The sequence below is a fragment of the Lygodium microphyllum genome, chromosome 2, assembly GCF_053477565.2.
Source record: "Lygodium microphyllum isolate KBCC chromosome 2, Lygodium_microphyllum_v1.1.10, whole genome shotgun sequence".
Taxonomy (NCBI): domain Eukaryota; kingdom Viridiplantae; phylum Streptophyta; class Polypodiopsida; order Schizaeales; family Lygodiaceae; genus Lygodium; species Lygodium microphyllum.
In genome coordinates this window covers 147532290-147676468 of record NC_141136.1, presented here as the reverse complement: position 1 = coordinate 147676468, position 144179 = coordinate 147532290, and positions in this window count along the sequence as shown.

The window sequence follows — 144179 nt, the reverse complement described above, 5'->3', positions numbered from 1 at the left end:
CAGCAATACACCAAGCAATCTTTTTCACTGATTGCTCAATAGTACAGGTAATATGTTTGCAGATAAACCTTATGTTTGCTTCCTGCAAATACCTTAAAATTTACAGATTCAAAATCTGCAACCTATGCACCCACTTCCAATCAATAAAACCAAAATCACAGTGAACCTTGAAATTGTTGTCTGCAACCTTGTGGCTCTAAAACGAGGCATGAAACGGCCTCATGTGCCCAAAATAACTGCGAGAAAGTCCTAAAGGGCCTATCTGCAGAATATACAATGCTCTCTCACACACTAAATCTCACAGCAATTTGAGATTTTCGTTCTATCTTGCTTCCAATGCCTCCACAGGCACTATCCAAGAGAGAGAGTGGAAGAATGATACAATATCAACCTAGAAAAGAGAATGTTGTTGCTAATGTTTTGAGTAGAAGACCGACAATTCAAAATATTTCTGTGATCAAGGTCATAGAGGAATTATATCTACTTTGTGTACATTGATTGAAGATTTTTATTGGCCACATATGGACACTGATGTATCTAACTTTGTATCTAAATGCTTAATTTGTCAACGAGTTAAAAGACACCATGGTAAACAATATGGTTTACTAATGCCATTATCTATTCCATCACGACCATGGGAACAGATTTCAATGGATTTTATCACTGGTCTACCTAACACTAAAGCTAACCATGATATGATTTGGACTGTTGTAGACAGGTTTAGCAAACAAGCATATTTTATTCCATGCAAGAAAACTTTAGCTGCATCTCAAGCTACTCAATTGTTTTTGAAAACTGTTTTCACTAATCATGGTTTACCAAAAGTCATTATTTCTGATCATGATTCTAGATTTTGCAATAATTTTTGGATTACTTTGTTTGCTAACTTAGGAACAAAGATTGATTTTCATCTGCATTTCATCTTGAAACAAATGGTCAAACAGAAGCTACTAACAGTACTATTTTAGATCTTTTGCATGCTTACACCATTTCAAAACCATACACATGGGATACATATCTACATTTACTTCAGTTTTCATAAAATAACACACCACATACAGCTACAAAGAAAGCACCATTTGAAGTTATTTATGGATATCGATTGCCTACACCTGCTGCATCATTATCAAACAAAATTCAAACTGCTGATGATATTGCTAACATGCATGCTACTATTTTTTATGAAGTTAAAGATATGATTGCCAAAGACCAGCAATCATATACAAAACAAGCAAACAAGAAAAGATAGGTTATGAATTTTAAAGTTTATGATTATGTTTGGTTATGAATAGAAAAACGAAGATTACAAAGTGTAGATAAACACCCAGTTGTCAAATTAGCACCTAGATATTATGGACCATTCAAGATCATACACAAAATCAATGACAATGCATTTAAACTAGAATCACCACAGCGTTGGAAAATCCATAACACCTTTCACATCAATTTATTATGACCTTTTACAAGCTAATTACCTATACACCCTGTCTATGAAAACCCTCCTTTGCTAGATGATGAAACTGAAATCCTTGAGCCTGAAACTATTATAGATACTGACTTTATGACCACCAGAACTGGCTGTAGATATTCTAGATATTTAGTTAAGTTTAAAAATCATCCTGTTGAAGAGGCCCAATTGATGCACGCTAGAGACTTAAGTGCTTTCCCCACACTGCTAGCTCCACATTGAGCTAATAGCAATTGAGGACAATTGCTATCCCACCCCGGGGGTATGATGCTAGGAGGGATATTCCACGATGGATTCCGTAAGGTTTTGCGATGGATTCCGTAAAATTTTATTATTACTGAGGCTCATACACAAAGTGGATTCTTTGTGCAAAAAGTTGATGGGGATGCCTATCCTTTTCAGGCGTTTTGTTAATTTAATGTGTAAGTGGGTGATTCCATAGCGGGTGATTCCGTAAAATACATATTTAAATTAATAAATGTTTATGAGTTTAGAGTGTGCACTTGTAATAAAGTAAGGTTAGGATTGATTTCTAACTAATTTATTTTTGTAGACTGCTAGGTATTCACTTTTGTCGGTTTAATTGTATTATTTTTCTAACAATTGTGAATGCTTCAGTTGATGTGTAGAGCAAGCAGCGGTGGCAGTGGGAAGCATTGGAGGATAGCGTGTATTCAAATTATCATCAATTTTTTATGGGCACATATCTTAGGCATGGCGCCTATATTTTGTCACGCTTATTTATTAAAGCGCTTGATATTTATTTATTATTTTTGTATGCGCATGGGTGCACGATTTAAATACTTGTTTTGGACATTGTATTTGGGTACCGCCTAACTTCTTGGGCGCCCATTAGCTTTAATTCTTTAGTGGCACAAAAGCAAACTCAAAAGCTAAAGCATGCTATTTTGTAAATTGGGCTATTATTTGAGCTTGAAGATGAATAATATATAAAATACATGCTTTGTGGAGCGCTCACATAAGGCATGGGGGGAGATTGCACCCAATGAGTCTCTTGTTCATGTCGTGCAAGCTTTCTTCATTGGTTTTTGTGTAAAAAGTAGAGTTTTTTTGTTCTTGGGGACCTTCTGACGCTCACTACGCGTGCATACGGCGACCAATCTATGCACCATTCGATAGGTAGGTTAAGAGGGTATCTCATGTAAATTTTCTTTATGTATAAAGCAATAAACACACACTAAAATATAAAAATAGGGGTAAAGTGATTTGAAACCTTATGCTTTACCTCCATCATACTTTGAAGGGAGGTGAGCCCTGAAGTGAAAACACAAGGGGGAGCAAGAGCTATGGTGGAAGGAGCAAAAGAGAGAGAGAGAGAGAGAGAGAGTCCAAATGTGGGAACTCCAACAATCACAATGTGTGATCAGCCTTCCCTTTATTCAAATGTCAGTGAAAGAATAAAGAATGAAGTGATTGTCAATGTAGTAATACATAGGCGGCTAGGCAGAGATGCCTTTACCCTCAACAACCTCCCACTTAAAGGAAAATCTACCTCAGTGAGGAGGGAAAAAAGAAAAAAGTACAAGTGTACATAGGTACAACACAATGGGAAAAGACATCATCTCATTCTATGCCCATCATCTTCCTAAGGAAGGAAAAATGCTCCACTAAGAGACTTTTCTTGAGCAAGTCTGTAGGATTTTGGTCAATCGAGATCTTGACGAGATCAATAGCCCTGTCCTCAATGACCTCACAAATGAAGTGATACCTCACCTCAATGTGTTTTGTCTTCACATGGAAGACCGGATTCTTGGATAACTAGATAGCACTCAGAGAATTCGAATGCAGTGTAGGGATAGCATCTATCATACCAAGGTCGGCCTAACCAGATGGCCTCCTTGCAAGCCTTAGTGGGCTACAACATATCGACCTTTGTAGTGGAGAGGGCCAAAGTGAACACATAGCCAGAAGTGGACTTCCTATTGTTTGCATGTCCTACATAGTCAAAGTTAATGTACCCCACAACTCTTGTACCTTGGTTGCCATAACAAATGCGCATATCAGTAGTACCCTTCAGGTTCTTCATGATACCTTTCATGGCATCCCAATGCCTCTTGTGCTAGGTTTAGCTATTTAACGTGCACCACAACACCAACTACAAAAGCAATATTTGGACAAGTGGCTATCATGGCATACATAATACTGTCCATTGCGGATGCATAGGGAATCTTGGCCATCTCGACCTTTTACTCATCCTTTTGCAAACAATCAGTATGTGATACCTTCACATGCGAAGTGTTGGGGGTAAAGGTGCCTTCGCCTAGCCGCCCGTGTATTACTATAGTGTTAATATCCACCACTACACAGTGCACACGGTGGGTGCCCATCATAGTCACTTATTCTTTATTCTTTTAGTGACAGTTTGAATAAAGGAAGGCCCGACCACACATTGTGGTTGTTGGAGTTCCCATTTCTTGTCTCTCTCTTTCTTGCTCTTACTCTCCTGCCATAGCTCTCACGTGCAAGCTTCAATTCTTCTCACCTTTCAACTGGTATCAAAGCTTGGCTTCCCGACTCTTGAGCTTGGCTCATAGTATTCTCACCTTCCCATTGACTCCCTACTCGCATTGGGTCTCCATCCCCCGGCAGCCATAGTCGACTCCCTTGAGATCCCATCACTCGGCTCCGCAAGCTTCCTCCCGGTCTATTGAGGCACCCTCATGGCATTCACACAAAGGTATTGCTTCATTATTTATTGGGTTTTATTCAGTCCACAAGGTGCAGGCAATAGGGCAGCCATATCCAAGGTTCATGGAGCTCATATCTTGCTCCCCCTTCATGGTGGCTTGTTGAGGCCTCTTCCTAGGCTTCATTGGTGCCTACCCTACCCCCCACACTTGCCATTTAGGCCACGCGGCATTGCAGTAACCCCAAATCAGGTTGCGCCAAATTTTCAACCTATTTCTGGCAGCTACAATTTGGTCTTCCTCATCTCCAGCTTCCTAGGCAGCATAGGGGACTTGCAAAGGCTCCATTTTGGGCATATGAACATGCTTTGATTCTTGGCATTGAAGGTTTGAGCACTAACATTGATTCGGGAATGATTTGGAACTATTTTGGGACTGTCATAACAGCCCACATGCAGTTTATAACAGTGCTACACTGACATTTGATGTTTATGCTTGCCCGGCATTGCTATTTGATGCCTAGTTGGTCTCGATTGATGCCTATTGATTTGGGGATGCATGCCTATTGATTTTCCACCATTTTGGAGCTGATTTTGATGCTGAAATATTCAATTTTTCACAGTGAATCACTGCTGTAATATAGTGGGCTGAAGCTATTTAACTCATGCTTGGCTATGCCTATGCTATTCGGGCTATGTTTTGGGCATACATAGTGATGTATTGACATTTGGGGACCAAATTTTAGCTTGGCTTACACTCCAGATCATTGATTGAGCTTGAGCTTGGCTTTGGAAAGTATGTGGATGCTCTATTTTTTATGTACTTATGGCATGCTTTGGTCTATGCTTGACCACCTTAACCGCCATTATGGGTTATGTCACCTATGCATGCTAGTTACATTGTTTGGAGCCGCTTGCTACTAGAGCTTTGCCTTGGCTTTACTTTGGACTTCCGGAGCTTACTTGGGCTATTTATTGGCTTTCCAAATTTTATTTTGGGATGTACTTAATGTCTATGGATGCTACATATGGATGTTCTACTGCCTACATGTTTGGAATGTATAATTGATGCTTGATCTTGGACACTTGTCATCACTGGTGCTTGTACATGCTTTGTTTGAGCTTTTCTGCTTGATATTTATGGATTTTGTGCAAGTGGAAATGTCTTTGGATGCTTGATAGACATTGAGCAGGCGGTCTATGCTATTTGAGCTTTTGAGACTGTTTGGGATTTCTTACATTTGGGATGATGCATGGTTCATATGTCTTGGTTCCTTCTGATGCTTGTGAGATAACTCTTTGACTTGGGTCTCTTTCCTTGTGAGCTGATACCTACTTGTGTCAAGTCTTGGTAGTGGCAAGCACACTTTGCTTCGTTGATTGGGGGGTGTGCCTACTCACTACAGATATTTCATGACATGCTTGGGTGTTGGATTCATGCTTATCGATTGTCATATGCCTATGTTATGCCCACATGATGCTGGTTAGATCTTGGCAGTATATGATAGACTTGGGATCCGCTTCTGGTACAATTAGCTCTCATTTACTGAAATCTATCATTTATTACAAGAAGCTGAAATCTGCAGATTTTGAGCACTTCTCTGAGGGTAATGCTTACTATTTGATATTATCTTGGTCATATTTGGTGGACAGGTGCTTCTCTTGGTAAAATCCACTCTTTTAGCCAGTTTTAGCAGTGGTTTTAGTGCATTTTTTGCTAATTATAGCAACCTGTAATTTTGCATTTTTGCATTGATTTGGGACAGTATGACTGGTCAATTGAAAGACACTGCTCTCTTTAACATTTCCAAGTTGGACGGTACCAACTATGGGTATTGGAAGTCCCAAATATGGTAGGTTTTGGTGCAGAATTTGCAGATTAAACCCTTGCATTTCAAAGGTGTCAAACTTGAGGATATGGATGATGATGTTTGGATGGAAGTTGATGAGCAAAGCAAGTCTACCGTTATTTTGTCACTCTCAGAAGAGATCCATCATAATGTTGTTGAAGATGAGAATCAGAGTACATGGGATTTATGGGAGAAGATTCAACATCTCTATGCGCATCAGAGTCGTGCGTCACAGATGTATTGGGTGAAGTAGTTAATGGACCTTTGCATGAAGGAGGGGACCTCCCTTTCATCTCATTTCAGTCAGTTTTATGCTATCATGAAGAGTCTGTTGTCACAGGGTATTGAGTTCAAAGAAAACTTGCACCCGTTATTTCTACTTGGCACCTTGCCTGAATCATGGGATGTCATTCGTACTGCCATATGCACGAACAAGCTTGATGGGATGAAAATCAAAGATGTTGAGAGTGCTTTATTGACTGAGGAAATCAACAGGAGAAACAATGATACTTCCAGCTCTTCACATGCATTGACCATTAGAGGTGGCAGACATGGTAGGCATGATAATGATCATAAGGGCAGGGACTCTCAGAAGTCTAAGTCCAAGTCATGTGGTCACAATAAGTCCCGTGGACGGAAGTCTCTAATCTTACCTGTCATTATTGTGGGAAAGCATGACATATTAGGCCATAGTGCCATAAAATGTGCGATGATAAGCACAAGGAAAAGGGAAAATAAAAAGTGTAGGAAAATTCTTTTGAGCGCAGTATTGTACCTGCAAAGTCTAGTGTGAAGATAGAAGAGGTTAATGTCATGCAGGCCACTGATTCAGATGATGATTACATACTTGCAGCTTCTGCATGTGATGCCTTATAGACTTCAGAGATACATTCCATGTATGCACAGTGCTGGCTCTTGGATTCGAGTGCGTCCTTTCATGTGACACCCTGTAGAGATTGGTTTCATACCTATCGTACCATGTTTGATTCTTTGCGTCTTGGTGATGACGGGTCTCTTGATATTGTGGGCATTGGAGATGTTAGGCTACTACAGTTTCCTTCTGATAGCTCTTTTGTTTTACATGATGTATGCCATGTACCTGTGTTGGCATGCAGCCTTATGTCAACTGGATAGCTTGATGATGCAGGGTTTTTTGTGTCTTTTGGAGACTCTACATGGAAGATTACTTGTGGTAGGCTTGTACTCGCAAGAGGTGCCAAGTATAGCAGCCTCTATCCCTTACTTGTATCTGGAGCTACATTGGATCATGTTTTGTCTATGGGTTCTATTCCCCATGTATCCCTTTGGCATGCTTGTTTGGGGCATATGTCTCTTAAAGGAATGAAAATGCTCTATGCTTTGTAGTATCTTCCACCTTTTGACTCTTCAAATTTTAATTATTGTGATCATTGTTTGTATGGCAGACTGACTAGAAATACACATAAAAATTCTGATAAGAAACGCATGGGTGAGCCCTTGGCTCTTGTGCACTCAGATGTATGTGGACCCATGCCCTATCAGTCACTTGGTAGGGCAAAGTACTTTGTTACTTTCATAGATGATTACTCATGTAAGGTTTGGGTTTATCCCATAAAGAGAAAATATGATGACTTAGACACATTTCAGCATTGGCTTGCATTGGCAGAAAACCAGTCTGGGAAAAGGCTAAAATGCCTAAGATCAGATAATGGGGGTGAGTATGTATCACGAGCTTTTGAGCAGTTTTGTGATGAGCGAGGTATTAAGTGTCAGTTGATCGCCCCTTTCACCCCACCCTAGAATGGTATGGTTGAACGCATGAATAGGACCATTCAGGAAAGGGTCCGTAGCATGCTTAGCCAGGCCAGCTTACTACAACACTTTTAGATTGAGGCAGACTGTAGTGCATCTCATTAATAGGTCGCCTAGTAGTGGCATTGACTTTTAGGTTGCAGAGGAGCTATGGGCAGGAAAACCCCCCTCTTATGATCATTTGCGTGTCTTTGGCTGTGAGGCATTCTGCCATGTGCCCAAGGACAAACGCAATAAGTTGGATCTTAAGAGTGTCAAATTCATTTTCATTGGCTATGGAGATGTAAGAGAGATGGGTTACCATCTATGGGATCCACGGGTGCAGAAAGTGATCCGCAGCCATGATGTCATCTTTCATGAGGACAAAATGCATATGCATCCTGAAAAAGTGGTTGAGCTATGCAGAGTTATCTTTCAGGAGGAGCCACTTGCTCCCGTGTAATATTTCCACTCGAAATATTAAGTCGACCTTAAACCCCACACACCCCGCGCAATAAGGCACCCCAAAGTGATCTCCCACATCAAAAAATGTTGGCAGTTAAATGCTTACCCCGCGCATGATAATAAATCCCAACCGCATTATGCAAATAAGGCCGGGGCTAAAACCCGTAAGACCTCATGAGAACACACTTCACCGGGGGAAAAAGGGTTAATGGATAACTTTAGTGCAAATTTTTTTAATAATTACCCCCTCCCCTCAACCAATGCATGGCAAGGGGAGAGGGAGTGTAAGAGAAAGGTGTAGTGGTGTGGGGAAGCATGAGGGGGGAGGCATGCACACAAGCCACGTGTGTGGCTACCTCTCCCCCCTATCCTATATGAACCCCCCTCCCCTTGAGCTTGGGAAGGAGGAGAGAAGGAAAGAAGGCGCCGTTCTGAGGGAGAGAAGAGAGAGAGTAGAGGCTGCCATCGTTGTTGCCAAGCCAGGGAGCTACCGCTGTTTCGATGCCTGCTGCTGCCACCTCATCACCAATCACCATCATCCTAATCGTCATCCTCGTCACCTTCCTCTTCAATATTCTCTCTCCACGTAAGCTCTGCTAGAAGCTTAGAAGCTTTTTAAGAAGCTTCTAATTTTTGGCTTCCATAAAGCATGTTTCCCCGTGCATTGTGGGTTCCCCTTAAACCACCTACTGTGTAAGGGCCGTGTCCCGCCGCATAGAGGAGAAGAGCTCAGTCAGAAAGGGATCCGCGATGCAAGTAACCCAAGGGAAGATGCTGCAACAAAAATTATGTTGCATAAATGGCCCCAAAACAAAAGACGCAAGGTGCATGCGCGGAAGTCTCGAACCCAAGTTTACGCGAGGACATCCCTAAAAGTCCTCAAGCCCAGGTTCTTAAAATATTAATTCCACATTAAAGGAATGCATAAGGCACGTTTAAATTTCATGAGGAAGTTATGAATACAAATTACTCATTCGTCTTACGAGTTTTAAATTGCATATTGCTCTTTGCTTGCATTTCCAAAGTGACAATCCCAATTGCATATTGCATAGGTTAAAAGGATGAAAATTTGTTTAAATGCATCCTTGTCTTCCTCTCATGAAAGAACAAGCGTATAATGCATCTAGGCAATGATTTCCTAGATATGATTTGTAAGAAAGAGTCATTAAACATCCATTAGAATGTTGTCCAAAGAATTGCATGGTATAAAAAGGAAACCATGAACTTGCTTATTACATGCAAAGATGCTTGCATTTTAAGACGAATTAAGTGCTGTAGAATGGATTAAGTCAACATTGATCTTATGACATTCATCATGCATGCACTTCATTTATCAAAGTTGTATCTAGAAAAGGTTGCATGTCATATTAAAGCCTGAAATTCAACTCCACTAAACGAAAGGATTGAAGGCAATGTTCTTAATGTAAATCTATGTAGGTTTTATGCAACTTATTCCCCAAATTGTCAATCATCATGATTTTAGTAAGGAAAAGAAATGGTCTTTGCAAACCTTATAGTTGCAAAGAAGTAATGAATCACATATTTGCACGTAATGTGATGTTTTGCAACTATTTACACCTTTAGAACAAATTTGGCATCTCTAAGAAGATCGTTTCTTGTCGCAAGACAAGTAGACCGATTTGGCTAGATCATTTGTAAGGGTATAACCCTCAAGGGATTCGTAAAAGCATAACTAGTTGGTACGATGAACACTTCAAAGTGCTAGGTAGGAGTTAGCACGTTAAAATTTCTGCCTAGTATCACACTTGGGATGCCAAGTCGAGACTTTCGAACCCAAAGGTCCTACTCACATTCACAAAATGCCTGGGTTAATTGGACGCCCATACAATAATGATCTAGGGTTTTACCCTAAGGATCGAATGACCTAATACTAGATCTTTGATTGAGTTTAGAAACCCTAGGTCCAAATGTTGTTGACCTAGTAAGATTAGGGTTGAGTTGGATCAAGAGGACTCCCAAACCCTACATCTTGACCAAACATATTTCTTGTCCAAGAAACGTCGTTTGATGGGAGAAATGATCCCATGAGTTAGGTGCGACACCTGTGCAACAAGTTGCAACGTCGCACGATTTTGTGTTAAATCACAAAGTAAAGTTGCCGCTCCTTAGAACAAGGTTGGCAAGTTCTAGTGCAAGTCTAAGAGGATGAGTAATCTTGCTACTGAGTTGCCAAGTTAGGGTAACAAGCAATTGACCAATTCAAGTTGCTGTTTTAGGGGAACAGAATGGGACTATGCCTTGTGGGCAGAGAGGTCGAGCTTTGCATCCCTCTCGTTTCCCATTCTCCTTGAACCAAGTGCAGTATGAATCCGCTTCAACCCTGACATTTTTGCGCACTAGCTACCGTTCTAGAAATTTGACCACTAGGAGAACCCTGATTCAGGTTGGTCCTAAGTGGGAATGGCCGGAATGCTTCTGCTTCGTGGCAGACTCGAGAAGACCTAGATGACAAACCCCGTGACATTCCATGGGAGTGCTGGGTTTCGCTTTCTCGACTCTCTTTCCGATGGGCTGCTAAGACATATCCTACAAGTAAATGGGTGGACATGTTATAGTTGGTATCAGAGCGAACGAACGAAGGATCTGTCTTTTACAAGGAAACTTAATAAGGAGAAGTAGAGAAAATGTTGCTATTAAGAACATTTTCTTACTTATCGATGCTGTCTTGCAGAGTCGCGAAGCATGGAACAGATTCTTGGTGTTCCAAGTTATGTTTATGACCACGATGCGTGCTTCAGGTTATCGATGGAGGATCGATATGATGAATATCCTAGACCGCATCTACAATCCTTCACCCATGTACATGGAACGGAGATGGACAGGTGATTCAGGAATCTATTACATAGCTGCCCACCGATTTGCATACCTTCGAACCAACGTAAAGAGAATCAAGTGGTTGGAGGACCTGAAGATCGTGAAGCTGTTCATCTTTGTTGAGGCTCACACAAACGCAACCCTACATGTTAGAGGTCGGAAGGTCAAGCAGAATGCATATGTGTACAAGGAAGTGACCTGAATAATCCCTGCCAACAGAATCAAGGTGTTGGGACGTTACGAGAAGAACGGGTACCAAAGAAAAGGGTACCCTAATCTTCCTATGACATATCGATTCCTGAAAATCCATGATCCTAATCCATACTATTACTCGATTAATGTATCAGCTTTCTCTACCATCCCAAGAATAATTGTACTCGAAAGGGAATATGCCCATATGAATGAAATAAGACTCTTTTTATCAATGATTGTCTTGACTATGAGTATTGATAAAAAATTTAAGTGATTAGGTCTCTTGGCTGAAAGCTGAATTGGGCATGAATTGTAATGTGAGAAATGTTTAGCAAGTTGTTAACGTTAAGAATCTTAATTCCCGGACACAACCTCAGGTGCAGATTCCTAGTCCGACCCCTACACCAAGTACGGCCATGATTCAGGAGAAGAAGTTTATTCTCAAGCAAATCAAGCCACCAGAATTTGATGACAAGGGAAGGTTCATCCAAATTGATGCCAAGATCTGGATCAAATCCATGGAGGATTACTTCGAAGCGGCAAATACTGCACCCTCTAACCAAGTGATGCTTGCCAAGCTGAAGCTTACCGGCGAAGCAAGACTTTGGCGGAAACAATGGTGTAGAGACCAAGGGATCTCGAAAGGGTTAGTTACTTGGGACAAGCTTAAAAGAGCTGTGCACGAAAGATATTTACCACTTGCATACCGCACACAAAAGATGAACGAGTTCTATGAGCTGAAACAGCTTGGTCTATCTCTTGTTGCATACTACTCCAACTTCGTCTCTCTTTTGAAGTACGCACCACAAATGAATATGACACAACAGGTGTCAAAGTTTTGTGCCAGATTAAACCTGTAAACACCCGCCTTGAGTCAATGCGCCCAACAAACCTTCAGGACGCACTCATTCGAGCTGCACCCATAATATAGGAAGTGAAAACCAGGCCAAGAAATAACAAGACTTGGTCTTACAAGGATCAAAACAAATGAGTGTATAGGTCTCAGGCAAAGAGAGTTCAAGGTCAAAACCAGGGACAAAGGAAGAAAGCTAGGACCAACAATGTCAGTAATTTTGTTCCTACCCAAGGTAATGGCTGCAATCTCTGTTGCTTCCATTGCAATGAGCCCGGTCATTTCAAAAGGCAATGTCCCAAGCTTAACGGAGGACAACGTTAAGGACCATTCCAAGGAACCGCCCGTGGCCAAGGAGCCGCTAACCGAGGCAGAGGAAGAACCACCTGTGTTGCCAATAGGGAGATGTGCGATGAAGAAGACCCAACCATGGAAGCGGACTTTGAGAGGGCAATAGTCCATGCCGCCCTTCACAAGAAAGGCCCGAATCACCAGTTTTCGGTGATTCAGATACCATTGGATTATCAAGGTAAAGGCTTCAAAACCTTGATTGATTGTGGCAGTACACATTCCGTTATTTCACCAGTATGTGCAAGAAGATTAGGAATAGCCACAAAAGATGCACCTACCTTGCTTGTGGAATTAGCAAATGGTCATGAGGTCACTTGTACCAAGCAAACTGCTAAGGTGGAATTCCTATTGGGAGGAAAGTTGACTTTGGTCAGATTCAAGGTTATGAACCTAGGTATCCATGAGTGTTTGCTCAGAATGGATTGGCTTAAACCTAATGATGCCCACATTCATTGTGGAAAGGGCCAAGTTTCCTTTCGAAACTCTGAAGGGGAATTGGTCACAACTCAAGGAGAGGCTGGAAAGCCGAAAATTCAATTGGCCAAAGCATCTCGGATAATAAAGGGAGTTAAAAAGGGGCTACCTATCTATTTGATTAAGCTTAATAAGCCATGGGGAGCTCTAGTTCGCCATGGGAAGCTCCCGTGCTGTTTCAGAAGAAGAAGGATGGAATGCTTCGGCTATGTATTGATTACAAAGGGTTGAATCAATCAACCATTAAGAACAAATATCCTATTCCAAGAATAAATGAACTTCTTGACCATCTTCAAGGTGCGAAGATCTTCACCAAGATTGATCTCAGGTCTGGATATTATCAGATAAGGATCAAGGAAGAAGATATCCCAAAGACGGTATTTAGCACAAGATATGGACATTTTGAGTTCTTGGTCATGTCATTCGGGTTGACAAATGCATCTGCCACCTCCAATAGGCTAATGCAGGATATCTTTAGGCCATATCTTGATGATTTTGTACTCGTCTTCTTCGACAATACCTTAGTTTACTCCAAATAGGAAGAAGATCATGAACCCCAGCTTCGCATTGTTCTTGAAACAATGAGGGCACACAAGCTTTATGCCAAAAAGAAGAAGTGTGCATTCTTCAAGCGACAGATTGAATATCTGGGATTCATTGTATCTGCAGAAGGAATCTCAATGGATCTGGCTAAGGTCAAAGATGTTCTAGAATGACCAATACCAATAACTGTCAAAGAAATACGTAGTTTTCTTGGATTGACAGGATGGTATAGGGTCTATCAAAGACTATGCTTTGATTGCGGTGCCACTGACCGATCTACTGAAGAAGAAAACATCAATTATATGGTCACCTGCTAAATAATCCAGCTTTGATAAACTAAAGCAAAGCTTAGTATTAGCACCTATCCTGAAACTTCTGGATCTTTGTAAGGAGTTTGAATTGATAACTAATGCTAGCACACTTGCCTTAGGATATGTGCTTATGCAAGAAGGTCATCCTGTAGCATACTCTTCAAGGAAACTGAAAGCCATGAGAAGAATTATGCTACCCTTGATTTGGAGTTGCTAGCTATCATCCATGATCTCAAGCTTTGGAGACACTACTTGCTGGGTAACAAGTTTACCCTAATGATGGATCATAAAAGTCTTAAGTAGATCTTTACCCAAAATGAGCTCAACATGAGGCAACATCAAAGGATTGAAGTGCTGGAGGAATATGACTTTGAAATCAAATACCGGCTTGGAAAGGAGAATGTAATTGCTGATGCACTCAGTCACACAAGGCATTTCTAAATTCTCTAATCTTGCAAGATCCATCAACGGCTACATCTTTAGCCACAAAGGTATCCATGCCAAACAACCCAATAGTTGAGCTAGCTAAAGAAGAAGCATGCCATGATCCAGCCTATCAGAAATTGCTAAGGGAGATTCCTATCAAGGATCAAGACCCAAAGCTACATGCAAAGTATCAATAATTCTCTATCAATAGTGGAATTGTCTACTATAGAACGAGATTATGTATACCAGCAAGCCAGTCACTCAAACAGAAGATACTTTGGGAAGCTCATGACTCCCTTTTTTTAGGACATCTTGGCTATGCCAAGACCCTCAATGCAGTTAGAAAGAGCTATTATTGGGAGAGGCCTAAAGGTGAAGTTCTCAAATATGTCACAGAGTGTTTGTCTTGTTAACGTATTAAGGCTGAACATGTCAAAATTCCAGGGAAGTTGCAACCACTTGACATTCCCCAAATGAAATGGGAATTCATTAGTATGGACTTTGTTGTTGGCCTGCCCCAAGTTCAGGGAGGATACAACTCCATCATGGTTGTGGTTGATATGCTAACCAAGGTTGCACATCTTATCCCCGTTAAGAGAAACTATAAAGCCTTAGACATTGCAAGGTTATTCATCAAGGAGATATTCAAAGTGCATGGGTTACCCAGAAGAATCATTAGTGATCGTGACTCACTCTTCACATCACACTTCTGGAGAGCTATCTTCAAAGCCATTGGAACACAACTCTGTTTTAGTATAGCTCACCATCCCCAAACTGATGGCCAAACGGAGCGAGTCAACCGAGTTATTGAGGATATGCTAAGGGCACACTGCTGTCGTGAACCAAAAAGTGGATCCAATATTTGCCACTGGTTGAGTTTGCCTATAATGCTTCCTATATCAACAAAGCATTCAGATGACCCCTTTTCAAGCATTGTATGGGCACGATTATCGAAGTCCTTTAAACTTCTCAGATCCAACCTTGAGGGTTGAAGCTTCAAAGCAGATGCTAGAAGATATGGATGACCAAATGAGGTCAATAAGAGAGGGCATCCAAGCCGCCAAGGACAAACAGAAGGCTTACGCGGATTTGAAATGTCAAGATAGATCCTTCGCTGAAGGAGATATGGTCTTCATTTGCGTACGCCCAAAGAAGAGTTCCCTATCCTTAGGTGAATGCAAGAAGCTAAGTCCAAGGTATTGTGGACCCTACAAGATTCTCAAGTGCTTAGGGCCTAATGCTTATAGAATGCAACTCCCTGAGAACCTAAAGGTTCATAATGTATTCCATATCAGTCTATTCAAGAAGTATGTGCCTAACCCTAGACACATACTTGATGATCAACAAGTTGTAATGCCTAGCCAAGGAGTCCTTGAGCTACGGCCTAGCAGGATCTTAGATGTTAGGTAGAAGCATTTGAGATCCAGAACCTTGAGAGAATACCTCAATCAGTGGAAAGATTATCCCTAAGAGGATGCCACTTGGATGGATGAAAGTGCTCTTAACCACAATACCCCCAGTTCTTTCTCAAGATGAGGACATCTCGATTCCTCTAAGGGGGAGAGAATGTAATATTTCCACTCGAAATATTAAGTTGACCTTAAACCCTGCACACCCCGCGCAATAAGGCACCCCAAAGTGATCTCACACATCGAAAAATGTTGACATTTAAATGCTTACCCCGCGCACGCGACAATAAATCCCAACCGCTTTGTGCGAATAAGGCCAAGGCTAAAACCCGCAAGGCCACATGAGAACACCCTTCACGGGGGAAAAAGGGTTAATGGATAACTTTAGTGCAATTTCTATTAATAATTACCCCGTCCCCTTAGCCGATGCATGGCAGGGGGAGAGGGAGTGTAAGAGAAAGGTGTAGTGGTGTGGGGAAGCATGAGGGGGAAGGCATGAACACAAGCCATGTGTGTGGCTACCTCTCCCCCCCTATCCTATGTGAACCCCCCTCCCCTTGGGCTTGGGAAGGAGGAGAGAAGGAAAGAATGCGCCATGATGAGGGAGAGAAGAGAGAGAGTAGAGGCCGCCATCACCGTCGCCAAGCCAGGGAGCCGCCGCCATTTTGACGCCTGCTACTGCCACGCTAATTCATTGCCACCTCATCACCAATCACCATCATCCTAATCGTCATCCTCATCACCTCCCTCTTCAATATTCTCTTTCCATGTAAGCTCTGCTAGAAGCTTAGAAGCTTCTAATTTTGGGCTTCCATAAAGCCTGTTTTCCTGTGCATTGCGGGTTCCCCTTAAAACCACCTGCTGTAAGGGCCGTGTCCTGCGCAGAGGAGAAGAGCTCAGTCAGAAAAGAGATTCGCGATGCAAGTAACCCAAGGGAAGCTGCTGCAACAAAAATTACGTTGCATAAATGGCCCCAAAACAAAAGATGCAAGGCGCACACGCATAAGTCTCAAACCCAAGTTTACGCATTTCCTAGATATGATTCGTAAGAAATAGTCACTAAACATCTGTTAGAAAGGAAACCATGAGCTTCCCTGTTACATGCAAAGATGCTTGCATTTTAAGACGGATTAAGTGCCGTAGAACGGATTAAGTCAACATTGGTCTTATGACATTCGTCATGCATGAACTTCATTTATCAAAGTTGTATCTAGAAAAGGTTGCATGTCATATTGAAGCCTGAAATTCAATTGCATTAAACAAAAGGATTGAAGAAAAAGTTATTAATGTAAATCTATGTAGGTTTTATGCAAGTTATTTCCCAAATTGTCAATCATCATGATTTTAGTAAGGAAAAGAAATGGTATTTGCAAACCTTATACTTGCAAAGAAGTAATGAATCGCATATTTGCAGGTAATGTGATGTCTTGCAGCTATTTACACCTTTAGAACAAATTTAGCATGTCTAAGAAGAGATCCTTTCTTGTCGCAAGACAAGTAGACCTTTTTGACTAGATCACTTGTAAGGCTATAACCCTCAAGGGATTCGTAAAAGCATAACTAGTTGGTACGATGAACACTTCAAAGTGCTAGGTAGGAGTTAGCACGTTAAAAATTCTACCTAATATTGCACTTGGGATGCCAAGTCGAGACTTTTGAACCCAAAGGTTCTACTCACATTCACAAAATGCTTGGGTTAATTGGATGCCCATACAATAACGATCTAGGGTTTTACCCTAAGGATCAAATGACCTAATACTAGATCTTTGATTGAGTTTAGAAACCCTAGGTCCAAATATTGTTGACCTAGTAAGATTAGGGTTGAGTTGGGTCAAGAGGACTCCCAAACCCTACATCTTGACCAAACATATTTCTTGTCCAAGAAACATCGTTTAATGGGAGAAATGATCCCATAAGCTACGTGCAACACCTGTGCAACAAGTTGCAACATTGCATGGTTTTGTGTTAAATCACAAAGTAGAGTTGCCACTCCTTAGAACACGGTTGGCAAGTTCTAGTGCAGGTCTAAGAGGATGAGTAATCCTGCTAATGAGTTGCCAAGTTACGGTAACGATCAATTGACCAATTCAAGTTAGGGCGACAACGTTGCCCAGGATATACTGTCCTAACTTAAGGAACCTAAGGTGTTTGCTAATTTGGGTTAATAGGGTATAAACCCTAACCCAAGGATAAAAGGGTAAACAAACAAACCCTTGGGGATCTTGTCAAGTCCCAATTGATCCCGGATTGAATGTTGGATGCATTCAGAGAAGAAGGATTCACTCCTTAGCAGTTGGCCAAATAAAAAACCACTGGTTGATTGTGTTTGTACAATTTAGGAGCACTGTTTATATTGCTTTGCTCAAAGAACTAAAGATGGAAAAATAATTAATGCTTCAGGTTGAAGGCCTGGAGAGGTAGCATCAGTTACCCCCGACTGTCTGCCTGACCCTAACCAAGGGGGTTGTTAGCCGCGCCAAGAGCGTGGACCGAACCTGCCACAAGAGGTCTCTCTGTTGGGCGCTACTTGGAGTAGGAGGACGCTTGGGTGCCAGGGGGGCCCTGGCCATAAATCCCTTGCCTTTCGGGTCCTGCACAAGAGGCCGATGTGACTCGAGATTGGATCTCAAGGCCCGCATACTAGTCTATGGGCGGAAACTTGGATTAGTACTCCATGTGGATTGCTGGATTGCCTTCGGACGAATTATGGATTGCCTTCGGGCGGATTATGGATTAGCCTTCCGGCTAGATTATTATGATGTATTCCAAAGACTGATTAATAAGATAACTTGTTGAAAAGAAACTTGTTTGACACTGTTCTTCTATGTCAAGTGCTAAGATTACGTGAAGGAACCGGTGACTAATTGGCTAATTCAGGAAGCTGTTTTATGCATGTCCAACTAAATGTGGTAGATAATTAGACATTTAAAGCAACCCTGAGGAAAGTGCGGTGGATGTGGCCATGGGTCCGCTCATCCTATGGAAGGGTGGTCTTGGTTGGCTGGGAACTTTTCTCGAATGAAATTGATAGCAAGGAACGATGACTTAGAATCTAGAATATTAGGATCCCGATTCATGCTATTTTAGGGAACGGAATGGGCTATGCCTTATGGGCAGAGAGGTCGAGCTTTGCATCCCTCTCGTTTTCCATTCTCCTTGAACCAAGTGCAATATGAATCCGCTTCGACCCTCACGTTTCTGCGTAAAGTAGTTCGCCTAGGGTTTGACGCTAGCTACTGTTCTAGGAATTTGACCACTAGGAGAACCCTGATTGAGGTCGGTCCTAAGTGGGAATGGCCGGAATGCTTCTGCTTCGTGGTAGACTCAAGAAGACCTAGATCACAAACCCCGTGACATTCCGTGGGAGTGCCGGGCGATGCTTTCTAAACTCTCTTTCCGATGGGCTGCTAAGATGTGTCCTACAAGTAAATGGGTGGACATGTAACATCCCGTTCAACCCGCTCCATGGCTAGCTAGCCCATATATTAGACATGGCGATGTTAAACAAGTGTTAAATAGGATGTCGATTAGGAAACAGAGCTTGGATTGAGGCATTCTACTAGAGATAGATGACCTCCTGACCGTTTTGCACCCTCTATGGATTATGTACTGGTTACATAGGCAGGAGATCCTCTCACTTATGATGAGGCTATGCACTGAGGTGATTTTCACTCTTGGGAGAGGGCTATGCATTCTGAGCTTAACTCATTGCATAAGAATTAGACTTGGGATTTGGTTTCCTTGCCTCAAGGTAAGAAGGATTTGACATGCAAGTGGGCGTACAAGCTAAAAATTACCCTTGGACACCCCAAGCCAGCATACAAGGCTCGATTGGTTGCTAAGGGTTTTAAGCAGGAGCATGGTGTTGACTTTGATGAAGTCTTTTCTCCTATGGTCAAGATGACTACCCTACACTTAGTCTTGGCCTTGGTTGCACAACTTGACCTGGACTTATACCAGATGAATGACTTGCATGATGAGATTTACATGGAGCAACCTAAGGGCTTTGCAGACCCTAGCAATGAACACCTAGTCTGCAAGCTAAAGAAGAGTCTATATGGCTTAAAGAAGGCACCTAGGAAATGGTACCATAATTTTGATGCATTCATGCAATCACAGGGCTATAGCTTTGCAGTGCTATGGATCCATCCTTGTACATGAAGAAAGTCCATGACGGTTCTTTACTGATTTTTGGTACTCTATGTGGATGACATGCTTTTAGCAGGGACAACTCATAAGGAGCTCGATGCTCTTAAGGCTCAGCTCAAGAAGAGCTTTGAGATGAAAGATCTGGGACATGCCTCTCATATACTTGGTATGTGCATCATGCACGATAGATCTCAGGGACTCCTCTATCTGTCACAGAGGGAGTACATACATAAAGTCCTTGAGCGCTTTCGCATGCAGGATGTTAAGACTATTGGCTGTCCATTACCTTCTCATGTGAAGGTTTCACAGTCTGATTGTCCACAGATAGATGAGAAAAGGGCTGAGATGGCCAATATTCCCTATGCATCAACCATGGGCAGTCTTATGTATGCCATGATAGTCACCCATCCATATATTGCTTTTGTAGTTGGGGTTGTGGCACATTATATAGCTACACCTAGCAATAAATATTGGGATGCCGTGAAGGGTATCATGAGGTATCTAAAAGGCACAATAGATATGTGTCTTTGTTATGGCAGCTAGGATACGGGAGTCGTGGGGTACACTGACTCTGATTATGTAGGACATGCAAATGGTAGGAAGTCCACTTCTGGCTATGTGTTCACTTATGCTGGAGGGGCTATCTCTTGGATGACCAACTTGGATGTCCAGGGCGCAAAAGTGTACAACCCTTTCTACTACAGAGGCCGAGTATATTGTAGCCATAGAGTCTTGCAAAGAGGCTATCTGGTTAGGCCGTTTGATTGCAGACCTTGGTATGACAAATGTATGCCTACACTGCATTCAGATTCTATGAGTGCCATTTAGTTGGCCAAGAATCGGCCAAGAATTTGGTCTTCCATGCAAATATGAAACATATTGAGGTGAGGTATCACTTCATTCACGAGGTCATTGAGGACAGGTCTATTGACCTTTTCAAGATTCCAACTGAGCTGAATCCTATAGACTTGCTCATGAAGAGCCTCACTATTGATGAGTGCTTTGCCTTCCTTAGGAGATTGATGGGCATTGGATGAGATGATGTCTTTTTCCTCATCTTGTTGTACATTTGTACATGTTGTACTTTCTTTTCTTTTTTTTCTCTCTCAGTGGGATAGATTCGCCTTTAACTGGGAGGTTGTTGGGGATAAAGGCGCCTTTGCTTAGCTGCCCGTGTATTACTACACTGAAAATACCCGCCACTACACACTATAGGTGGCAGACGCTTGTCACATTCACTTATTATTTATTCTTTTAGTGACAGTTTGAATAAAGAAAGGCCCGACCACACATTGTGGTTATTGAAGTTCCCATTTCTTGTCTCTCTCTTTCTTGCTCTTGCTCTCCCGTCATAGCTCTCGCGTGCAAGCTTCGATCCTTCTCACCTTTCATGAAGGCAATGGATAGCCAATAGGATTCACAACCTACATACGGAAGCGCTCAATGACTTTATGGATATACTCCTTCTGTGATGACAGACAAAGTAGTCCTCACTGAGACTTATCACACGTAATGCGCATACCAAGTATATGAGAGGCTTATCCCATATCTTTAATCTCAAAGCTCTTATTGAGCTGAGCCTTAAGAGCATCTAGCTCACCATGATTTTTTCTTGCCAAAATCATGTCATCCATATAGATTACCAAAGTCATTAATGAACTGTCAGAGGCTTTCTTTGTGTATAAGCACGGATCCATAGCACTATGACTACATAAAAGCATCAAACTTGTGGTACCATTCCCTAGGTGCGTGTTTTAGACTATAAAGACTCTTCCTCAGTCTACACACTAGGTATTCCTCACCAGGCTTTGCAAAACCCTTAGGTTGTTCCATGTAAATCTCATCATGCAAGTTCCCATGTAAGAATGTCATCTTGACATCCAATTGATAAAGATCCAAGTAAAGTTGGGCAACCAAAGCCAGGACTAAGCACAAGGTAGTCATCTTGACCATAGGAGAAAAGAATTCATCAAAGTTTTATGATATTCTTGCTTAAAACCCTTAGCAACCAAGTTGGCCTTGTATGTTGTCTTGGGGTGGTGGCCAGGGGTACTTTTCAACTTGTACACCCAGTCACAAGGCAAAGCCTTCTTGCCACCATGCAAGGAAATGAGGTCCCATGTATGATTTCTATGCAATGAGACAATCTCAGACTACATAGCCCTCTCCTAGGAGTGACAATCACCCTTGCACATAGCCTCATTATAGATGAGAGGCTCTCCTACATTTGTAAGCAATACATAATCCATGGAGGGTGTATAATGGTCAAGAGGTCGTCTACCTTTTAATAGAATGCCTCAAGGCAAGTTGTGTTGCCTATCCAACATCATGTCTAACATTATGGCCATGAGCATTGGCTCTGTTGGGGTGCTGCAGGCTGTCTAGCTGGCTGTGCGGGAATAGGGGGCTCTTAACCTTGCATATCTCAACCACTTTTTTAGGTTTCCTATGCATCTTGTCTTCATGGAAGACTACATCATGGATGCGGATGACTTTCTGCCGCCCTTGCAAATCCCAAAGATTGTAACCCATCTCCTACCCATCTTACATGCATCTACATATCCAAGGAAAATGCATTTCACACTTTTTGGATCTAGCTTATTGCATTGGTCCTTGGGCACATGGCAGAAGGCCTCACATCCAAAGACATGCAAATGAGCATATGAGGGGAGCTTTCTGGTCTATACCTCCTCTACAACTTCGAAGTCAATACCACTACAAGGTGACCTGTTAATGAGATGCATGGAAGTAGAGACTATCTCAACCCAAAAATGCTGTGGTAAGTCTGCCTAGCTAAGCATACTGTGAACCCTCTCCTGGATAGTCCTATTCACACGCTCAGCCATACCATTCTCAAGAGGGGTGTAAGGGGTGATCAATTAAAGCTTAATACTCTACTCGTCACAAAACTACCCAAAAGCGCATGAGACATACTCACCCCCATTATCTTCCCTTAGGCGTTTTAGGCTATGCCCAAATTGATTCTTTGCAGGAGGAGCAAGTGAACACTGAAAGATGGCCAAGACATCATATTTCTACTTTATGGGCTCGAGGAAGTTACTATATGTATATCCTCTACATCACACGCGTTCAAGGCCTATTTATAAATATCCTTATCTATGAATTTTATCTAAATAAAACATAACCCTTTTCTATTCAATTTATAAATAACTCCTTTATATTACACCCTTATGTATGTAAAAAATATATGCAAATGGTATTTTTAACATAGCTTATTTTGAACCCACGTGATGCACATGTATATTCATGAGTAACTTACTTGAGTTTATGGGATAAGCCCAAACCTTATGTGAATAATCGTCAATAAATGTGACAAAGTACTTTGCATCCCCTAATGACTGACAATGCATGGGTCCACCTACATCTAAATGCACAAGAGCCAAAGGCTCACCCTTGCATGGAATACCAGACTTTTTATGTGAATTTCTAGTCTACTTTCCAAATAAACAATGATTACATGACTCAAAATGCGAGTAGTAAAAAGGCAAAAGATACTGCAAAGCACTAAGAATTTTCATTCCCTTAAGCAACATATGCCCAAGATGGCAAGCATGCCAGAGAGATACATATGGGATAGAACCCACTAACAAAACATGGTCAATAGTACCAGATACAACCAAGGGGTAGAGGCTACTAGACTTGGCATCTCTTGTAAGAACAATCCTGCTACGAGTTATCTTCCATGCAGAATCACCAAAGCAGTTATGATAACTTGTATCATCAAGCTACCTAGCAGACATAAGACTTTTACTCAGTGTGGGCACATGATGTATATATGACGTATATTATGCATTGCAAAAGTGCTACCAAAGAAAAACTATAGAGTGACATCACCAATGCCAACAATAGCAAGACACCGATCAAGTGCATAGAACCATACCAATCATCACCTAAGCGCATAGAACCAGATACACCGTGATAGGTATGAAACCACTCATGGTAGGGGGTCACATGAAAAGATGCACCCAAATCCAAGAGCCAACACTATGCATGCATAGACTAAGCCTTTATCAGCATAGGCATTACATGAAGAGGCTGCTAATATATAGTCACCATCATACTCCTTAGGCTGCATGACATTTATCTCCTCAATCTTTATGCTAGACTTTGTAGGTATGATATTGCAATAATTGGATTTCTCCTGTACTTTCTCTTTCCCTTTTTCTTTGCACTTGTTATCATGCATCTTATGGCACTATGGCCGTATGTGTCCTTCTTTCCCACAATATTGGCATGTAAGATCTAACTTACATCCATGGGACTAGCTACATCCATATGACTTAGACCAAAACTTTTGAGAGCCCTTCCCATGACGATAATTATCTTTCTTGCAGGCTTCTTCCACCTCTAATGGATAAATCATGTGAACTGTGGGAAGCATCCTAACTTTTCTCATTAATTTCTTCAGTAAAAAGAGCACTTTCTACATCTTTCAATTTCAACCCATCAAATTTGGTGGTACAGATCATAGTGCAAAATACATCCCAAGACTCAGGTAAAGTGCCAAGCAGAAACAAAGGATATAGATTATCATGAAACTCAACACCTTGTTGAACTAGATTCATCATGATAGAATGAAAGTGGCTAAGGTGGGCAGACAATGGGATCCCCTCCTTATTTAAGCCAGAAGCAAGGCTTTAGTTTGCATAAGATTTCTTAATCTTTTCCGATAGATTCCATGCACTCTAATTTCATCTTCAACAACATTATTATTTTCACGTGCGTACCTAACAATTCCATGGCGACGTTTTAGTGGTCCATTGGGGAACTATTCTAGATGGCTTCTCTCGGCACTTGTTGCGAGAATGCACGGGGTCTATCATTTAGGTTTCCCACAGTCCACCCCATAACGAAAGATACCGGCCATCCCCATGAGGATCAACCTACAAGCTCGAGATCCTAATTTGACAACTAAGGTCTCGATACATCAGCTAGCTCCATCGAAGGTATCCCACAAGGGCTTCTCGTCTAACTAGAGCGATCATAGTTACCCTTGGTTCATGGAGTGCAACACTTTTTCTAGTAACTAGTTAGGATTCAAGGAACCTTAATGGAGTTGTAGCACAACTGCTGCACCTTTTCCCTAAGATAATTTTTTATCAAGGTTTTAAGACTTGACCCTAGATAAGTCAACGCTCGGCTCTACCTAATTTTTCCTAATTAAAATTTTCATTCAATCTCTTGAGAGAAGCTCCTAGCTTATCGGAACCACCCATTCATAGGATGAATCTGTCGTCAGGGATCTCTCCCACCTGATTTTCACAAATGGATTTCTTTAGTTTTCTAATTACCTATCACATTAAGTTATGGCATATAAAAGCAGCTTCGTTAATTAACCCGTTATTGCAAGTTCCTTCGCGTAATTTTATGGCACAACACAAAGATAGAGAAAATAATATTTTAGCAAAACATGTTTATTTATTACTTTATAAAGTTATTTACAATGGTTTTTCCCTTTTGCCTATGTAGAAGATAAATCTCAGTTCACCCGAAAATCCCTTCTATGTGCATAGAAGAAAAGAAAGCCTCCAAGATTTCTGTCCCTTCACTAGTATACCGGGGACTCCATGATCCCATCCTGATTTGTGTGAGGGTCAAGCACTTCCTAGGAGTGATCAAGAGATTTATGACTAGAGCCCCTTGGCAGTCCCATCTCCTCCTGCCTAAAGGATTTCTCACCGAGCGACCTCTCATTGACGGGGCTAGTCTAAAGCTCCTCACGATGGTACAAAACAATCCCCCTTAGAATAGGGTTGTGCGTCTAGCCATGGTGGGGGAGGCATAGTGCGATCTTTTATCTCATTATCTTGATTATATATTTACAATCAGATCTAACTGTTACAAGCACAATCAATCTTTTCCACAAATAGTTTAAAAGAATCTGTAGTAAGTGTTTTTAGCATAGAAAGCAGCCCCACCCAAATCTAGGGTTTCTCTTGTAAGGACCCACCTTATTCTTAGGGTTTCACTTCCTTCTTACAACTCTTTTTCAGGATCCGCAAGTTATTTCGCGAATCTAAAGTCTATTTTATCCTTATGAAAATTTGGGTATTTCCACCCAAAAAGATAATATGGCCATTTATGCCTATGGCAGGAAATTTGTACGCTGCCTTGCCCTAGCCTATGCTTAGCAGGATTTCAAATGCTTTTCTAAGTTTGTTTAGACTTTAGAATTTGTATCAACAAATTCTTATCAATGTCTAACAAGTCTTACAGACTTTCTATATTTATTTAATTTACTGATAGTTTCAGGGTTGTTGAGTATTTTATAGTTGTTTTGCTTCAACATTCTTGATATTTTAGATTAGGTTTTCTCACTGATATGATACATGGGTCAACTCATGATATTGACGATGTTGCTAATATAATCATTAATATTAACATTGCATGTGTTTTCAGTAAGAAAATAATTTTCATTTTATTTTACTCATATTATGTGGTTTAATTGACAATTTTCGACCATATGGTGAACTTTCAACGTTATCTAGAAATATCAATTTTTATTTAGCTATGTCCTAAGTGTAATGCTAATTATTTTTCTGAAAACTTTATTCTAGGCAAGGCAAAAATCATAAGTGCAGATTTTCTTTCATCTTTTAGACATCGAATTATATTTTCACGCTCCTAATTTATGTGTATCTAGTATATATTTTTCTATGCAATTTCTAGTTGATTTAATGCATTGATTATTTCATGATATTATCTAAATGATTTCTATAAATTATTATAAAACTCATATGCATGTCTTTATCATTAAAAAAATGAAATAGAGATAGTCACTTTCAGGGAAATTTTATAAAATATTCCCTTCCCTAACACCGTCTATCTTTTTTCTGTTAATCATGATCACATGCATCATTAATGAAATAACAATAAATATCATGAAATAAACCATAATTAAGATATTTTCTTAATGAAATATATATAATCCTTTTTCAAGTGAAATATTTTTTTCATTGAATAGCTAATTATTATATTACTTAGGTTATTTTCCTAAAGCGACAATTCATATGCATTTTCATTAGAATGCGTTTATAATCATTTAAAACCAAAGATAGTGATAAGATTATAAAACATTAATGCTTTCCAAACCAATGAGATGTTACCTCTATGAGGCTTGTAGTAACACGGGTTTTGCCAATTTCTACCATGTCATTTTTTCCATTGGCCGCATTCATTACTTCCCTTGCTTCAAATGGGCTTTTTGAATTTATGCGACCTCGTGGAGCCATGGATGTCAAGCAAAATTGACATGGTAGTCCAAGGAGAGTTGGTAGTCATCTAAAAAAAATTTGCATGTGTTTTGCTTAGCGGTATGGTTGTATGGGACGAAGGCATAACGGGGGGTAGAGAAAATAAAAATGACGTAGAAGGGGGGTATTTTCCTCTTTCAAGCTCAAAGCTTCAATGGATAAGAGAAGAAGAGAAATTTTTCCATCATCAGGAGATCTTCCTTCTTGTTTTCTTTGTGAAGGAGAGGAGGTGTATTTATAGGCATGAGGGGGAGCATGTAGTTGACTCATTCTTTTGACTACTTGTCAAGATCCAATTGAGCTCTATTAAAAATGCATTTTGATTGACTACCTATTGGATGGTGGTATGGGAATGATTATTTTATGCTTTCTCCCCCTCCAAGCATAAAAAATAACATGTATTTTGGCCTATTTTTGTAAAAACGTCTTTCTTTTTTCTCAAAACAACTTCTTCTGGTGATTTTGGCCTAGTTACTTCATGGCTTATCTAGTATATAAAGTCATGTCATACTCTTTGATACTTAACTTACTAAATATCATGCTCATTCTTGCACGTTCTTCATCTACCAATTAAGGCTTTTGTGATTTTTCTTCTGGTTACGAAATCAATGCGATCCGTGATACATTAAATGGAATTGGGAATGCTAAATCAAAAATAATGTGGAAAAATTTATGATTAAGCCGTCATAATATTATTTACAAGACATCTTTGCTTTTTGTTAGCTGGGAACATTGAGGTGTCTTCTCGTGTCGGATTGCAGAATTGATTTAATGCAAGACTCGATATTAAGAAAATTATGTGAGGTCACTTATGTGATAGCTCGATGAGTAATTTTTCAAAACACCTCAAGCCTGAATTCGTTTCTTGATATGAAGTGCTATGGCGAGAATTTTACATACTCTCCTCCTTAGAGGGATCAAGATGTCCTCATCTTAAAAAGAACTAGGGAAACTATTTTTCTGGAGCTGTCTCTTCTATTCAGGTGGCATCCTCCTCAAGATAGTCTTTCCACTAGATAAGATACTCTCTAATGGTTCTATTTCTTAGAGGTTTCTCTTTTACTTCTAGAATCTTATCAGGCTAGAGTTCAAGGACTCCTTGACTAGGCATTACAATTTGTTGGTCATCAAGAATATGATCTTGATTTGCCACATAAGCTTTCAGAAGACTAATGTGAAATACATTGTGGACTTTCACATGATCGGGAAGTTGTAGTTTACAGGCATTAGCTCCTAGGCATTTGAGAACCTTGTATGGTCCACAATACCTTGGACTCAACTTTTTGAACTTTTCTAATGAAAGAAAACTCTTCTTTAGGTGTACACGAATGAAAACCATGTCTCCCTCTTGGAAAATACGCTCTTGCCATCCTAGATCAACATAAGCTTTGTGACAGTCTTTGGAATCTTGGATGTCTTGTCTGATAGTTTTGACTTGATCATCCATGTCTTCTAGTATTTTCTTAGAAGCCTCAACCTTTAGGGTTGGATCACAGAAATTCAATGGTGTCAAAAAATATTGCCCATATAATGCTTGAAATGGATTCATTTGAATACTCTGGTGATATGACACATTGTAGGGAAATTCTACTAAGGGCAAATACTCTATCCACCTTATCAATTCTCTAGAATAGTAAGCTCTCAGTATATATTCAATGACATGATTAACCCACTCTATTTGACCATCAGTTTGGGAATCGTAAGCTATGATAAAGCAAAGCTGAGTTCCAATTGCTTCAAATAGGCTTCTCCAGAATTGTGACATAAATAGAGAGTTATGGTCACTAATGATCCGTTTAGGCAATCCATGAAGCCTAAAGACTTCTTTCACAAACAATCGTACAATATTTGAAGCTTTGTAGTTGGTCTTGACTATAATAAGATGAGTGACCTTTGTCATATCCATAATCATCATAATTGAATTATACCCTCCTTGGACAAAAGGTAAGCCAACTACGAAATCCATACCGATGAACTCCCATTTCATCTGTGGAATGTCAAGTGGCTAGATCTTTCGTGGCATTTTGACACACTCAACTTTCACCTGTTGGTAACTTAGGCATTTAGTAACATATCTGAGTACATCATGCTTCACTCTTTCCTAATAATAACTTTTTCTGTGCATTAAGAGTCTTTGCATAACCAGGGTGTCCTGAGAATGGGGAGTCATGGGCTTCCCATAATATCTTCTTTTTTAGCAGTTGACTGAGGGGAATGCAGAGCCTTGTCTTAAAATAGACAAGTCCATCATCTACAATGAAATTTTGGTATTTGAATCTGAGCTTAGGATCAATGTCCTTAACTAGGATTTCTCTAAGCATTAGCCAATACTTAGGATCCTTGTCCACCTCTTCTTTGGCTAGCTCAATGACTAGAATGCTAGGCATCGATATCATGGTAGCTAAAGTCTCTCCTTTAGATGGATCTTCCATGACAAGTGCATTCATAAAAGCTTTACAACTTAATGCATCAACAATCACATTTTCTTTTCCAAGTCTGAAATTGATTTAAAAATCAAATTATTGCAAGACTTCAATCCACTTACGCAGGCTCATGTTGAGGTTTGGTTGAGTAAAGATCCATTTGAGACTTTTGTGGTTAGTGACCAAAGTAGGCTTGCTTCCAAGTAGATAGTGTTGCCACAATTTGAGAGCATGAATCACAACTAACAACTCAAGATTGTGGGTGGCATAATTTCTCTCATGGATTTTCAATTTCCTTGAGGAATAGGCTATAGAACGGCCTTGTTGCATAAGCACACAACCTAGTGCAAGAGAATTATATGCCTGTTACGATGTCAAACTCTTGACTTAGGTTAGGTAGCTTTAAAATGGGTGTTGTTACCAAACATTTCTTGAGCTGCTCAAAAGTGGCTTGCTCAATGGGCATCCACACAATAGCAGTTTACCTTTTCAGCAAATTAGTGAGAGGTGCAGCTACCAGGGCGTAATTTTTTATGAAAATTCTATACCATCCAGTTAGCCCTAAAAAACTTCTCACTTCCTTAACTGTCAAGATACTATGAATCCGACAAATTCCATCTATCTTTTGAAAAATACACACTTCTTTTTCTTTGCATAGAGCTTGTGCGTCCTCATTGTGTCCAACGCAATGCACAATTGCAGCTCATAGTCTTCATCTCTCTAGGAGTATGTTAGGATTTCATCAAAGAAGACTAGGAAAAACTCATCAAGATAAGGTAAAAAAATGTCATGCATTAATCTCTTAAATGTAGCATAGGCATTAGTTAGACTGAAAGACATTACAAGTAATTCAAAACTACCATATCTGGTATTGAAGGCAGTTTTCGAGATATCGTCTTCCTTGATCCTTAATTGGTAATAACCAGATCAGAGATCAATCTTGGAAAATATTTTTTCCCCTTATAGCCTATTAAGTAGCTCCTCTATTCTTGGGATCGGATACTTATCCTTGATCATCAATGCAAAGGTGGAGAGTGTTGCGAACAATGGATGCATGGTTATATCGTCTAAAAATCTATTTTGCTAATAAATATTTACATAGAGGCTATGCACACGCTTTATAAGAAATAGTGGTGTATCTAATACAATAATCTAATAATTACCAAATAAAATCTTGAGAAAATAATATTTAAAATGCTTGTGCATGGCGCACCTTTCCAATTCTCCTTGCTCTACACATCAACTGCCAAAAAGTGAGAAAATCATGCCAACTGAATAATTGCAGCTAGCCACATAAATCAATTAATTTGGAATTCCATACAATAATTAATTCAAGAAGACGTTAATACTTGTGTGGATAAAATGGTATCACCCACGTTCACACTTGCATTGATGCCCGGAAAGGATATGCGTCCCCATCGACCTTCCGCCTAAGACAATTCTTAGGAACATGCCCTGCATTGACAGAGAACCATTTAAGGCGCTCATCCCTTTGTGTAGGTGCCACTTGGCAACAGAGAGTGCCATCCTTTTCTTTCGAAATAGTACTGGGGCTCCCCATGGTGAATTACTGGGTATGATGTATCCTTGATCAGGTAACTGCTTGAGTTGCTCTTTTAGCTCAATTGCTTCAGGGATATATATTTTATACAGACTCTTAGCGATTAGAGCGGCTCCTGGTTCAAGTCTAGTCTCGTGATCGACTTCTCTTTGAGGCGGTAATTCAATTAGCTCTTTTGGGAAGATGTCATTATATTCCTATAGTCAATATGGCACTCCCTCATCTTGATTATTCTACTCAACCTTATTTAATTTTATGAGATACATAGGCAATCCTTTTCTGATATATTCAACCCTTTTATTATGTGAGATGATTTGGCTAGTTCAACCTTGTTTTTTCCTACCTCACCTTGGGTCATCACTTTTTTTCCCTTTAGGTTTTGAAAAGTCACCCATCGACCTTTTTTGCATTGAATATGTGCATCATTGGGGATTAGCAAGTTCATACCCAATAGTCATTTGTAGGCCCCTAAATTCATGATCCTAAATCCCATTTTAGAGAGATTGCTTCCCAGGCTAAATGTCACTTTGCAAGTTTGCTGATGAGTAGACATGATTTCTTTTCCATTGAAAAGCTCCACAAGTATTAGAAAATGAGAGAGAGAGATGGACAAAGGCATATGCAAGAAGGGTAGCAATCATGCTCCCTGTTCATCCCATTTCTTCAATACTCTCTGAAGTCAACTATGTACTACACACATACAAAGATCAACAGACCTAGATCCAATCATGGTTAAGTAAGTGTGACTTAACCTTATTCAACTAAGGTAAGACTATGAGCCTGAATCTCAACACTCCCCCTAAATCTCAAGTGGGATACTTCACTCCAAGTAGCTCTCTGAAATGCACAAACTTATCTTTACCCAATGACTTGGTAAAGATATGTGCAAGTTGGTCTTCTGTCCTCACATGGACTAAATCAATGTCACCTGCAATCACTTTTTCTCTAATAAAGTGATAGTGTACCTCAATGTGCTTAGTCCTAGTATGATAGATAGGATTACTAGCTAGGAGCACACTACTCATGTTGTTACAATAGAGTGTGACAAGCCTGACTTCCTGCATGCCCAAATCATCAAGAAGCTTCATGAGCCATGCTGCCTCACATGCAGCTAGTACAACACCTTTATAATCTACCTCAGTACTAGAGAGTGCAATTGTAGGTTGCTTCTTACTGCTCCAGCTGACCATACTACTACCAAGGGAAAAAGCATACCCACTAGTAGATCTCCTATCATAGGCACTTCCTGCCTAGTCAACTTTTGTATATCCTGTAAGCTCCAAAGGCTTACCATACTCATAGAATAGACCATAATCTGATGTAGCCTTCACAAATACAAAAATGTGTACCTACTATAGTCATCTATGAATGACACATCGTAATGTGATCCCCCAAGAGATGCATTCTGTGAGAGTCCCCATACATCAGAATGTACAAGTTGTAATGGTCTAGTAGTAGTGCTTACAGACCTCATAAATGGAAGCCTTGATTGCTTCCCAAATTGACAAGATTGACATACATGTCCCAATTCCACATGCTTGAAATTAGGGAGTCCAAGTACAACTTGCTTATGTTGCATATTCTTCAGCTTTTGAACATTTACATGACCAATCCTTTTATGCTATATCTCAATGTCTCTTATTGCAGCATTGTCATGTGAGTACATAGTAGCATTCAATGCTAGAATTTTTGTATCTAATGTAAACATCATGCCATTTCTTTTGCCTTTAGCAATGAGTTTGCATCCTTGACCGTACTCTTCAATGTAGCATCCATCTCTATTAAATCTAACTTGTAGATTCTGTTCAGCCATTTGTCCCACAGAAAGCAAGTTTTTGGTTATGGAGGGTACATGTAATACATCATAGAGACTCTTTTTCCTGTCACCATGCATCATCAAGGGAACAATACCTGTATGCATAATGTCATGCTGCGTATCATCCCGTGTGCAAACATATCCATGAGCACATTCTACCAATGTATCAAACTACTCTTCATGAGGAGTCATGAGGTTAGATGCCCCTGAGTCTATATTCCATACATCATCTGCTTTGCCTTGTGTAGGCACCCCTTTCTTCACATGTTGCATAGCAAAAAACCTATCATCCTCCTGCGTACCACTAGAAGAAGCATAATTACCATGTTGCCTCCCTCTTTCTCTATGATCATTCTACTTCTTGTAGAAATCCTTAGCTACATGCCCGTATTCGCCACAATAATGACAATCCTTATTTGCATTTGATTGCTGTCTATAACTCATTTGAGGTTGTTGCCAAGTGCCCCTTCCTCTAGCTAAATAACCTCCTCTTCCATGAGCATTTGAAGCACCTCTATTTGCTTGAGACTGCCTATTTTTCCATCCAATAGCTTGCTGTTCACGGGTTGCATATGCATTTCCAACACCTCTTCCTCTAAAGTTTAATCTTTTTCTTTCACCTCTACCCCTTTGATTTGAGTAGAAGATGCTGTCCCTGCTATTTTTAGACCCACTGGAACTTGTATTGAGTCCAAGTTTCACTTCTTCATGCAATAAAAGTGCCACAAGTTCATCAAAGTCAAGTTGCTCTTGACACACTGAAATGGAAGTGTCAAACTGCTTATATTCCTGTCCAAGTCCATGGAGGGTAGTAGCCACCAAATCATCATCTTCAACTTTAGCTCCAATTGAGCCTAGTTCTTTTGCAATGGTTCTTATCTCACTGACATAGTCTTCAATAGACCTTCCATTCCTGGATATGTGGTTGAATTTTTGCTTCAGTTGTGTCTTTCTCGCATGAGTGACATGCCTATACTTCTTCATCAATAAGTCCCAAGCTGCTTTTGGGGAAGTACAATGTGAAATTTTCATAGCTTTTGTGTCTGACACACATAATGACAACCAATGCAAGACCTTGCTAGCCTTTTCCAACCATGTCCTATGTGCATTTAATTGATCTTGTTTTGGAGGTCTATCCTCCAGTAGCTTGGGCTCATCTTCAAGACCTGTAACTAGGTCCCAATAGCCTCTTCCAATTAACAAATTAGACATCCTGAATTTCCATAGAACAAAAGTGTTGTAGTCGAGCTTCTCACCACGAGCTTCTCACCAACTATCTGAGTGATAGTATCCTTCTCTCCTGTGTTTGCCATTTCAAGGTCTTCAGTTTTGCAAAACCAGTAGATTTTAGTTCACATCAATATCATACATTTCCAAACATGTGGCAAATCATCTAAATGTAATAGCATTCCAACCAAGTAACATTGTCTAATTAGTAGACATGTAGGCATATGTAGCATTCAATGACTGACAACAATATGTAATTAGCAATCTGTAAGTAGCCAGCTATATATTCTCTATCAAAATGAGGTTATTCTTAAATGAAACAACCCATAAAACACAACAACTAGGTGTCACAACCTCTACAAGTCAATACAGAACTCAATAGACATCAATGCTTGTCTAGCTCTTCAAGCAACAATGCCACATATGCTTGCCAGAAACTATTAACAGTCAACCCCATTGCAAAAAATATAGTAAATCAACTCAAAAGTGAGCATTTAATGCTCACAACATTCCACCTTTACAAAACCAATCAATTTCTCAAAATGCCAGCATGCAATATACTTCAGTGATATGTAGTGCAACCAATTTTTATTGTAAAACTGCCTACAATGACCACTATTGCATTCTTAGCTAGTACATGTGCTCCTATTCCCATTCAACTGCAGTTACAAGGCATCAATCTTCTCAAGCTGAGCAACCTTTACAATCTAGGCCATGCTACCACATGGAAACACATAAATCAACCTCGAGACTTTTGCAACTAAAGCAGCTTTGTCATGTATAGAGAAGCATCTCACATTCTTGAATGAATCTAAGAGTAGTCTAATTGATGTCCTGGAGGAAGTTAGAGTTTATCTAAGCTCAAAGTCCACACTTACTGTAGGTTTGTGGCGCTTCTTTTGAAGCTTCTCACTCCTGACTAGTCACTTCATTTTACCACAATACATCATAAATGGTCATCTGAGTAAGCATTGAAATCGGCTCTACAATTGAGCTCCTGTCTAGTTGCTTAGCTAAAATGCTGTAGTTTGCAAACACGTTGAATCACTGACAAGGAATACTACATTAGGCTATTATGGGATTTAGTTGACGCCTCCTTGTATCTGCTATCCATCAAAGCAAATCATGAGGAAGAGCAAGATTCATGCTAATTGATATATCGTATATACATCAAAGGCTTCTAAAACTGTGCCTCATTGCTAAACATATATAAGCTTCGTGGGAAGGAGTGTGTAGGGTCAAGGTGGAGTATTAGCTGTAGCATTAGGCAAGACAACTGTCTCCCTCCGTCTTCACCATGGTGGATCTCAAATCTTGCACTGTCGTACGTGCAAGTTCATGACTAACCGCTCACTTTCCCACAAGAAATTTATAGTGGATGTCCTTCACCTCGGGTGGCCAAATGTTTCAAAAAAGGAATTGAAATAGAAGCTTGCTAAGCTGTACGAAGTTAGAGATCCTCAGACAGTCTTTGTCTTTGGCTTCCAAAATCAGTTCAAGGGTGGAAAATCTATAGGATTTGGGCTGATTTATGACAATCTTGATTGGAGGCTATTCTTGATGCATAGGTAGCTGTTGCGAGCACACTTTGAAACCTTGCTAGCATTCCTCAGATTCGAGAAATTGTGGCTGATGAAGATTCAATCCCTGTGCTAATTGGACTTGTTGCATCAGGAACACCCATTGCTCAAGCACATGCCTATGATTGCTTGAAAAAACTTGTCATGCTCAAATGAATACATATGGTAGGAAATCATCAGAGAAGGTTCCATTCAAGCTCTGATACCATATTAGAAAATGAGAGAGAGAGATGGACAAAGGCACAGGTGCAAGAAGGGTAGCAATCATGCTCCCTGTTCATCCCATTTCTTCAAAACTCTCTAAAGTCAACTGTGTACTACACACATACAAAGATCAACAGACCTAGATCTAATCATGGTTAAGTTAGTGTGACTCAACCTTATTCAACTAAGGTAAAACTATGAGCTTGAATCTCAACAACAAGCAACCTAGATGTAGGTATTGTGTCTATACCTAATTTCTTGGCACACTTTGGTGACATGAACAAGTGTGTGCTTCCACAATAAATCAGAATTTTAAAGGACTTACTCAGATACTATGTTGGTGTTTGAATAACTGAAAACTGGTGATTTGGGCCTTTCTTATGGAGGGTGGCATGAACAGATTCCCTCTCCATATCAGCTTCCATAGTTGGGTTTCCCTCTTCTTCAAGCTCTTTGAGAATTACTTCATATGCTTTTCCTTTTGTAATTGAAGCTTGGGTTTGATCTCTGTATTATCCTTGGTGAGGAATTTGGCCAAGCTTTGGGCATTGTCTTTTAAAGTGGCCTGGCTCATTACAGTGGAAACACCTAGGTACTCCTCAATTACTTCCCGTAGGTATGAGGTTTGTGACTACATTTGTTTTGGCCCTATTTCCTTGACCAGGTGGATGCTGATCTTGGGCTCACTTAACATAGCCCCATGAAGTCCCTTTGTTTTGATTCCAAAGCCTGTTATTCCTTGGCTTTGATTGAATCTCCTAAACAAGATGTGTTGCATGAATCAAAGCATCTTTCAAATCACTTGGGCAAATAGATTCAAGGCATGTGTTCAGAGAAGCATTCAATCTGTGACAAAACTTAGACACTTGGTGAGCAATAGTCATGGGAGGCACATATTTAAGCAGTGAGATAAACTATGAGTAATATGCCTCAAGGCTCATTCCTAGCTGTCTTAAGTTAAAGAACTTGTTCATTTTTAGCATGCGATAAGCTGGTGGAAAATATCAACCATGCACAGCCTCTTTCATCTTTTCCTAGGTAATAGCTATCTCAACAAGTCCCTAGTCTTTACACCATTGTTTCCACCACAAGAGTGCCTCATTGATAAATTTCAACTTGGCAATCATATCCTAATTAGCAAGGGTAGTTCTGTTGGTAGTAAAGTAGTCCATGGTCTCAATCCAAATCTCTGCCTCGGCTTCAACGTCTTTTCCCTTGCCATCGAATTCCAGTGGCTTTACCTGCTTAAGAATATACGTCTTCTCCTAAATTTTAGTCGGACTAGCAATAGTTGTATTACCCTAGGTTATCGTAAGTTTTATGAATTAGTTTAGCACTTAAACATTTCAGCTTCGTTTCCACATTAACATACATTACTAGTTTTATAATATAATGATGGGCCAAAGAAAAAAATATTTTTACAAAATCTAGTCACTGGTATATTTTATTATAAGTAGCTATATGCTACAATTTTTATAAGTAAGGGATATTTACAAATGGTAGATGTTTACAAGTAGAGATACATCAACATCGATAGGATAGGTTGGATGCTATGTACAATTTTCAAAATAGGATATCATTATATCTTTCTTTTTTAGGGATGGATATCAGTTATATTCATTTAGAAGAAAGTAGGCCAATTGCTGACTACGTCTAGAAACCTATACTATGGAACTGGTAGATCTAGAAAACCATGGATACAGTAATCTCGATACTTGTGACATTCTTGGATTATAATCTTGTCGATTGGGATTACCTTCCATACCTTTTGATGCCAGGAGGCATATTTCACGGTGGATTCCGTGCCACGGTGGATTCCGTGAGGTTTTACGGTGGATTTCGTAAACTTAGATGATTGGGGCTCATACACAAAGTGGATTCTTTATGCGAGAAGTTGATGGGGACGCCTGTCCTTTTCGGGCGTTTCATTAATTTAGTGTGTACATGGGTGACTCCATAGCGGGTGATTCCGCAAAATGCATATTAAATTAATAAACGTTTATGAGTTTAGAGTGCGCACTCGTAATAAATTAAGGTTAGGATTTATTTCTAACCAGTTGATTTATTTATGTAGTTGAAGACTGCTAGGTATTCACTTTTGTCGGTTTAATTGTATTATTTTACTAACGATTGTGAATGCTTCAGTTGATGTGTAGAGATAGCAGCAGTGGCGGAGGAAAGCATTGGAGTTTAGCGAGTATTCGACCTATGGATTATATTTTGATAGGCGTCACGCCTATATTTTGTCATGTCTATTGAGGCATCGATTATTTATTATTATTTTGTATGCGCCTATGCACACGGATATGTTATTTCTATTTGGACATTGAGATTGGGCGTGCCAGACTCTATGGGCACCGTCCATTAGCTTTATTTCCTATTTTTGTAAAAGCAAACTCAAAAGCTAAAAGCTTGTCATATTTTTGTAAATTGGGCTATTATTGAGCATGAAGATGGAAATATATATAAAATACATGCTTTGTGAAGCGCTCACACAAGGCATGGGGGGAGATTGAACCCAATTGGTCTCTTGCTCTTGTCGTTCATGCTTTTTACATTGTTTTTTGTGCAAAAGGTAGAGTTCATTGTTCTTGGGGACCTTCCGGGATTCACTACGTGAGCATACTGCGATCGATCTGCGCACCAGTGGTATCAGAGCGGAGCTGAGATCAAGAGTTTCCAATCCCTATCCATCTCGTGCGAAGGCGAAGCTCCTGGAATGATCGGGCTCTACGGTCAATCTAGTCGCGAACCGTTGATACAGGCAGACTTCTGGCGATCAAGAACCCCTGTTTCTACTCTCAGATCGCGAAGGACCAGGCTGTACAGGCGGAGGACCACTCCATCATCTCCATAAACAAGTCGTGGAAATACAGTAAGAAGCTCCATATCTATCTTCTCAAAAAGCTTAGTATTAAAGCTTAAAGGCTTAAGTAACTCCACAAGCTTCACGAAAATTGTCATCGAGCTGCAAGAATATGTCCGAAAAATCCGTGACGTCAAAAAATGGCTACCCACATCCTCCACGATCTGCGCCGTTTTTCATAACTACTCCTCCATTCATAAGCTTAAGCTACTAAGCTTAAATCATTAAGCTTAATCAAGTCCCACAAGGCAAGCAAATCACCAAACTTCGAGTCCTGCACCCCAGAAATCAAGTCCTGCAAGTCGACTGTGATCAAGTCTGCAAGTTCACTAAGTCCGCTAAGTCTGCAACTCTGCAAGTCGGCTAAGTCTGCAACTCTGCAAGTCAGACTAGTCAACTGGACTCAGAACTGACTAGTGCTCAAAACTCCTAGAAGGGTTGTTCCTGCACAGAAACTCCGAACTGCAAACTTATTCGTGGCAAGGTATTCTACCCATACGCAGGTTCGCTGAAGTATTTTCAGCATACGAAGAAGGAAATATCGCAGATTTTCTAAAGATTGAGAAAGAAATACCCAAAAACACATAGCCTTGTAACCCCGAATTTGAGCTACGCTCATCCCGCTAACCTGATTTTGAGTGAAAAAGGTCTTTTGAGTTTTACAGGATGACGGAACCACATATGGATGATCCTATGACTGAAGACGACTTACCTGAGCCTACCATGGAACAAAATCTGGATCTAATCATGATGCAATCGGAAGAAGAACAAAGGGCTAGGCAAGCATTGCAAGCGCAATTGACAAAATTACAAAGAGCGTCTACCGACAAAGAAGAACCTCAAGCTGAAGATTTGATTCGTACCATCGACGCCACTCTTGAAGCTCAAACCATTCGCAAGGAATCAAAGATAAGTAAACGAAGTTTCAAATTTCGCACTTTCAATGGCATACGAGAAGGAAAGAATGTTTTATCATTCATTAGCCAGTTTGATGACTATTTCCATGAGGAAACCTATCCAGAAAAAGATAAAATCAAGTGTGTTACTAATCATTTGGCAGATAGAGCATCACTTTGGTGGACTGTAGTACGCAAGAGCATAGAATATCCTGCTACTCGGGAAGATTTCAAGAAGAAGTTCATGCAGAATTTTCTTCCACCGCAATTTCATGAGAAGGCTATCAAGCAATGGGATCTACTTCAACAACAGGATCGTGAGCCTATACCACAGTATACAGAGCGTTTTTGGAATGCACTCTTATAGTTATGCATGCTTGAAGACGTACCAGAGACGACGCATAAGCAGAAGTATATGTCTGGACTTCTTGGACATTACTACGCTGAAGTGAACATGTTCAAGCCTGCTACCCTTGAAGACGCCATCTCACTAGCTCACGACACTGAAGATAAGTTACGCGGTAGAGACAGATGACCACAGTAATTCCAAGCCAATGGTAATTATGGATCTAAACAATTCAATTCCAATTTTAGAAGATTTACTCCAGGTCGTTTCTCTTCATCATCTTTCCACAAGAATTGGGCTAAACCACCTGCATTACCATCCAATGTCAATCCAAATCCTAAGCCTATTCCACAAGCAAATCCAAATGTACCCAGACTCCCCGCCATTGCAAATAATGTAACCAAAGCCAAGCCAATAGTATGCTATAAATGTCACCAGCCTGGACATCTCGCAGCAAATTTTCATTCAAAGAAGCCACCAGCACATATCAACTATCTTGGAGCCATGGACGAAGACGAACATGAGGATATGCCTGATTTCACTGAAGATGAGGACGACACTACTACTACTTCCGACACTTTACCAGGTATGCCTACTCCACATTCATTATTGACTATGAAATGTTTAGTGCATGGAAAGGAAAAGACTATTTTGCATGATGACAGTAGTACTCATGACTTTATTTCAGCAAAATTGGTAAAGGAATTGAAATTACAAACTGTGCCTACGCACTATCACATAAAAGCTGCATTTTTAGGCACTAGGTATAATGGTACACAGGAAGTGCAAGATTTAGAGATTCAAATTGGTTCATACACTGAAAGAAGAAATTTCTTAGTTGTTCCATTACAGTCAAGTGACATTATTTTAGGAATGCCTTGGAGACACCAGCATAACCCCGATATAGATTATTCCACACACACAATGAATATTAATTTTCAAGGAAAATCTATTACATTATATGGTATGCATGCATCTAATGTTTTTCCACTACTTTCGCATACTCAAGCAAAATGTGCATTACACAAGAGTACTAAATCATATCTCATTTGGGTGAATGAATTGCAAGCAACGGAAAATCATATGCACCCTAGGCATAAGGAATTTCTTGCATATTTTAAGGACTGTTTTGCCAAAGACCTACCACCAGGTTTACCTCCTTCACATCCAGAAGACCATAAGATTGATTTGATCCCTGGCACACAACCACCTTGCAAAGCACCATATAGGCACAATCAGATAGAGCAAAAAGAAATCCAGAGTCAAGTTGAAGAATTACTAAATAGAGGTTTAATTCGACCTAGCAGTTCTCCATTCGGTGCACCTGTACTCTTAGTCAAGAAAAAGAATAATACTTATCGTATGTGTATTGACTACCAAGCTTTAAATAAGATCACTGTAAAGAATAGGTATCCTATACCTAGAGTTGATGACCTTATGGATAAATTGCAAGGATCTTCTATATTTAGTAAAATTGACCTTAAGTCTGGATATCATCAGGTGAGGCTAGATAAATCTGACATATTTAAGACTGCATTCAGAACACAGTTTGGCCATTACGAATTTTTAGTCATGCCATTCGGATTGACTAATGCACCTACCACTTTTAGTAGAATGATGAACCGTATCTTTCTTAAATATCAATATTGTGTGATTGTTTTCTTTGATGATATTTTAGTCTTTAGTCAAAATGAGAAAGAGCATTATGAGCATTTGTCATTAGTTTTTCAATTATTGAAAGAAAATCAAATGTTTGCAAATCCTGAAAAGAGTGAATTCTTTAAGACAGAAATTGAGTATTTAGGTCATATTGTATCATCTGAAGGAATTAAAGTTGATCATAAGAAAATTGATGCAATATTGAATTGGCCTGTTCCTAAAAACGTGCATGAGTTACGCTCATTCCTTGGTCTTGCTAGTTTTTATAGGAAGTTTGTACGTAATTTTTCATTACTTGCTTTACCATTAACCAAACTTCTCAAGAAAGGAATTGTTTATCAATGGACCGAAAATCAACAGAAATCCTTTGACTTACTGAAACATGCATTAACCAATGCCCATGTTTTACAGTTGCCTGATTTTAATAGACCATTCTTTCTAGTTGTGACTGATGCTAGCGGATCAGGAATAGGAGCCGTACTAATGCAAGACAATCATCCAATAGCATATTCTAGTTGTCAGCTCAAACCCTCTGAGTTGAAATATTCCACATATGAGAAAGAACTATTAGCAGTTGTACAAGCATTAAGACAGTGGAAACACTACTTAATGGATTCAGAATTTATGATAAAAACCGACCAGCAAAGTATTAGACATTTACTTAGCCAACCCCAAATCTCTGACTATCATATCAAATGGGCTTCCTTTATTCAAAGTTTTCATCCTATCATTCAATACCAACCTGGAAAAGAAAATGTAGTTGCTGATGCATTGAGTAGACGACCTACAATTCATAATATTTCTGTCATATCTTTTGATTCTTTGATTGCTATGAAAGATACATATCACCAGGATATTACTTTTCATTCTGATTGGAATAAATTAGTTCAAAATAATTTCATTCCTGTTGATTCATTGTCATATAATGATGGATTTATGTTTTATGAAAAGAGACTGTGTGTTACTATTCCATTCCGATCTTTTGTTTTGAATGAAATTCATTGTCCCCCATATCAAGGTCATAGAGGTATCATATCTACATTACGTATGTTAACTGAAGATTTTTATTGGCCGCATATGGATACAGATGTATCTAATTTTGTTTCTGAATGTTTGATTTGTCAAAGAGTTAAGAGACATCATGGTAAACAGTATGGATTACTAATGCCTTTGTCTATTCCATCTAAACCTTGGGAACATATTTCTATGGATTTCATTACTGGTTTACCAAATACTAAATCTAACCATGATATGATTTGGACAGTTGTAGATAGATTTAGCAAGCAAGCATGTTTCATTCCATGTAAGAAAACTTTAACAGCATCACAGGCAGCACAATTGTTTTTGAAAACTGTTTTTACTAACCATGGATTGCCCAAAGTTATCATTTCAGATCGTGATTCTAGATTTTGTAACAATTTTTGGATTACTCTCTTTGCTAATCTAGGCACAAAGATTGATTTCTCATCTACATTTCATCCAGAAACAAATGGACAAACAGAAACCACAAACAGCACCATTCTAGATCTTTTACGTGCATATACTATCTCTAAACCTCAGACATGGGACACTCATTTGCATTTATTACAGTTTGCATATAATAATACACCGCACACATCTACAAAGAAAGCACCGTTTGAAGTCATTTATGGATATAGATTATCTACACCTGTTGCATCTTTGTCTAATAGAATTCAGAGTGCTGATGATATTGCTAGTATGCATAACAGTATTTTTGATGAGGTTAAAGATATGATTGCTAAAGCCCAACAATCATATACCAAACAAGCCAACAAGAAAAGACAAGCCATGAATTTCAAAGTTGATGATTATGTTTGGCTGAGAATAGAAAAACGTAGATTACAAAGTGTAGATAGACATCCAGTTGTCAAACTAGCTCCTAGATTTTATGGACCATTTAGAATTATTCATAAAATTAATGATAATGCATTCAAGTTAGAATTACCATCTCATTGGAAAATTCACAACACATTTCACATTAGCTTATTGAGACCATTTAGAGGCCAATTACCTATCCACCCTGTTTATGAAAACCCACCTTTATTAGAGGAAGAGACTGAAATACTTGAACCAGAAGCTATCATAGACACTAACTTTATGACCACTAGAACTGGCTGAAGGTATTCTAGATATCTAGTAAAATTTGAAAACCATCCTGTAGAGGAAACACAATGGATGCACGCTGGAGACTTAAATGCTTTCCCCACTCTGTTACCTCCACATTGAGCTAATAGCAATTGAGGTCAATCGCTATCCCATCCCGAGGGTATGATGCCAGGAGGCATATTTCACGGTGGATTCCGTGCCACGGTGGATTCCGTGAGGTTTTACGGTGGATTTCGTAAACTTAGATGACCGGGGCTCATACACAAAGTGGATTCTTTGTGCGAGAAGTTGATGGGGACGCCTGTCCTTTTCGGGCGTTTCATTAATTTAGTGTGTACATGGGTGACTCCATAGCGGGTGATTCCGCAAAATGCATATTAAATTAATAAACGTTTATGAGTTTAGAGTGCGCACTCGTAATAAATTAAGGTTAGGATTTATTTCTAACCAGTTGATTTATTTATGTAGCTGAAGTCTGCTAGGTATTCACTTTTGTCGGTTTAATTGTATTATTTTACTAACGATTGTGAATGATTCAGTTGATGTGTAGAGATAGTAGCAGTGGTAGAGGAAAGCATTGGAGTTTAGCGAGTATTCGACCTATGGATTATATTTTGATAGGTGCCACGCCTATATTTTGTCATGTCTATTGAGGCATCGATTATTTATTATTATTTTGTATGTGCCTATGCGCAGGATATGTTATTTCTATTTGGACATTGAGATTGGGCGTGCCAGACTCTATGGGCACCGTCCATTAGCTTTATTTCCTATTTTTGTAAAAGCAAACTCAAAAGCTAAAATCTTGTCATATTTTTGTAAATTGGGCTATTATTGAGCATGAAGATGGAAATATACATAAAATACATGCTTTGTGAAGCGCTCACACAAGGCATGGGGGGAGATTGAACCCAATTGGTCTCTTGCTCTTCTCGTTCATGCTTTTTACATTGTTTTTTGTGCAAAAAGGTAGAGTTCATTGTTCTTGGGGACCTTGAGGGATTCACTACGTGAGCATACTGCGACCGATCTGCGCACCAGCTTTTCAAAGACATAACGGTCTAAACATATCTGTTGACCATTGGTAACACAATATTAGTGAGTTTGGGAATCTCCCAATTTCCATTTTTTGAATACTAAAAAGGTGGCATCCGGATAACATGCCCATAAGTTTCTCAAAACCATATGATGTGACCTATAATTGGAAAGCACTTGAAAAATGGAATCTATTGAGCTATAGAGCACTCAATTTGGAGTTATAGTGTTCAAATTATGACAAATCCAAAGATTTGACCACATGTCCCAAACTTATGGGAAATTCCCATATTCCCCAATATGGTGTTTGGTAATCATAAGTGGATTTCTTCTAGACTGAAAAGAGATAAAGGCCTCAACTACTTTTAAATTTTCCATCCATTCAAGGCATTTCAGATTAGTTTGCATATTGAAGAATCAATCAGTCATAATGTAACAGTAACGCTCATCCCAGAAGCATCTTCTTTCGCAATTCATAGGCGATGGATCGTATAGGCAATTAAGAATTCTCATAATTTCTCTTCTCCACTTGTCATCCATGGAGTTTAGCGCAAATGTGTACATTTCTTGAAAAACAAGGAACTGGTTCCAGGCTTCATTATTCTGCCAAAGTTTATCCCTTAACAATTAGCAGGCTCATTATTACTTAGAATAATTGGTATTAAAAACCATAGATACTTTTAATTTCAATTATGCTTTGATACCATGTGTCATGTGTCAGCCTAGCAATTCCATGGCAGCATGTTTTAGTGGTACATCGCGGAACTATCCTAGACAGCTTCACCCGACACTCACAAGAATGCATGGGGTCTATTGTCTAGGTTTCCTAGAGCCTTCCACCCTAAAACAGAAGGTACCGATCGTCCCCACGAGGATTAACCTTCAAGCTTAGGATTCTAATTTGACAATTAAGATCTCGATACATCAGCTAGCTCTATTGGAGGTGTCCCACAAGGCTTCTCATTCAACTAGAGTGATTGTAGTTACCCTTAGTTCATGGAGTGCAACACTTTTTTCCAATATAACTGGTTAGGATTCAAGAAACCTTAAAAGAGTTCTGGCACAATTGTTGCACCTTTCCCTTAAGATAATTTATGATCAAGGTTTTAGGACTTGACCTTTTATAGGTAAGTCAAGGCTTGGCTCTACCTAAATTTTCCTAATTAACGTTTTCATTCAATCTCTTGAGAGAAGCTCCCGGCTTACCGGGACCACCCATCCGTAGGATGAATTCATCAAGGACCTCGCCCACCCAATTTCCACAAATGGTTTTCTTTAGTTTTCTAATTACCTATCACATTAAGTTATGGCATATAAAAGCAGCTTTGTTAATTAACCCATTATTATAGGTTTCTTCATGTAATTTTACGACACAACACAAAGACAAAAAAAATGGTCTTTTAGCAAAACATATTTATTTATTATTTTGCAAAGTTATTTATAATGATTTTTCCCTTCTTCCTATGCAAAAGATAAACCTCCATTCATAAAAAAATCCCTTCTGTTTGCGTAGAAGAAAAGAAACCATCCAAGATTTCCGTCCCTTCACTAGTGCTGGGGACTCCAGGATCCCATCCTGATTCGTGTGAGGGTCAGGCAGTTCCTGGGAGCGATCAAGAGATTTACGGCCAGAGCCCCCTTGAAACTCCCACCTCCTCTTGCCTAATGGATTCCTCACCAACTCACCTGGGGCTGGTCTGAAACTCCTTCTGACGGTACAAAACAATTCCCCCCCTTGGAGCAGGGTTCTGCATCTAGCCGTGGTGGCGAGGGAGACATAGCATGATCTTTCCTCTTATTATCCTGATTATATATTTACAATTAGATCTAACTACAAGCACAATCGATGTTTCCTGTGCAACCATCAATGCATGTATAAATAAAAAATAAACAAAAGCAAGTGTTTTTAGCATAGGAAGCAGCCCCACCCAAATCTAGGGTTTCTCTTTTAAGGTCCCACCTTATTCTTAGCATTTCACTGCCTTCTTGCAACTCTTTTTCGTGATCCGCAAGTTATTTCGCAAATCTAAAGTCTATTTTATCCTTATAAAAAATTTGGTATTTCTATCCTAAAAGATAATATGGGCATTTATGCCTATGGTAGGTAATTCATACGCTGCCTTGCCCTAACCAGCGCTTGGCAAGATTTCAAATTTATGCTCCTAATTTATGATTTACGCAAATCAAAAATCACAGGTGCAATTTTTCTTTCATCTTTTAGACATCGAATTATATTTTTACGCTCCTAATTTATGCATATCTAGTATATATTTTTCTATGCAATTTTCAGTTGATTTAATGTATTGATTATTTTATGATATTCTCTAAATGATGATTTTCTATAAAATATTATAAAACTTATATGTATCTCTTTATCATTAGCAAAATAAAATATAGATGGTCACTTTCATGAAAATTTTATAAAATATTCCCTTCTCTAACATCGTCTACATTTTTTCTATTATTATGATCACATGTGCCATTAATGAAATAATAATAAATATCATGAAATAAACTATAATTAAGATATTTTCTTAATAAAAGATATATAATCACTTTCCAAGTGAAAGAGTCTCTTCACTGAATAGCTAATTATTATACTACTTAGGTTATTTTCCTAAGTGATAGTTCATATGTATTTTCATTAGAATGCATTTATAATCGTTTAAAGCCAAATATAGTGATACGCTTATAAAACATTAATTTTTTCCAAATCGATGAGATGTTACCTCTATGAGGTTTGCAGTAATGGGGGTTTCGCCAATATCTACCGTGTCATTTTCTCCATCGATCGCATTCCTTACTTCCCTTGCTTCAAATGGGCTTTTTGAATTTCTACAACCTTGCGATGCCATGGATGTTAGGCGAAATTGACATGGTAGTTCAAGGAGAGTTGGTGGTCATCCAGAAAAAATTCGCCAACATTTTGCTTAGTGGTATGATCATATATGGGATGAAGGTGTAACCGGGGGTAGAGAAAATGAAAATGAGGTAGAAGGGGGGTATTTTCCTCTTTAAAGCTCAAAGCTTCAATTGATAAGAGAAGTAGAGAAATTTTTCCATCATTAGGATGTCTTTCTTCTTGCTTTCTTTGTGAAGGAGAGGGGATGTATTTATAGGCATGGGGGGGAGCATGCAGTTGACTCATTCTTTTGGCTACTTGTCAAGAGCGAATTGAGCTTGATTAAAAATGCATTTTGATTGCCTACCTGTTGGATGGTGACATGGGGATGATTATTTTATGATTTCTCTCCCTCTAGGTATCAAAAACGTCATGTATTTTGGGCTATTTTTTGAAAAACGTCTTTCTTTTTTCAAAATGACTTCTTCTGGTGGTTTTTGGCCTAGTTACTTCATGATCACTTATCTAATATATAAAGTCATGTCATACTCTTTGATACTTAACTTACTCAATATCATGCTTGTTCTTGCACGTTCTTTATCTACCGATTAAGGCTTTTGTGATTTGTCTTGTGGTTACAAAATCAATGCGATCCTTGATGCATTAAATGGAATCGGGAATGCTGATTCAAATATAATGCCGAAAAAATTATGATCAAGCTATTGTAATTTTATTTACGAGGTGTCTTTAATTTGCTTTTTGTTGGTTGGGAATATTGAGACGTCTTCTCGTGACGTATTGTGGAATTTATTTAATGTAAAAATCGATATTAAGAAAATTATATGTGATCACTTATGTGATAGCTCGATGAGTAATTTTTTAAAATGCCTCAAGCCCGAATTCATTTCTTGATATGAAGTGCTATGGTGGGAATATTACAATTATGGACCTCTTTAGAGAGTGATAAAATGATAGTGGACTTGCATAGTGCATCCAAATCAGCCCAATCATCATCATCCATGTTCTTGGGTTTAATAATCTTGCTTCTTAGTGGCTAAATTTGCAAATTTTGAACCAAAACCTACCATGTTTGACACTTCGAGTAGCCATAGTTGGTGCCATCCAACTTGGCAATTTTAAACAAAGTCATATCTTTGAGATGATGTAATGTCTCCTCCCCCCTCCCCCCTCCCCCCTCCCCCCCCCATGATCCCCGTGCTCCCCCGAGCCTCCTCCATAGGAACATTCTCCCCCCCTTTAATTTTTTTTAAAAAATCTCTCCCTCTCTCTCCCCTTGCTGTGTGCATGGCGGGGAGAGAGACAGAGAGAGAGAGAGGGGGGTGATGTGTGGGAGATGGGGGGAATGCAGCCCGCAAGTGGCAATGGACAGCTGCACCCCTATAAAGCCTCCCCCTCCTCCCTCGTATAGAGGCAGCGGCCCCCCCTCCAGTGTCCACAAGGCTCCCCTCTAGAAACAGATGACAGCCCCCTCCGTGGCGATCTGCAGAGTAGCCCCTTGAGAGCTCCGCCACCGTCAGGGTGTTTTCCCCCTCCACGTTGAATGACAGCTGCACTCCCGTGGATAGTCTGAAGGAAGAGGAAAAGGGAAGGAGAGAGAGAAGAGGAAGAGAAGGAGAAGGAGAGAAGAAGGAGTGGGAGAGAGAAGAGAAGAGAGGAGGAAGAAGGAGGGAGAGAGTGAAGAGGAGGAAGAGGGAAAGAGAAGGAGAAGGAGAGAAGAAAGAGTGGGAGAGAGAAGAGAAGATAGGAGGAAGAAGGAGGGAGAGAGAGAAGAGGAGGAAGAGGGAAAGAGAAGGAGAAGGAGAGAATAAGAAGCGGGGAAGAGAAGGAGAAGGAGAGAAGAGAGAGAAGAGAGAAGGAGAAAAAGAAGAAGGGGAAGAAGAGAGATTTCGCATCCCTCTCGTTTCCCATTCTCCATGAACCAAGTGCAACTTGAAATCGTTTTGTCTCTATTGTACCTACGAAAGGTGGTACAAATGGACCTCGACACTGGCTCCTTCCTAGAGACTTTGCTGATAGGAAAGGAACCCTGACCTCAGGTCGATCCCAAGTGGGAACGGCTAGACACTTCTGCTCGGGGAAGACCTAGATCGCAAATCTTGTATCACTCCCTATGAGTGCCAGGCGGAGCCTTCTAGACCCTCCTCCCGATGGGCTACTAAGACGTATCCCTCAAGCGGACAAGCAGGCACGTTATAGTTGGTATCAGAGCAAAACTTCTTAATGATGCATGATTGATTAATGTTTGGATCATAGACATAACCTAAATAATCTAAGTGGTATGGCTTGATTGTCAGGCACCTTATGCACCTACAAATGCTGACATGCAAGAGAAGAAGTTCCTTCTCAAGAAAATTAAGCCACCCCAGTTTAATGACAAGGGAAGGACTGTTCAAACTGACGCCGATATCTAGATTGAGTCCATGGAGGACTATTTTGAGGGAGCAGAAATTGCACCTGCTAACCAAGCCATGCTTGCCAAACTTAAGCTTACAGGTGAAGCGAGACTTTGGTGGAAACAGTGGTGCAGAGACCAAGAAATCTCGGAGGGGACCGTCACTTGGAATAAGCTTAAGGAAGCTGTGCGAGGGAGGTATCTACCACCTGCCTACTGCACACAAAAGATGAATGAATTCTATGACTTGAAGCACCTAGGATTATCCCTTGAAGCAAATTATTCAAAGTTCATTTCACTCCTAAATTATACCCCCCAAATGGATATGACACAACAAGCATCAAAGTTCTATGTTGGGTTGAATCCACCCATAAACACTCGATTGGAATCAATGAGCCCAACGGACTTGCAAGACACATTACTCTGAGCGAATCCAATCGTCCAAGAACTTAAATCAGGCAACTATGATGAAGATGACTCACCCGGTCAAGACAAGAGGTGCCACAAGTGCGGAGAGATAGGACACATCTATAAAGAGATGCCTCAACCACTGATGTTTCGACTGCAATGAACTAGGACACATCCAAACAGATTGTCCTGAGTTGGACCCTGAGAATCAGGAACGTGCGGTCAAACAAAGCCATCTAAACTATACTTTTGGCTCATATTATGAGCCACATGATGATGAAGGCTTGGAGCCTGTTGTAACCTTTGAGGATGACTAGATGTCCTAGGAAGATCCTCTCGAGATAATAAGTCTTGTACTTGGAATAAATCCTATTGCATTCTATGAGTTGTGATAAGTTGTTATTTCAAGATTTTAAGTAATCAAAGTAGCGCAATGGAAGTGTGGTGGGCCCTAACCCACAGGTTATAAGCCCCAATTGCGCTTGTCTTCCCCAATTTCTCTCTAGATGAGGACATCTCGATTCCTCTAAGGGGGAGAGAATGTAATGTCTCCTTTTTTTCCCCTCGTGACCCCCGTGCTCCCCCGGGCCTCCTCCATAGGAACAGTCTCCCCCCTCCTTAATTTTTATTTTTTTTAAAAAAATATCTCCCTTTCTCTCCCCTTTCCGTGTGCATGGTGGGGAGAGAGAGAGTGTGTGGGGGGGGGGGTGATGTGTGGGAGATGGGGGGCATGCAGCCCGTAGGTGGCAGCGGACAGCTGCGCCCCCTATAAAACCTCCCCCTCCTCCCTCACACAGAGGCAGTGGCCCCCCCTCCAATGTCCACAGGCCTCCCCTCCAGAAACAAACGACAGCCCCCTCCCTAGCGATCTGCAGAACAACAGCCCCGTGAGAGCTCTGTCAGGGTGTTTTCCCCCTCCACATCGAATGACAACTGCGCCCCTGTGGACAGTCTGAAGGAAGAGGAAAAGGGAAGGAGAGAGAGAAGAGAGAGAAGAGGGAGAGAAGGAGAAGGAGAAGGAGAGAAGAAAAAGGAGTGGGAGAGAGAAGAGAAGAGAGGAGGAAGAAGGAGGGAGAGAGTGAAGAGGAGGAAGAGGGAAAGAGAAGGAGAAGGAGAGAAGGAGTGGGAGAGAGAAGAGAAGAGAGGAGGAAGGAGGGAGAGAGAGAAGAGGAGGAAGAGGGAAAGAGAAGGAGAAGGAGAGAAGGAGTGGGGAAGAGAAGGAGAGGGAGAGAAGAGAGAGAAGAGAGAAGGAGAAAAAGAAGGGGAAGAAGAGAGAAGAGAGAGCTTCGCATCCCTCTCGTTTCCCATTCTCCATGAACCAAGTGCAACTTGAAACCACTTCGTCTCTGTTGTCCCTATGAAAGGTGGTACAACTAGAGCTCGACGATGGCTCCTTCCTGGAGATTTTGCTGATAGGAAAGGAACCCTAACCTCAGGTTTATCCCAAGTGGGAATAGCTAGATACTTCCGCTCGGGGCAGACTCGGGAAGACCTAGCTCACAAACCCTGTATCACTCCCTGCGAGTGCCAGGCAGAGCCTTCTAGACCCTCCTCCTGATGGGCTGCTAAGACGTGTCCTGCAAGCGAACAAGTAGGCACGTTATAGATGACCAGCCATAATGAGTCAAATAGAGGCAAACAATGCAGAAACATGCTACTATAACTAGTAGAAAATAGGCCAAAACCATTGCCAAAACAAGTTGAAAATAAGAGAAACTACTAAAATGACCAAGTGTCCACCAAATTGGACCAAAAAGGTGTCAAACAATAATGATTGCCCTTAGTAAATGCTCACAATCTGTAATTTACACATTGCTGTAATAAATCATAATAGTAGGTAAAAGAAGCTAATAGTAGAGCTATCACTAATACATGACCAATTACAACTGCCAAGAAGTAAATACATCTAACAATGAGTGAAAAAGTGCAATGGGCACCAAGAACTGTCAACCAAGCAGGGTGTCAGACAAGATACATCTCATAGACATAAAATTCATGCATGTAATAAGACTCAGGGTAACAAAAGAGACCAAGCATAGGCACAATTGATAAAGCAGTGTAAGTAAAGCTCATTATAGAGCCATTCAAGATGCATATATAACCAATAACACCATGAAAGAGATTAGTTCCTACCCAAGAGTAGGGTCAGATCAACCCACTAAGCATGAGCAACATACATGAAGCATAGAGAGAGTAGATACATGTCAATGTCCCATAATCTCAAGTTAAACTGCAAATTCAAAGCTCTATGTACATCCAAATAGGCCAAAATTTTCCACTGGAAGGAAACTCAGATGCAAACAGAGCAAGCATTGCTCAAATACATCAAGTACATATCATCAAACATCCAACATGCGAGTAGGATACATCCTGAGTATAAATCCCAAAGTCGCTCAAGCCCACAAAGCATAAAGCACTGAAGCTTCCAAAGTCGAGTAGCTGGCAACCAAATAGAGTGCCCAAGATCTCTAAAATCCTCAAAAGTAATCACAAATGAATCCCCAAGTTTTGGTCAGACATAGACATTCCAAGTAGCATTCATTTCTGACTTAAGCATCAAAGCATGAACTTGCCTAGATATCAAGCATAGATAATAAGCATAAACTGCCACAAAGAATGGAAATTGTAGTCCAATGCCAGTTAGTGTAGACCAAAACAAAGCTTAATCATTGCTCAAAAGCATTCCAGAAACAAAACAAAGCATTTTCCAACCTCCATTTACATCCGTATAGTCAAATGAATCACTTGGGAAGCACTCGTAAGCAATAGGTAGAGTATACACTGACCAGATAGGCTTCAACCTTGGTTATTACAACAATAAATTCACTATCAAAAGTGAGTAAATCAATCCTCAAATCAAGCTTGAAGCCACCTCAAATCATGGACATATGATATACCAGTGTACTAGCATCAATGGTACACATCAGTAGTAGTGCATATAGAACACCCAAATCATAGGCAAGAGCAATAGGTATATAAAATCCCTATTAAAAGAGGCTCAGCCCAGCTATATATAATAGTGAATACACTATCAGAAAAATCTATTTTAGTACCAAAATCAGCTCCAAATCTAACCAATAACATGGGCATAGGATTCACGTACATGTAGACATCACCCCAACAAAATCAGGCATCATAAGACCAACAAAGCTAACCATAGAAGCACCAAACAAGATGCTACCCTATATTTTGAGACAACAAATCTCAGCCAAAATAGAGTAAATGAAGTGGTTAAATCAATCCAAAATCAACTCCAAGCAATGCCATAGCATCCCCAAATATATAAGCATCAACCGGGCATAACTGGGCATCATCCAACCAATGACAATGAGTGTAGACATCAAAGATAAGTGCTGCCTTGTTTTATGACAGCCTATGGACTATTATAACATTCCAAAATTGAAGCTTAATGCTCAAATTGAATGCCAAGAGTGGAAGGATCAATAGTAAGCATAAAAACCAAGTGTATAAGTGCTTGTATTGCTGCCCAATGAAGAAGATATGTTGTAGGAGATGAAAAATGTGAGCTGCTGCTAAAAAAGGGCATGTTGCATGCAACGTGATGCTGCATGCAACGTGATGCTGCACTAGCAAGATGAGGGCTATGGAGGGATGCTCTAAGACTTGCTCAAGAAGACTCAAAGAGTGTCCAAGAAGAATGCAACTGATAGGAAGCTCGAACGAAGTGGTTATGGCTGCCAACAAAGAGTTGAGTGCTATAGGTATTGGAATGGAAGCTGAGAATGTACCAGAACAAGCTCGAGCTCGTGAAGAAGAAGTCTCTTATACCAGTTGAAGGGAGGTTATCCCTGAAGTGGAAGCATGAGCGAGAGTAGGAGCTATGGTGGAAGGAGCAGGAGCAAGAGAGAGAGAGAGAGAGAGAGAGAGAGAGAGAGAGAGAGAGAGAGAGAGAGAGAGAGAGAGAGAGAGAGAGAGAAAGAGAGAGAGTCCAAATTTCGGAACTCCAATAGTCACAATGTGTGACTAGCCTTTCCTTTATTCAAATGTCACTGAAAGAATAATTAATGAAGTCACAGATAGACACCTGCTTGTAGTGTGTAGGTGCAAGTATTGTAAGTGTAGTAATACATGGGGGGTGGCTAGGTAGAAGTGCCTTTACCCCCAAGATACTTACACACTAGTTTTTCATAATTTTTTGGATGTAAAAACTATTATTTCTCTGTTTTTCGTATCCAAAACCACATTTTTGAGTACTTTTTTATATTTTCTTTATATAAGTTGCTATATTTTCTAATTTTTTTGAGTTAGCAAATTAAGTTACATTCTAATTCATCTTCACATTTGATTTATCCCATATAAATTTATTTGATTACCCAAAACCAATAAAAACATCAAGTTTTCACTTAAAACACATACTTCGAGCTTTAAAATAATAATAGCTCATGTGCATGGACATGGCTTCTATATTTTATGATTCACATCCCTCAAACACATCACAACCAAGCTTCAAACAAATTTTCATTGCATATGAACAAGATTTGTGTTATGAAATGTAAAAAAGAATCCGAATTTCTATTAAAAAGAGGCTTACCACTATTTTTCAGGTTTCGAGTCTCAAGGATTGAATTTTTGGATAGCCCCACTAGACCTAGCATTGATCTCCAAACAACACTGGTTAACTACTCAGCATCGACATAATCTCACATCAATCTGGTTCAAGACAAACAATCCATCTCCATCCTGATCACTTTCAAATTATACATGCATGAATAGTCCTCAAGAGGAGAGACAAAGAGAGAGAGAGGAGAGAGAAAGACTAAAATCAGATATTTTGATTCAATGCATAATTTTTTGCTCGATTTCTTGCGATTGAGGGTGAAGAATACAAAGATCTTGTCCTCCAAAGGATGCCTCTTGATTCGAACTGGTGCAAAAATCATTTTTTAATACAAAATTGGGAGCGCCAAAAAACTAACGCCCCCCCCCCCCCCCCCCCCCCCCCCCCCCCCCCACACTTATTTTTTGTGGCTTTAAGCTTCTTTTAAGCTTAAACAAAAGAATTGGTTCACTTTTGAGTATTCACACTTGACAACAAGTGGATTTTGGCCAAAGAGAGAGGCAAACAACCTCCAATTCACGAATGTATTGGATGACTGACTTCATGGTGTGATCAAATTGGCCTCTATCATATGCTTTTCGGCTTCTAGATCTAGTAACTACTTCATAACACCAAACCTTGTGGCCACTAAATGGGGGGTCAAACGGACTCCGATTGACAAATAGATGCTTGCGTTGGATTCCATTTAGAAAAAATACATCTCCTTGATCTGCAAGCATTCCATTTTCCATGAATATTTTCTCTTTTACACCTTCGAGGTCTTTAATGCATTAAATCTACTCCAAAAATCCACTCTTATTGGCAACCACTACATGATAGGGGGACTAGCCCGTCGAATCCAAGAACTCATTTGCACATTCAAAAACCATAAAGAGTATCAAGTTGCTGTAAAGAAAATTCACAACAAAACACAAACATAGCTCTCACCCTATCCCCCCGACAAAATCAAGGCATGAAGGTCCACAAGGGATGGGCCAAGTATAATTTGATAGAGATCCAAAGCTAGTTGCTAACCAACTGCTCCAACACTGACCTGCTTTTAAAAAAAATCAAAGGAGTCATCCTAAGTGGTGACCTAACCTGCCTGCCAAACCTATGACAATTGGATCAGGAACTCCTATAGCCTGGTCTATTATTTTCATATGCTTTTGATTTATCACTTTTTATACTTCAGGACTTGATACTTCGGGCATGTAAAAAGGAAGGAGTTGAGAGTATTGTGACCCAAGGAGAATAGAGCATTGGTCTCAGGTCCTACCTCGATATCCAAGAACCTATAAGCTCTCACAAGGTGACATTAAATCCTTTTTTCTTGTGCTCACTTTTATTTTTACTCCAACCATCCTTATTTATTTAATTTTCCTTTTTTGGCTAAATATCACCCCCAGGATGACAAGGCATTGGCACCGAATCTCTGACTCCTCCCTATAGAAACTTACCAGGCCTATAGAAGGCAATTTTCTTTTCGCATTTTTCTTCCTTTTTTCTTCTTTTTATAGGGGTTAGAACCCCTTTTTACACACCTATGTATACTAGTTTTCCACATATATTCATTGTTTCTTCTCTTTCTTTTACCTAGTAGGCTTCTCTAGCTATCTCACAACTAGGAAAAGCTCCTAGAAACAAGTGCCTAGTAGGCTAGCAAGACAAGGTCATTAAGGACTACTCTCAAAAATAGATCTTAGAGTGCTTGGGACTTCATGCCTTGACTTGCAGTTCCCCAAAAGAAGAAAATTTCTAACAAACAAATATACATATATAGCACAAAGGGAAATAACTCGTAAAGGAAGGACATCATAACCCAGTCGTAGGATTTTCTTAAACTCCTTATAAATAGTCGGTGAAAGTTGGATTAGTTGCATTTGATTCACATTTGGTTTGACTTCACAAAGCGTGCTTGCTAGGTCAAACTCACAAAAGTTTACCATTATTCTCTTCTCTTTTCACACTAGCTACTCTTTTGGCTTCTTAATCAACTTAGTATCCTCCATTTCTTTTAATTTTTGTTTCCTTTTGACCATAGACTCCTCCAAAAAACCATCATTTTAAAGAGGACCCACGTGGGCATCTAACACCTTCTTATCATCCATGCTAGGTTTATGGTTAACTTTGCTTGTACTAGGGTCATCTTTCTCAGCATCTTTCAATTTTTGACCCCTGGTTACCACCCTAACATTGTTAGGAGATAGACTCTCACTAATTGGCAAAGTTTCAACCAAATTTATCCCACTAGGCATTTCCTCAAGTGTGGCTTTACCCCTTTGCAAAATTTGCTTGGGGCTCTCTCCTTTAGTATTCTTGTTATTAGCACAATGGTTCATAGGCCCATGTTGCTAACTACCTTGTTGGAGAGAACTAACCCTACTCCAATAGATAGTGGCTAAGTGACTAGACTTCTCGTATATATATTGCATTTGACATTAGGAAAATTATGAGGGAAATGCTATCCATCACACCACTTATAGTCGAATCATGATGATGGGCCCCCATCATTGGTATTTCTAGTACCCATAAAATTTTGCTAACGCTTTAGGAAATTAATATCTATGGTGACATGGTGATATTGCTCAATTATCATATCCATATGATATTTCATCATATCTTTTACTTCCCCTACAATATTTGATGTAGAGGACTCATCTAACCAGTGGCTTCAGGAGCTGCCCTCTCAATAGGTTGCACAACTTGTAAAGGGGTTGCAACCTGGATTGACCCTTGGTTTACAAAGGGAGCTCTTTGGCTAACTATAGGCTTAACGATATTTAGAGGAGCTAGCAACAATGGCATATTTGCATCATGCTTCCTCTACCATTTGGGTTGGTAACATGGGTACTAATTGCATCTTGATCTCCACTAACCAATCCCAAATTACTTCTAGGACTAAGGCTCAAATTTAGATTTTTCCTCGAGGCATAGGCTGCTTGTAAGTGGGGACTCTACTTCCTATGCTCGAGTTATAGCAATATCTGTATCAACGAGAGGGACACTAATCAACTGCACTTAGATATTGAAGTCCAATCCATGCAAGAAATGTTGTATTTGGGAAATAGGTGGGATAGGGATATAGGCTTCCAATTTGCAACAGATCTCTTTCATCTTCTTGGCATATGCTCAGGCATTTTTATGGGACTCTTGATGTGTCACATTTAGAACACATAGCCAATATTTTCCACCTCTTAGGGGAAAGTTTCCTTCAAAAGGCTGCAAAGAATAAAAATTGTGATTATGGCACCAACTTCTAAGTTGTGATACCACATTGCAACTCTCCCTTTTAGGGTCATGTTAAAGAACATCATTAGATGTCCTTCATCTTGAATTCAATAATTAAATATAAGTTTTTGAAAATCACTAATGTGAAGTTCTGAAACCCATTAAAGATGGGTAGAGGGTAACCCAAAGCTAGCAAATTCGGCATTCTTGCTCAAGATTTGCAATAGGTTGCACCATAACAACAATTGGATTTGTTGAGGAGTTTGTAATGATGTGACTACAACTCCACTTGTAGTGGGCTAACTTATTGGGAGAAGGGAAGAACTAGAGTTTCCTCCTCCTCCTAATAGACTATTTGTAGCACTAGGGTTACTAAGACCTCTTCCTCGTAGGGGTATCAAGCTACTACTTGAGGGTAATACCTCCTCATGATTTATGCCTACCATCTAACCCTTTCAACTCTTTCTTGTTTTTGGATCTCAGCTTAACAATGTTTATTGGAAAATAATGGGTCTATCTTGATGCTCTTCAACATAAACTAATGCCTCTTGATTCCAACAGGTACATACATTATTCTTTAATGCAAAATTGGGGGTGCGGAAAAATAGATCCCCCTTCCCTCTTTTTTTGTGGCTTTACGCTTCTTATGCTTTCTTTTAAGCTTAAATAAAAAAATTGGTTCACTTTTGAGTGTTCACACTTGACTACAAGTGGATTTTGGTTGAATGGAGAAAAAAACAACCTCTGATTCGTGAAAGGACTAGATGCTTGGCTTTGTGGCATCGAAAACTATCAACCTTGCCTCCATCATATGATTTTCCGTTTTTAGATGTTGCTTTTTTCATAATGCCAAACCTTGCAACCATTAAATGGGGAATCAACCAGACTCTGATTGACAAATTTGAATGCCTGCATTGGATTCTCGGTGTCGACATGTATCTAAAAAAACTCTAGCTTCTTGTTTTCAAAACTTTCCAATTTCGATGAAAATTTACTCTTTTACGCCTCCTAGTGTCTTTTTGCGTATTAAATTAGCCCCAAAAATCCACTCTCACTCTATGACTATACTTATTAGAAGAAAGAGAGAAGATAAGTATTGTGCAGCTATGGTTGAAAGAAGCTAGGGAGTGTGTGGCTATGGCTATGTGAGCATAGAAAGTTGAGAAGATTTGTGGAATGGAGGTAAGACATAACATGGAAGAAAGAGAGAAGTTGGATGTTGTGTAGCTATGCCTAAGAGAAGCTAGGAATTGCATGGCTATGGCTAAGAGAAGCTAGGGATTGTGTGGTTATGACTGAGAGAAACTAGGAGCGTAGAGAGCTAAGAAGATTTGTGGACTGGAGGTAAGAGAATGACCAAATTATAAGCATATATATTATTAAAAGACACCAAAAATGATTTCTTTGACTATACATGCCATAAGAAGAGGTCCTAAAAGGAAAAATCCATTTTTGGAGGGAAAATTTTTCAAATTTTGGGGTATCTTTTTGGATGCCCAATGGAACCCATCTGAAATGGGTGTGAATTAGGGGGGGAAGAGGGGATATAGGGAAACAAGTCTATAAGTGGTAAGGACAAGTGAAAAAAGGGAATGGATAAAATATGCACACCATCCCCTCTCCCACCACCTCAAATCTCTTGTCATTAGGAGAGATATTAACTCTTAGACTAAAGGACCCTTTTTGAGTCCATATTCCCCCTAATGTGGTCCAAACTATTCTTGCCTTGTGATGACGAGGATGCATCAAGTCCCTAGTTTTTCTCTTCTAATATAAACATAGATATTAGATTCACAAAATCAAGAATGGTATCTCTTGTTTTGATGGAGGTTCAAAACTACTTGTAATCCTCATCCAAACCATCCAAACATACAACCATTATATCATCATCATCAGTGTGTAGTTTAATAGATCCGAGATCTTTAACACTGCTCTTAATCTTCAATGTTGTATATTCATTGATTAATAGCTTTCCATGATTTGCTCAAACTTCAACTATACCTTTCTAGCTTTAATATTTGTACTAAACAGCTTGATCAAGTCATTCCATGCTTCTTAGGACTATCTACATCTTGTATATGCCCAATCATATTGTTTAAAGCACTAATGAAAAGCCAACACAACTTTTTGAGCATCTTGATTTCATTCCTTAAATGCCTTGGCTTGATCAAGTGTAGCATTTTCCTCTCATAACTCTAGAGCCTAAGTATTATCTCCTTTAATGGAGTCCCAATAACCTTTATCCACCACAAGAAAATTGGTCAATTTGAACTTCCAAGCATGGAAGTTATGATTGTCAAGCTTATCATTGACAATTTGGTTAAACCCCTTATAAATTATGTAGAAAAACCCATGAATCTATTTTTATCAATAACCCACTAATTTAGATAAACTATCGCATGTACTGAACTTGGTACAAAAACATACGCTGACAAAAATCTAAGATGTTTGATAGTTTGTAAATACTATTTGTCACACAACACAATATTAGTGAGTTTGGGAATCTCCCAAATTTTTTGAATACTAAAAAGGTGGCACCCGGATAACATACCCATAAGTTTCTCAAAACTATATGATGTGACCTATCATTTGAAAGCACTTGAAAAATGGAATCTATTCAGCTATAAAGCGCTTGATTTGGAGTTATAGTGTTCAAGTTATAACAAATCCAAAGATTTGACCACATGTCCCAAACTTATGGGAAATTCTCATATTCCCCAATATGGTGTTACACCCAATACATGCAACTTGTTTGCAAAATGACAATGTTTACATAGCTCTCAAATCTTACTAGATTCACATATGAACAACCTCCAACTCTTGAATGGAGATCAAAATATACCGAGAACGTGAATCTGACTACATATGCTTAAATGAGATATTCAAGATCTATTACATTTCCTCAATGAGTCTAAGATTGCGAAGATAGCTTATTAATTGGAGATTGTATGAGAGATATCTCTACCGATGTACTCCATAGCAAGGATTTCTTGTAGACTCTTGTGCTTGTGGCTTACATCTCCTCACCTAAACACTACTTTTATACTGTGAAAAGATGGGGGGAGAGAGAGATCTTAAGCTCTTGCAAGACATACAATACACAAAGAATGTATACAAGATAGGAAGCTAAAATAACCTAATAATAATAATAATAATTCTTCTTCTTCTTCTTCACTATGACAATCTATTGAGAATAAAGAGAGCAAGTATAACATATATAATATACAAGTATTCCATAGTGTGGATACACTAACTAGAAAAATGACTAGATATATATGCCATAACTTGGATAGGTGAACTAGTTTGTGTCCATTTTTGAAGTATCATTGGAAGTATATGTCGATGAAGATACCAACCACACTAGTGATATGAATGCAAAAATGTTCACCCTTAGATATGTGAGAGCTCATGCTAACCTTGACATCTCAATATTGATAGGATTAGAATAGGGTTAAAGGTTGGAAGGAGGAAAAGAACACATAAATTTTGAGAAATATTGAAAAAACATAAAAAATACAACGGTCGTAGTCTATGGATAACTCAGTGCAATAGCCAAAGGGCTCTATCACATATGGATCTATCACACAAGGCTTTGCCACCTAGGACTTTGTCACATGAGTACACTCTACCATAGAACAAGACTCATTTACATGGATTATGATTGTGTGAATAGGGGATCCTTAACTATCGCTCAGTGCATGGTGCAAGGGAAAGAAGAAACTTGGTTGCTTTTTTACTTGAGTTTTGATGCTTTTTCTTTAGAGAGAAAGTATTTATTTTTTATTTTTGGTCGCAGAAGATGTAGTCATATAATTGTTAAGGTTGTAGAGGAGAGAAGAGACGTAAGAGGAGATAGAGAAGGAGCAAGCAAGAAAAGTTGAACATCATCATGATGTACCATCATTATCTTTGTACTCCAAGTATGAGATCACCATTTATTGATTGAAAATTCTTTTCATTCTTGTATTGAGGTCCATCATTGCAAGGGCTATCCATAATCTCCCTTCTCTTCTTCCCCAACCATCATGGCCTATATTGCACAAGCCAAATGATATGTGTCTCTTCCCTTCACCCTAATAAGCTAGTGGCCTTACACCTCTTCCCTCCACCCAACAAGTTGAAGGCCTTGATATCTTTACTCTCCACCCTAAATGTGCACAATACTATTTCAACAACTCACATACATTGGTTCTAGAGAATTTTACATGTACAACATTATGAGGAAAAATGTCATCTCATCCAACGCCCATCAATATCCTGAGGAACGAAAAGCACTTAGTAGTGAGGCTTTTAGTGAGAGGATCTGCAAGATTTTTGTCAATGGAGATCTTGAAAAGGTCAACAAACCTATCCTCCACAACCCCACGTATGAAGTGATACCTCACCTCAATGTGTTTTTTCTTCACATGGAAGACCAGATTCTTGGCTAGCTGAATAGCACTCATGGAATCCGAATGCAACATAGGTATAGCATCAATCCCAAGGTCATGAACCAAATGTCCTACTAGCCATATGGCCTCCTTGCAGGTCTTAGTGGCTGCAAAATACTTAGCCTCAGTGGTAGATAGAGCCGTACACTTCTAAACCTTGGACATCCAAGAGACAACACCTCCAACATAGGTGAATACAGAGCCAGAAGTGGACTTCCTACTATCTACATGTCCTGCATAATTAGAGTATGTGTACCCCACAACTCCTGTATCCTGGCTGCCATAGCAAATACACATATCTGATATGCCCTTCCAGTATCTTATGATACCCTTCACGACATCCCAATGCTTCTTGCCAAGTGTAGCCATATAGTGTGCCACAACACCAACTGCAAAGGCAATATCTGGATGAGTGGCTATCATGGCATACATCAAACTACCCATGGCTGATCCATAAGGGATCTTGGCCATCTTATCCCTCTACTCATCTATCTATGGACAATTGGCCTATGAGACCTTCACATAAGAAGGTAATAGACAGCCAATAGGCTTCACATCTTGCTGCATGCAAAAACACTCAAGGACTTTATGAATGTACTCCCTCTGTGAGAGGTAGAGTAGTCCCTAATGCTTGTCGCGCTTAATGCACATACCAAGAATATGAGAGGCCTGTCCCAAATCCTTCATTTTAAAGCTCTTCTTTAGCTGAGATTTAAGAGCATCCAACTCATCATGAGCTTTCCTTACTATCAGCATATCATCCACATAAAGTACCAAAATAAGCAATGAGCCATCATAGGCTTTCTTCGTGTAAAGAAAAAAATGACTGGCCAAAGACCAAGGCCAAATACCAAGACACTTTTAACCCGGTTGTCAAGCCAACTCCTAAGAGTTGTTGCACTGTATAGGTGATCTTGATAACTAATTCTTGCAATTTAGTCTAGCCTTTCTTTTTATTCGTGACACTTATTAGCGGTAGTCCGACTAATCGTCTGAACAAAACTTGGTAAGCTTATTCAATCTCATATTTCATTTCTTTAAACAGCTAGGTCTCTATGTTGGGTCCTAGAATGCTAACCTAGGAAAACTACGGCTTCTCCCCATCTCTCAAGGGCAGCTCCTCATAATTTGCTCCTGCCAAACTAGTGGTGGTTTATCCAAGAAGTTTTGATGTTTGACTTTAAGAAATTTGTTTCAAGGTATAGATCCCTTAGATCTATTTGAATATCCCCATTTAAGTTATTTTTTATATTTCTCTTCTCCAACTGATTAAAATTAATTTATTTTATTAATTTGATTAACAACAAACATTCAAATCAAAACATCTAACGTTCTAAAAACCCATTATTTTAAGTCCTTGTAATGTTTCCCAACTCCGTATTGCAATTTCGTCGTTGCTTTTTAGTGTTTAAATACTTAATTCATTTTGCGAGTATAATGTCATTTCTTTCTTCTTCTTTACTAAATACAAATCAGGATAAAAACATGTACTCTCTACACTCTAACGTAAACACATACATAGTTCATTTTAAATTCTCATATTTCCCTTTAATTTATCAATTAGTCCTAGTGGCCCTCCACTCTTCCTTGCAATCATCAGATAATCATTTTTTTAATTTGAACAAAATATAGATCCTAAATATAGATGCTGAGGCTTTCCCTCATGCCATCAAAATGATTATCTTATTAAGTTTCTTGATATTTGCAATTTAATTTAAGGTTATAATTTTCTTATCATCAGAGCAGACATCTTAAAATACTATTGTATCTCTCATTCTTACCCATCCCTGTGTTATTTAATAGTACATCACGTATCGTTTTATTTACTCAAAATAAAAACACCATGTTTATATGTAAATGTTTCTTTCAGTAGAATATCATTAAACAATTGTTTCTTTTCGTTTTAAAGTTTACAAAACTTCATCAGAAATCAAGAATTATCTTCTCAGCTTTTCATGTAAAAATCCATATTTTTATTGATAAATAATATATTTTACTCAAATGAAAACTATGATTTTTCTTTAAAAATAACACTTTTTAAATTTTTAAATATATCAAATAGTTTTTAAATATTATGAAAAAAATCTAATAAATTTCTAAAGAAATATTATTTATCAAAAAAATATCATAGGTCATATTGGATCAACCAAAAATTTTATAAAAATTCATATGTGTCAATTTTGAACCATTTTAGAGAATTTTTTACTATTTTTGATTGTTAGAAAATGATTTCAGGTGCACATAAATGCAAAAAATCATTCAACTATGAAAAAAAGGTTTCAAGTCATTTTCTAAAAATATTAAACTGCACATTTACTCATGCTATATCATTTATTTTAGATAAAGGGTTTAGGCATGTACTTGTAAATCCCGCGGGTCGTTGTCGCAACTTTGGAGTCCATGTCCTCCTATAGTCCAACCAAGGCAAGTCCGTCATCTGGCTAGTCGTTTTGATTGTGAGCTCATCAAATTTTTACTCTCTCGCCGACCCTCGCACGATTGTTGCCCTATGGCAATAGGAATGACCTTTTTCTCTTAAGTTAAAGATTAAACCCTTAATCAAGAGTTAATTTTAGCTATGGCTTTCTATTCTTCCATGTCGACGACCTTAGAAAGGGGGTATCTAATTGTATATCTTTGCCATCTGTTCACGAATTCCTGCGCGAGGCCAGGCGATGGAATGAGGAGAAATTCTGCATCACACCCATGACCTTAGATCATATCAGTACATTGAGGCTCCAGATTGGCTCTTAAGGAGAATACATGGCGATGAAGAAGAAGAAGAGACATTGGCTTGAATTCTTCTCTTTTGCTCTTCTTCGTTGCAATTAAGATCTCCCCCTCTATTATCTGAACGATCTTGGTGCATCCTATCTGTATCTCTGATCAATTGATGGCTTCAAAAGAAGGCGCCCCCCTTTCATCATGTTTGTTCTCTCTCTTTCTCTCTCTCTCTCTCATATTGACATCATCTTGCAATGAAGTGAGGCTTGAAGGAAGTTGAAAATTTGATCAAGTCTATGAAGAAAACCTGAAGCGATAAGGAAAAGTGCGAAGAACTCCAAGAAGTGAACGATGCTAGGAAGCCATTAATGGAGGTCAAATCAATAATGATTGGAACAAAAGCTGCGCTTCTGAGAGGAGAAGCAATATTCTCTCTCTCTCTCTCTCTCTCTCTCATCATTGACCCTCACTCGCCTTCCAATCCATCGCTCCCTCCCAAGTACACCATTGTACTGCAAAGCATAAACCAATCATTATTATTCTAATCAATATATACGTCTTCATATTTTTCCACCCATTGCTGCATGCTATGAGCTACAGGTGCCATCAATTCTCTCTCTCTCTCTCTCTCTCTCTCTCTCTCTCTCTCTGTGTGTGTGCGCACTCATACTGGAAACAACACAATCTGTCTCGCTGCCTCTCGTCTAGACTCCTCTGCTCAGGGCTTGATGGCACACATCGCGATCTTTCTCTCTCTACGCAACCTTTCTCCATGTAAAAATCAATCGGCGCCTCCTCTCCAAGAATCCCACGCCTCCTTCTTCAACAATCTTCATCGTGCAGGCAAACCAACCCTTTTATGATCTCTGGTGGTGGTGTGGTTCACCATGGCATCCGAAGCACAGCAACCCTCCTCCATATTCTCCATCAATCGCCGCCTCTCCTTCTTGCTCACGACCCCTTCTTTTCCCACATAACTACCACCACACCCCTATTTTTTTAAATGGACTTCAAACGAAGCCCAATAAACCCAGGCCTTGAGTTCAACTCATCAAAAGTTGCAACCCCAATTTTTCGTAGAACAGATTCACTTTGGAGCAACCCCATTTCTTGCATATTTGCAATGTGCACAGCTAACTCCTTCGAGAAATAGTCTGCAACAAACTCCAAAAGAGCTTTTTCCTGTTACAAGGCCTCCAGCAACCCCTTTCTTTCTAAACCCCTTGGGTATTTTTAGTTAATAGCTTGATCTCAAACCTCCACGGTAGCCTCAAGAAATAACTATCCCTTCAGAAATTTGCATCACCCAATAGCTATGGTAACAACTGATTGTCGAAATGATGCATTTTTCTAAATAATAAGGACTTTGATAGTAGCTAGAGATTGTTGTGACATTGATTTCTTTGGGATCAATACTCATGATTGGAGTACTTGCTTTTGTTTAGAAGTCTAAGTAGCAGGGCATTGCATCAAGGCCTTTGTTGTTGATATTATAGGTCCCTCGAATCATAGGTTTAGCAGGTCCCCTTTGTTATTTTTTTAAAAAAGGGTTCTCACCTAAGATTGTGTGGTCTCTTAGGGTGGTTATTGACGCGGTTATTGATGGCATGCAAATGTTTGAGCTGTTGACAAGAATGTCTTGGTAGCTCGAGAAGGAGTAGATAGTCATTGAAGCTTGGGTAGCAAAACCCATCTATTATTGATATAATAACCTTAGGCACACAATAGGGTCTTGAGGAACTATTACAACTTGGTGTTAATTCTCCTCTAGTATCCACACACGTTGGTCTCAAATTGTAGGAAATAGATCCAAATGACTGTTTTGCAAGAGGTGTAGCGCCATTGCCATTGTATTTTTCCTTAAGGATCCATTTCTTCTGATTGTCTCTAGGCTTAGATGGCCAAGTTTGCTCATAGGCACCACATCCTCCAAATTTCTTATGTCTTAAGCTAATCCTGGCCCCCTAATGAAAATTATATCTAGCAAATTATATCTAGCTTTGGTTGTGTGTAATCTTGGGGTTTGCACACATGCAAATCAATTACAACACCAACATGGGACCTCTCATATAAGAACTCCTTTGGACCGACATTTCCTGGCCAAACTGCAAGGACACAGCCTCCAAAAATAGCAACAACGAGCACCGCATCTGCATTAAATTAATGTAAAAGGTTGGTAATAAGATGTCACTTGTGTACAATTTTGCCAAAAATGTGTACAAAGTACAGCAAGTTTCTAGGTGTTGTCAAAAGACACAAATCCATAGCACTCTTGCTGTAGCCTTATGATTGCATAAAGGCATCAAACTTATGATACTACTCCCTAGGTACTTGCTTCAAGCCATAAAGACTTTTCTTCAACTTGCACACTAGGTGCTCCCTTCTAGGTTCTGTGAAGCCCTTAGGCTACTCAATGTAAATCTCATCATGTAAATCCCCATGCAAGAATGCATTATTGACATCCATCTAATACATGTCCAAGTCAAGCTGTGCGACTACTGCCACAAAACCAAGCGTAGGGTGATCATCTTCACCACAGGAGAAAAGACTTCATCAAAATAAACTCCATGCTCTTGTTTAAAACCCTTAGCAACAAGTCTTGCCTTATAAGCCGTCTTGGGATGTCCAAGGGTACTTTTCAGCTTGTACTACAGCCACTTGCATGGCAGAGCCTTCTTGCTAGTATGCAAGGAAAACAAATCCCAAGTCATATTTTTATGCAAGGAGTCTATCTCAGATTGCATAACCCTCTCCCAGGAGTGACTATCACCCCTGCGCATAGCCTCATCATAGGTAAGAGGCTCTCCTACATCTATAACCAAGACATAATGCATTAAGGGCCCAAATCTATCAGGTGGATGTCTATCTCTAGTAGACCGTCTCACGATATGTTCTGCTACTTGTCCAACACCCTGGCCATATGTACCAATTGCTACTACAAGCTGACCATCTAGATGTGCAGGCTGTACTAGAGCATGTGGCTCATCTTGGAATATAACCTTGTGTATCTCTACCACCTTCTTAGACTGCCTATGCATCTTGTCTTCATGAAAGACTATACCATGGCTGCGGATGACTTTCCACACCTCCGAATCCCAGAGGTGGTAACCCATCTCACTTGCATCTCCATAGCCAAGGAAAATGCATTTGACACTCTTAGGATCTAGCTTACTATGCTTGTCCTTGGGCACATGGCAGAATGTTTTGCATCCAAAGACACATAGATGTGCATAAGACGAAGGTTTCCTAATCAATGTCTCATCTACAACCTAGAAATCCAAACCACTAGAATGTGATCTATTTATGATATGCACAGTTGTACTAACTGCCTCAGCCCAAAGCTCTATGGTAGGCCTACATGGCTAAGCATACTGCGTACACTCTCCTAGATGGTTCTATTCATCACCTTAGCCAAACCATTCTGGGGTGGGGTATAGGGGGCGGTCAACTGATGCTTAATACCCCTTTTGTCACATAGCTAACACATATTCTCCCCCATTGTCAGTTCTAAGGCATTTCAGTCTATGCCCAGTTTGGTTTTCAACCAATGCAAGCCATCTTTGAAACACAACCAAGACATTTGACTTAAGCTTAATGGGATAAGCCCAGACTTTACCCAAAAAATCATCAATAAACATCACCAAATACTTTGCACCACCCATAGACTAAAACAGTATGGGCCCACAGATATCCGAATGTACCAATGCCAAGGGCTCACTCATGTGTGTCCTAGCACACTTCTTATGCGTATTCCTAGTCTATCTACCATAAAGATAATGCTCAGATGAATCAAAACATGCATAGTCAAGGGGCAGCAAGTATTGCAAACCAGAAAGAATTTTTATTCCCTTCAAGGACATATGGCCCAAACAGGCATGCCAAAGAGATACATGTGGGATTGAACCCACTCAAAAAACATGGTCAACAAAGGACCCATCAATTACAAGAGGATAGAGGCTGCCAGCCTTGGCATCTCTAGCAAGCACAAGTCTACCACATGTGATCTTCTAGTCAAAATCCCCAAAAGAGACATGAAACCCAACATCATCAAGCTGCCCTGGAGACATAAGAGTGTGTGTAAGCGCAGGTACATGACATACATCTTGTAATAAAAAAGTACTGCCATTAGAGAACTACAACCGTACATCCCCAATACCAACAATAGCAAGTGACCTGTCATTACCCAAGCAAACTGAACCAGAGACACTATAGTAGGAATGGAACCACTCAATGCATGTTGTAACATGAAATGAAGCACTAGAATCCAAAAGTCAACACTGCGCATACATAGAGTGAACGTCGGTCAACAGGGTAGCATCACAAGAACTAGCTACAAGTATGTACTCCCCATCAGAGTCCTCAGTGTCAAGATTGTGGAAGAGAAGGAAGGAGTCTCACTTGAAGCTTTCTTGCTTGCACAATGGGGGAATACACACAAGGGTGGAGGGTGAAAATAGTTTTCCTCTTCTTAGTTGTGTAAGCCAAAAGAACTCTTGTACAAAGAAATAGAAGAACCCTATATATGGGTCTCAAACCAAACTCAACTAACTAAGGTGGCATACTAACTGAGCCACAAACTAGAGTAGATAAGGATAGCTATCATGTAGCTATTATTCATGGGCGGTGTACCAACCGCGTCTGCAACTGACATGTCGGTGACATAAATACACAACGGTCACCATGGCGTATCACGAGTGGAGCTCAATATCTCAACACTCCCCCTCGAGCTCAATCCCAATTCCTGCACACCAAGCAGGTCTCTGAACTTGCGCAGCTTCTCTGTGCCCAATGCCTTCGTGAATATGTCAGCTACCTGATCCTCTGTGCTGACATAAACTAGATCAATAAGACCTAGTAAAACCCTCCCTCGCACATAGTGATAATGCATCTCAATGTGCTTTGTTCTAGCATGATAGACTGGGTTATTTGCCAAGTGTATACTACTCATGTTGTCACAATAAATGACAACTGGCCCATCTGTATACTGATGCATATCATAAAGTAGCTTATGCAACCAAGCTACCTCACATGCAGCCATTGCTGCACCCCTATACTTAGCCTCAGTGCTCGACAAGGCAACTGTAGGCTGTTTCTTGCTGCTCCAAGTGATTGCAGCACTCCCAAAAGAGAACACATATCCACTGGTAGATCGTCTATCAGAAATACTACCAGCCCAATCAGCATCAGTGTATCCATGCAACTATATCTGAACCCCAGTCTCATAAAATAGTCCATAGTGCAATGTGGACTTCACATACCTGAGTATGCGTCTAGCCGCATCCAAATGTGGTTTCCTTGGAGCCTGCATAAACTGACTTACCAATCCAACAGCATAGCTCAAATCTGGCCTGGTAATAGTAATATAAATCAAGCTTCCTACTATGTGTCTGTACATAGTAGGGTCTTCTAGAAGCTCACCTGCATCTGTGCTCAGCTTCACATTCTACTCCAAAGGAACTGAAATAGGCTTACAGCCTGTCATCCCATATTTGGACAGCATGTCCAATCCATACTGCCTCTGCAAGAGCTGTATCCCACTTGGTGATCTAATCACCTCAATGCCCAATAAATAACGCAGCTCTCCCAAATCCTTCATCTCAAACTTCTGCTTCAATAGCATTTTCACATGAAGGATATCTTCATCACTGTCACCTGTCATAATCAAATCATCAACATAAATGACAAGTAGCATAATACCTTTCTATATTTTTCTCACATAAAGTGAGAAATCTGCCTTGGAAATCTGAAAGCCAATAGTGACAAGATACTGTCCTATCTTGTCAGACCATGCTCTAGGTGCTTGCTTCAAGCCATACAAGACTTTCTTCAACCTGCAAACAAACTCAGGATGAACAGCATGCACATAACCTGGTGGCTGCTCCATATAGACCTCTTCTTGCAAATCACCATGCAAGAAGGCATTCTTTACATCCATCTGATGTAAAGACCATCCCTTTGATGCAGCCATAGCAATGACTGCTCTTACGGTTGCCATCCTTGCAACCGGGACTGAATGTTTCTTCATAGTCAATGCCATATGTTTGTGCATACCCCTTGACTACTAATCTTGCCTTGTATCTGTTCACAGAACCATCTGCATTGTGCTTCACCTTATAAACCCACTTACAACCAATTGCATTTTTACCTTTAGGCAAAGGTACCAATTCCCATGTAGTATTTGCTTCCCAGGCATCCATTTCTTCATCCATGGCTTTCTCCCATTTTTCTTTTTCCATGGCTTGCTCAAAAGAAGTGGGTTCTGGTTCCTATATCACTTTGACCATATATGCATAGTGAATGGCTATAAATCCATCATATTTCAGCCTATCCATAGGATACCTAGCTCTCGTAGACCTGCGCAAAGTAGGTTCACTCCCAGGTGCTCTCAAAACATCCCTAGTCTTCCTTACTCCAGGTGTAACAATAGAAGGAATACCCAACTCATCATCAATGCTCTGTTCTGAGCCACTGGATTCACCATCCACATAAGAGTGACCTGCATTGACATGAAACATGGGCTGATCAACCTTCTCTTTTCCTTTTCGTGATACCTGCATACCACTATCTGCATTACTTTGAGAAGATTCTCCTGATCTCAATCTGCCTATCCATGGCGAAGAATGTGAACCACTGCTAGAGGACGCTCCAGGTCCACTAATATTTTGTGACTGCTGCTGTGAATTCTGTGCAGCATTACCATTTTGTGCATCTACATCATCCATCACATTTACTGGTTTATACCAGATACTCATCTCATCAAAAACAACATCTCTGCTCACTATAAACTTACGAGTAGAAGGGTTATAGCATCTATACCCTTTTTGCTGCAGAGAGTAACCAATAAAGATGCACTTCTCAGCTTTTGGATCCAACTTGGATCTCAAGTCATCTGGCACATGTACATAGGCAATGCAACCAAAAATTTTCAAATGAGAAATATCTGGTTTCCTACCAGTATACCTCTCCTTTGGAGTCATTCCATGTATTGCTGCAGTGGGAGTCCTGTTCATTATGTAGACTCCTGTAGCAACTGCTTCTGCCCAATAAAAATCTAGCAAGTCTTTTTCATTTAGCATCGCACGAGATACCTCTCCAATATGCCTGTTTTTCCTTTCTGCAATTCCATTTTGTTGTGGGGTATGACTGCATGAATATTGCTGCTTTATGCCATGCTCCTACAGGAACCTTGCAAACTCATTTGAGAGGTACTCTCCCCCTCCATTTGACCTTAGGCATTTTATTTGTAGGCCTGTTTCTTTTTCAACCATAGCTTTAAGGGTTTTGAAATGCCCAAAAACTTCACTTTTCTTTTTCATAAAATACACCTAAACTTTTCTGCTATAGTCATCAATAAAACTGACAAAATAATGACAGCCTCCAAGAGATGCAGCTTTAGTAGTCCACACATCAGAGTGGATTAATTCCAATGGCTTCTCACTCTCTTGAACATGTCTAGGAAATGGTTTCCTTGCCTGTCTTCCAAACTGACAGGCTTCACATACCTTATGCATTTCTGCAACCTTGAATTTAGGCAATCCTGCAACAATATTTTGGGCCTGCATTGATTTAAGTCGTTGTACATTAACATGACCAATGCGTTTATGCCAGATATCAATATCTGCAACTACACCGGTCCCATGTGCAAACATTGCTGCACTCAATTCAGACATGTCTGCATCCAACGTAAACATTCTGCCCTTCTTCTTTCCTTTTGCTATCAAGCGACCTTTATTTTTCATATCCTCAATAAAGCATCCATGAGAATTAAATCTAACCTGCAAGCCCTGCTCAACCATTTGACCAACAAAAACCAGATTCTTGGTGATATTCGGGACATGAAATACATCGGACATGTATTTCTTTTTCCCATCCTGCATAGACAAAGGAATTTTTCCAATCTGCACAATAGGATGTGCAGTATCATCACCAGTCTCCACAAATCCTGGTTTTTCCATTTTCCTTGCATCCTCCATCCATTCTGCATGGCCTGTCATGTGGTTTGATGCACCTGAGTCAACATACCATACATCATTGCTTTCTTCTGCACTTATCACAGAATTGTTCATGTGCTGCACCATAAACAAGTGCTCATTTCTGTCATCACCCTGTCTACTAGAAGATGCATAATTTCCTTGTTGCAGTTTTCCATTCATGATGTCATTCTGCTTTTTATAGCAGTCTTTAGCCATATGACCCATTTTACCACAGTAGTAGCATTCAACATTACTGTTTACATTTTGGCCTCTTTGCCATCCACCACGACCTCTTTGGCTCCCCCTGCCTCTAGAGTTACCACGTCCTCCTCCATAGGACTGGTTTTCTTGAGTTTGCTGCATATTCTGATTTCTACCACGGCCTCCATATCGGCCTCCTCTTCCTCTGCCTCTACCTCTTCTAGCATTTGAGTAGAAGACAGCTTCTTTTGAAGTACCTCCTGAAGAAGATGCACCACCATTTCTCTGCTCCTCAGAAATTAGAAGAGCAATCAACTCCTCAAAATCAGGAAATCTTTCACGGATGGAAATGGATGTTCGGAACTTTGCATAATCCTTTCCTAGACCATTCAAGGTCACAGAAACTAAATCATCATCTTCCACTGGCGACCCAATGGAAGCAAGTGCATCTGCAATCTTCTTCACCTTCATGTGGTAGTCATTGATGCTCATATTTTCTCTTTGCACATTATGCAACTCTTGCTTGAGCTGCATTTTTCTGACTTGCGTATTTGTGCTATACATTTTTGACAAAGTATCCCATGCCTCCTTTGGCGTACTTGCATCCTGAATATGCACAATCATAGAGTCTAAAATGCTGATAGACAGCCAATACATAACTTTCATGGCTCTCTCATGCCATGCTTTAAATGCCTGCATTTGTTGTTGATTGGGAACATCAGGAAGAACTGGTTCTTCTTCATTTCCTGCAACAAATTCCCAATATCCTTTCCCCATAAGGAAATTCGTCATTCTAAACTTCCATGCTTGGAAGTTGTTCTTGTCAAGCTTTTCAGTGACAATCTGTGAGAGAGAATCAGACGCCATTACAGAACACTGCAAAAAATTCTGTCACTGCAAAGAACACAACTTCAACCTCACAAAGGCAAATCTGCAAAACTGACGAAAGTGGTATTTGACCACACAGTCACTTCCTAGTGACGATTTTGCATCAACAGGCAACAGGGATGATTCTGTAACTCCCAATGTCTCTACGCACAAGCATACGATGCAATTTCTACAGTAACTTTTCACCGACCTGTAGAGCAGTGGCTGCACAGCATAAAATTGGGCCTTTTCCTGAGTGCGTGCAGAAAAATTTCGCCTCCAAAACATGGCCTTAAATAAAAAAAACAGGGTTGCCGAGGGCTAAAGCCTGCTCCCGCAGCATATACTGCCCTCTTGCTTCACCGCGAAGGGCGTCTCAACCTGAGACAATGCACTCTTGCAATTTCCGGCTGTGCTACCTGTAGAGATCTGCTCCCAAAACAGAAAATGAAAGAAACATTGCTCCTCTTACCAGAACACCGCGAGCTTGGCTTGCTTTCTTGAGCTCCTTACCACGAACAAGGCTCTGGTACCATGTCAAGATTGTGGGAGAGAAGGAAGGAGTCTCACTTGAAGCTTTCTTGCTTGCACAATGGGAGAATACACACAAGGGTGGAGGCTGAAAACAGTTTTCCTCTTCTTAGTTGTGTAAGCCAAAAGAACTCTTGTACAAAGAAATAGAAGAACCCTATATATGGGTCTCAAACCAAACTCAACTAACTAAGGTGGCATACTAACTGAGCCACGAACTAGAGTAGATAAGGATAGCTATCATGTAGCTATTATTCATGGGCGGTGTACCAACCACGTCTGCAACTGACACGTCGGTGACATAAATACACAACGGTCACCTTGGCGTATCACGAGTGGAGCTCGATATCTCAACACTCAGTCTGTATGACATTTATCTCCTCTATTTTCACAGAGGATTTTTCATGTACCATGCTATGATCAGAGCACTTTTCCTAGACTTTGTCTTTCCCCTTCTCTTTACGCTTCTCATTGTGCAACTCATGACACTGTGGGCATATATGACCCTTCTCGCCATAATGATGACATGTCACATTAGCATTTCTCCAATGAGACTTGTTATGTGACTTACCACACGACTTAGACCTAGACTTCTGCGAGTCTCTGCCAAGGCCATTCCTAGGATCATTCTTTCCATTACCATCTCTGCCTCTAACAGTCAAAGCATGCAACACACGAGAGGCATCTGGGTTCTTATGGTTGATCTCTTCGTGTAGAAGAGCACTTTCTACATCAGGCAAGTTCAAAATAGTAGTAGGAGCATATAAGGCAGTGCAGAATACATCCCATGACTCACTCAGAGTCCTAAGCAAAAAAAATGGAGTGACCTCATCTTTAAAGGTAATGCCATGCGAAGTCAACTTCTTGAGAATAGCATGGAACTGGCTCAAATGAGCAGACATTGTCATATTCTCCTTCATGCATAAGTCCATAAGTTGCTTTAGTCAATACATTTGACCTCAGGGAAGTTTCGATATGTATATCCTCTACTTCATGTGTGTTCAAGGCCTACTTACAAATATCCTTATCTGTGAATTTTTTTCGAATGAAACATAATCCTTTTCTACTTAATGTGTAAATAATCCTTTTATATTACACCCTTCTATATGTAAAAAGTATATAAAAATGATATTTTTTAAATACTTTATTTTGAATCCAGGTGATGCACACATATATTCATGAGTAAGTTACCCGAGCATCTGACTTACTGGAATTTTCTTGTCATAGAGGTTGTTATCCCAAAGCTGCCAAGCACTCTGTGCTTCCTCAACCACATTGTAATGCAACTATTCAGTGAGAGACAAGATGAGGGTGGACTTGCATAACTCTCCATGCAACCTTAGTGGTTTTTTCTATGATTTCTGCACCAATATCTACCAAACCTGGCTCTTCCAATAGGCATATATCATACCATCAAGCTTAGTGATGTTGAAGATAGCACTGCCAGTGGAAGAAGATGCCATACTACATTCCAAAATGGTGCAGACAGTTCAAAACTGCTTGCTATTTTCTGTTTGTAAACAACCAAAATACCACCAAAACCAAGGCAAAATGACCACAAGCTAATAGCTTATGATGTTGCCCACCAGTTACCATCAAAAGTATATAAAATTAGGATAATTCAACATGAAAATTCCACATAAATCCATACATAAATGCTTGCTGTAATAAATTACAGCGAGGTACAATGAGAGCAAATTGTAGGAAAAATGAATGCACCAAGCTAACCACGATTCTCAAAGCATAACCAGCATCAAATGTGCATAAAACAACATGTAACAGTGTAATATTTCTGCACAAAATATTAATGATCCTAGACCCCGCACATCCCGTGCAAGAGCAACTTAAAGCAATTTCCCGCAACAATACAATTTTGGGCTAAGTGCTCCCTCCGCGTACAGTAGCAAACTCCATCCCGCGTTGTGCATAAGAGGCCGAGGCTCAAAAGCCATAGTCCCACGTGGGAACACCCCTTCAAGGGGAGGGGAAAGGGATAATGGATAAATTTGTGCAATTTTTTTTATTAAAAACTCCCTCCCCTTTAGCTGTTGCATGGCGGGGGGGAGAGGTAGTGTGAGAGGAGTGGGTGTGGAGTAGGAGTGCATGGGGGGGAAGGAGGCATGCTGCGTGCCATGTGTATGGCTGCCCCCCCCCTTTTTGAATCTATAATAACACCCTCTCCCCAAGCTTGGGGAGGAGGAAGAGGAGAGTGTGCTGTCCCGCCGCCGGTGGAAGCGCCTGCCATCATCCCCTGCTGCCGTTGCATTGCTGCTGCGCCCCTGCCGTCATCATCACCAACATCTTCATCATCATTACCATCATCATCATTATCATCTTCATATTCGTCATCATCTCCCCAATCACACTCTCTCTCCACATCATCTCTAGTACTCCAGAAGCTTGGAAGCTTCTAGTAATTCCATAGCCCCTTTTCACCCGTGCCTTCCCCGGGTTTTAAAACCAAGTTTGCAAGGCCTGATTCCTTTGAAGGCAAGTAAGTTCATGGGCGGAAGGGAGTTCGAAAGTCAAAAAAAAGGCAAGGAGAGTTTGCTGAGTCGAGATCTACGTCCTCGATGGCTCCTAAGAAAAAGTCGCGATGAGCACACACGGGAGCTTCCACCCCGAGTACGCAAGTGGACAACACCCCAAATCTTAATGCCCAGGTTGTATTCTCGCATGAAATGGATGCATTAAGCATGTTGGTTTTTAGGGAAATTTAAATGCATTTACTCATTCAATTTACAAAGCTTAGTGGCATGTCGAGCACTTGTATTTGTTTGCACTTCCATGGTCAAGTTGCATTCCTGAACACATATTGCATAAGTTAAATGGTGGATTTGTCTAAAGGCATCCTTGTTGCCTCACGAAAAGAATAGCACGTATAACACATAATTGCACTTAGGTAATAATTTCCTAGTTGTGACTCGTGTATGAGATAATCTTAGATGCCCATTGAATGATGTCCAAATAGTCGCAATGCATGGAAAATTGCATGCGAAGATGGTTACATTTTAGGCCAGGTTAAGTGATAAAAGGAATGACTAAATCAATGAAGGACTCATGGCATTCACTCATGCATGGAGTTCTCTTATCAAAGTTTGAATGCATCTTCATTAAAAATATTAAATCTTTGATTTCGTTGTAACAACGTAGGGTTTATAAGAGCAAGCTCTGAATTGTCAATCATTATAGTTTAGGGCAAGGAAAAGTAATGATCATTGTAGTTCTTATAGTTGCATAGAAGGGAAAGGTCTATGGTCTTGAAATCACATATTTGCATGGAATGTTATATATTATAGTTACTTACATATTTTAGGGGAAAGTACTTGCAAATTTAGAAGAATGTGTTTGCATTTTTAATAGAGAGATCATCTTAAATCATGGGTTGGTTAGGGCAACTAAGTAATCCGCTTATGGTTGAGTAGCTCACATAAAAAACATAAAGGTACAATTAGATTGCATATGACGATCACCTCAAATTGCTAGGTAGGGTTGAGTTACGTTAAAATTCTTCCTAGTATCGAACTTGGGTTGCCAATCTAATATTTTCAATCTCAAAGGTCCTACCCACATTCTCAAAAATGCTAGTATTATCTAATCGTTGTGCAAGAATGATCTAGGGTTCTCACCCTAGTGATAAGGAAGCTAGGAACCCTAGGGCCAAAGCGTTATCATCCTAGTAGGGTTAGGGTTGGATTGGGTCAAGAGGACTCGCAAACCCTACATCTTGACCAAAGGTATTCTTGACCAAGGAGTACCATGTGATGGGAGAAATAATCCCACAAGTTAGGTGCGACACCTATCTCGTGCAACAAGTTGCAACGTCGCATGGTTTAGTGTCTAAATCACAAAATAGTATTGCCACTCCTTAGAACAAAGTTGGCGAGTTCTAAGTACAAGTCTAATTTTCTAGAGGATGAGTAGTCATCCTACTACATCACCCTTCCTTGGGGCTAATTTTCCTAGTTAGGGAAATTATGAATTGCCTAGCAAGCAATTGACCAATCAAGCGAGGACAACGGGGTTGTCTAGGATTTATTGACCTTAATATAAGGGAACCTAAGGTATTGATAGATTGGGTTAACATGGTATAAACCCTAACCCAAGGAAAAGGGGTAAACAAGCAATGAAACCCTTGGGATCTTGCCAAGTCATGACTGATCCCGGATCGAATGCTGGATGTATTCAAAGAGAAGGAAACATACCTTAGCAGTTGGCCCTACAAACGACCACTGGAATGATTGTAATTGTATACTTAGGAGCATTGTTTGTACTTCTTTGCTCAAGGAACTAATGCCGGATTTATAACTAATGCTTCAGGTTGAAAGCCTTGAGGGAGAGGCAATGTCAGTTACCCCCGACTGTCTGCCTGAACCTATCCAAGGGGTTGTTAGTTGCATCAGGTACGTGGACCGAACCCGTCGCGAGAGGTCTCTCTGTTGGGTGCTACTTGGAGCAGGAGGACGCTTGAGTGCCAGGGGAGCTTTGGCCATGAATCCCTTGCCTCCGGATCCTACACAAGAGGCCGACGTGACTCAAGATGGGATCTCAAGGCCCACATACTAGTCTACGAGCAGAACTTGGAATAGCGATCCCTGAGGATTGCTGGAATTGCCTTCGGGCGGATTATGGAATAGCCTTTGGTCTGGATTATATGATGTATTCCAAAGACTAATAAATAAAGATCAAATGTTGAAAAGGAACTTGATTGACATTGTTTTTCTATGTCAGTGCCTAAGTTATGTGAAGGAGTCGGTGCTTAATTTGGTTAATTAAGAAAGTTGTTTTTACTTGTCAAACTAAATGTGGTAGATAATTAGATAACTAAAGCAACCTGTGGAAAGTGCGGTGGATGTGACCATGGGTCCATCCTATGGAAGGGTGGTCCTGGTTGGCCGGGAACTTTTCTCAAAGGAATTGACAGCAAGATAACGATGACCTAGAATCTAGAAAGCTAGAGTCCCGATATATACTGTTTTAGGGGAATGGAATGGGACTATGCCTTACGGGCAGAGAGGTCGAGCTTCACATCCCTCTCATTTTCCATTCTCCTTGAACCAAGTGTAGTATAAATCTACTTCGACCCTGATGTTTTTGCGTAAAGTAGTTCAACGCTAGTTACCTCCTAGGAACTTGACCATTAGGGAAACCCTCATTCAGGTCGGTCCTCAATGGGAACGGGCAGAATGCTTCCACTTCGTGGCAGACTCAGGAAGACCTAGATTGCAAACCCCTTGACATTCCATGGGAGTGCCGGGTGGTGCTTTCTGGACTCTCTTCCCGATGGGCTGCTAAGATGTGTCCTATAAGTGGACAGGTGGACACGTTATAGTTGGTATTAGAGCGAACCAACAAGATCTAATATTTTCAAGGAAACTTAATGAGGAGAGGTAGAGCAAATGTTGCTGTTAAGAACATTTCCTTACTTACTTATCGATGCTGGCATGCAGAGTCACGAAGCATGGAACAAATTCTTGGTATTCCAAGTTATGTGTATGACTGCAATACGTGCTTCGAACTATCGACGGAGGCTAGGGATGATGAACATCCTAGAACGCATCTACAATCCTTCACCCTTGTACATGGAACGGATATGGACGGGTGATTCAGGAATTTACTACATAGTTGCCCACCGACTTGCGTACCTTCGGACCAACTTGAAGAGAATCAAGTGGATGGAGGACTTAAAGATTGTGAAGCTGTTCATCTTTGTCGAGGCTCACGCAAATGCAACCCTACATGTTGGTGGTCGAAAGGTTAAGCAAAACAAGTATGTGTATGAGGAAGTGACTCGAATAATCCCTGCTTGACAAAATCAAGGTGCTGGGATGTTATGAGAAGAATGGGTATCAAAGGAAGGGATACCCCAAGCTTCCTATAACCTATCGATTCCTGAAAATCCATGACCCTAATCCATATTATTACTCAGTTCCCGTGTGGCTGATTGTAACACAATCTTATCCTCCCCAAATTGATGTGTCAATCAGCTTGTTCTACCTTCCCAAAATAAATATACTCGAAAGGGCTATTCCCATATAAATGAAATAGAATTTTTTTTATCAATGATTGTCTGTCATGGCTGTAAGTGTTGGTAACGGAGGTAAGTGGTTAGGTCACTTGGCTAAAAGCTAAACTGGGCATGTAATGTAATGTGAGAAATGTTTAGCAAGTTTTTAACGCAAAGAATCTTAATGCCTAGGTGCAACCTCAAGTGCAAATTTCTAGTTTGACCCCCACACCAAGTATAGTTGTAATTCAGGAGAAGAAGTTTCTCCTCAAACAAATCAAGCCACCAGAATTCGATGGTAAGGTAAGGACTGTCCAAACTGATGCCGAGATCTGGATTGAATCCATGGAGGATTATTTCTAAGCAGCAAGTATTGCACCTACCAACCAAGCTATGCTCGCCAAATTGAAGCTTACCAGCGAAGCAAGGCTTTGGTGGAAACAATGGTGCAAAGACCAAGGGATCTCGGAAGGGTCGGTTATTGGAAAAAACTTAAAAAATTTGTGCGAGGGAGATATCTACCACCTGCCTACCGCACACAGAAGATGAAAGAATTCTACGAGCTAAAGCAGCTTGGTCTATCCCCTGGATGCATACTATTCAAAGTTCGTCTCTCTTTTAAAGTATGCACCACAAATGGATATGACACAACATGTGTCAAAGTTTTGTGCCAGATTAAACCCACCCATAAACACCCGCCTAGAATCAATGCACCCAACAGATCTACAGGATGTGCTCATTTGAGTTGCACCCATAATACAAGAGGTGTAGACCAAGCCCAAAAATAACAAGACTTGGTCTTACAAAGATTAGAACAAGGGAGTGTATAGGTCTCAGGCTAAGATAATGCAGGGCCAAAATCAAGGACAAAGGAAGAAATCTAGGGCCAATATTGTCAATAATTTCATTCCTACCCAAGGTAATGGCCGCAATCTCCGTTGCTTCCATTACAACGAGCCTGGTCACTTTAAAAGGCAGTGCCCCAAGATTAGCAGAGGATAACGTCAAGGGCCATCCCAAGGAGTAGTCCATGGCCAAGGAGCCACCATCATGGCTAGAGGGAGAGCCTCCATTTTTGCCAACAAGGAGTTGTGTGATGAGGCAGACCCATCCATGGAAGCAGACATTGAGAGGGCAACCATCCATACCACTCTTCACAAGAAAGGCCCGAATCGCCAATTCTTAGTGATTCAAACACCGTCAGATTATCAAGGTAAAAGCTTCAAAACCTTGATTGATTGTGGCTGTACACATTCCTTTATTTCACTAGTCTGTGCAAGACGATTAGGAATAGCCACAAATGATGCACCTATCTTAATTGTGGAATTAGCAAATGGTCATGAGGTCTCTTGTACTAGTCAAACTGCTAAGGTGAAATTCCTATTGGGTGGAAAGCCAACTTCAGTCTGATTCAGGGTTACAAACCTAGGTGTCCACGAGTGTTTGTTCGGAATGGATTGGCTAATACCCAATGATGCCCACATTCACTGTGGAAAGGGCCAAGTCTCCTTTCAAAGTTCTAAAGGGGAACTAGTCACAACTCAAGGAGAGGTTGGTATGCCAAAATTTCAACTAGCCAAAGCATCTCTGATAATAAAAGGAGTTAGAAAGGAGCTACCTATCAATTTGATTAAGCTAAATGAGCTAGATCAAAATCAAGAGTCTAGGGAATAACCTTCATGGTTAAAGGAATACACAGATGTATTTCCTGAAGAGCTGACAGAACTTCCTCCTCAAAGGGAAGTCGATCACAAAATCAAGCTAGCGTCAGGAGCTGCACCAATTGCAAAGAGGCCATATAGAATTTCCATCTCGGAAGCGATTGAGCTAAAGGAGCAACTCAAGCAACTATTAGACCAAGGATACATGTGTCCTAGTAGTTCACCATGGGGAGATCCAGTGCTGTTCCAGAAGAAGAAAGATGGAATGCTTTGGTTATGCATTGACTACAGAGGGCTGAATCAATCAACCATTAAGAAAAAATACCCCATTCCAAGAGTAGATGTACTTCTTGACCGTCTTCAAGGTGCAAAGATCTTCTCTAAGATAGATCTCAGGTCTAGATATTATCAAATAAGGATCAAGGAAGAGGATATCCTAAAGATGGCATACAGTACAAGGTACGGACACTTTGAATTTCTAGTCATGTCATTTGGGCTGACAAATGCTCCTACTACCTTTAATAGGTTAATGCATGATATCTTTAGGCCCTATCTTGATGACTTCGTACTTGTCTTATTTGACGATACCCTAGTCTAGTCCAAACAGAAAGAAGATCATGAACCCCAACTTCGCATTGTTTTTGAAACAAGGAGGCCACACAAGCTTTATGCTAAGAAGAAGAAGTGTGCATTTTTCAAGCCATAGATTGAATATCTGGGATTCATTGAATCAGCGGTGTCATCGTGTTGGGGGTTGAAGGTCTTCCATTGGGGTTTAGAGCAAAAGAGGAGAGTGGGATTCAAGGTTAGGAGAAGGAGAAAAGATTGGGGTTTGATAAGATTTGGGTTTTTTTAGATGACTTGGTTGAAGAAGAAGATCTCAAGCTTTTTCTTTTATTTAGTATATATGAATGGAATGAAAGACTTTGTCTTGATCACATCAAATGCATATATGGATAATAAGCCAATACATTTAGGAATAATCTCAGATTTAATCCAAATGCATATTCCAAATGTAAGCTCAAACGGTTTCTATTTCATGAACATGAATGGATAACAACTCCAAGATACAAGTATTTTGATGGTAGACTCAATTACATCTAAGACATAGGTCAAAAACTCATGAAATGCATTGACAAAGCATAAATTTTACTTCAACTCTGTTTTAAAACAAGAATTTCCAACCCATAATCAAGCTCCAAAAGTGCACATAATCCTAAGAATAAGCTTCTCTAATCATTCACAAATGAAGCCTTGATGTTAAGAGGTCAATTCCTTCTCTTACAACCACATAGATCACTTATTTACTCATCAAAATGGACAAGAACAGTGGGTTGCCTTGTTTATGACTGGTTTTTTCAGTCCAAAGCAGCCCATACACTTTCAAAATCCTCCCCTTTTCTTGCCCCAAAGTCACTCAAGTACTTGGGTACAAGACGGGCTTCATTGGACCATGAATATGGTAAAAGAATGAGAGAAGACATACATAAGAGCATGCTAAATACTTTTTCTCAGGTTTCCCCCTTTTATGGACTATCATACCACTCATTTTCCTCATACCAAATGGACGGGCAAGAAGAGCTCTCACCTTCCTTGTTTGTATCTCCTTCTTCAGCTTCAGTTTGCCTTGAGTTTGTATGCTTTGGAGCATGCACCATAGCCCACAACTCATCCTCTATCTGCCAAAGGTATGCATGCCCGTTTTTTGCGCCAAAAAATGCGGGTTGCATCCTCTTCGGCTCCCACTCTTCAGTTTGACCATTTAGGTCACTTATTTCAGGTCCCACACAAACCTAGTGGACTTTTGGCACTTCTCTTGATTTCCAACCAAATTTTCCTCTTGAACCAATGTGATTTAGCCTGCAAACTTTCAATTACCTCTAGTTGATCAAGTTGTGAGTTCTCATAGACTTAATTTTTGTCAATATACATGGTACAACTGAAAATTTTATGACAGTTACAAAAGAACTTATGAAACTAAGTGATATCTAAGTCGGTTGTTGGGTAACAATGACTAAATTATGTATGAAAATTTCTCATGTGAATCCTAATAAAGTTCTTCAGCAAACATAAGAATTCTATGATTTATATTATGAACAAAAAACTCTTTGACATTCACCCCCTCCTAACGTGCACATCCTCTGGCATGTGCCATTTCACAAAATTGTGTGTTAAGGAGGCTCTTCTTCTGACATATCTTCATCTTCATTCTCTAAGTCTTCTTCATCTTTCTTGTCTTCAAGAAGATGGCTCACATCCAAGTCATCAAGCTCATAAGTAGAAGACTCTTCATTTGAAGAGCTTGATATGTTTTTCGGCTATTGGTACCTTGACCATGGTCCCATCCATTTCAGCCAAAGTATAAGTAGCATTATCTGTCAAGATTGTGGGAGAGAAGGAAGGAGTCTCGCTTGAAGCTTTCTTGCTTGCACAATGGGGGAAGACACACAAGGGTGGAGGCTGAAAACAGTTTTCCTCTTCTTAGTTGTGTAAGCCAAAAGAACTCAAGTACAAAGAAATAGAAGAACCCTAGATATGGGTCTCAAACCAAACTCAACTAACTAAGGTGGCATACTAACTGAGCCACGAACTAGAGTAGATAAGGATAGCTATCATGTAGCTATTATTCAGGGGCGGTGTACCAACCGCATCTGCAACTGACAAGTCGGTGACATAAATACACAACGGTCACCCTGGTGTATCACGAGTGGAGCTCGATATCTCAACACTCCCCCTCGAGCTCAATCCCAATTCCTGCACACCAAGCAGGTCTCTGAACTTGCGCAGCTTCTCTGCGCCCAATGCCTTCGTGAATATGTCAGCTACCTAATCCTCTGTGCTGACATAAACTAGATCAATAAGACCTAGTAAAACCCTCTCTCGCACATAGTGATAATGCACCTCAATGTGCTTTGTTCTAGCATGATAGACTGGGTTATTTGCCAAGTGTATACTACTCATGTTGTCACAATAAATGACAACTGGCCCATCTGTAGACTGATGCATATCATAAAGTAGCTTATGCAACCAAGCTACCTCACATGCAGCCATTGCTGCACCCCTGTACTCAGCCTCTGTGCTCGACAAGGCAACTGTAGGCTGTTTCTTGCTGCTCCAAGTGACTGCAGCACTCCCAAAAGAGAATACATATCCACTGGTAGATCGTCTATCAGAAATACTACCAGCCCAATCAGCATCAGTGTATCCATGCAACTGTATCTGAACCCCAGTCTCATAAAATAGTCCATACTGCAATGTGGACTTCACATACCTAAGTATGCGTCTAGCCGCATCCAAATGTGGTTTCCTTGGAGCCTGCATAAACTGACTTACCAATCCAACAGCATAGCTCAAATCTGGCCTGGTAATAGTCATATAAATCAAACTTCCTACTATGCGTCTGTACATAGTAGGGTCTTCTAGAAGCTCACCTGCATCTGTGCTCAGCTTCACATTTTGCTCCAAAGGAACTGAAATAGGCTTACAGCCTGTCATCCCATATTTGGACAGCATGTCCAATCCATACTGCCTCTGCAAGAGCTGTATCCCACTTGGTGATCTAATCACCTCAATGCCCAAGAAATAACGCAGCTCTCCCAAATCCTTCATCTCAAACTTCTGCTTCAATAGCATTTTCACATGAAGGATATCTTCATCACTGTCACCTGTCATAATCAAATCATCAACATAAATGACAAGCAGCATAATACCTTTCTCTGTTTTTCTCACATAAAGTGAGAAATCTGCCTTGGAAATCTGAAAGCCTATTTAGTGACAAGATACTGTCCTATCTTGTCAGACCATGCTCTAGGTGCTTGCTTCAAGCCATACAAGGCTTTCTTCAACCTGCAAACAAACTCAGGATGAACAGCATGCACATAACGTGGTGGCTGCTCCATATAGACCTCTTCTTGCAAATCACCATGCAAGAAGGCATTCTTTACATCCATCTGATGTAAAGACCATCCCTTTGATGCAGCCATAGCAATGACTGCTCTTACAGTTGCCATCCTTGCAACTGGACTGAATGTTTCTTCATAGTCAATGCCATATGTTTGTGCATACCCCTTGACTACTAATCTTGCCTTGTATCTGTTCACAGAACCATCTGCATTGTGCTTCACCTTATAAACCCACTTACAGCCAATTGCATTCTTACCTTTAGGCAAAGGTACTAACTCCCATGTAGCATTTTCTTCCAAGGCATCCATTTCTTCATCCATGGCTTTCTCCCATTTTTCTTTTCCCATGGCTTGCTCAAAAGATGTGGGTTCTGGTTCCTGTATCACTTTGACCATATATGCATAGTGAATGGCTGTAAATCCATCATATTTCAGCCTATCCACAGGATACCTAGCTCTCGTAGACCTGCGCAAAGTAGGTTCACTCCCAGGTGCTCTCAAAACATCCCTGGTCTTCCTTACTCCAGGTGTAACAATAGAAGGAATACCCAACTCATCATCAATGCTCTGTTCTGAGCCACTGGATTCACCATCCACATAAGAGTGACCTGCATTCACATCAAACATGGGCTGATCAACCTTCTCTTTTCCTTTTCGTGATACCTGCATACCACTATCTGCATTGCTTTGAGAAGATTCTCCTGATCTCAATCTACCTGTCCATGGCGAAGAATGTGAACCACTGCTAGAGGACGCTCCAGGTCCACTAATATTTTGTGACTGCTGCTGTGAATTCTGTGTAGCATTACCATTTTGTGCATCTTCATCATCAATCACATTTACTGGTTTATACCAGCTACTCATCTCATCAAAAACAACATCTCTGCTCACTGTAAACTTACGAGTAGAAGGGTTATAGCATCTATACCCTTTTTGCTGCAGAGAGTAACCAATAAAGATGCACTTCTCAGCTTTTGGATCCAACTTGGATCTCAGCTCATCTGGCACATGTACATAGGCAATGCAACCAAAAATTTTCAAATGAGAAATATCTGGTTTCCTACCAGTATACCTCTCCTCTGGAGTCATTCCATGTATTGCTGCAGTGGGAGTCCTGTTCATTATGTAGACTGCTGTAGCAACTGCTTCAGCCCAATAAAAATCTGGCAAGTCTTTTTCATTGAGCATGGCACGAGATACCTCTCCAATATGCCTGTTTTTCCTTTCTGCAATTCCATTTTGTTGTGGGGTATAACTGCATGAATATTGCTGCTTTATGCCATGCTCCTGCAAGAACTTTGCAAACTCATTTGAGAGGTACTCTCCCCCTCCATCTGACCTTAGGCATTTTATCTGCAAGCCTGTTTCTTTTTCAACCATAGCTTTAAGAGTTTTGAAATGCCCAAAAACTTCACTTTTCTTTTTCATAAAATACACCCAAACTTTTCTGCTATAGTCATCAATAAAACTGACAAAATAATGACAGCCTCCAAGAGATGCAGCTTTAGTTGTCCACACATCAGAGTGAATTAATTCCAATGGCTTCTCACTCTCTTGAACATGTCTAGGAAATGGTTTCCTTGCCTGTTTTCCAAACTGACAGGCTTCACATACCTTATGCATTTCTGCAACCTTGAATTTGGGCAATCCTGCAACAATATTTTGGGCCTGCATTGATTTAAGTCGCTGTACATTAACATGACCAATGCGTTTATGCCAGATATCAATATCTGCAACTACACCGGTCCCATGTGCAAACATTGCTGCACTCAATTCAGACATGTTTGCATCCAATGTAAACATTCTGCCCTTCTTCTTTCCTTTTGCTATCAAGCGACCTTTATTTTTCATATCCTCAACAAAGCATCCATGAGGATTAAATCTGACCTGCAAGCCCTGTTCAACCATTTGACCAACTGAAACCAGATTCTTGGTAATATTCGGGACATGAAATACATCGGACAGGTATTTCTTTTTCCCACCCTGCATAGACAAGGGAATTTTTCCAATCTGCACAATAGGATGTGCAGTATCATCACCAGTCTCCACAAATCCTGGTTTTTCCATTTTCCTTGCATCCTCCATCCATTCTGCATGACCTGTCATGTGGTTTGATGCACCTGAGTCAACATACCATACATCATTGCTTTCTTCTGCACTTGTCATAGAATTGTTCATGTGCTGCACCATGAACAAATGCTCATTTCTGTCATCACCCTGTCTACTAGAAGATGCATAATTCCCTTGTTGCAGTTTTCCATTCATGATGTCATTCTGCTTTTTATAGCAGTCTTTAGCCATATGACCCATTTTACCACAGTAGTAGCATTCAACATTACTGTTTGCATTTTGGCCTCTTTGCCATCCACCACGACCTCTTTGGCTCCCCCTGCCTCTAGAGTTACCACGTCCTCCTCCATAGGACTGGTTTTCTTGAGTTTTCTGCATATTCTGATTTCTGCCACGGCCTCCAAATCGGCCTCCTCTACCTCTGCCTCTACCTCTTCCAGCATTTGAGTAGAAGACAGCTTCTTTTGAAGTTCCTCCTGAAGAAGATGCACCACCATTTCTCTGCTCCTCAGAAATTAGAAGAGCAATCAACTCCTCAAAATCAGGAAATCTTTCACGAACTGAAATGGATGTCCGAAACTGTGCATAATCCTTTCCTAGACCATTCAAGGTCACGGAAACTAAATCATCATCTTCCACTGGCGACCCAATGGAAGCAAGTGCATCTGCAATCTTCTTCACCTTCATGTGGTAGTCGTTGATGCTCATATTTTCTCTTTGCACATTGTGCAACTCTTGCTTGAGCTGCATTTTCCTGGCTTGTGTATTTGTGCTATACATTTTTGACAAAGTATCCCATGCCTCCTTTGGCGTACTTGCATCTTGAATATGCACAATCATAGAGTCTGAAATGCTGATAGACAGCCAGTACATAACTTTCCTGGCTCTCTCATGCCATGTTTTAAATGCCTGCATTTGTTGTTGATTGGGAACATCAGGAAGAACTGGTTCTTCTTCATTTCCTGCAACAAATTCCCAATATCCTTTTCCCATAAGGAAATTCGTCATTCTAAACTTCCATGCCTGGAAGTTGTTCTTGTCAAGCTTTTCAGTGACAATCTGTGAAAGAGAATCAGACGCCATTACAGAATACTGCAAGAAATTCTGTCACTGCAAAAAACACAGCTTCACCCTCACAAGGGCAAATCTGCAAAACTGGCGAAAGTGGTATTTGACCACACAGTCACTTCCTAGTGACGATTTTGCATAAACAGGAACCAAGGATGATTCTGAAACTCCCAATGTCTCTGCGCACAAGCATACGATGCAATTTCTACAGTAACTTTTCACCGACCTGTAGAACAGTGGCTGCACAGCATAAAACTGAGCCTTTTCCTGAGTGCGTGCAGAAAACTTCCGTCTGCAAAACAGGCCCCAAAATGGCCTCAAATCAAAAAATCAAGGTCGCCTCAACCTGAGACAATGCACTCCTGCAATTTCCGGCTGTGCTACCTGCAGAGATCTGCTCCCAAAACAGAAAATGAAAGCAACACTGCTCCTCTTACCAGACCACCGCGAGCTTGGCTTGCTTTCTTGAGCTCCTTACCACGAACAAGGCTCTGATACCATGTCAAGATTGTGGGAGAGAAGGAAGGAGTCTCGCTTGAAGCTTTCTTGCTTGCACAATGGGGGAAGACACACAAGGGTGGAGGCTGAAAACAGTTTTCCTCTTCTTAGTTGTGTAAGCCAAAAGAACTCAAGTACAAAGAAATAGAAGAACCCTAGATATGGGTCTCAAACCAAACTCAACTAACTAAGGTGGCATACTAACTGAGCCACGAACTAGAGTAGATAAGGATAGCTATCATGTAGCTATTATTCAGGGGCGGTGTACCAACTGCATCTGCAACTGACAAGTCGGTGACATAAATACACAACGGTCACCCTGGCGTATCACGAGTGGAGCTCGATATCTCAACATTATCATGTACTACTTTCACCACATATGGTCCAAACCATCGCTTGGCTAACTTCCTATGAGCACTATATTGATTGTCCAGGCTGTTGTCATAGACAAGTACCCAATCATTCTCTTGAATATCTCTTAGACGGAGTCAATGATGCTTGTCAAACCTCTTCTCATTCTTCAATCTTGCTGCCTTCAGCCTTTCAATGGCTGTCTTGACATCTTCTGGCCTTCTTTCAAGCTGCCTTATGCGCAAAATCAGCATCTCTTCTCTATTTATGCCTTCATCCCAAGGCAAGATACTCCATGTGACAATAGAATCCTCAATAGGCATAATAGGTGGCTGCCCATATATTAGTTCAGTCGGCATATAACGTGTTACTGCACTATGGGTAGTTCTATCAGCCCATAACGCGAATGGAAGCATTTTAGGCCATTCTCTCATCTTTCCTTTGCAAGATTTTGCCAATGCTTTAAGAATTGGTTGATGACCTCTTTCACTCTTACCATTGCCTTCAGGATTGTAGGCTGATGTAAGAGATAGCTTGATTCCCAATTAAGCAAAGAAATGGCAAGCCTCATCAGCATCCAATTCTCCTCTATTAGCAGTTACTTTGGCAACGCAGCCATACCTGCAAAATACTTCTTCAAGTAAAAATCTACAAACGGCTTGAGTAGACTTTGTTGTCAAGGCTTTTCCTTCCACTTGATTTGTGAGATCTTCTCTAGCAAGTACTAGATATCTCATGTTCTAAATTCTTGTAGGCATGGTTACTAAATCAATAACCCATCTGCAATAAATGGATAAAGGAAAGATAGGTTGAAGCCCATCTCTATGCTTAACCATAGAGTACATTTGACAAACATGACAAGACTCAACAAAATGCTCAATGTCTTTATACATGTTTTGCCACCAAAATTTCTCTTTTATTTTAGCAAATGTGCCCCATATGCCTCTATGGCCAGCCAATAGGCTTTCATGAAATTCTTGCATGACCTATCTTTGAGTCTTTTTGTCTCCTAAGACACGAATAGGCTCTCTTCCTTTCTTTTTTGCATGCCTCCAAAGGTAGCCATCTTTGAGAAAGAAGCCATAAGCTTTTCTCCTAATTCTCTTGAACTCTTCATTAATCCAATCTTCCTTCTTTGTCATAGTGCTCAAAAATTGGCCAATTTTTAGCCAGTCACCTGCATAATATTCTTTTTTAAAGTGCGAACAAACCATAACAAAACATTGAGCATGTTGTCTTTCAGCTGCCCACTGTTCTTCCATGGTTGTTTCTTCTTTCTTTGCTGCTGTAAATTTTGTTACAGCAGCTAAACCTATTATACTTGCTATAATTAATGACGTACCTGCATTTTTGACAGCTGAACCATCATTAGGTACAGCTGTACTTGCTATTTTCAGATCTGAACGTGTAATTATAGCATCATTTTTAGCAAATATAGACTCTATTACTTCCTCATCCATCATCTCTTCTTCATCTTTATATCTAGTGTGCAAAAGCATGTTAGCAACAACTGGATTATCTCTTCCTGCAATATGTTTCAAATTAGTATTTAAGGATTTAATATAGGCTACCCATCTTAGCATAGCTATGTCGGGAGTGGAATAGTTGGCAATCATGCCCAAGAGTGGAAGACAATCTGTTTCAACTATTACATGTGCGCCCATGAAGTACTCCTGGTCAAATTTTAATGTAGTTACAACTCCCAAAAGTTCTCTTTTAATTTGAGCATACCTTCTTTGACGTTCATTAAGAACCTTCGCTCCAAAGCAAATTGCATATATGTTGCCCTCAAGATCATCTTGACCAACTGCCCATCCTATCCCAATAGGACTTGTGTCCACTGTGAGTATGATAGGCTATCCATTAGTATAATTAGCCCTCTTTAAGGTGGGGGTAGGATCAACAATTTCTTCAATTTTTGAATAGCTTGAGTATGCTCTTTTTCCCATATAAACCTTTGGCCTTTTCTTAGCAGTTGATAAAGATTTTCAGCAACATGAGCAAAATGTGGGATCCAAATAAGATAGAAGACACATGCTCCAAGAATCTTCTCACCTCCGAAACATTTGTGCATATTTCCCACATTTTGCTGATAGCATTAATCTTGGTTGGAGAAGGCTTTTGGCCATATGGACCACGCATATGCTCTACCACAAGAATTTCTTCGACTCCAAAAATAGATTTAGCACATGAAAGAGTAAGATGGACTTCTTTCAATTTAGACAAGATTTGAGCATAATCATTAATATGATCGGAAACAAACTTGCTGCATCCAAGCTCATTGAGTTCTTCATTCTTCTCATGAATTTCACATCCTTTGATTGGTACATCATCAAGGAAAGGAAGAGTTAGTTGGGGAATATAATATCTCAATACTTTATGCATGGCATTCATCATGTGAGCTACTGAATTTGTAGCTCCTTGAGGTAGAGTACACATGCAGACTAAACCAAGAGGCGTCTTCATTGTGGTAATGTCTCGGCTCTCTAAAGTAAGCCAAAATTGGTCATAACCCGAATATAAATCACCCATGGAATAAATTGCTCTACCTGCAAAAGCCTCAGCAAATTCATCAACAATTGGCCCCGAACCAACATTTCTAATAGTGACTTTATTGACAAGTTGTAAATCTTGAATGAATCGCAAAGATCCATTCTTCTTAGACACGGTAAACCATCGGTTGGAATACGGAGCTAAGGATGGCTCTAATATTTGCATCTTTATCTTTTCATTTAAAATCTCGAGTAACTTAGTCAAATGAGCCCTTGGTATTGGAATTGGTTTAAGATTCCAAGGAACGTGTGGGACCGTGAAAATCACCATTGGTGCCACAACACTTGGATCCACACAGCCAATTTCATGTGGCTGAAATGAAAAATATTTTTCATGTTTCTTTAATATCTGCATGAAGATTTGCTTTTCAGCTGGCAAGAGAAAAGAGTCTTCATCAATTTTTAACTCTTGTAAACTTTCAGCTGTAAATTGGTGACCAATATCTTTGGGATCACGAAGGCTTGGCTGTTTGGATGCCCTTTCTGCCAGTCCTTCACTTTTGGGAGGTAGAGGAGTAGCCACCGGCTTGACCTTCTTGTCAACTGTCTTATACTTTGTTTCTACTCTTACCTCATCCTTGTTTGGCTGTCCAAAAGCTTCTTGATCTGCAAATTCTTGAATTATGTCATAAATATCCAATGTGCATACCTATATGGACTAATTTCCAACTTGATTTTTTGCATGAACAGCTGCATGTATTTCAGCCAATGTATCATTATAAATCAGCCCATGAAATAGCCCTGAAAGTTCTTCATTTTCAGCCAAAACATCAATTTGCTTCAGCTCTCGTTCCACATGACATAAATGCTTTCTTTCAGCCCTATTCATGGCTAAAAATTGTTTATAACAGCCCACACTATTGGCCATAAAAACCTGCAAGTCAGCTTTTGGCATAGCCCCCTTTACTTGTGGAGACAAATTTTTATGACATGAAGCACCGCCATTTCCTCCACTTACAGCAGTGCTACCCGAAAAGCCTTAAATTCTCGGGCATTAGGAGGTACAGGATGATCTCTCAATCGATCTCTATTCCGATGATGATTTACACATACTGTCAAAAATTGGACAGCTTTGTCATTATCCTTACTTCTTATCCGAGCATATGATGAACCATCATCAAGGGCCTTTGTCTCCAAAAACGAGACTCAGAAATAAAAGGTTGACCAAGAATGATAGGATAGCTGCAGGAATCTTGAACAAAGAAATGAAATTCATCTTTTACATTAGCAATAGTAACTTGTACATAAGGACATGCCGCATAGAGATCGCTAGAGGAGTTATTGGCTGCTTTCATGTGCCATCCTGGGTCCACATCTATGGGCCATCCGACATTCTTGTAGAGACTTCTTGTCATAACGTTGATTTCCGAGCCATGGTCTATAAGGGAAATGCATGGAGTCTCTCTTTCTCCAATCTTGACAACGGTTTTGGTGGTCACCCTTGCCCAATGGGTATGGGAGTAGTGACTACTAGGAATAAAATGAGCATCATTCTCTTCTTGCATGTTGTGAAGACAAGCTTCTTTCTTATGCATGGGCTGCTCTTTGCATTGAGAAGACCCCACCATAGCATTCTCTGCAGTAGCTTCTTCAATTTCTGCTTCATATATGTCTTCATCTTTGGATTCTATGGCTGCAATCAATTCTTTGATTGCCTCCAATTGAATCCCTTAAGTTTTCAGCTTCTCTTCATCCTGCAAATACACATGAAGTGCTTGCAAAAAAGCATGCATAGATTCTTTAATTTCCTCACCAACATATTGTCTTTTTTGTTTAATTACATCAATTATTACATCATGAAATCCTCGTTTTGCAATTCCGAGAATTTCACCCAATGTAAATTCAATTCTGCTTCCAAGAATCCTTTCTTCTAGGATTTGATTGAGATCCATCATAGTCTCTATGTCAGACTGCAGCTTATAGCCGGGTTGTTTGCCTTTTCTCTTTCCTTCCATCTTCTTTGCTTGTGGGGCATTTCCCATATCAAGCTCTGGCGGTGGTGGATTTTCAGTAGCCTTCTACTGATTCGATTTACTTCTTGTCACACGTTTAGTTGGCCCCGAAGAGGAGGGACCGGCAACATCTTCATCTCTTCTTCTCTTTTCTTCTATCATAGCTTCATGATTATTAATTTCAACCAATCAAGTGAAAGCTGAAAATGAATCAACTGGCTCGGTCCATCCAGTTCTTCCTCGGATGCATTGACTGGCAGTAGTTAAATCATCTTTGGTTGCCTTGCCTCGCTCCATACAATCTAAGGACTGCATCCACTTTTTAGATTTTGCATCAATTTTACATACTTTAACAATTTCATTAGTTGGCTCAATTTGCAGCCCATAAGTAGCTGCATCAATAGCTGCATAGGCTGTTCTTGTTGACAAATCCTCCAGTCTTTTCTTCATGCCACCGTTACCAAAATTTGGCTCAAGAGGAAACCCGGTTTCGGTTGCATGAATTTTATTATCCTTCCAAAAGACTAATTTTTGCGCTTCAGCTTCACGAAATGCATTGCACTCCCTCTTATCATGCTATAGGCTATCATACCAGATACAACGTATTTTGAAGCCTTCTTGTACGGGTCTTTGGGCAATTGTCCGTCCTCTTTCTTCCATTTTCACATCAAGCCTTTCCACCTTGGAATTAATCTCTATTAGATTAAGATGAAAATCCCACATACTCTTGATCAGCTCGTCCATGACATCCTTCTTCGGAGGTGGAACAGCAGGAATTCTTGGTTGCTCGGCCATAGAGACTGGAGATCAAGATACAAGAACAGGCTCCTTCATGGATTCAATTGGTGCAGAGGTAGATCCCCACCTTAAGTGCATCTGCTCTCTTCGAGCAATCATATTAACTGCTTCAGTGACATCACTCCAAGCAATCTTCAATCCCATCTCAGAGCTAGGATCTTCAAGCCGATCAGTTAGCATCTTTTGAAGAAAAGGATCTGCAGCCTTTAGAAATAATTTGATCTTCTGGCTTTCCATACCTTGCTGATCGTCAATATCTAGCAAATTTGCTTTCAAATTCATGGTGAAGAGCAATGGCGGTTAGTCCCTTATTGGGCTTTTCAACCCATCCAGTGAAGACTTTCTTCTTCATGAGGCCAGAATCTTCAAGAAAAAAATCTTCTCGAAGAGCCTTCTTGAATGCAGACCATCTCGTATCTTTTTGAAAAAGACCATGAATTCAGTCCTCGAGGCAATGCATGGCCAAACGAGCAAAGTATTGGCTCCAAGCATGATGAGGAACTCCAAAGAAGACCATCTTGTCAGTATAGAGGCAGATAAAAGAGGATAAATTTTTCCCATTAAATTGCTTGAGCTCCTGCCCAACTGCTTCCAAAGCCTTAATGGCAGTGTCACCATTCCGCTCTTCATCTTGTCTCTGTTGTTGTTGTAGTTACAACTGCTACTGAAATTGCAATTCTTGTTGTTGGCTTTCTTGCATCAGACAAACCAACTACTACAAGGCATCTCCTCCCAAACTTGATGATTCTCCCATTGTACTTCCTCTTCCGCGCCGGCTGACCTTCATGTCGGGTTCACCATTGTCGTCGTGTTGGGGATTGAAGGTCTTCCACTGGGGTTTAGAGCAGAAGAGGAGTGTGGGATTCAAGGTTAGGAGAAGGAGAAAAGATTGGGGTTTGATAAGATTTGGGTTTTTTGAGATGACTTAGTTGAAGAAGAAGATCTCAAGCTTTTTCTTTTATTTAGCATACATGAATGGAATGAAAGACTTTGTCTTGATCACATCAAATGCATATATGGATAATAAGCCAATACATTTAGGGATAATCTCAGATTTAATCCAAATGCATATTCCAAATGTAAGCTCAAACGGTTTCTATTTCATGAACATGAATGGATAACAACTCCAAGATACAAGTATTTTGATGGTAGACTCAATTACATCCAAGACATAGATCAAAAACTCATGAAATGCATTGACAAAGCATAAATTTTACTTCAGCCCTATTTTAAAACAGAATTTCCAGCCCATAATCAAGCTCCAAAAGTGCACATAATCCCAAGAATACGCTTCTCTAATCATTCACAAATGAAGCCCTAATGTTAAGAGGTCAATTCCTTCTCTTACAACCACATAGATCACTTATTTACTCATCAAAATGGACAAGAACTGTGGGTTGCTCTATTTATGACTAGTTTTTTCAGTCCAAAACAGCCCCATACACTTTCAAAATCCTCCCCTTTGCTTGCTCCAACGTCACTCAAGTACTTGGGTACACGACGGGCTTCATTGGACCATGAATATGGTAAAAGAATGAGAGAAGATGTACATAAGAGCAGACTGAATACTTTTTCTCAGGTTTCCCCCTTTTATGGACTATCATACCACTCATTTTTGTCATACTAAATGGATAGTCAAGAAGAGCTCTCACCTTCCTTGTTTGTATCTCCTTCTTCAACTTCAGTTTGCCTTGAGTTTGCATGCTTTGGAGCACCATAGCCCATAGCTCATCCTCCATCTGTTAGAGCTATGCAGGCCCGTTTTTTGCGCCGAAAAATGCGGGTTGCATCCTCTTCAGCTCCCACTCTTCAGTTTGACCATTTAGGTCACTTATAAGTCATATAAGACCATTATTTCAAGTCCCACACAAACCTAGTGGACTTTTGGCACTTCTGTTGATTTCCAACCAAATTTTCCTCTTGAACCAATGTGACTTAGCCTGTAAACTATCAATTACCTCCAGTTGATCAAGTTGTGAGTTCTCATAGACTTAATTTTTGTCAATATACATGGTACAACTGAAAGTTGTATCACAGTTACAAAAGAACTTATGAAACTAAGTGATATCTAAGTCGGTTGTTGGGTAACAATGACTGAATTATGTATGAAAGTTCATCATGTGAATCCTAACAAAGTTCTTCAACAAACATAAGAATTCTATGATTTATATTATGAACAAAAAACGCTTTGACAGCGGAAGGAATCTCAGTAGATCCGGCCAAGGTCAGAGACATTCTAGAATGGCCAACACCGACAACTGTCAAAGAAATACGTAGTTTTCTTGGATTGACAGGATGGTACAGGGTCTTTACCAAAAACTTTGCAGTGCCTCTGAGATCTACTAAAGAAGCAAGTATCAATTGTATGGTCACTTGCTGAACAGTCTAGCTTTGACAAACTATAGCAAAGCTTGATATCAACACCCATCCTGAAACTTTCGGACCTTAGCAAGGAGTTTGAAGTGATAACTGATGCTAGCACACTTGCCTTAGGATGTGTGCTTATGCAAGAAGGTCATCCTGTGGCATACTCTTCAAGGAAACTGAAGATCCATGAAGAAAGGAACTTTGTACCCACGATCTGGAGCTGTTAGCTGTCATCCATGCTCTCAAGCTTTGGAGACACTACTTGCTGGGTAACAAGTTTACCCTAGTAACGGACCATAAAATTCTTAAATGGATTTTTACCCAGAATGAGCTCAATATGAGGCAACGTTGATGGATTGAAGTGCTGGAAGAGTATGATTTTGAAATCAAATACCAGCCTGGAAAGGAGAATGTAGTTGCCGATGCACTCAGTTTGCAAGGCATTCCTAACCTACCAGAAATTGCTAAGGGAGATCCCTATCAAAGATCAAGACCCAAAGCTACAAGAAAAGTATCAAGAATTCTCTATCAATAATGGACTTATCTACTATAAGACGAGATTATGTATACCGGAAATCCAATCACTCAAGCAGAAGATACTTTGGGAAGCCCATGAATCCCCTTTCTCAGGACATCCTGGCTATGCCAAGACCCTCAATGCGGTTAGAAAGAGCTATTATTGGGAGAGGCTCAAAGGTGACGTTCTCAAATATGTCATTGAATGTTTGTCTTGTCAACGCATTAAGGCTCAGCATGTCAAAATGCCAAGGAAATTGCAACCACTTGGCATTCCCCAAATGAAATGGGAATTCATTAGTATGGATTTTGTTGTTGGCCTGAGTTCAAGGAGGATATAAATCCATTATAGTTGTGGTTGATATGCTCACCAAGGTTGCACATCTTATCCCCGTTAAGACAAACTATAAAGCCTCAGACATTGCAAGATTATTCATCAAGGAAATATTCAAACGACATGGGTTACCCATAATAATAATTAGTGATCGTGACTCTCTCTTCACATCGCACTTTTGGAGGGCTATCTTCGAGGCCATTGGGACTCAACTCTGTTTCAGTACAGCTTACCATCCCCAAACCGATGGTCAAACGGAATGAGTCAACCAAGTCATTGAAGATATGCTTAGGGCACACTGCTGTCACAAACCCAAAAAGTGGATTCAATATTTGCCACTGGTTGAGTTTGCCTATAATGCTTCCTACCAACAAAGCATTCAGATGACCCCTTTTCAAGCATTGTATGGGCACGATTGTCCTACTCCTTTGAGCTTTTCAGATCCAACCTTGAGGGTTGAAGCCTCAAAGTAGATGCTGGAAGACATGGATGACCAAATCAAGTCAATAAGACAAGACATCCAAGCTACCAAGGATAGGCAAAAGGCTTACATGGACTTGAAACGTCAAGACAGATCCTTCATTGAAGGAGATATGGTCTTCATTCGCGTACATCCAAAGAAGAGTTCCCTATCATTGGGTGAATGCACAAAGCTAAGTTCAAGGTATTGTGGACCCTACAAGATTCTCAAGTGCCTAGGGCCCAATGCTTACAAACTTCAACTCCCTGAAAACCTAAAAGTTCATAATGTATTCCATATCAGCCTACTAAAAAAGTATGTGCCTAACCCTAGTCACATGCTTGATGATCAACAAGTTGTAATGCCTAGCCAAGGAGTCCTTGAGCTACGGCCTGACAGGATCTTAGATGTTAGGGAGAGACATTTGAGATCTAGAACCTTGAGAGAATACCTCATCCAGTGGAAAGATTATCTCGAAGAGGATGCCACCTGGATGGATGAAAGTACTCTCAACCAACAATACCCCTAGTTCTTCTCGAGATGAGGACATCTTGATTCCTTTAAGGGGGAGAGAATGTAATATTTTTGCAAAAATTATTAATGATCCTAGATCCCACACATTTTTGCACAAGAGTAACTTAAAGCTATTTCCCAGAACAATAAAATTTTGGGCTAAGTGCTCCCTCAGCGTACATTAGCAAACTCCAGCCCGCGTTATGCATAAGAGGCTGAGGCTCAAAAGCCATAGTCCCACGCGGGAACATCACTTAAAGGGGGGGGGAAAGGGATAATGGATAAATTTGTACAAATTTTTTAATTAAAAACTCCCTCCCCTTCAGCCATTGCATGGCCGGGGGGGGGGAGGGAGTGTGAGAGGAGTGGGTGTGGAGTAGGAGTGCATGGGGGGGAAGGAGGCATGCTGCGTGTCATGTGTATGGCTACCCCCCCCCCCCCCCTTTTTGAATCTATAAGAACACCCCCTCCCCAAGCTTGGGGGAGGAGGAAGAGGAGATCGTGTTGTCCCGCCACCTATGGAAGCGCCCGCCATCATCCCCTGCTGCCGTCGCGCTGTTGTTGCACCCCTGCCATCATCATCACCATCATCGTCATCATCATTACCATCATCATCGTTATCATCTTCATCTCCCTCATCGTCGTCATCATCTCCCCAATCACACTCTCTCTCCACGTCATCTTTGGTACCACAGAAGCTTGGAAGCTTCTATTAAAGCTTTCCATAGCCCCTATTCACCCGTGCGTTCCCCAGGTTTTAAAACCAAGTTTGCAAGGGTGATTCCTACAAAGGCAAGTAAGTTCATGGGCGGAAGGGAGTTCGAAAGTCCAAAAAAAGGTAAGGAGAGTTTGCTGAGTCGAGATCTACGTCCTCGATGGCTGCTATGCAAAAGTCGCGAGGTGCACATGCGGGAGCTTCCACCCTGAGTATGCGAGTGGAAAAAACCCTGAATCTTAATGCCCAGGTTCCGATTGTATTCTCGCATGAAATGGATGCATTAAGCATGTTGGTTTTTAGGGAAATTTAAATGCATTTACTCATTCGATTTACAAAGCTTAGTGGCATGTCGAGCACTTGTGTTTGTTTGCCCTTCCATGGTCAAGTTGCATTCCTGAACACATATTGCATAAGTTAAATGGTGGATTTGTCTAAAGGCATCCTTGTTGCCTCGCGAAAAGAATAGCACATATAACACATAATTGCACTTAGGTAATAATTTCCTAGTTGTGACTCGTGTATGAGATAATCTTATATGCCCATTGAATGATGTCTAAATAGTCGCAATGCATGGAAATTTGCATGCAAAGATGGTTACATTTTAGGCCAAGTTAAGTGATAAAAGGAATGACTAAATCAATGAAGGACTCATGGAATTCGCTCATGCATGGAGTTCTCTTATCAAAGTTTGAATGCATCTTCATTAAAAATATTAAAGCTTTGATTTCATTGCAACAACGTAGGGTTTATAAGAGTTAGCTTTGAATTGTCAATCATTATAGTTTAGGGCAAGGAAAAGTAACGATCATTGAAGATCTTATAGCTGCATAGAAGGGGAATGTCTATGGTCTTAAAATTGCATATTTACATGGAATGTTATATCTTTCAGTTACTGACATATTTTAGGAGAAAGTACTTGCAAATTTAGAAGAATGTGTTTTCATCTTAATAGAAAGATCATCTTAAATTGTGGGTTGGTTAGGGAAACTAAGTAATCCGCTTATGGTTGAGTATCTCACATAAAAATCACAAAGGTATGATTAGATTGCATATGACAATCACCCAAAGTGCTAGGTAGGATTGAATTACGTTAAAATTCTACCTAGTATCGCACTTGGGTTGCTGATCTAATATTTCCAATCTCAAAGGTCCTACACACATTCTCGAAAATGTTAGGATTATCTAATTGCCGTGCAAGAATGATCTAGGGTTCTCACCCTAGTGATCGGATGACCAAATGCTAGACTTCTGCAAGGAAGCTAGGAACCCTAGGGCCAAAGCGTTATCGGCCTAGTAGGGTTAGGGTTGGATTGGGTCAAGAGGATTCGCAAACCCTACATCTTGACCAAAGGTTTTCTTGACCAAGGAGTACCATGTGATGGAAGAAATAATCCCACAAGTTAGGTGCGACACCTATCTCGTGCAACAAGTTGCAACATCGCATGGTTTTGTGTCTAAATCACAAAATAGTATTGCCACTCCTTAGAACAGAGTTGTCGAGTTCTAAGTACAAGTCTAATTTTCTAGAGGATGAGTAGTCATCCTGCTACATCACCCTTCCTTGGGGCTGATTTGCCTAGTTAGGGAAATTATGAATTGCCTAGCGAGCAATTGACCCAATCAAGCGAGGACAATGGGGTTGTCCAGGATTTATTGACCTTAATATAAGGAAACCTAAGGTATTGATAAATTGGGTTAATAGGGTATAAACCCTAACCCAAGGAAAAGGGGTAAACAAGCAACGAAACCCTTGGGATCTTTCCAAGTCGCGACTAATCCCGGATCAAATGCTGGATGTATTCAGAGAGAAGGAAACACACCTTAGTAGTTGGCCATACAAAACGACCACTAGAATGATTGTGATTGCATACTTAGGATAATTGTTTTTACTTCTTTGCTCAAGGAACTATTGCTGGAATTATAACTAATGCTTCAGGTTGAAAGCCTGGAGGGAGAGACAGTGTCAGTTACCCTCGACTCTTTGCCTGACCCTATCCAAGGGGGTTGTTAGGCGTGCCGTGTACGTGGACCGAACCCACCGCAAGAGGTCTCTCCGTGGGTGCTACTTGGAGCAGAAGGATGCATGGGTGCCAGGGGGGATCTGGCCATAAATCCCTTGCCTTCAGATCCTGCACAAGAGGCCGATGTGACTTGAGATGGGATCCGAGGCAGCCGCATACTAGTCTACGAGAAGAACTTAGAATAGCAATCCTTGAGGATTGCTGGAATCGCCTTCGGGTGGATTATGGAATAGCCTTCGGGCTGGATTATATGATGTATTCCAAATACTGATAAATAAAGATCAAATGTTGAAAAGGAACTTGTTTGACATTATTTTTCTATGTCAGTACCTAAGTTACATGCAGGAACCGATGATTAATTTGGTTAATTAAGGAAGCTGTTTTTACTTGTCAAACTAAATGTGGTAGGTAATTAGATAACTAAAGCAACCTGAGGAAAGTGCAATGGATGTGACCATGGGTCCTACGGAAGGGCGGTCCTAGTTGGCCAGGAACTTTTCTCAAAGGAATTGACAGCAAGGTAACGAAGACCTAGAATCTAGAAAGCTAGAGTCCCGATTTATACTGTTTTAGGGGAACGGAATGGGACTGTGCCTTACGCGCAGAGAGGTTGAGCTTCGCATCCCTCTTGTTTCCCATTCTCCTTGAATCAAGTGCAGTATAAATATGCTTCGACCCTGATGTTTCTGTGTAAAGTAGTTCGTCGACACTAGTTACCTCCTAGGAACTTGACCATTAGGGAAACCCTCATTCAGGTCGGTCCTGAGTGGGAACGGCCGGAATGCTTCCGCTTTGTGGCAGACTTGGGGAGACCTAGATCACAACCCCCATGACATTTCATGGGAGTGCCGGGAGGCGCTTCCTGGACTCTCTTCCCGATGGGCTGCTAAGACGTGTCCTACAAGTGGATAGGTGGATACGTTACAGACAATCATACGGGCACTGAGTAAAAACCCAAGTATGTCAAATGAATCCGTCAGTAAGCCGACACACCCCCTGTGTAATAGGGCAAAGTGGACACAACACTCACCAGTGACAAGTGTCCAAGATCAAGCATCAATGAGACATCTCGTGCATGTAGGCCATGTAGCATCCATACATAGCATACATAGACATCAAGTACATCCGAACTATAACTTTGGCAAGCCAAGAAATAGCCAAAGTAAGCTCCAGATGATCAAATTCCAAGCCCAAGTAAGCCACAGTAGCAATCAACTCCAAGACAATGTAACTAGCATGTATAGAGATGGCATAAGCCACAAGCATGTCAAGATGGATCAGACATAAGTGAGGTGTTGAGATGTTTGCAATCACACCTACTTCAGTCTCTTTGTAAGGAGCAGAGGGCTCAAGACTAGAATCCCATATGCACAGTAGGAGAAGTGCTACCATTCAATTTCCTATAAAGCATTGTACTTGCACTCTTTTCTAATGCAATGATAGTACTTTTTTCTTTCCAATAAAGTGTATGTGTCATTTTCCATACACAAGATTGTGTTTATGAGTCCAAGTCTCAATCTTGGAACCTAATTCACTTGTGTGATAGTGTCTATGTCTTCATGAGTTTGGTCCTCATCTTTTAACCTCCATAGCTTCCACATTGCCATGTCCAAGATCCATGTTTTGACATGGTATCAAAGCCCACTCAGGCATGGCCAAGTTTCCTCTCTGCTCTTCTAGCTTCTCTTTATCTTTTCCCAGCTTAGCTTGAGTTCATGACCTCATCTCCAACTCCAATCCCACTTCCATCTCACTTTGACCTTCATGGCAGCCATAGCCTATAGGACCTTGCCTCCTTGGAGCTTCCATGTCTCTCTTTACAAGCCATATCATTAGGAACTCTCTTCTAGGAGTTTGTTCATCTATTGAAGGTTCTTCTTTGTATCACCTCAGAGCTTGACATTGGTCATCATAGGGCTCAACATTACAAATTTTCACTGTCGCTATCCAGATCTGCGCCTCTGACTGTCATACTACTACCACTTTGTCTACAGTACATGATCCGTGTGCTGGTTATGAGGCTTTGGAAGCTCTATATGTAAGTCTTATTCAACTTAGAGATCTCTTGAAATGATGGCTTTTGTGAGCTACCACATCATAAAAATCAGACCCTTGTCTGAAACCCTATTTTGGACTCCATAGCCACTCAAGCTCAAAGCTCATTCTTCTCTCATTTTCTCACTCCTACCTACTAAACCTGAAGTTCCTAGCATCAAATCAGGGAGGGGAAGACTTAGATTTGAAATATCTTGAAGGATTTTGAAGGTTTGAGGAATCAAGGAAGAAGCTACAAACATAGTGTCCATTGACACTCACCTAGTGCTTCTTGGCACTTGTGCTCCTCTTCTGTTGTTGAAATCTGAGAATTTTGGTGTTGATTTGCTATTGCTCCAGCCATCCAATATGGGAAAAGACTCTCCAACTACTCGCTTCAAAGGAGTTGGGTTTCATGCTTGGCAGACCTGCATCAAGCTCATTCTAATGAAGAAGGGTCTATGGGCCACCACCAATGGACAAGAGAAGAAGCCTCGGGCTGTTGCCCTAGTAGCTACCTAGTGACAAAGCACAAGCCATTATCAAACTAGAGCTAGATGACTATGATACTTCACAGGATACATGGAAGAGACTTGACACCTTGTTTGGTGCATAGTCTAAGTCCTCAAAGTATAATCTCTTGATTAAATTTTTCAGGCTTGAAATAAAGTCCAACACATCACTTGCCACACATCTAAATTACATGGAAGGAATTCTAACCCAACTTGCAGGAATCAACATTAGAATGGGAGAAGATGTTTGCATTGGTGTTCTACTTAAAATTTTGCCTCCTAAATATAATAATGTATCAACAACTCTAATCAATATGCCAAACCCTAAGCTTGTTGATATCCAAGAATCACTATTTTAAATTGTGCTTTAATGAAGCACATACCCCATGATCTTCAATATGTTGATTTTCAACATATGCAAGTTTCTCTAGTCAAGCACATCCCAATAGTGCATGCTCAATCAAATAATACTCATCATGGTCAAGTATGTAGCTATGGGTTGGATTGAGAACCTAGTCATCATCACATGCATAGTTATCATCATTGCTTTCCATCTCTTATTCAATTGAGTAGATGAGTAGCATCTTGTTGTTGCTAGTGAAGTTGAACACATAGAATGCCTTTTGCTCCATCATGTCAAATGCATGAACCTAGCCCACAATATTGTTGGATCAAAAACATGAATCAAGCATATAGTGCTTTTAGCTCCAATACATATGATGATTGAATTGAGCAATCATCACACATTGAATGGATGATGTCCACCTCCTCATTCTACCATAAATAAGATCACACTTTCACCTTTGCCAAAAATAGTGATCACCAACTCATGCACATGTAGTTGGTAGCCATGTGGATCTAGAGTCAATAAATCATCAACTCATCACCTTTACTTATCACCACATGAGGCCATGCCATCATTAGTAGTGCCCTACAATCTACTCCATGTGTCATGTGAGGCATAAATTTGTTTTTCTTGTTTTTTATTTTTTGAGCTGGGTGCCAAATCAGGCTCAAAGGTGGAATTATGTGCCACTAGCTTATGATTTTGCTACTTCCTTCAGGATTAAGATCCTTGGAAGACTTCACTTACCATCCAAATGACAAAGCATGGGTAGGCACCTAGCACCCCAATTCAGGGGTTTGGGTAGTGCTGGGACTCTCACCAGCTAAAATCACCAATCTCGACAGATTTTCTTAAAGGGATGCCATACCCCAAGGTTGGGTGTCACACATACATTAGTTGCATAACTCATAGAAACATCACATAACTCACATACTCATTAGTCACATAGCTCACTAAGCTGCACCAATCACACACTAAATACACACCCCCTTATACGTACACTACACTAAAATTACACTACACACCATTCACACACATAACACACCACAAACCACACAAGCTTTACCTTCCACTCATTTCTCAAAACACACACACACACACACACACACACACACACACACACACACACACACACACACACACACACACACACACACACACACACACACACATGTATCACATGTCTTAGACATTACATGCACACATACCACACTCCATCACAAACTCCATTATGTAGAAACTTCACTCCACATTATGACACACACACATGTATCACACGCCTTAGACAACACTGCATGCACATGAGTCACACTCTAGACCCTAGCTCACTATGTTAGTCACATAACTCACTCAAACATTAGCCTTAGGCATACTAGGCCTTGTTGCCAAAAATGTGCCACATTCCACACACAATACTAGCTTCCACTCGCAATGACTTACCATACATACACAAATCCATATGCACATTCATTAGGTACCTAGGGAATTACACTAACATTGCACAACAAAATGAGCTACCCCCCCCCCCCCCCCACACACACTCTCTACATCCACATTCATAACACATACTGCACTAGGTGAGTCACACACTACACTAGCACAACATTACACATAAATGAATTCACCACATGGATAGGTTGCACTAGGTATTGCACACATCACACACCCATCATACATAGGCACAACACAAGAATTGCACTACACTGTTAGCATAGATTCACTACTACATGAGGCACGATATACTTGGTCACTAGTGAGGCACATAAGGAACAACACATGCACTTGGTGGTTAGGGTATAAGCACACTTACCAAACTAGTCATAAGTTTTTCGGCTTCTTGATTCCTAGGCTTTCTTTCATGTTACCCCCGCATAGGGATTGCCTTTAGTCCTATCGTAGCATGACAAGTTCTATGCTAGTGGAAAATGACTTGGCATTGGATATTATTGGCATTGGGGATGTAAGACCACAATTTTTCTCAAGCATCTCTTTTACTCTACATAATGCACATCATGTACCAACTTCAACCAAAAGCATTCTATCTACTAGATGTTGAATGATGTTGGTTATTATATATCTTTTGGTGATTCTGCATGGAAGATTACACATAGAAATCTTGTCTTTTCTTGAGGTGCCAAGGTTAGTAGCCTCTATCCTTTATTTGTATCTAGGTCTCTTGACCATGGTTTGGTTTTGTGATTGACATACTACATGTATCTTTATGGAATCATCAATTTGGGCACATGTCCTTAAAGGGAATGAAAATTTTTAGCCATTTGCAGTGTCTTTTGTCTCTTGATTTCAAATTTTTTTATTGGTATGATGTTTGTCATTATGGTAGGGAGACACACAATTCTCATAAGAATCTAGCATTATGTGCATGGATAAGCCTCTAGCTCGTGTGCATTCTAATAATTGATTATCATTTACCTATTATTTAGGCATATCCTATTATGCATAAATTGGATGTTTTGTCTACCTTTTAGCATTGCTTGCTCTTATTGAGAGCCAATTTGGGTATAGACTGAAATGCCTAAGGTTAGGCAATGTGGATGAGTATGTTTTTAAAGCATTTGAGCAATTTTATGATGAGAGGGAAGTAACTGCCCCATAGACCCCACCCAAGAATGGTGTTGCAAAGTATATGAATAGGACCCTTCAAGAAAGAGTCCACAATATGCTTAGTCAAGTGGGCTTACCACAACATTTTTTGGTTGAGGTTGTTAGCACTATTGTGCATTTGATAAACAGATCTCCATGCACTACTATTGGTAGTCAAGTTACAAAGGAGGCATGGTCTAGAAAATCTCCCTCATATGTGCATCTTAGAGTCTTTGGATGTGAGGCTTTCTATCATGTACCTAAGGACAAACGTAATAAGATAAATTCTAAGTCAATGAAATGTATCTTTCTTGGTTATGGAGGCGCACCTGAGATGGGCTATCATCCATGGGATTTTTTGGCTTAGAAGGTCATTTGTAGCCATGATATTGGTTTCCATGAGAAGAAGATGCATAAGCAACCTAAGCAAGTAGTTAAGGTATGTAGGGTGATCTTTCAAGAGGAGCCTTCTATTACTATAGAACTTGCTAGATATTCTATAGCTAATGTTCTAGTGGCCTATGATCATGATGTTGGATAGGATGTACAGGCTCCACAGCCTATTTTGAGATGGTCTATTAGAAATAGATGTTAGCTTAATTGGCTTGAGCCCTCCATGGATTATATTATAGTGGAAGATTTTGGTAAGCCTTTTACTTATAAGGCGGCCATGCACAAAGGTGATAGTCACTCTTGGGAGAGGGTAATGTATGTGAGTTTATATTATGGTGGCAGATTCTGGTAAGCCTTTTACTTATAAGGCGGCCATGCACAAAGGTGATAGTCACTCTTGGGAGAGGATAATGTATGTGAGTTTAACTCACTACAAAAAAAAACCATACATGTGATTTCGTTTATTTTCCCAATGTAAAAAATACATTTCCATGCAAGTAGGTATACAAGTTGAAGAGTACCCCTAGACATCCCAAGCTAATATATAAGGCTAGATTGGTTCTAGAAGGGTTTTAAGTATGAGCATGGTGTTGACTCTGATGAAGCCTTTTCTCCTGTAGTGAAGATGACTATCCTTCACTTGGTTTTGGCCTTGGTTGCACAATTAGATCTGGAACTTTATTAGATGGATATGAAAATGAATTTTTTTCATGGGGGGTGAGGATATCTATATATATAGCAGCCTAAGGGGGGTTGTATAGAAAAGGGCAAGGAACACCTAATGTGCAAGTTGAGAGAGATCCTTTATGGCCTTAAGCAAGAACCTAGGGAATGGTATCATAAGTTTTATGCTTTGATGCATTCACATGGATATACTCATAGAGTGATATGGATTTGTGTTTATACAAGAAGAAGATTGATGGTGGGAGTATTCTTATCTTGGTACTTTATGTTGATGAAATGAGATTGTTGGGAGAGCTCATGATAGAACTAGATACTTTGAAGGCTCAGCTCAAGAAGAGTTTTGAGATGAAGGATATAGGGCAAGCCCACATGTTCTTGTTATGTGCATCACACATGATTACTCTAAGGGGCTCCTATACATGTCATAGTTGTTAAGAATAGCAAATGATGGTCGATATATATGCCCATAGAGGTTGGTTGTGTGTCCAAAAGGGAAGAGATGTCATGAATCCCATAAGAAAAATGAGGAAGAGTGGTACTATCCAAAATATATATAAGCATTTACTTGACACTCATTTCAAAAAATGGTACTATCATTCTATGTCAACATGGGCAATGCTAGAAGGAATGACCGAGCAAATAGGAAACAAGCAATGTTACCAGTGTGGAAGGACTAGACACCTAAGGGTCAACTATCCTAATCATCCTCAAAATCCTAACCCAAAGTAGCCTAATGGGAGAAACTTAGGGAATGGAAACAAGAACCCAAACTAGCCTAATGGAAGAGGTAAATGGAATGGACACAAGAATCCAAGCTATAAATATGGAAGAGTGGCTAGTTCCCATGTAAACACCAAGATCGAGCAACCTAAGGAGTACACTTTAGATAAAGATATCGAAAGAGGATCCATTCACACTACTGTGGAAAATAAAAAAATTGATTGCCAATGTTCACAATCCAATGTTTGACTACTTATAAGGGCATGTCATTCACAATCTTGATTGATTGTGGTAGCACTCATTTCTTTCTAACACCAAAAATAGTTAAAAGATTGCATCTAGAATCCAAGGAAACAAGAAAACTCACAATAAGGGAGGAGGAAACTTCCTCAATAGAAATTGTAGGAAAACTTAAATTTGAGTTAGATAGCCATACAGTTGAAGTAAAATTTTAGATTCTACAATTGGGATGCAACTACATTCTAGGAATGGACTCTCTCAAGAAGAACAAAGCTCGGGTTCTATCTGTCAAAGAGGAAATAACTCTACTTGTTTTCTCTCCACTTAGCCACACATTTTTGCCCTCCATCTTCCTACTCCATGGAGGCATCTTCTTAGTGCAAAAGACCTAGTGTTTCCGTTGAGTCCATAGTCACTTTCAATACACTTGATGAGTAGGATAAGTGGGTCTACCTTGAACATAACAAAGGGAAGTTAGATAATCATGCATTGAAGAAAGTGGAAGAGATCTTTGATAGGCAAACCCTTTTTTATCATGCTGAAAGGGCATGGTAATGGATTTTAGGCTTGGTGGCTCCAAGAAGATAATGAAAGAAGTATGTGTGCAGTATTTTCTTATACATAAGGAGCTTCACCTTGAGTCCACTTCCTATAATCTCCCTCTCTATCGACCCAATTGTGGTGCATTTTGGTTGCATCTACTTTTTGGTATGAATGAAGGCCCATGTTTCTTATTCACCTTGTAACTAACAAGACCATTTGATGTTAATAGACTTGTATCCATCAAGCATCCAAGAGTGGCAGCTAGTAGAATGTGTGGTAGATGTTTTGGATGTCATCCATGAATCTGTTGGCAAATAGCTTTACAAGGGGAGGACCAAATTAGTATTGGTTGAGAGGGGTATATTCTTTAGTGACCATTTTTACATACCATCTCCCTCTAGGAGCAATTGGAGCCTTGACTAGCCTTCCCCTTCCAGGTTTCAAGAGCATAGAGTGACCCTTTATGAGATTCTATAATAAGCAAGAGTTATAGGTGCAAAATTTTTCATGAGCTACCAAAATGCCTAAAGCCCAACATTTCAAGTAGGCAAAGCAAAACATCCACTTTTATGCCTATTGCCATTTTCATAGGCTTCTTCTCTAGCACTGAAGTTCAAACCTCAAGAACCATGTTTCTAGTGAAGCGCCTAGATGTAAACAATATCCTAGAGTTTGCGAATGTAGGCTGGAGTACAAAGGTACACAATGAAATCACTTGTAAGATGCAACTATATTTTGTTGTTTGCAAGTATATGATCGGTGGCCAAAATAGGACATGTCAGCAAGAAGACCCCAAAGTAGTCCAGGGCTAATGTTAGAAGGTAATTGTAAGAGCTCCCCCAGACCACAATTGAAAAAGACATATTCAAGGAAAGCATAGTTGGAGACGGAATCTACAAAGTGATTCCACTCTTGAGAAACTAACTGACAAGTCACCATCTCAAAAATATGCAACATATCTAGGTTGCACAATGGTACATCCGTAAGATGGGATCCCTCATCTTGGTACTTCTGAGTACAGGATTTGGTAGTCCCATAGTATCTTTTTGTGGCATGTAGATACTTTTTGTACATGATAAATAGGTTAACAATGCAAGTTCCTTGTGTCTCATTTGAGTAACCTCTCCTATCAATGTGCATTGGTCTACTTTGGGACATGAGAAAATCACACTAGAGCTAACTGTTGTTGAGAATGATACCAAATTTGAGCAACCTACACTTGGAGTGCCACGACTAAGAGATACGGGGGGCATCATGCTAGGGAGGTGTCTCTCTCGTGTTAAGATTTGTAAAATCACAACCATGTGTGCCTCTTTGTATGGAATACAAAGGCAAGCAATATGCAAGTGAATCTAGGAAGAGATGCTTTATCCCATAGGTACAGTGGAGAAAAGGGGAACCATCCTACAACTATAAAAGAATATACTTGACATTGATTTAAATGATGAATGCTATTGTACTTAATAATTTAAGTCTTGTCTCCATCTACTCAAGATTGTGTTTATGAGTCCAAGCTAATCTACCTTAGAACCTAATTCATTTGAGTAACAGTTAGTGTGTCTAGTCTTAGTCATCATGCATCTTGTCATTGACTTTCATCCTCCATAACTAAACATTGCTCAAGAATCCATGTTTCTAAACCTGGTATTAGATCCATGGTGAGCTTGGTTTACTTTAGTTCAATGCCCTTCCAACCTTACTCAATATCAATCTAGCTCAGGTTCAGTAAATGAATTCATTTCTAACTCAAATTTCACTTTACCCTTCTTAGCAGCCACAGCCAATGGTACCTACCTTTGTTGGAGCTCCTGGATATCTTGATATAAATCATATCTCAACAAAATTCCTTCTAGAGATCCTTCTTTTACAACTCCTTTTTATCTCAAACCTTGATATTGGCCTCCCCCCTATCCAGCATTGTGTCTGTTCCCTGTCACTGTCTAGATTGTGCCATGTTGCTGTAGTACAGCTCTTGCCATCAGCACCAGAGCCGCAATTATTCATAAAACCATAGGGCTTTTAAAGCTCACTCTTTAGGCTCACTCCCCACTAGAGATCTTGGTGAGCAATCACTTCTATGTGCTACTATAAGCAAAAAATCAAGCGCCTATTTCAAAAACCCTAAATCCACTATAGCCATCTTCACTCAAGTTCATCTTTTCCTTATTTTTCTCACTTTCCTTGGCTCAAAAAACCTATTATAACTTTCACCCAATATATCACTGAAGTTCAAGCAATATTGCCACATCAAATCAGCAAGAAGGGGAAGATTCAACCATCAAAGTTTAGCATTAAGTAGAACAAGCAAAGCCTTTTTTGATACTCATTAGTGCTTCTTGGCACTTGTGTCTCTTGCACATCCAAGCAAGTTAGTTATTGCTAATCTAATTTGAGATTTTTTGTGATGATTTGCTATTGCCCCTACCATCTAATATGGGGAAAGATTCACTGTCATGCCACTTCAACGGAACCGGCTTCCTTACTTGGCAAACAAGGATCAAGTTGATCTTGATGAAGAAAGGCCTTTGGTCAATAACCACCACTGGTGGCAAAAGAATGATGACAAAGTCCAAGACATCATCAAGCTTGATCTTGATGACAATTATATCCACCATGTAGACACATGTGATACATCTCATGCCACTTGGGAGTTGGATACACTACATTGGTGAAGAGTCTTCCTCAAGATTTTGAAATGTCTCCACCACACTAATTAATATGCCAAATCCAAATCTCGTAGATATCAAAGAATTTCTCCTTGAGGAAGAGAAGAAGCTCAAAGGTAAAGCAGAGGCAAGCACTTCAAAGGAAGAATAGGTTCTCTATGTCAATAACAAGTACAAAGGGAAGAAAGACATTGTTTTGTGACTTATGCAAAAGAATGAGACACATTGAAACATTCTGTTGTGCTAGGAAAAGATCACAAAAGGCCTACCTACTAACTAAAAAAAAGAAAAAGAAGACCATGAAGAAGAAGACACTCAAGAGTAAAAGGACAAGCCTCATCTGCCCTTCTATTTCCACTATTCAGGTCGACTTTTTAAAGCCCTTTATGTACTTGCATTAATGCTCCAATCATAAGGCCTTGTGACAGCCTCTAGCTTTATATGGTTGGTTGTTCCATATCTACACTTAGCAAGGTTCAGTTCATGACATCCTTTGTATACTCAATGCTTTTTATGGTTGTGATTGAGGAGGGGTGTTGAGATTTGTATAATCACACCCATGTGTGCCTCTTTGTATGGAAAAGCTAGGCAAACAACATACAACTGAATCTAGGAATACATGCTTTATCCCATAGGCCCATTGGAGAAAAGAAAAACCATCCTATAACTGTAAATGTGGTGATCCATATGGCATTCATTGCATACGAGGGACAATACCAAGTGAAGTGGCGGCCCTTCAACCTGGGGAGAAGTCTCATTTGCTTGGTGTTGGTCCTCGTGGGGTTCACCACACATGATACCCACTTCAATCAACCCAACTATAATCAAAATGAATGGGCCTTTTTAGAATTGTAGACATAAATGTTTTCCACAATAGAAAGGTAAACATTTTACAAGGCATTTGTATCTAAGAAAGACTTTATCATCAAGTAAATGTAAACAAGTTTAGCAATACATATGAGAACCTTTCCTTCTTTTTTTTTATTTTTTGCATTTCCATTCCCATTTACAAGCTGGTGAATGAACACTAAAAAATTACAACACAAAGACCTTCAAGGCCAAGTTTAAGTCTCCTTGAGGCTAGGGGTTGAATCTTTGAGAGATAGCAACTGCATGATAGCCTCTACAAGTAGTATTTGTAAAATAACAAATGTTTTGATGCACGTTGTATAATACTAGACTCTACTGAGACCTATTCAATCATCAAACAAGATAAATCACCAAAACAAAGATAAAAGAACTAGGTGTACACAAATAAGCAATGCTATCTAATCAAGCACTTATTGTTGATGATATGAAATGAAAAAACTCACACATTATTGGTCAACATGTAACTCCTACTTTAAAGCATCCATACTCCATGAGACATCATTGTCTTGTAGAGAACCTGAGAGTAGTAGGTCAAGACAATATACAGATCTCTAGATCTTCAATGATAGTAGTGATATTATATTACATAGCTATCAAAAGTAAGGGGCATGAAAAAAGATTACTAAGGCAACATACCAACAAGATCAAGGATTGAGATGCTCAAAAAACAAACACTAAAAACTTACTATTAACGAGAAAGAAGGATGGAGTCAATCAACTTTTCATCATTAGGATGAGCAATTACTTCAATGTCAATGTCATCTAACTCTGCAAACTATCATTCCCCTCTTAAGGGAACACCTATCGGAGTGGGCCCACTACCTCCCTCACATCACTACTATGCACTCATTGAGGATGAGGTTGAGCTTATTATCAAGGGTGATCTCATCCTCTATCAAAATTGATGGATACCAAGGAGTCAAGGTAGATGTAGAGGGGCAAGAAGATAAGGAAGAGGAGTGGGCCCTTGCAAGTTGAGGCCCCATACTTTGTTGATGACAATTATGGGCAGTGTGAGGCTTGATCTTGAGGGGCTCAAATTGAAGAGGCTTGTCCTTGAGGGGCTTCGTCTGGAAATGCTCATCCTAGAGGGGCTCCTCTTGAAAAATGGCTCCTACCATCGTGCCACCATTCCATCTCCAGTGCGCCCCCCGCTGTCCCGTGGCATGCGCCACCTGCTCCCTGCCATTCCCCCCACTTTCTGTGCCACCTATCCCCCGTCTCCCCCTAGCATGACCCCACGTCTTCCCCCCAGTGCGCAGCACGACCCCTCTCCGTCTTCCCCCAATGTGAATCCTCCGCCCCAACACAAACCCCCCTTCAGTCCCGGCCCGACACCATGCCATCTGCCCCCATGCATGCCTCGCCTCCCCTGCTGCAAACACGATAGTGTCGCCCCCACCTAGAAACTTATCCCCCCCCACCCACCTGAACCCATGATGTGTCCTCCTACATAAGGATCTGGTTCCCCACCCCTCCGCACTCCCCCCCCCCCCCCCCCGCCTCGCTAAGAGCTAGATTATAGTAGTGTCCAACACCTCCCCCACCGTGTAAACAAGCTTTCCCCACCCCCCTCCTCGCCATTGGTTCTCCTTCCCTCCAGTTGCTCCCTTCCTCTATAGCAACATACCCCCCTGTCCTCCGACAACACAGTAGTGTGAGTGGTAGGTCCTCAGTTGGGATGCGCAATGGAAACCTCTGGTTAGATGCCAACGCATTCTACGAGTGCCCCCTAGTCAAACACCTTGCGCATCATCCTCTCTGAGAGGAAAAGCTCTTGGCCGTCCGAGCCACAGAGTTGGAGCTGAAAGGAACAGTGATCTTTGGTTAGGTCATTGGGCATTCCCCATTGAGAACCCAGCTACGAGACTGGCTCCACTCCACACTATGCATTGGCACAGTGCAGATCTTGGAGGCAGTGCGAATGGGCCAAGGGATCTTCATGGTTTGACTCACCTCTGCGGACGCAGCCCATGAGTTGGTGGAGAGCTCGCCCTATGCCTCCACGAAGGGGGTCATCTACATGGTTCCTTGGTATAGTGGCTTCATAGTGGAGTCATTTGTGCTCCACAACAGTTTTCTCAAACAGCTAATCACCCTATTTTTTCCTAGATTGGCGGTCGAATACCGCCAGTTAGTGGAGGACTTTGGATGGCTTTTTGGTACAGTTCTCCCTGCTTCCTTCGCGGATGTAGTGACAGCTACAGGAGTCCCAAAGGTATGAATGGCCGTGAAAGACACAAAAAGCATACCAAAGTTCAAAAAGCATACCAAAGTTCATGGAGATTGAGGCTAGAGGTCACTCATTTAGGTAGCAGGTCATTGTGATTGGGCAACTAGGGTAGTGCCTGCGCTGCCATGGCTTTGGACATCACGCAACAGACTATACACATTTTGGGGCCAAGGCAGCTCCAACGATGGGCCCATAGGTGGATGCCTCTGCTTCACACAGGTTGAGAGATGACAGAGAGGGAGACTGCAGGGGGGGCCACAGCCAACGCCTCAGTCGCAACCTTGACAGTAGGGCACACGAGGGCGAGCGACCCCCCTCAGTAGAGCACTTCGCAACCCCCCTGCTTGTCTTGTCCGGCAGGACCACAATCCCCAACAGCCACCACTAGCCCCACAAACTACCCCACCTAAGATCCCATAGTCCCCACACCCACCCTCCACCACCTCCTAGGCTCCCCTCACTGACCCTGGCCCACAGCCCCCCCTTCTAGGGCCACCAAGCCCCTCCACACCCGCCACATACTTCTGACCATCCCACCATCCCTTGACTCTCTTCCCCCCCACCATCTCCCCTACCGAGCACCCCCCTTTATTAGCACCCATTGCAAGTCCACTCCTGCTCATCCCACAGAAGGTGATAAGCCACACACACCTACATCCTCCCCACACTAGCAGTCTTCCCCCTTCCACACAATCACCAATTTGATTTGCCCCTGTCGCCCGTCACACCTTCCCAAGACAGGCACAGCTTTTGCCACATGAGTTTTTCCACACTGGCCTGTGGTCCTACCTAAGAGTTACGGAGCGCGAAGTGTTTCCACTATCTCTAGAGTTGGGGATCTTCGTGGTTCGCAAGTCAAGGAGGGGCAAGGTCCATCTACTAGCACCACCGGATGGACCAAACTACTCTTTCTTCTTTCAGTCCTCTCACTCAAGGGATTGGACAATGACACAGATAGAGGAGGAGTTGAAGAGTTAGGTGGTGGACCACATCTTCCAGTGGATGGGAGAATAAGGACAAGCATTGTTTGCATAGCAATGGCCTAGTAGCATGATGGACATTAACTGGTGGGCTAGTGCCAAGGTCCCACACTTGAGCATTATCTCTTGAGCCCCTCCACAGTGGAGGGCTCCAAGGGATGTGATCAAGTGGCCCTTGGCACAGGCAGCCTATTTCTACCAGTGTACGGAGTCACGACTCTCGACATGGCTGATAGATGCATTGATTGTACCACCTGGAGCATCTATCACCCCTATGGTCTGCTAAGGGCCACCATGGGGGACTAGAGTTCACCATCTAGACCTACGGCAAAGCATACCTGCATGCCCCATAGTTTCTCATCCTCATCAGTAGCTTTCACACTGAACACATGTCTGTTCGGTTAGTCACAAGTTTCCCCATGAGCTTACACCTTGCATCGTGGAATGTGAATAGTCTCCACTACAGTGGGGCACATGGATCTAGGAAATTGATTGTTCGACAGGAGTTGCAACCTTCCCTTGCCAAATGGATTGAAATTTTACTTTTACAGGAGCACAAGCTCACTCCCTCCCAGGCCTATAGCAGGTAGGGAAGGTACTCCCGAGCAGCTCACACACTTACTGGGAGCACGCCATAGGTGCCCACGATAGGAGTGGAGGCGTATGCACCTCTATTGGCCCAAGTCTCACCGCCTATGTACAAGACCATGGGACAATAGTGTCAAGGAGGGTTCTATGGAGAAAACTCAATATTAGGGACTCGTGTGTGGGAGTCCTTAACATGTATGCCCCTACAGAGGTTAGGGCATGTAGCAGGTTCTGGGTGGAGATCACAGATGGACTCCCAGAGGTGAACTCCTGGATCATTAGAGGAGACTTCAACAACCTAGAGGCTTTGGAGGACTAGCAAGGCAGAGGAAAAAACTATCAGGGCATGATTGAGGAGGATCAGGAGGCATGGGAGGTATTTCTATCTCGGCAGTAGGTGCACATGATGCCTGGAGAGACCCTTCCTTCCATAGGAGGGAGAGATCGCTGGAATTTTCTTGGGGATACAGGCAGCTAGGTGGAGTCCTGCTGGAGCCATTGGATAGGTTTTATGTGGGAGAGTGGGGAGGCTCTCATGGGGGCCAAATTGGGTAGTTGGCGGACACCACATTGTTTGATCATTGCCTAATTCTCCTGACACTAGATCCCCTAGCATCTTCCCTAGACATTCAATCCTGTAGGATCCTTGACACGATCTATAGGAGGGAGGAGGTGACAAGGTAGATAGAGCATCTTTGGACTAGAGAGTGGGGTAGGAGGGACTAGATCGCAGAGGAGGTTGTAGAGGTCCTAGCCGAGTCGAGTAGAATTTGCCAAGAAGCAGCCATACAGGCTAGGCAGCAGAGCTGGGAGGAGGAGAGAGCGCTCCGGTAGGACCTTGCAGCCACGCACAAATTACTACAGGAGGCACCAAGGGACCCCACTCTCCATGCACACGAGGTGCGAGCACGAGTAGCCATTGCTAGCCTAGAGGACAAGCGCTTTGAGTTCTCTTTCCACACCTCATCAGTTTTTTTGGGTGCAGAAGGGGGACACGATGTGCAGGGAGTTTTGCCAAGTGCATCAACCTCGCACCTCTCAGAAGTGTAGATACGAAGCCTTTGAGATCAGTATGGGAGGACTCGTTCAAGCCCAGACGAGGTGATGGGGATTGCCACTAATTACCACAGACACCTTTTCTAGTAGGAGAAAGCCTAAGTTAGAGGACATCAATGTAGGTAGCAGGTCTGGGATCACATCCCGTCCCTTGTCACAAAGGAGATGGGACGCCCCCTCCTAGCCCCCTTCACAGAGAAGAAACTAGAGGAGGCTTTCCATACACAGGACATGCAGAAATGCCCAGGAGAGGATGGCCTCTCTAAGGCCTTCTTTACTACCTACTAGGAAATGGTGAAGGAAACTCTACTAAGAGATCTTCACTTTAGGATAGATGCCAGGGAGCCTTTCGGCAGGCCTTATCAATCCTCTCCCCAAAAGGGGAGACCGATTGGAGCTTTCCTAGTGGAGACCGATCACCTTATTGTCAGTGGCCTATAAGGCATTGGCAAAGATAATTGGTAGGAAACTACACCCCGTGCTACCAGACATCATCCATGACACACAAACAAGCTTTGTCCAGGATAGGAGTATCCTAGACAATGTGTTCACCTTCTTTGAGGCAATAGAGTGGGCTCAGCACAGTGGGTAGAGACCGGTCGTACTACTCTTGGATTACGAGAAATCTTATGATAAGGTGGACTGGGATTTCCTAGAGGGCACCATGGTGAGGTTGGGTTTTTCCCAATCTTGGATTGGTGGGGTTGCTGCACTTTACAGATCGACCACCAGCAAGGTTCTCATAGGTGGTAGGCAAGGGGAGGAGTTTTGGCTTGAGAGATCGTTCTGACAGGGCTGCCCCCTAGCCCCATACCTGTTCCTACTCTTTATAGAGGTGATGCCTCACTTCCTCAGGTCCTGTGTGAGTGGATTACGTGGGCTCTGACTGGCGTGAGAGAGGAGACTGAGTTGCTAGACTCAGAGTATGCAGATGATACAACACTCTACATAGAGGATGATGAGTTGATGTTGGAGAGAGTGAGGCTGGATCTTGAGGTGTTTTGTTCCGCAATGGGAGCAAAAATCAACTCGTGAAAGTCGGTTGGTTTCCTCACAGACCCGGACTCTAGCACGAAGTGGGCCATCCACCTAGGATTTAGATGGGTTAGCTGAGGGTAGATTTTCTGGTACCTAGGGTTCCAGGTGGGACTCGACATCACTCCTGCCCAACAGTTTCTTCTAGTCCTTAATTCTATTTGGAGGAAGCTGACTTACTAGAGCACGGCTCGCCTCTCACTAGTCAAACGAGCCCTAGTGGTTAACCAAGTCCTCATAGCTATGGCTTGGTACACCACCTCATGTTGGTGCTTCTCCTCATCCTCCATAGTGCAGCTTCGTCGCCTAGTGCGGAACTTCCTTTGGTCCACGTTAGATGGCTCCAGGGATTCTCGGGCCAGCGTGGCATGGGTGACCATCATACGACATCGGGGAGGACTTGGGATCATAGAACTAGAGTTTCAAAGTATGGCCCTCTTGGGCAAGCTAGTTTTCCGTGGCCTCACACCGGGAGGGAAAACCTGGAAGGTCCTATTGCAAGAGAGTCTTCAGGATTGTAGACCAAGGCTTGGTGGTGAGTGGAGGCCGTCCCTGAGATGGATCTTCACGTCAACCCAAATCATCCCCTCAGATCACCTTTCCTACGCAGCTTACTCCACGTGTGGCAAGGCCTCTGTAAGGCCCTAATCCAAAGCTCCCTAGGCTGCCAGGAGGAGATAGACCGTCACCCAGTGATCTAGAACCCCTAGGTCAAAGATCGGGAAGGGGCACAGATTGGCGAGCGCCCCCGCATCCATTGGGCTGGTTGGGAGGCCGGCCTAACTCGTACCATCAGGACATGGTAGGAGGTGTATAGGATGGCGAACGAAGAGGTGTTGCAGCAAGTTTTAGGCTGCCAAAGAGGAGTGGAGTTGAGGCGAAGGGAGATAGATGCAAAAATACCTCGAGAGGGGCTTGCCCCCCCGATATGAGTGCTGATAAAGCATGGGGAGGTATGGGCCGCTAGGTTTTCACTAGTAGGCATCCCTGTACAAGTAGTAAGTAGAGTGGGCGGTGCCTCGCAAGGGAATTTTTTCACTGTTCAAGAGAGGGGGCATCTGGCCCTTAATAGAGGGTAGTAGGATGAGGGGATAGCTGCCCTTTCATGGAGGAGGATACAGGTGGTGGGCCTCTAGGGGAAGACATAGTGATTGGACCCCTATGTTTTCTAGAAGGAGCTCAAGGAGAGTGGCTATGGCCAACCACTTGATGAGCTGGAGTGGGATTTAGGAGAGTGGCTATGGCCAACCATTGTAGTCACCATGAAGCCACCAAGGTTCCTAGAGCATAGTGCCAGGATTGACAGACACGTACTGATGCAGGAGGATATGGATTGGGCACCGTCACATAGTAGGCACTGGGCGAAGCACAACATCATGGAGCCGTTCTGACAAACCTTCTGGCGCCGCCTATGGGATAGCTGGAGGCCAAAGAGGGTATTGTATTTCTTATGGTTGGTGGCACATGGAGGCTTGGCAGTGGAAAGTTGGCTTGCGCAGATGCAGAAGGAGGGAGGTTGTAAGCGTTGCACACAGCAGCCTTTGGAAACCCCAAAGCACTACCTTTGGTCATGTGAGGAGGTGCAGCTCATGTGGAGAGGATCATGCCGCATCCTCTGTCGTACATCACCCAACCTTAGATGTATCTCATGGGGAGCTTTCTGTTGGCAGGCAGTCAGCCAAGGCTGTCACCTCTTTAGTATGAGGCCGGGATGCAGGACACGATATTCATCATTGAGGCAGGGTCATGCGCAATGGTCAGTTTGGAAGCTCGACCCGTCTACCAGGTACTGGAGCCCACAGCATACCACTTTGAGGTATGGGAGATCATAGGGAGTCTTACTTGATGGCATATCTAGAAGGCACGATGTCAAGAGACTTTCAGTGGGAGAGAGACTTTCAGCATAAGCGACCCTAGCTGAGCTCTGGACCTCCATCATCCACTCCATCCACGGCCATTGGGATCAGGTTCAAGGCAAGTTAAGGGCTCATCAGGAGCTCCATGGTCACTTCATGCATACCTGGGGTGGCTAGGACCTATTTTTCGTGATACAAGCAGGCAGCCCTAGATGGCAATATACCCCCCCTCCATGGTTTCTTGCCCCCATTCCCCCCAAACCGTCCTAAGAGGCTTGTATTCATGATGTTTTTGTGTTTCCGCATCAATTTCAACTAGTCTGTTGAGCATGAGCACTCCGTTGTAATCAGTTTCTTTGAGTAATATAATCAGCCACATTTTATTTGCAAAAAAAAAGAGGGGCTCCTCCTGGAGAGGCTCATCCTAGAGAGGCTCAGCTTGAAGGGGCTCGACTTGAAGGGACTCATCCTTGGGAGGCTTGTCCTTGGGGGAGCTCAGCCTAAAGGGGCTTGTCCTTGTGAGGCTCTTGGCATGGAGGGGCTCATCCTTGAGAGGATCCTCCTAGAGGGGTTCATCTGGGAGGGTATCAAGGAGCTTGAGGTGATGGGGTTGGGGTTTGTGAGCCAGGAGGGGTTGTCCTAGAGGGGCTCAGCATGATGGAGCTTTGTCTAGAGGGTCTTGGCGTGTAGGGCCATGACCTAAGCCTAGAGAGGCTCATCCTTGAGGGGCTCCTCTTGGAGGAGCTTGTCTTGGAGGGCCTCAAGGGATGGGACTTGGAGGGGCCTCAAGTGGTGGGGCTTGTCCTAAAGGGCTTGGAGGGGTGAGACTTGGAGGGGCTAGGTGTGGTGGGACTCATCCTTGAGAGCTTGGAGGGACTCATCCTAGAGGGGGTCAGCATGATGGGATTCAAGGTGGTGGGGCAAGGTCTAGAGGTGTTTGGGCTAGTTGTACTACGTTTGATAAGTCTCAATTACCTATTGGACCACTTCTCATGCTCTTTGTGAGTGTGTGTCCCTCTCATGTGGGACAAAGAATCTCGACCTATTTCATCAGGGGTGAAGAAGTGGAATCGCAAGAATTTTCCACATATGCTAGTTTGAGATATCAATAAGCTTTAGTAGTATATCATACCATAGCCACAAGTGGTGCAAGCTATGAAAACCTCTAGACATGACCATCACCCTATGAGCATGGGCTACAAGAAAATATGCACCCTCAAAAAATTCCATGAGAAAGTCCTCCACAATCTCTGAAAGAGACAGATTTGCAAAAATGCTCCATCTCATGTTAATGTCCCATTCCTCATAGATTTCATGAACCAACCTTTGGAAGTGCGTGCATGGTATTGTAGGTTGCATGCAATTTTCTCTCCTACATAGCTCTCCAACCACTGTAGAATGAGCTTGGTATCTTATGAACCTTAAGTGAGATGAAGGCATCTCACCTAAACCAAACACCAAAGAGATTCACTACCAAACGATAGAGGCTACTACCCTTATGAACTACACGCTACTTGGTGTTGACTCTCAAAAATAATAACATGGGATAAGGGCCACCACCAAGTGATATAGGCTTCCTCTCACAATGGATAGCCACGTACTGCTTGTTGGTGGTGACCCTCAAAAATAATAAGAGAGGACAAGGGTCACCCCACTGAGAGATGGAGGCTTTTCCTAGTAGTGGATAGCCAGATACCACTTGATGGTGTCCCTTGGAGATAATTACATGGGATGAGGGCCACCACCAAGTCATAGAGGCTTCCCCTTGATGAGAATGTCTATGCTCACACAGCCTGGTGGTGACTCCCAAGAAATGGAATGTGGGACACCATTGAGCAAGAGAGGCTTCTCTTGGCCATAGGTTGCAAGGTTTCTACAAGCAATGGTTAGCCACACACCACTTGGTGGGGACTGTTGGAGTCAATAAGAAGGGATAAGGGACACCAGCAGACAGCAGCGAGTGAGAGAGACAACCCATGGAAAATGGGTTGCCACAAATTGCTTGATGATGGTGACCCTCAAAGACTATCCACCAAAGTAAATCCCTAGTGCAACACCATCGCCATGGGGGTGATTTCAAATATGCAGTGCTCAAGGATGTTTATTGAAAATGAAACATAGCCTTTGACATGGTGAATAGGCCATGAAAAAATTACATTGTGGTGGTAGAATCTCTTTATTTACCGGTGGATTCTAGGTATGGACAGGTTAGAGATATGCTCCTTTTGAGGGTGGGCTCAACAGAAGGCTTGGCTGGGTGAGAGGTAGAGCAAATAACTAGGTGGAGGCTAGAGTAAGAGTTCTACAAAATGCATGTAGAGTCCAATTTGGAGGAGCTATTGTAGTAGTTGATTCAGTATTTTGCATTAATTTGTTAAGGATGTGAGCATTAAGTATCAAGTGCTTTTGCATTAACATGTGATATTTTTTAGCTTTGTTTTTTATGGGTCCCCATCGAGACATGATGCATGGCACTACCATGATACATGCACATTTCTAGGGGTTCAACAAAAAATAACAATATTGTAGGTTGAGAACAACTGTGTATATTTAGGCCATTGATTCCCGCTTTCCATTGATCAACTTGGGCTATTAATCCTCATGGGAGATGGTGTTATGGCCCATCATTATCACCAAGGAAATGGGAGATAGAAATTAGAATCATAAAGGGGCGCCCTTGTCATTATGGCTTTATCATTTAAAGAGGGACCATTGAGTGTATATGTTGAATAGTTTATGGTTTAGGGTGTGCCTTATACTCATACTTTCTTGACCTCCTTTGATCATGTGTGCTCTCTTGCATCTAGTGAATTTGTTATCATGTTGCTCTTGCTTTAGCCTTGCTCAATCACCCTTACTGCCTTGACGGCATGGTATATAAAAAAACCAATCCATCTAAAAATGGACATTGGCACTTCAAGAAAGGTTCCATCTTATAATAAAATAGGTGTGGGATACTTCTAACTTTGTACTATTTTTTATTTGTGATGAGTGCTAAGTGAGAGGGGCCTCCTTGAAGTAGTGAGTCATCTTATTGCTCTCGGGTGGCTATGAAGCCCCATAGGCCTTGAATGCACTTGAATGCAATGTGGGTCACCACCAAGCAAGGAAGGCTTCTTCCTAGGCTAAAGAGCTTCCACATCACTTGGTTTTAACATTGTGTCTACTTGAGCATAGTGTGGGTTACCATAGAGTAAGAAAGGCCTCTCATTGAGGCAATATGAAAAGAACATCACTGTTGACCCTCATGTGCACTTAAATGTAGTATGGGTCACCAGCAAGCCAAGGGGGTTTCTCGCTACACTTAAAATCTCCCAAATTGCTTGGTTTTGACCCTTGTGTACACTGAATGCCATATGGCTCACCACAAAGCAAGGTGAAAATAGATAAGAGAGAAGAGAGGAGAAGAGACCAAGAGCACACACACAAAAGTAAAATGGAGACTTGAGAACATAGAGAGATAGGGCTAAAATCTTCTTTTCTTAATATTCTTCCCTCATCTTCCATACAAAATAACTAAGTCTACAACATGATAAAGGACTAACATGAAAATACCACAATGTATGTACACATGGTCACTAAGTGTAAACATGTTAGGAGTGAAGAGGTGGTATAATAAATGTGCCATAACCAAGCATGGACTACATGGGTGTAGTTCAATTGTAGAAATACTAACATATCCTCATGTTGCTCACCTAATACACTAGTGAATAATATCATGGCACATCACCAAGCCATGTAGTTGGATGCTAGCTTATGTAGAGCTAGATATCACAACACTCCCTCTCGAGGTTAGCATGAACTCGTGAAATCTAAGCATAGTTCTTTAGTGTTGAAGCTTCTCAACTCCCAAACCATAACATGCTTCTTCAGCATAACCAATGCATATTGTCTTTGTGTGACAATAATATACCCTCCAGAGTCTTGATTTTCTCTATGCCAAGAAAGTAGCACAACTCTCTCAAATCCTTCGGCTTCAATTTGGCCTTGCAAAGACCCTTCATATTGTCAATCTCTATCTCACTATCACCCACAATTATCAAAACATCCATATATAGTAATGACCATAATTACTACATCACTCTCACATACATAGAGTGAGTGACTAGCTTGTGATCTTTGAAATCCAATACTAACAAGGTATTCCACAATTCTATCATGCAATGCCCAAGGTGCTTGCTTCAACCCCCCATACAAGGCCTTACGAAGTCTGCATACATAATCTCAATGGCTATCATTCGCATAATTAGGTGCTACTATACATAATCTTCCTCTTGTAACTTCCTATCGAGACCTAAAACATGCCCAACATTGGATAAAGGCACTATCTGGGCCTCTCTAACTCTCACAAGAAAACCCTACATGGCCTTGCAGCCAGAAGCATCAAAGGGACACACTGTCCTAATCACTACTATATATATTTTGTTTGTAATAGAATGTAGTCCCAAATATTTCCATTCCTTACTCCTCAGAGGGAGATCCCATATATCTTGGTATAATATACCACGTAACACAAACATAGGAGGCAATCCCTCGCCTGAATGTCGTGGTCCCACTGCAACTCTCCTACATCGAGAGGATTGGCCCCTTAATGTGCTGCTCTAACATAAATCACATACGAATAGTATCCACTCTTATATATTTCGAATAATCTAGGAGATAAATTTTCCTCACTTGACAGTTTCCCAAAGATTCGAGCATCTAGGCTACAACTTGGGTTTCCTCACAGCTTAGCGTAGGTCATGTAATTGGCAATCAATTGCTATGCATTCAAGATTTACCATATCATGCTCAATGCAAATGTAGATGATCATTGTGCTCAAGCATTTTATGATAAAAAACCTAGCTATGTGAGGTGCAAAACCAATCCTTTAATGATTTCCAAGCTACTCGTAATTGCGACATTGCTAGAGACTAGCACCGATTTTCCTCGTGCTACTAGTCTCATTAATTCAAACGATAATCCATCATATATATTATACATAGATAAAAAGATCAAAATTGAAATTATTTTTAGCAACTAACCACTTCCATAAACCCTCGCCCCTCTACTGTTTAGGTTTTGCTTTTGTTGGGTAGGTGTAGGGTTTATTTTCATGTAATTTTCTATATAAAAATTGATCAAAACACACTATAACATAGAAAGAAGGCTTGATCCTCACACTCTAGCCTTGTTATACACTCACGGACATAAAATGTATTTTTCTCTAATTTTTAGGCGTAAAAACTAAAGCTTCCCTAATTTTCCCTAATTATTTCTTCATACAAATGTGATATTTCAGAATTAATAGTTCTTATTGATCGAGGACACTCATCATTATTTTCATATCCATTTGCATCCCATATGACCCCAAAACACTCAACAAAAACCCCGAATTCCATTATTTTCATAAAAATCGCAACTTACGGGTTTTGCGTGTTTTGTGAAAAAATATTATATCATTTATTTTTTGATTTTCTTTCATATTTAAGAGATAATGCAACATGGGAAATCAAGAACAAAAAAAATCAAGCACTTTCTTCAACCATTTTCTGTAAAATGAAAGAACCGCTCACTTATGTTAGAAACTTGGATCTAGGACATGGCTATGACAGAAGCTATGGAGGTTGAAATAGGAAGAATGAACTCATGAAGACATTGACACTGACAAGTAAAATTGTCACACAAGTGAATTAGATTCCAAGATTGAGACTTGGACTCATAAACACAATCTTGTGTGTGGACAGTGACAAGGACACTTTACTAGAAAGAAAAGAGTACTTTCATTACATAGAAAAAGAGTGCAAGTACAATGCTTTATAGGAAACTGAATTGTAGCACTTCTCCTACTATGCATATGGGATTCTAGTCTTGAGCCCTCACTACTCCTTACAAAGGGATTGAAGTAGGTGTGATTGCAAATATCTCAACACCCCTCCTCAATCACAACCAGAAGTACAAAGTGTGTAGAGGCTTTAGTGAGAGCAACTCCTGCAAAGTGTGGGCACACCATAAACTTGGAAAAAAATCCAGAGGTTGTTTCAGAAAATCTAAGTGTGGGTACCACAAACATGATGGACATCCAGAGGCTATAGCAGGGGCCTCATAAAGTGTACAAAGGCTGTAGTACAAGGCTACATGAGGAGTTTATAAGTTTATGTCTTAAGCATTAGGGCTGGGCAATACAAAGTTAAAAAAGTCTATCAAAATAGAAGGACTGATGAGATTTTTCCTTCTCTTGGTAGTCTTCTTCTTCTCCTTCTTCTTCTTCTTTTGCTCCATTTTCTTCTTCTTCTTTGATTGCAACTAGATAGGCCTTTTGGGACCTCTTTGTGGCGTGGCAGAACTTCTTAGTGTGTCCGGTCCTTTTGCAGAAGTCACAGAAAATCTAGTCCTTCTTGCCTTTGTACTTGTTGCCAACATACAATGCATGTTTATCTCTAGAGGTTCTTGGTTCTTCCTTAGTTTTTAGATTCTTTTCCTCCTCTAACAGTGATGCCTAGATATCAACAAGTTCAGGGTTTGGCAAATTGATTAGATTTGTTGATACATTATTATATTTAGGAGGAAAACTTTTAAGTAGAACACCAATGCAAACATCTTCTTCCATTTTAATGTTGATTCCTACAAGTTGGGTTAGAAGTCCTTCCATGTAATTTAGATGTGTGGCAAGTGATGTGTTGGACTTCATTTCAAGCCTGAAGAACTCAATCAAGAGACCATACTTTGATGACTTAGATTGTGCACCAAACAAAGTGTCAAGTCTATTTCATGTATCCTATGAAGTTTCACAGTTATCCACATGGTGGATATAGCTATCATCTAGCTCCACATTGATAATGGCTTGTGCTTTGCCATCATCTTTCTGCCAGGTAGCTGCTAGGGCAGCATCCCGAGGCTTCTTCTCTTGTCCATTAGTAATGGCCCAAAGGCCCTTCTTCATTAGGATGAGCTTGATGCGAGTCTGCCAGGTATGAAACCCGACTCCTTTGAAGCAAGCAATTGGAGAGTCTTTTCCCATGTTGGAGTTGCAAAGGCAGCATCAAATCAGCTCCAAGCATTCTCAATTTTTTAAGCTCAAAGGTTGATCTTGAGTGTGCACGAGTGTCAAGAGACAATAGATGAGTAGTATCAAGAGATACTAGTTATGACAAACTGAGTGTTGCTTGCCTTGTTGTACTTGATGTCTTCAAGAAATGATCTTCAAGGTTGCATTCCCCTCCTTGATTTGATGTTGAAAGAGAAGCTTGAGTTGCTTGATTTCTCTCTTCCCTTGTTGATTTGAAAGGGGCACTAAGTAGATTTGACAAATCAATGACTTGGTTAACTTGAGAAACTTGGAACTTGAAGTGAAGTTGAAGCTTTGGAGCTCAAGGCTATGGAGTAGGTTTAGGGTTAAACATACCCTTCTGATTTTCCTATTACAGCAGCACATAGAGACAATGTTTTGGCAAACCCTTTGCTGGAGAGAGAGCTTACATGTGGTTCTTGAGAAGCCTTATGATCACAAGTTGATGCATGCAACGTGTTGGTCACATCGACTGTACGACCACCTCTACGCCTAATTTTTTACAACGAATAGCTCTTCGCTCAATGCAGGGACAAAGAGGAGATCCAAGAGCAGGGCTACACTTCTCCAGAATAAATCTTATTAAGTTCTTCTTTGGTTGAAGAGATCTAAGAGCTTGAAGCAGGATAGGTGCAAGGTGGCTATGGCTACCGTAAGGTCAAATGGAGAAGGAATGGGAGATGAGGTCATGGACTCAAGCTGAATTGGGAAAAGACAAAGAGAAGCTGGAAGAGCAAAGAGGAAACTAGGCCATGCCCGACTGGGCTCTAATACCATGTTAGAAACTTGGATCTAGGACATGGCTATGATAGAAGCTATGGAGGTTGAAATAGGAAGAATGAACTCATGAATACATTGGCACTGATGACAAGTCAAATTGTCACACAAGTGAATTAGGTTTCAAGATTGAGACTTGGACTCATAAACACAATCTTATGTGTGGACAGTGACAATGACACTTTACTAGAAAGAAAATAGTACTTTCATTACATAGAAAAAAAGTGCAAGTACAATGCTTTATAGAAAACTGAATGGTAGGACTTCTCCTACTATGCATATGGAGTTCTAGTCATGAGCCTTCACTGCTCCTTACAAAGGGACTGAAGTAGGTGTGATTGCAAATATCTCAATAACTTACACATAGAAACTATGATTCCGAGGCTCGTATCTCATAGATGGGAGGCCACTGATGCTTCTTCTTTGCCATTGGTGCACCCTCTTAGCCTAATCTATGTCCTCCATCGTTGCAGTATCATCATTTGCTCTGGATTCATCATCACAATCCTCCCCCTTCTCTCTTGAATTGATGCATATGAAAAGCCACTAAGAGGACAAAGCACAAAGGAGAGAAATACTAGAAAATCAAAATTTTGAATGCTCCATTAAAATCAGCAAAGTCACAGTTATCTTCTTCCTCTCTCTCTCTCTCTCTCGCCTGATCAAGAATATATATATCACTCTCTCCAGAAGGTTGAGGATCGGAGAGGCATCGAGAAATTTTGAGGACGTGCAAAAAAAAATTTGCACCCCGTCCTCCTATTCAACAATTTTTTCATTTATTTCAAGGCTTTTATTAAGCCTAAGGCTTAAAACATTAAAATAACTGGTTCAAGCTTTTGTGTTCACACTGTCCTACAAGTGGATAGAAATATTTTGGATGGGCAAATAGACTTGGTTTTGAGATCCATCTAGATAGGTAGCTTCACACCATCAAAATCTATAAACTTGGCCTTCATCGTGCACTTTTTAGCTCCCAGGTCCAATAGCTGCTCTATAACGGCAAACCTTGCGGGGATTAAATGGGGGGTCAAATGACCTACGATTGACAAACCTAGACTTGTGTTGGATTCCTGCTGTTGAAGTGCATCTAGGAAAACTCCAGCTCAACTATCCACCATTGTTTGAATTTTCATGAAAATTTGATATTTAACGCTTCCTAGGCACTTCTTGCTCCAAAGCTCTCATTGGCGACCATGGGATAGGGTGACTCGGCCTGTCAAATCCCATGAATAGGTCTGTATATGAATAATCATAAAGACCATCAAGCTGATACAAAAAATACACAACAAAGCATACCACAGCTCTCCCCTACCCCATGACAAAATGAAGCCATGAAAATCCACAAGGGATAAGCCTAGCATAATCTGATAGAAATCAAGAGCGAGTCTCTTACCAACTGCTTAAACACAGACTAGCTAAAAATCTTATCAAAGAGTCATCCTAGTGGTGGTCTAAACTATCTACCTAACTTAGGACAAGTTGACCAAGACCTCCTACTAGGTGAGGACTCCTATAGCCTGGTCATCATATTCTTCTTGTAGCACATGTTCTTCCAAGGTTTCCATAACCGGGCATGTAAAAAGGAGGGAGTTGAGCAAAGAGTGACCCAAGGAGAATAGGGCATTGGTCTCAAGTCTTGACTCGGTACCCAAGTACCTACCAAGCTTTCGCGAGGTGACACTTAATCCTATTTTAATGCTCACTTTCATTTTCACTCCAAACTTCCTTTGTGTTCTTTTCAGGTAGCTACTATCCCTACAAAGGCAAGGCATCGGCCCCAGGTCTCTGACTCGTCCTCAAGAACCTACCAAGCCTCCACAAGGCAATAATCAACTGCTTGTATGAATTTTCTTCCTTTTTCTTTTCCCTTTTCTTTTCCTTTTCTTTACTGATTGAGGGGTTAGAACCCCTTTTTACACACCTCTGTACTTTTTATTTTGAGATAGATTTAGAAATTTCTCGTCTTTTGATATGTTGGAAGGCTTCTCTAACTGCCTCACAGTAGCAAGGACTCCTAAGACAACTATCTAGCAAGCGGGCAGGACAGGGTCACAAGGACCACCCTCTAGCATAGGTCTTTATCACTTGACAATGTCTTAATAGGAGGTAGACAACCACTCAAATCTCTCCTAGATATACCTAACCAAACCCTAGGACTTCATGCATTGATTTTGCTAGTCCCCAAAAAATGAAAAGAAAGTAACCCCTACATACACATATATCATTATCTACTTAAGGGAGGGACAAACTCAAAAAGGGGACGAAACCACCTAGAATGGCCATAAGAAGCTCCTCCGCAGCAATGGCTCCCTCCAATGACTTTGGCAACATGTGTGATGCAATCACAAAAATAGAAAACCATTAAATGTACCTGCACCACACAGACATATAGCCCTCTTGGCCTAAGGAAATAACACAATTCACTCCTAAAAAAACTGTCCCTCATGGCCTAAATAAATAAAACATTTAAAGTCAACAAAAATCAGCCCTCTTGGCCTAAGGAAATCAAGTATTAACCCTAAAAAGAACCGGCCCTCTTGGCCTAATGGTATCAGACAAAACAACTCGTATATATCTCCCCCCTTGTAAAATCTTGCTAATATACAACCAGATGCTCCATCCCAAGGAGAAAATAGGGCTCGTGCCCTAAACTAAATGCATCAGATTGTGACCCGAGCCTCCTGCATAAATATCAAGAGTTGTATGAATAACGTGTCATCTGACCAACCTATGGGTCCAAGATAACAAAGGCAAATGGGTCTCGACCACTCTTTGCATCACCCATACTAACCATTGCTTGCCATATAGGGCATGTTATGATAAAAGTCCCCCATAATCAACCAGTTCCTATCTCATCACTAATAGAGATATTCAAACTAGGACCAGAGTTGAAGAAAATGTCTTTTTCATAAGCAAAGTTTGCTAATGAGTCCGCAAACTGATTGCAATATCTTGGAACCAACTGAAAAGACACTCTCTCAAACCCGTCAAGAGCATGGTCATGGCAGTGTGATAATACATAGAAAGAATGGGAGTCCCCTTTTACTAACAATTGATGGATACCTCCTCTCTTAGCAATATTTAGTACCATGATTAAAGCTTTGTATTCCGCCATGTTATTGGTAAAGCTAACCCCAAGATAAATAGCTAATTTCATCACCACTCTATGTCTGGGATCTCTAATAACTATCCCCATACTCCCTTTCTTGTTGGGACACCTAGATGCTCCATCAAAGTACAATGTGTACGTCCACAAAGGGTTCACACAGCCAGCCATCGTCACCTCTACTCATAATTATAATAGTCAAAATTTAGCATATTTAGAGGATGTACTGAAGGCTCCATTCCACCTTATTTGCTGAATATAGCAAGGATGCTTATCAAGATTCACAAGCAATGATGACAGAAGACTTTGATTTCCAAGACAAATGAGATTTTGTTCTCTTGCTCAATCACTTTATATCCTTTACTCCACCAGATAAGGTTTCCTTGACAATATATTTGCTTCAAGTATGGGTGTTCCAGATAAGGAATCGGTCACCCCATCAACCAATATTTTCTCTTGCAAGTTTTTGATCAGCCTTGCATTGACTAGCAACAAGGGATTTATTTTGTTAGTGCATTTAGAGATAATAAGGTTAAATATTATTAAGGTTAACCTTATTTTTAAATTCTACTCCCTCAAGATCAACCAATAATGCCATGGACTTATTTTTCCCTATTCTTACAATCTTGTAGGGATCGTCCCATTTGGGCTCAAGTTTTCCTGGAAACAATTCTCTAAGTGCATCATAATATAGAACTAACTATCCCTTCTTGAAGGTATATTTCTTCACTTTTGAATCATGCAACTGCTTCATTTGATGCTTAGCCACTTCCTACTGCAACAGACTCTGCAATTTGAGCTCATCCAAGTGGGCCAAAGTTGTAAAGTGCTCGAAAAGGGCATCCTCGTCACTCAAAGAATGATTGATTGCGAATATTATAGTTGGAAACTCAATCTCTAAGGGAAAAACACACTCCTCCCCATAGACTAACTTGAACGGGGTTTGGCTAGTAGATCATTTAAATGTCGTGTTATACGCCCATATTGCCACATATAATTTCTTATCCCAGTCTTGCTTCTTTTCTAACACTATTTTTGATAAAATACCCACAAGCTTCTTGTTAGTACCTTCAACTTGCCCATTCACCTATGGGTTATAAGGAGTTGTCTTATTGTGCTTAATTTGCCACACTTCAGTCAAGCTTTTATCACTTTGTTTAGGAAATGGGTTCTAGGTCTAATACTAATTCTTTTGGTAGATTGAATTGGCATATAATCTGCTCTAATAGGAAACTGGCTGTCTCCTCTGTGTCGTCCTTCCTCGTTGCTCGTGCTTCTAACCACTTTGTAAAATAATCAGTCGCTACTATGATATATCTCTTATGTGTAGAAGATGACAGGGTAATAGGACCCACAAATTCTATGCCCCACTTTCGAATGGAAGTATAGCCATAATGGGAGTAAGTGGTCACTTTCTATTCTCCCTAGTATCATGCCATTGATAAGTATCACATCTCTTGACATACTTGAATGCATCTTGGAAAATGGACAGCTACCAATATTCAACTTTTAAAGCTTTTTGGGTAGTTATCCGTCCAAAAAAATGCCCTCCACAAGCAAAGTCATGGCACTCTTCCAAAATGAACGAAACCTCATCAGGCATCACACGTCAACGATATATATCATCCACCCCCTATCAATATAGTGTTCCTGCAATCAAGGAAAATTTCAATGCTTACTGTCTAATTTTCCTCTTTTCTGATTTTGATAGACCAACTCCAGCGTCTCCTGTTGATAGGTAATGTGTTACAACAACATACCAAGATGGGATCGAAGTTGTATTAATTTTAAAAATTTCCTCAACATCACTTCCTTCAAGTGAAGTATGTTTCGGCTCCCCAAAATCCACAAGGCATTCCACAATACCATGCAGCTTTGGTGGCTTACTTCTAATCTCATAATCAAACTCCTAAAAAGTGATTAACCATTTTGCCAAATGATCAGGCAGTTGTAGCTTGTTCATCAATAATCTAAGCCCCTTTTCCTTTATATAGAAAAGTACCTTCTCATAGAGAGCATAGTGCTTGAATTTTTTAGTCACAAACACCATTGCAAGGCACAACTTCTCCATGTAGGTATAGTTGATTTCTGATATGCCCAACTTTGCGACTAGCAAAAGCGATCGGATGGTACCATTTTTCCTCCCAGATTTGGGATAAGTAATAGTTGATACTATGCATGGTGGCTGCTGAAAATATATAGAATACTTTACCCCTTTTAGATACTTTTAAAATTGGTTCTTTTACTAGCTCCTATTTCACATCATCAAAAGATACCTTACAAGGATCACTCCATTCAAATAGACAACTAAAGGATAATAGATTCATTAGTGGCAATGTTCTTTCTGCCAAGGCATTTATGAACCCTTGGTAGTACCCCACAAATGACAAAAAGCTGTGTACTTATTTCGGAGTGCATGGCAGACTCATGGTGACTATGGCCTTGATCTTTTCAAGGTCAATCACAATCCCTACTGAACTGACCACATGACCTAGCAATAGCCCATAAGGCACCCCAAAGACGCACTTCTATGGATTAAAAGCTATGCAAAATTATCTACATCACTCGAAACACTTCCTTAAAATAATCAACTACCTTTCTCATATGCTGGCTACCCCAATAAATACTTTCAACTCCTCTAGGGAGATGTCCCCAAAGGTCTTGTTTGATGTCCATTACCATGAACCAAGTGCATTGCACAAGCCAAAGGCCATCACATGGTATGCAAAGCTACTAAAGATAGTAATGAAGGTTGTTTTCACCTTATCCTCTTCTACAATTGCCATCTGGTTGTATCCCGCAAAGTAGTCCATAAATGAATATATTTCCCTACTTGCTAACTACTCGTTGTCATTTATTGACCAAATTTTGGATCAACTAGCTGGTAGGAAAATCCATTCATTTATGGATTGCTTTGCAGGGTATAACCAAATGGCAATAGCTGAGCAAGACAAGCTAAAAATGATGTTTATTACTACCTTCGGTACCTTTGCGTACCATGTGATGGCATTTGGGTTATGTAATGCACCAGGTTCATGGTAGAGAACAACCGACAAGACCTTTGGTGACATTTTTCGTGAGGAGTTGAAAGTATTCATTGACAATTTGGAGGTAGCCACTATAAGGGATAGATAGTTAATTATCTTACAGAAGTGTTTTGAGCATTGCAGAAAATTTTGCATAGCTCTCAACCCACATAAGTGCATCTTTGGAGTCCCTTATGGGCTCTTGTTAGGCCATGTGGTAAGTTCCGTAGGGATTGCGACTGACCCTGAAAAGGTCAAGGTCATAGTCGCCATGAGTCCACTACGTACTCCAAAGGAAGTGCATACCTTTCTGTCATTGGCAGGGTATTATCGAAGGTTTATCAATGCCTTGGTAGAAAAAACGTTGCCACTGATGAGCCTATTGTCCTTTAATTATCAGTTTTCATGGAGTGATGCTTGCAAATTATCTTTTGATGATGTAAAGAAGGAGCTTACCAAAGCACCTGTTTTAAAAGCACCTAAAAGGGGTGAAATGTTCTATATATTTTTAGTAGCAACTATGTATAGTATCAGCTATTGTTCAGCCCAAATTCGAGAGAAAAAGTGGTACCATCCGATAGCTTTTGCTAGTCAGAAGTTGGGCATATCAGAAATTAATTACACCTATATGGAGAAGTTGTGCCTTGCGATGGTATTTGCGACCAAGAAGTTCAAGCACTATATTTTTTATGAGAGGGTAGTTTTTTATACGAAGGCGGAAGGGCTTCGATTAATATTGAATAAGTTAGAGCCGCCTGATCATTTAGCAAAGTGGTTAATCACTTTGCAGGAGTTTGATTACAAGATTAAGAGAAAGCTGCCAAAGCTTCAAGGCATTTTTGAGTGTCTTGTGGATTTCGGAGAGCCAAAAGATGTCATGGCTGAAGGAAGTGACATAGAAACATTGTTTAAGATTGATACGGTGTCTATTCCCTCCTAGTATGTTGTTATAATGCACTGTCTTTCTACGAGAGAGACTAGAGCTACTCTATCAAAACCTGAGAAGAGGAAGATTAAACAACAAGCATTGAAATTTTCTTTGATCGCAGGGTCATTATATCGGTAAGGTGTTGATGATATCTATCGCCAATGTGTGATGCCTGATGAGGTTCCCTGTATTTTGAAAGAATGCCATGACTTCGTTTGTGGAGGGCGCTTTGTTGGGCGATTGATGGCACAGAAGGCTTTACGAGCTGGTCATTGGTGGCCATCCATCTTCAAGGATTCATTTGACTATGTTAAGAGATGTGATACATGTCAAAGACATGACAATCGCTCAAGAGAATAGGAAGCATCCATTTATGCCTATTATGGCTATCCTTCCATTTGAGAAGTGGGGCATCAATTTTTGGGACCTATTACCCCGTCGTCTACTACTCAGAAAAGATACATTATAGTAGCAACTGATTACTTTACAAAGTGGTCAGAAGCACGGGTGATGAGGTAGGACAATGCAAAAGAGACTGGTAGTTTCTTACTTGAGCAGATCATCTGTCTTTTTGATCCCCCAACGGAAATAGTATTGGACCATGGAACTCACTTTTTGAATAAGGTAATTAGAAGCATGACTGAAGCATGGAGCATTAAGCATAACAAGACGACCCCTATAATCTGCAAGCCAATGGATAGGTTGAAAGTACCAATAAGCAGCTTGTGGGTATCCTATCCAAGATAGTCTCTAAAAAGAAATGGAACTAGGATACAAAATTATATGTGGCAGTTTGGGCATATAGTACGACATTTAAACGAGCCACTAGCCATACCCCATTCAAATTAGTTTATGGGGAGGAGTGTGTCTTGCCCTTAGAAATCGAGTTGCTGACCATAAGATTCACAATCAATCATTCTTTGGATGATGAAGATGCCTTTTTTGAGTGATTTACGACTATAGCCCACTTGGACGAGTTTGTTGCACCAGGGGGTAGCTAAACATCTAATGAAGCGGTTGCATGATTTAAAGGTGAAGAATTATACCTTTAAAAAAGGGAAATTAGTTCTGTATTACAATACATGTAGGGAGCTATTTCCAGGAAAGCTGGAGCCTCGCTAGGATGGCCCTTACAAGATAGTTCGAATAGGTAAAAATAAGTCCATAGTTTTATTAGTTGATCTACAAGGAGTGGAATTCAAGAGTAAGGTTAATCTTAATAAGATTAAACCTTATTATTTCTAAATATGCTAATGTGCTAAATGCATTGCAAGTCCATGTTGGGGCTGATTTGAGACCCGCAGGAGTGTTTAAATTGGTCAATGGGGCGGTTAACCCCTTATTTGGAGCACCCATATCTAGAGCAAAGATATCATCAAGGGAGGCTTATCTGTTGGAGCAAGGGATACAAAGTGGTTGAGCAAGAAGACAATATCTTTGTGTGGGAAATTAAAGTTTTCTACTATCACTGTTTACAAATCTTGACAAGCATCCCTGTTGAGTTTAATGAAGAAGGTGGGATGGAGCCATCAGTTCATCCTCTAAATATGTTGAATTTTGATTATCATAATTATGAATAGAGGAGTTCCTGATGGCTGGCTACGTAAAACCATTGTGGACGTACACGTTATACTTTGATGGAGCGTCCAGGGGCCCTCATAGAAAAGGGAGTGTTGGAGTAGTTATCCGAGATCCCTGACATAGAGTTACAATGAAATTAGTTGCTTATCTCGGGGTGGGATTCACTAACAACATGGCAGAGTATAAAGCCCTGATTATGGGATTGAATATTGCCAAGAAACGTGGCATTACGCGATTGTTAGTGAAAAGGGATTCCCAGTTGATCCTAAATCAACTTAATGGGACATATACAATCCGAAATCCTCTCCTTCGTATGTATCACCAAACAGCTATAACCCTACTTGATGAATTTGAGAGCATATCTCTTCAACTCATTCCACGTTATTGGAATCGATTTGCAGATTCATTAGCCAATTTTGCTTATGAGGAGGACCTCTTTTTCAACTATGGTCCTAGTCCGGATGTTGTTATTGATAATGAGACTGGACCTAATTGCTTGTGGGGAATGTTATCAGACCACGCGTTATATGGCAGGCAATGGTTAATATTGGTAATGAGGAGAGTAGCCAAGACCCATCTACCATTATTATCTTGGACCCATAGGTTGATTCGATGACATGTTATGCGTAAGCCTCTTGCTATATATGCAAGAGGTATGGGTCATAACTTGATGCATTTAGTTTAGGGCTGAGTGCCCTATCTTTCCCCTTGGAGTGGAGCATGTGTTTGTATATCTATTTAGGGCTAGGGCTGAGCACCCTGTATTTCCCCTTGGAGTGGAGCGTGTGTTTAGGGTTGAGCACCCTATCTTTCCCCTTGATGCATTTAGTTTAGGGCTAAGTGCCCTATCTTAGACTATCATCCGCCATCCTAAGAAGTGTGGAGCCGTCCTTTTGAATTTCGAGACATAGCCACTCCATCAAGTCTGAAATTATGATATTGACGGAGGATCCAGTGTCCACGATAGAGTACTCTACTAATATTCCATCCACATACGCTGGAACCCTAGGGCAATGCTTTTCAACATGATCGAACCAATATTCACCCACTCTAGCTATGCCCAAAGGTTCTACTATGTACCCGATACACAGGATTTTCTTGAATTCCTTGCATACTCTTGGAGAAAGTTTAATCAATTGCAACAGATTCACATTTGGTTTGACTTTGAAAAAAGAACTTGCTAGGTCAAAATCATGGTAGTTAGCCAAAGTTCTCTTCTCGCGCCAAACCGTTCTTTCCTTTGGTCATTGGACCTCCGGCTTTAGTGCCTCTTTTTTGAGTTTTTTCTTCTTTCTTGGCACCTCTCTATCCTTCTCAGGATCCACTTTATCGTCAATAGGCCTTAGAGGTCCACCTTCCATATCCGGATTCAGAAATTGCTTTTCCCTAGCATCTTGCTTAAGGTTTCCCTCGACAGGTTTTACAATTCCTTTATCACCCTCTTTAATCTTTTGCCCTCTTGTTACAGCTTGTAGATTAGAAGTTTCAGCATCATTGACATGTACAGCCTGAAAAAGACTGACTCCACTACCATGAGGCAACTCCTCTACAACAGCCTTTCCTCGTTGTAGTATTCATCTTGGTTCCCCATCTTGCTGAAGATTATTCCATTGTGTGCGATGATTAACTAGACCAGGTTGTTTACTTCATTGTTGGAGAGAACTGATCTTACTCCAACAGGTAGCAGCTAAGTGGCCAGACTTTCTGCAAATATCACATTTGACAATCGAGCAATTCCTAGGGAAATGTTGGCCACCACACCACTTACAGCTCAATCTTAAGGGGCCACCCTCTTCAAGGTGTCGACTCCCTATCAAATTCTATTGCTTCTTAAGGAAATTGACATCCACAGCTATTTGTCAATACTATTCAGAGATCATATCAGTATAGTGCTTCATCATATCCTTAACCTCACCAAGGACATTAGAGGTGCTTGACTCGTAGCCACGATTCTCAGTTTGTCGTCCCATGGGCCTAACCACTTGATTAGGGATTGGCCGTTGACCTACTGGGACAACATTAGGATTCATTGTTTGGCCCCCACTATTTAGTGAGGTCGCCTGACTAGCCATGGACATATAGTCATGCTAGGAGGAGCTAGTAACATAAGCAAATTCAGCTTAATACCTCCTCTCCCATTCATGTTTGACATGGGATCCCCTTGACTCCCATTGGTCAAGACCATGTTATTACCATTCTAATTTATCCTTGTTGCTGCATAAGCCGCTTGCAAGCATGCCTCTACTCCTTCTGCTTGGGTAATAGCAGTGTCAATGTTGGCCAAAGCAACACTACTTAGCTGCACTTGGATATTAAAATCCAATCCATGTAGGAAATATTATAACTGGGCAGCCGCTGAAATAGGGATATAAGTATTTAGTTTACGAAGAACTTGCTTTAATTTCTTGGCATAGGCCTGGACATTCTCATTTGGTGCTTGGCGTGTTACATTCAAGACACACAACCAATATTGTCCACCCTTCTCAAGGGCAAACTCTCTATGGAAAACCGTAAAGAATTGGGTGTTGCTAGTTATGGTTCCGGCTTCTAGACCATGATACCACACTGCTGCTCTTCCTTTTAACGCCATGTTGAAGAACATCATAAGGTTTCCTTCGTCTTGGATTTGATAATTGAACATGAGTGTTTGAAACTCCTTAATGTGGAGTTCTCCATCTTCTTCTGCTAACCCATGGAAAATGGGCAACGATGCTCCTAATGCCGGTCAATCCGGTATCCCTGTTGGAATTGCGATAAGTTGTGCCATGACTACAAGCCGAATTGACAACCAAAGTTTGTGTAAGCAAAACTACACCCCCACTTGTTGTGGGTTGATTAACTAGAAGTAGGGAAGTACTAGGACTTCCACTTGCACTCAAAGATCTACTAATAACACTTAGGTTACTAGAACCACTGCCTCTTATGCGCAATGGGCTACTCCTTTGAGGAGAATAACGACTTACAATCTCCAACCGCCATCTAGCCCTCTCAGCACGTTCTACTTTTTGTATTTCGGCTTGATGGTCCCTATCAAAGGACATAAACCAACTATTTGGTCCCTAGAAACCCTAGATTCAAGAACCACCACTTGTTGGCTCCCAACAGATGCACCACTGATGGGACCTAAAATGGGCTGGCATTGGCTAAGGCACTAGCCGAACCTCAAGCACTCAAGAAGCAACCCCACCACACCACACGGCCTCGCGGGCCAGGAGCATTTGTCGAGGGATACACTATCCTTAACACTAATCACTCCACGTTTATAGTCTATAATCCAAGGAATGTTTCCTTTTCCGTCTCCTCAAAGGGATATTATACATATATCGGCATTAAATGCCACATATTACACACACAAGGGCACCCCACTGGTTGATTGCCGTGGCCCTACTGTAGCTCTCCTACATCTTGGGGATTTGCCCCTCGATGCACTACTTCCACACATAGACATATTTGAAAAAAACTCCCCTCTTAGTGCCAATATATTTAATGTTCCAAGAATGCACTTATCCATCCCCTTTTGACCCACCGTCTAGACCTACAGCCAGGTTTCTCACTCTCTCTACGTGGGTCAAGTCCTAAAGAAACCAAGTGCTATGCATCCAAGAGCTTGTAAGTGATACCATTTAACGATGCTTGATGCAAATTTGTATATGATTAAGTGCTCAAACAATTGAGAAATAGCCTCGTGCATTGTGCAAATCCATTCTTTTCATGTTTCCATACACTAAAGCATAATTGCTGCGATGAGAGAAGACATTGAGCCTTACACTCATGCTGCACTTCCCTTTTTTTAACTTAATGTCATCCTATATGAATAATGTAGCGAATACATTAGATTTGATATTATATTTCAGCACTCAAACTTCCCTCCTCCCCCAATGTTTAAGGTTTTGCTTGCGGTGATAGGTAAAAGGGTAATTTCATATGTGTTTCTCATAAAATAAGTAGTAAATACTCACAAAAACATATAAATGGGGATAACTTGAGGCAAACCCTCATGTCTTACCCTCATTATACACTCAAAGAAACATCCATAATTTTCCTCGTCCGTTCCCTATTTTTCCCCCTTTTAAAAAGTATTTTTCTCATTTTTCCTTATTTTTTCTTATTTTTTTATCAATAAAAATGGAATAAAATTAGTATTATTTCAAAGTTGTGGCTCTTGAGTCTCTAAACAGCAACCATGTATATTTTATTGGTGTTTTGTTTCATGCTTTTTCCATTTAAGCCAAAAAAATCCCATTTTTACTCTAAAAACCATGCTTTTCGGGTTTTTTCCATTTATTTCCCACTCTTTGAGTATATGTTTTTTGAGTTTTTTACTATGAAAGACTAAAATTGGCAGTAAACAACATGTCCATCAATTTTCAACCCATATGAACATTGCTAACCTCATCAAATGTGAAAAAAGAGTCATTTTCTTTGTAAAAATGTCATTACAGTGTATCTTTTATTATTTTGGGTTTTAAAACTTATTGTGGGTCTGCAAACCAGGGCCCGTTTGATGCTCATCCTGCCTCCACATCGCCATCTTCAGCTCACCTTCAATTTGGAAGCAATTCGGTACCACGTTAGACGAGCATTCACCAATCGGGCTTCATTCTTCTTCATATGCAAGAATTGCCCCTTGCGGGAGAGAGAGAGAGAGAGAGGAGAGAGAAAGACTGAAATCTGATCTCCACAACCAGGAAGCCATTTGAGGAGCAGACTGGAGCAATGGAGAGCAAAGATCAAGAGTAGAATAGGCATGTAATCGATTGGGGGGTTGCTTACAGCCCCCACATCTCATCTCAATTATTGGCAAGAAGATGGCGCCTTCCTACTCACGCTTGCGAAAAAAATGCCCCTCCCCTCAAATTCTTTTTTTTTTAGGGCTCCCTTTAGGGAGCCCCCAAAGGTCATGCCTTTTGGCTCTTGGCAAGTCCCATTCACACTTGACTATGAACTTGGCCTCCCGGGCGCTCCCATTTCCTCGTCCAATGTCCGTTTCAAAGTATGAAAAATCCTGGGCATCCATCTTGAAATCCTCCACTGCTGGGCATCTCCTAGGGTCTCATATGCCATGCCAAAAATTTGTCAAAATTCACCAACTGTCATCAAGTGGGTCTTTTAAGCCTTTTTCGGGCATTGCCGCTTAAAATCGTACTGATTGCCACCGCCACCCTCGACAAAGTCTATTTTTCCCTTGAAATTAAAATTTTTTGGATATTTTTAAGCACTTCTCAGCATCAAAAATCATTTGTCAACTAGTCCCAAATTTGGTCAATAAAGGGCAATGGGTATTAGTCCTTAATTGTCTGCTTATTCAGCTCTCTAAAGTCTATGCAAAGCAAGATTTGATTATTTTTCTTCTTCCTGATAACAATAGGTGAACACCATTCAGTGTGTTCAATAGGGAAGATCAACTAGCTTGTCGCAATTTTTGTAACTCCTCAAACAACCCGTCCCTCAATTCGAAAGGCCTATGCCTTACTTTCTAACGCATAGGACGACTTCCTTCCTTTATAGGAATGATATGAATAGCCAAGCTAGGAGGAATACCTCTCAACTCACCATAACTCCAGGAAAAGATGTCGTTAAACTCTTGGATAAGGGACACATAGTCCTCCCTTTCTTCCACACTAAGCAT